The sequence below is a fragment of the Halichoerus grypus genome, chromosome 7 (genome assembly GCF_964656455.1).
Source record: "Halichoerus grypus chromosome 7, mHalGry1.hap1.1, whole genome shotgun sequence".
Taxonomy (NCBI): domain Eukaryota; kingdom Metazoa; phylum Chordata; class Mammalia; order Carnivora; family Phocidae; genus Halichoerus; species Halichoerus grypus.
In genome coordinates this window covers 9,235,182-9,377,751 of record NC_135718.1, presented here as the reverse complement: position 1 = coordinate 9,377,751, position 142,570 = coordinate 9,235,182, and the positions used below count along the sequence as shown (strand labels likewise).

The following is a 142,570-nucleotide window of genomic DNA, read 5'->3' as shown; positions in this document are numbered from 1 at the left end:
CCTGATCTAAAAGAAGAAAAAAGGAGGAGATGGCTGAACTTCTTTGTCGAAGAAGATGAGATGAATTTGGATTTTTTCTGGGCAACCCTGAAAGAAAAGTTAATAGGCTTGGAAAAACCAAAGGCAGAGGGGGAAAGAGGCGCAGAACGTGATAGAAAGCCAATGGGAAATTCTTGAAGGTGTAAAGAACTGAAGGAAGTACTTCTCCTAGATGTCCTTGCTCTTCTGTAAACTCCCCTCATTGTCCCCAAACTTCAGTGCAGATTTGCTCATGAAACTTTAGGTCAATGCTTGGCAGAGAGGAGCAAATGGGGGAGGTGGTAATACCATCGTGAGACCAGCTGTGGAGCTCAGTGGGCACAGGAAGCTGGAGCCTACGGTGACTTTGAGTATGAGCTACAGAAATCATGGGGATTGTGTTGATGCCCTCAACAGGTGGCAGAGGAGTGTGAGCCCTTTATACACAAAACTTACAGACCTGGGTGACTATAAAGCAGAAGGACTTGAAGAGTCATGGGCACCCAACACCTTCATGAGGTGTCACCTCTGCTTTCTACTTCCCCTCCTGTGTTCTGATGTCACCTCTCCATAGCACTCCAGACGACACTGGGTATCTATCTATCTGTGACTTTCTTGTTCCTGTGATTTTATTCCCTCCCTGAGCGAGGGTTCTGGCATGCAGAGAGGAAGAACGTGAGCTTCCCATGCTCCAAACTCACTGGCTCTGCGCATTTAGGAGTCCTCAAGCAGCACGGCAGTCAGCTGCTCACTGCCAGGATCATCACCAACAGTCCCCATCAGACTGATCTGTTTGCTCACAAACCCAACCCAGTGCTTTAAAAGAAAACCTTGTCTGAGGAAAGCCAAGGATGGAGCATTTCCCTCGGTGGGTGCGGACAATAGCCAACACTCAGGCACAGCCCAAGATGGCGCTGCCCAGCTGCAGTGTGGTGCTGGGTTGTTATGGAAATGGTTTCCTGACTGGAGCCAAGGGCATTTCCTTTGGCTTGACCACACCCTCAGCTTCTTTTTATTTTGGATGAAAATAGCCAAGTAATTTGGCAGGAGACCTTGACCACTGGATGTGGAATTCGTAACTTCTGGGAAAGAGAGTAGCACCACAAGATGTTTACGTGGTAACTCTTAGGATGCTACGTTTTTCACTGACAGTTTCTCTTTCGTTGTGTCCTTTCAGCCTCGAGGGGGACCAGTCCGTAATGAGTTAAGGTTGACGTCATCTCTGGATGTTTGCAAATGTTCTATAGATTAGTTACATAGCGTAGCCAGGCCCTTTACGTACACTTCTTTAATCTTACCATAAATGAAATGGGTATTATTTTAGTCTGCGTAGAAGAAAACTGAAGTTTCAGTTTTGCCTGACTCCAAAACTGCCCTTATCCCCCGACCTGACCTATCCTTCGTGGCTCAGCTGAAAAGTCTTTTGTTCTAGAAAGCCAATCCTTACCACTCCCACCTTGGGGAGCTCCCCTGCCCCAACCCCGTTTCCTGGATTCCTAGATCTGTGCCTGTCTGATGTCGGCTGAGCACCCCTACGCACGCCACCCCCATGTCCTCATCCCAGTCCCTGAAACTTGTCAATATGCTACCCTCAATGGCAAAAGGGATTTTGCAGGTGTGATTAAATTAAGTATCTTGAGCTCTGAGGATTATTCTGGACTATCTGGGTGGGCCCAGTGTGATCACAAGGGTCCTCATAAGAGGGAGGCAGGAGGGTCAGAAGGAAAGAAAGGAGATGTCACTACATAGGCCGAGGTTACAGGGATGCACTTTGAAGGTGGAGGAGGGGCCACGAGCCAAGGAGTCTGAGCACCTCTAGAAATTGGGAAACACAAGGAAATGGCTCCTCCCCTAACGCCTCTAGAAGGAACACAGCCCAGCCGACACCGTGATCTTAAGCTGTGAAGCCCGTTTTGTTCTTCTGCCCTCCCAAACTGTAAGATAATAACTTTGTGTTGTTTTAAATTACCCAGTTTGTGGTACTTTGTTATGGGAACAATCAGAAATGAATACAGTCTGTGTCGGGATTTCTTCTCCCTGCACTTATATCCCCCTCCCGGTCAGGATGTAAGTTTCTGAAGGCTGGAATCACTTAATTCAGTAACTGTTTTTTGAGCAATCGCTCTATTTTTGAGCATACTGGAAAGCAAGGCAGATGTGAGTGATACAGGTCTCTGTCCTCAAGAGAGAGAGGTTTGAAAAAATACAAACTTTGTATTTTTAGAGGTCCCACTCAAAACCTTGCACAAAGGAGATGAGCAGTAATTAGCTAGTGACTGGGGGTCCCCATCATACAAAGAAAAAATTTTGATAATACGATAGAAAATACAAATATATTTATTAAGCCTTTATAAATGAAACTAGAAATAGGGGTCCTCTGATTTTTAAATTAACAGCCGTGAAAATAAAAATGACTTTAAGCTTAATTTAATTCCAAATGATGAAGAACAAGGAGAAGGGGAGACAGCTGGAGCCTCAGGGATGTGAAGGAGAGGCAGAATTGGTGAGGGGCTGGTGGAAATTAGCTGAAGGCTGTGAAGGTCAAGGGGCTGGGAGGTTCTGAAAAGAGGAGGGGCTTGGTAAACTCCTCTAATTAAGTCTGCTTCTATGACTTACAACCGCTTATCCCTGCCTTTGAACTGCTAACTAATTAGCCAGCTTGCCCAAGGTTAAAGTGGCCTTTATCTTTACACCTTAGCTCTTACCTCTGAAAAGAATAGTGGAGAGCAAGAACTTGATCTGTTAGCTTCTGCTCCCTGCGCCAGGTGTGCCTCGACCCCAGTGTCAGTGATGGGCATCCTGCCAGGGGGACAGCCCTGTACCCAGATAGGTCAACTGCTTCAATGTGCAATTCTCAAAGATCACCTGTATCAGAATTACCTGATTCTTATTAGGGTTCCTAAACGCTTATCAGACCACTTGATTCTTTCTTTTTTTTTAATTAATTTATTTATTAGAGAGAGAGAGAGTGGGGGAGGGACGTAGGGACAGAATCCTCAAGCAGACTCCCCGCTGAGCGTGAAGCCCAACATGGGACTTGATCTCAGGACCCATGAGATCATGTCCTGAGCTGAAACCAAGACTTGGACGCTTAACCAACTGAGCCACCCAAGCACCCCCAGACCTCTTGATTCTGATGTTACCTAAGATTTGAGAACAGTGCAACTTTTCAGAATATTAACAATCTTAACAACTTTATGAGCTCTGTTAGCATGAAGTTTGAGGCCTTACTACACTTGGGCTGGACCAACTGATTTTTGTGATTGATTTTCCTTTTAGTTCCTAGAGAACTGGACAGTTTGGATGAACCATATCTCATAATTGCCCTCTATTAAACCATTATTAGGAATAACAACAGTAGACATTTTATGGCCATTTCCAGTTGCATGAAATAAAAATTTATTGTTCTACCTGTTTGATACATCACGTCAGGCAGATCAGAATACTACTCAATAGTTTGCTATATGGCTCTTAGAAGCCTGATGCTTGAAGAATAGAGGGTGGTGGACTTTGCCTAGAAAATTTTTGGGAATCAGAGTTATCCCTAATCATAAAGCCGCTGTTGGGAAAAACTGTATTCCCACACTCCAAGCTTTTGATAACATGGATGTCAGGAATTTGATTGTTTTATAACATGATGGAGCAATGAAAACTAATCTTTCTGGCAGATTATTTCATGACTGTTCATTACTGGCATTATGTAAGCTGTGAAGAAATACTGTAAATGATTAATGGCCGTGTAGAGATGGACACACTGGATAATGTCCCTGCATTGAATGTTAGGAGGCTGGTACGATTCCTTGTGCTCATTTTTATGCACAAGGAACCAGCTTGATCAGCTGAGGTCGGGCAGCTCCCTAGCAGTTGGGCTTCTGGACACCAGCCCTGGGCTTGTGGTTGAAGATGTGAGTTACTCATGATAAAATGAATGGAAAATGGTGAATGGTAGATTTCTTAAAAATGGCATTGAATAGGAAGGTCAGCACAAAGGCTTTAACTCTTCCTAGGTCATGGATCCATGTTGTGTGGTGCTCAAGTCTAGAATTACACTGCATTTTTTTTTAGAGGGGGGATGGGGGGAGAGGGAGAGAGAGAATCTTAAGCAGGCTCCACGCCCAGCATGGAGCCTGATGTGGGACTTGAACTCATGACCCTGAAATCATGATCTGAGCTGAAATCAGGAGTCAGACACTTAACCAACTGAGCCATCCAGGCACCCCTACACCATATTTTTTTATTTTATTTTAAGATTTTATTTATTTATTTGACAGAGAGAGAGAGAGAGAGCAAGAGAGAACACAAGCAGGGGGAGTGGGAGAAGGAGAAGCAGGCTCCCCACTGAGCAGGGAGCTCAGGACCAGCAGGACCCTGGGATCATGACCCGAGGTAAAGGCAGACGCTTAACCGACTGAGCCACCCAGGCGCCCCTACACCGTATTTTTTAAATTGCTATTTTGAATATGCTTCTTGGAAAATCAAAGATACAGAACAGATAAGCCCGAGAGAGTATTCACATTACAGCAAAAGTTTTGCAACAGGAGTCAGTGGAAAGCAAGCAGGGCTCTGGAGGTGGATAGAATTAGGGTTTAGCTGTTGCTCAGCTGCTTAGTTATTAGCTCTGTGTCACTGGGTATTTTTCTCAACTTTATTTCACCTCTAAAATGGGCGAATAAAATCTACCTTATAGAATTGTGATGGGGTTTTGAGACACTTCATATAACACGGCAGCCCTGAGGTTGGTCCTTGTTAAATGGGGGTGACAGTGGTGATCTTCATCCCCATTATCACTCTTCAGTTTGACCCTTTAAAACATGTAAAACAATGATTTGTGTCTAATTTTTAGAACCGTCTTGATTACAGAAAATGTATCCTGCAACATTATTTTCTGCCAAGAGGGATATATGAAATGTTTTATTCCTCTTCGTGATTGCCTTCCCTTCCACAGTTACCTGGGGCCTATTGCCTTGTTAAGTGGTACATGCCACAGAGACTATGGTTGAATTGAGCTGAATTACAAGTTTTGGCAAAGCAGTCTTGAAGGGGGTGGGGAACTTGGGTTTTTCATCTTGTGAGCAGACCATAATTAAATGGCTAGCCCTGAAAAGAGTCAACAGAGACTATTATGTCCATCTATTTACCTGTAATTAAGATGAACAATGGTTCTTTGAAATAGGTGTGCCCTGGGCGTCACAGCTCCTAGCACTGTGAGATCTTGGGAACCTGTCTGGATTTCCTTTTTTTCTGAATCAGATTTTGCCAGAGACACATTTGAGGCCTTCTGGCACCTGGCTCTGGATCCAGTTTTAACAGCAAAGGGAATAAACTAGAGGCTCTTTGTAATCATAGTGCTCCTTGGCTCCCATGGGAGGTGGCAAGCGTTTCTGACCACAGGAAGAGCAAATGTAAGGTGGTGGTTAAGCATGAAGTCCCGGAACCACTTAATTATTCTGTAAAGTGGGTGTGATCATATTAGTACTTGTCTTATAAACTGCGTGAAGATATATGACATAAATGCTGCCTCAGTTCTCGGCACGACACACAGAGCCTGGTAGAGCTTACTGCTGTCACATCGTCTGGTCTTCCGGGGCAGGTTGCATGCCCTCCTGTGGGTGACCATGACTGCAGAGCATGGATTCCTGTACTTTGAGCATCAACCTGCACAGCTCAGACTCTCCTGAGAATTAGAGGAAAGCCATGCACTCTACCCATGTTTGGAAAATGCACATACACACTGCACGTTAAGTGTCCATGGGGCCCTCAATTCCATAAGTCTGTGGAACTGGATTTTGGAACATGTGGCTCAAAGGAAATAACCAGTAAAAGCATGGAGCACTTACAGTGAACTGTCCTTGAAGTCCAGCAGGATGCAAAATGGCAACAGCATTTACTACTTTTCACCAGCCCTTTCCTCTTTTTGAAGCTGAGTGTCCAGTGGGCTGACCCCAGTCTTCTTCCTTGAATCACAAATTTGGCCAAGGTCAGAATCTGGGTCTGGAGGAAATGTCTTTCCTAGGGAAAGTTCTTTCCCAGGGAAAGGTCTAGTTGCTCAGATTAGAATACCCACACTAATGAGAGTTGCCTTTATGGCTCTTAACTCAAGTTAAAAGTATTTTTATGGTCAAGTTCAAGCAAGTTGTCTGAGTAAACTCTTTAGGGGAAGGGATGAGGCAAATCTTGAACAGATCACATGGTTCTTTTCTGGTGGTCATTAAGTAAGTTACGGAATAAGCTACTTGGGTGACTAAAATAAACTAGGAGGTGGATAAAAGGGACTAAATGTTGGTTCAGTCCCTCTTTACCTACATGTTTGCTTATTTATTGTTCCTCCTCTAGTCTAGAAGCCCTGGGTAGGCAGGGCCCCTGTGTTCTCGGCTCACTGCACAATGAGTGCCTGGCACATAGTAGACCCAATAAACATTCGTGGAGTAAACGGTGATCTCTGATTCTCAAACTGCTGTTCTGTGGCAGAAACTCCATCATCCAGCATAAGTGCTTCCATGGGTGTTCTCAAGATCCATGGAATGGTTTTGGCTTCTCTATTTGTGGTAGAAAAATGTATTAAGAGAAAAATCATGGGCTCATATAGAGCACTGAGCCATCCAGTACATCTTTCCTGAGGTTCTTATAAATTTGAACAAGGCTGACACACTTTATGCTAATTAAAATGTTTCCTTCATGGTTGTTATGGTCATCTTCGCTTTAGTAACATTTGCTGAATCTGTGACTAATTTATTACTTCTTGAGTTTTTGGCAAGGAACACAACATCTAAATATGATATTGTTTTTATAAGCTTTTTGGTCATTTTGCATTAAAACTTTGGTAGTTGGTTTTATTATTAATATAGTTTATGTATGTGCAACAGATTTAAAGATGTCAAAGTTTACACAGTAAAAGGGGAAAGTCCCCCGTAAATTTACATTGCCACTTTCAGAGGCAAATATTTTTCATATCTTGCTTTTTGGTGATCCAGACCTCTATGGATGTTAGCATTTACTGATACGACTGGAGGGCCGGGAGATGACTTTGGCAATGCAGGAACCAGTATGAAATAGTCTGAAACCTCATAGTGAAAATATGGGTCCTTGTCTGGTCTTTTGCACTCTTGTTAAGTCAAGACGTCTTACGTTGGTACTAGGCTTTAGCATTCCCATCACAAGCATGGATCTCTCTTTTCACGATGATAACAAAACTCGGGTTCTGATCCATGTTAACCCAATCCATATTTTGAAAAGCAGAGTGTGTCCTAATGAGCACATTCCTTTACCTCCAGGAGCTCCCAGTTTAGCTCAGGAGATGAGAAGTAGACATATAAGAAACCTGACAGTGCTAGATGCAGGTATGAAATGCCCCATCAGTGGGCAGATATTTTCTCATGCTCCATCAAAGGTGACGGCTCAAGGTGGGTCTTGGGGGGTGAATAAGGTTGCAGAAGGATCTGAGCTATTGTAAGCAAATGAGATGAATTGAAGCAGGATAAGTCTGTTGCTGGGACATGGGTCGGCCAGGAGAAAAGTTTGTGTAGACGCTGGTAGATTGAATGGGGATAGTGGAGCGCCTTGAGTGTCAAACTTGGAAGTCTGTCTTGTAGACAATGGGCACTGAAGGCTTCTAGAAGATTGTCTGATAGCAGCTGGAAACAGGGCAAAAGGCTAAAGAATTGATTCAAAGCCGAAAGAAAAAGCCCAAAGCATAGAGACGGATTTTACAGGCCTCTAGATTCATTCAAAATTTCTGTACAGATAAAGCTGAGCCTCATTCTACAGCCCCAGATGCACCATCTCTCCTGGATCAGGTGCACACACAAGGTCCACCATGATCTGGCTCCTGCATGCTTCTGAAGCCCCAGCTCTCACCACTTGCCTTCCTGGATGTTATGCTTCACTCTCAATTCTCCCAGCGTGTCTGTGCTTTCTTTTATCTTCATGGCCCTGTACATAATAATCCCCCTGCCCTGAAAGCCCTTCCCACCCACCATCCCTCCCCCTGCCTCCCCACTGCCTCTTCTTCTTTCATGACTTGGCTCAAACATCCCCTTTATGACTAATGCTCTTGCACTGTGCCCCTCTCTCCAGCAGGGAGCCTTTCCTAGGTGTCCACATAGCCTCCTTTGTTTCATTATCATACTGTATTGTTATCACCAGCTTATACAGGTCTTCCCACTGCATCATAAACTCTTCAAGGGAGGAGACCTTCTTTTACTCATTTCGAATCCCAATACCTGGCCCAGGACTTGACATGGAGTGATTGCTCTATATATTCTTACTGAGTGCATGATGCAGATTAACTATTCACTTTCTCCTCCCAGGAACTGACTTGAACTAAAGCAAAACATTATGAAGGGAAAACTTCTAGGATGTAAGGATAGTGAGACTCTAGGACCGTGGTTCTCAAGTGTTGGGCTGTGGCCCCTCATCGTGTTACAAACTCTTCTCAAGAAGGGTCGGTAGAGGTGGATAAACACTTAAAATACATTGTTATTATATCTTGTTATCGTGGTGCTGATTGTAGGCTCACTGAACTAAGCAGGGCCTTTGAAGTGAGGGAGTTTCTTCCCTGATCTTACTTTGAGGAGGCTTAGCATGAAATTGGGTCAGAGACAGACTTGGAGGGGAGGATGTGAGTATGTAAGAGAATATGGTCGGCAATAAACGTTCCCGATCAAACAGAAATATGGTGGTAAAGGGGTGATTGAGTGAATATTTCACTAACCGTGGATGCTTTTATAGACAGCATGGGAATTCTGTTGTAATCTTTAATGTTGTTTGCATCTTATATTCTTCAGGTTCCTGCCAGTATTCTGGGTGGGAACCGCTGCCCCAGAAAGTGTTCCTCAGTGCTGACTAGGTCCCCACTCAGTAGGTCACAGGTCTTAGGGTGGAGACCATGGGAGATGTTAGTGCCTTCTTGTTCCCTAAGCCTGACACCATTTTTTCAAACCAATGAAATGATTAAAAGTCAAGGGCTGCCTTGCTCTTGTTTTTATGAAATTGTCTCCCTTTGGCAAGTTCTACAAATGGGTCTTGTATTCCAGGTTATATAACCATTTCCCAGTAGCAATTATTTTTCAGTCAGGCAGATGATTTTCAGGCTAAGAGAAAGGACATTCACAATCACAGTGTGGAAACTTACACCTTTTACAATGTTCCTGAAATTGTGTTAGTGGTTGGCTCTTTATCATGGATGGTGACTAATGTCTCCTTTCCATCTGCATCTCTTTTATATGTTTAACAATGCTATGCCTGCTTGACCTGTAAGTGCCTGAGAAAAATGTGCTAAAACCCCCACCATGGTTGTGGTTTTATGAATTTCTCTTTGCAATTGTGTCAGTTTTTGCTTGGTGTGTTTCAAGATTACTTTGGCAGATGCGACCAAAGTTTGGTGGAATGTTTCTTTTATTACTATTGGCATTCCTCTTTATTTCTGTTAGTGATTTTTACCATAAGTTATATCATATTTTGCTATAAATTAATGTCACCATGCCCATTTTGATTTAGCACTACATGGGATGTACAGCTTTCCCCAATATTTTCCATGTCATCTTGTTTTAGGCATAACTTTATGGACAGGATATAGCTGGGTTTTTTAAGAAAATACAAATGGATAGTCTGTTTCTTTTGAACAGCGAGCATAACCTATTTACATTTATTGTGATTTCTCTTATATTTGAACTGATTTTAAAGATCTTCTCTTATATTTTGTGCTTACCATCCTTTCTGTTTGCATCTTTTTTCCTTTCCTTCCTGCCTTTACTTAGACTGATGACATTTTGTTATGTCCTCCTTTTCCTCTTTTGCTGCCTTTTGCTGCATAAATTTTGCATTTCTTTTTTTTTTTAAGATTGTATTTACTTGAGAGAGAGAGAGCACAAGCAGGGGGAGCAGCAGGCAGAGGGAGAGGGAGAAGCAGGCTCCCCGCTGAGCAAGGAGCCTGATGCGGGGCTCGATCCCAGGACCCTGGGATCATGACCAGAGCCGAAGACAGACACCTAACCAACTGAGCCACCCAGGTGCCCCGAATTTTGCCCTTCTTATTTTACTTCTTGCCATTAAATTTCAAAATATAAAGTTATTCATATCCATGGTTTGCTATCTTGTAATAGCTATTGGCATTTTGATAACACCTGTCCAGTGCATTTATTGTGTGTGAACATGTCTTCAGGCAGTGATGTTATCATTACTCATTACACCTACATGCAGACTTACAAATACTTTATTGCAGGTTTCTATTGTTTTGAGTATTTCATCTTTAATTCTTTTGAAAATAGCCTTCCTTTTGTGTTTGGAAACTGCTTCATCCATTTGAGTGGGAGTTACCATGTTCTTGAGCCCTCAGCAACTGCCCTTCGATGATTGGGTGAAGGGTGAGCATCTGACCTCAATTAGGCCAATCAGGGTCCTTTCCTGATTTTTTTGAATGGGAACAGAAAAAAAGAGGGCTTGTCCTCTCTAGCCATAGACACTGGGATGGCTCGTGTATGACATGAGTATTGTGAGCACTAGTCTTCCAATCCTCAGTGGAAGAGAATGAAGAAACAGCAAAACCCCTTCAAAAGGCACATGACTGAATGGTACTTGACTCCTCAGGAAAAGAAACAGAAGAAAGTGCATGAACTGTCAGGAGGCTGTCAGCATGCAGAAAGACCTAGATGGTCAAATGGAGCACCTACATTTAGGGAGGAAAGCCCCTTTATGCCTAAAGTACAAATGGTATCGACTTTTCTGTGAAGATCTTTAAAAAAAAAAAAAAAGGACTTTCAGAATTGTAATCATTGCCCTTGAGGAAATAGTGGAAAGAAACTAAGATGTTCATGCACACAGATACGCCACCACCTGACAAAGATGAAGGAAGGAGCTTTGGAATAGAAAGAGGAAGCTGGAGTGGGATTAGAGAAAAGTTTATGGAATCAGGGAGGATGAAATGATAAAACGGAGTTACTCTTTGAAGTCTGTGGAAGTGGTCCATTCAGAATAAGGGAAGGGACCATGAACTATGTTATGTGTTAGAAGGTGAACTTATATACCATGTGAACCTGAGAGATGATGCTGTCTAAAATAGAACATTCCAGATGAATTCTGAAGAAATTCTGACTGACAGGCTTGGTTTAATACTCAACTTCTACCTGAATTTTTTTTGTTCTCTGTGCGGGTCTGCGCATGCACACGTGTGCACCTGCTTATAGAGGGCAGAGGATGTGTGCCAGCCAGGTAGGAGGTAGAGAGGCATGAACACGGGCCAGTCCAGCTCATTCCTGTTTGTGCAGGTCTCCCAGGAAGACAGGGGGGATATTATTGCCCTAGCAGTGTTGGGACAAAGGGAAATGGGTGTTTTCTCTTCCTTATTTTGGGCAGTGTTTAACAACTTTTATTCTCATGACTTTTGTACTTTATTTTCCATGAGAAAGGGTGACCGAGTAGTGGGGCCTTGGCTTCTGAACACCTTGCACAATGTGCAGGGTTCACTATCAGGGGCTGGTTCAAAGAGATATTCTAACCTGAAGACGGGTGGATACGTTGGCTTCTTAGCGAGTCCCTTCTTGTCCAGAGATCTCCAGATATTACATCTGCGTGTTCTGTGATGAACACGGTGTGGCCAGCAAGCCCTGGCCAGATGCCCTGACAGAGGACACTTAAATGCAGACGCTGACGCTTGGAGCGTTAGCTCACAAGCTCATGATGACAGATGGCTGCAACACTCTGGATACATCCTGAGGCAAAGGTAAACAGAGAGCAACTGGTAGAGTAAGGCTCTGGAAGAGACACCTGGGAGGGATACCTGTTCCAGGCACATGCCAACAGGAAAGCAATCAAGAGGGAGATGGGCAGGTACCAGCGCAGCGGGAGAGTCTTAGGCCTGGCAGCCAGGCCAGGGACAAGAAACCCCAGGTTCTCTGGCAGGGCCAAGTGTGAGTTCTGAGATGGGGCTGCCCAGACATGGAGTGGGCTGGGGAGAAGGTGCGGAAGAAGGTCCTGAAAACCGGCAAGGCAAAGGGGAAGCTAGGACATCTGCTGCTGTGGTTCCAGAAGAGCATGTCGAACGGAAAGAGGGAGACTGACCAGGAAGAGGTTGGAAAAGATTAAGGCCTCACAGTATGGAACAACAGACACAAGGTGACCGAGCTGAGGTTATAGAGGGGAGTTGGGCAATCCGTGTTGGCAGCACGAACAGGAAGCTCCCCCGAGTCCTCGGCAGCCTCTGCTATAGGCATTGCCACACAAAGGGCACTAAGATAATCTGCCCCTTGTACCAGGGCTTCTGGGGCACCGTGGGGGCTGTGGTGGATACTCATTAATAGATGGTTTTCTCAGTCCTTCTTCCAGAACCCACTAACTGCCAAGGGCACCTGCGCGGAGCAGAAGCGGCGTGAGCTGCCCCTTCCCCCCGCGATGGCCTTCCCATCACACGCGCCCCCCAGCTGAATTGATCTGGAGGACCAGCAGCTCTCTGCCCCTGCCTGCAACAGCCCTTCGCAGGAGGCCTTTCCGGAGGCAGCATGGCCAGTGGGAGGAGGAGGGGTTGGGTCTACTCCATTGACCTCCCTGAAGCTCTGTTGTCTCATCTGTGAGATGGGGAGAAGGAGAGAGAGGACTGGGCGTGGATGTTCACTGGGGGCCTTGCTAGTTCTTGGATCCGGTGACTTAGGGGCACCGTTAGCCGCAGGTGCAGGAGTTTCCAAGTGGAGAAGTGAAGGGGTCCTGGAAACTTGTGTGCTCCTGCTCTTCGGTTACAAGGCCAATCAATCGGCCTCTTTAATTTCCCTTTCTCAGCCAATAGGAAAGCAAAATTTAAGCTAAAAAAGTAAAGAGAAATAAACTAAAGCTTTGAGCGACCTGATGCATAAGAAGCCCAGCTCCAGTTATGAGATAAAGAAGGAGCAGGGCTGGGAGGGAGGGAATGACCATGACAGTCACCACGGCTGTTCAGAGAGTAGATCCTAAGGGTTCTAATCACAAGGAAAAAACACATTCTTCTTCTTCTTTCTGTTTTTCCACCTCTCATCATATATGAGAGGCTGGACAGTAACTAAACTTACTATAGTCATCTTTCCACGCGATACATAACTCACATCGGTATGCTCTATACCCTACACTTACAAGCGCAGGATGTCTGATATCTCAAACTGGAAAAAAAAAGTGTGATTCCTCCCACCCCCAAACCACTAGGAAATGATATTTTAATGTGTTAAAGGGGGTCCTGATGGATTCCTTTAAATAACCAACTTCCTCAGTTGCCATACAAATAGGGTCCCATTCATGCAATGTTTCTCATGAAGTTCGAAGAGCAGGTCTGTTGGGTAAAGAAAAATGTAATTAAGATTCTTTCTGGGGCTGGTTTGTGACTCATAAATTCTTTAAGAATAGGTAGGTGGGAGCCTGTGTGTGATGGGAAGTCATTCATTTTATTATTTTATAATTTACTCAACAATTGTATTCATCCTTTAGAAATTTGCTAGTATAAGTGATCCATTAAATAAGCGTAATCCAGGGCGCCTGGGTGGCTCAGTTGGTTGAGCAGCTGCCTTCGGCTCAGGTCATGATCCTGGAGTCCCTGGATCGAGTCCTGCATCGGGCTCCCTGCTCGGCGGGGAGTCTGCTTCTCCCTCTGACCCTCCCCCCTCTCATGTACTCGCTCTCTCTCATTCTCTCTCTCTCAAATAAAAATAAATAAAATCTTTAAAAAAAAAAAAAATAAGCGTAATCCATGATGTCATTAAAACACAAGTTTACTTTTTGTCTTTTTCCCTTAAAAATGTATTCAATGGGGATCTCTTCCCCTATTCCTGTAAGAAAACTTGGGCTAGACCTTCTTCAGAAATAAAGTGCTATGGTCGCTTTGAATCACAAAGCCGTGTTTGGGCTGGTGGCCTGGGGGTCACTAAGGCCTGGGCTCAGACACAAGGGTCATCCCCTGTTTTGTGAGCCGGCTGGCCTGGGCAGGAAGCAGGTGCAGCAAGACCTGCCTCTACCAGCTTCAGTGGTGGGTGGATGGGAAGACCAGCATTAGCACAGTGTCCGTTAACCGCTGAGGGAGTGCCCAGGATCATTGGAGGAGGCAGGAGGACCCCTGAAGGATGGTGGGTGTGGACCTTCTCATCAGCACTGGTGAATGAGAGGCTTGTGGCAGGAGTTAATTAGGAAAAATTACCGTGGAATTTCTTCCATCTGAATATTATGGGCCAATTTAGCACACCATTGGGTGTGCTGAAGATATAAATGTATTCTCCTTTTTTTTAAAGATTTATTTATTTATTATAGAGAGAGCATGTGTGCAGGTGCATGCATGAGCAGGGGAAGGGGCAGAGGGGAGTGAGAGAGAAGCTCAAGCAGACTCGCCACTGAGCATGGAGCCCAATGTGGGGCTCGATCCCACGACCCCAAGATCATGCCCTGAGCCAAAACCAAGAGTTGGATGCTTAACCGACTGAGCCACCCAGGCGCCTCTACAACTGTATTATCCGTCTTAAAAACATTTATTTGGGAGTTGTATTTTTTACAAATGTAAAGTGAAAGATGGGGATATATTTTGCTCTTTTAAATAAAACAAAACATTTTCTCTTTTTAAAAAAATTGGACTTTTTCTTCCATTATGAAATTACAAATGATCTGGAAATTAAATTTTGATCACTTATTGCACCAATTTGTTGACAGGACTGTTTTGTTTTTTTTTTTTTTTTTTTTGGTTTGTCATTTTTGTTTCTGTTTTTGAGGAGACTGTTTTAAATCTGGGCACAAATGATAACTCAGTACTCAAACTTTACCTCATTTTAACTCCCTCTGCCTGCTGTCCTGTCAGTACCTTAGAATTTTCTGAAGTGGTTTGTGATCAGACACTTAGGAGATCTGGGGCTATCTCTTCCAGAAATGTCAAGGATCTTCTTGCCGGCATCCGCGGAGCCCTCAACTGCTCTTTGAAGCCTGGGTAGATTCCTCGAGGCCCTGGAACTGGCTTCACAGGGCCCCCTGGCACATACCGCCCACCAGCTCCAGCATGGGCAATCCGTGTACTGTTCATGATTTCATTTTTACTTTTTAAATAAAAAATATTTGTACAGATAATAGTTCACAAGAACCAGTGATTTTCTATTTATAAAAAGCTAATAGGTAATGTAGATGAAGATACGAATTTGTTAATGTCTAGGCAGTGCCAGGTACCACCTCATAAATCTTTTACTAATATGGATCTAACTCTTATCTGTGCCCCAGAGCCAAGCTTAGAAAGGCCTTTGATTTCACTGAAGTCTGTTTTCTTAAGGCCATTTGCCTCCTGAGGTCTCCAGCACAGGTCTCTAGCGCCAGTCCTGATTCAGAGGTCTCTAAGGGGCCAAGTGGTTTTCATGGGTTATTTTCCGATGTGCCAGTGACCTTTCTCTCCAGCTGGATTGTAAGTTCCTTCAGGCGGGGATTGTTTTCTTCTTCCTAGTAGCTTTCCAGACCCCTGGCACAGTGTGTTGGGTATGACCGTGTTCTTGAAATACGTGTGTGCCTCCATGCATCCCAATACACACACACTGTCATGTCTTGTTCTGCTATCTGTCTTTATAAAACTCATCTCTCGCCACTCTCCTCCTCAAAACCCTGCCAGGGCTCCCCATGTGCCACTGAATCACATACAGAGTCCTCTAGGAGCTACTAAAGACCAGCAGCCCAAACCACTTTTCTGTTCTTCTCAAATGAATCCACTGCGGCCCCATTCTGAATTTCCTCCCAGCCATGCTCACAGCATCTTTCTGGGGGTGCCCCCAAAACCATCTGGGAAGTTTGAACAGAAAAATCTCCAGGCCCTACACCAAAGTCAGTGTATCAGAATCTCAGGCTGTGGGGCCCAGGCATCTGTATTTTAAACTGGTTTCTGTGATGATTCTTCTACAGGACCCAGCACAGCTCTATGACCCCCATCTTAGAATGAGTCCTGAGGAACCCTGGCAGCCTGCCATTGCATGTGGCTCTATTGAAAAACAAAACGGAAATCCAGCCAGCCCCGACCCTGTGTAAGCTCCTATGGTCAATGAAGATGGCTTCTAGTAGGGCCTGGAGAAAGCAACTCGTGGTTTCTCCATCCCCAGGGAGGGCCCTCCTCACCTTTGGGCCACAGAGCAATGTGAAGCAAGGTGGTTTCTGGGTCAACCAGGAAGCCAACTTGGACAAATCTGGCTCTCTTATCTCTACTTTTACCGAGCAGCTTTCTTTATAGCTTGCTATGGATCGGCAGTGCATTATCAAAGAGTGGCAAGGTGACAAGCCACAAGAAATCTGTAAGGAGGCTGCAGATGGACCGGGAAGACCCTTGACTAGGGGGTCAGGAAGCTGGGTTCCAGACTCGGGAAGCCTGGGCAAGACACATCGCCTTCTGGACATTTCCTCCTTGGAAAATAAGGGGCATTGATTAGGTGACCTCTAAATTCTCTTTTTGTATCGGGAAGGTATCTCAGAAAACAGTCTTTTCTAACCAGTCTATTTTATTGATTCTAACATATATGTGTTTTGTTCTGTCTTTAACATTTCTCAGATGGGAAGTATCTCTACTTAAGAGATACTTTTTTAAAAATTTAAATTCAATTAATTAACATATGTGTATTATTGGTTTCAGAGGTAGAGGTCAGTGATTCATCAGTTGCATACAACCCCCAGCGCTCATTCCATCACGTGCCATCCTGAATGCCGATCACCCAGTGACCCCATCCCTGCCCCCACCCACCTCCAGCAGCCCTCAGTTTGTTTCCTAGAGTTAAGAGTCTTTTATGGTTTGTCTCCCTCTCTGATTTCATCGAGACACACTTCTAATGTGTCTCATCCTTCTTCCTCCCTCAACATGGCTACTTGATCCAATGGCAAGACTTATATACAACCCATGACATGCTGTGATCGAGGACATTCTGCGTATTTTATGTGAGGGATGCAGCCTTTCTCTTTGTTGAGTGTGTGGCTTTTTTCCCCTTGTCCTTGGTTTCTGGGAAGAGACAATTCTATAGAATTCTTGAGGGAATAACAATGTTAGAAGAGAAACTACCTTTCCTGGAGGCTTTTTAACCCAAGTAGGGCTCAAACACATCACCCAGGCTGCTAGCAGTGAGGAGGAGGTGAAGGAGGAGGAGGAAGGGAGAAGGAGATCCACATGTGGGGCCTCGTGTATGGGATTGAGATTCTTGCACATCTGTCTGCATAGAAAAGTGAAAGTCTTCCAGGAGTTTGGGGTGGGACGGGATGGGATAGGATAGGATGGAAGATTTTAATAAAGTCAAAGTCAAAATTCCTGTCAGGCAAGAACTGAAAAGCAGCAGGTACCTATCTCTGGGCTGCACAGGCCACATGCTGGGTGGCCCTCAGCGTTCCAAAGGCCACCCAGAGAGAGGAGCCTGTCTGCTGGAGCTGATGCTGGTGGGGAGGAGGATGGCGCAGGAACACAACCAAACCCTCATCCTCTTCGTCACACCCATGGCACCTCTGGGATGTGGGAATATGGTTTGAAAGTCACTGGCCTTCACCTAGGTAATCTGTCCATGAGGCCATTTGGGAGATGCTTTTTTCAGGTCTGGGGAACAAGAAAAGTAACACCTCTAAGAACAACAGATGGGTTAAATCTTATGCTGATCTTGTTTCCTTCTTTGCTTGGATGCTAGGAAGCAGCAATCCACAATTCCAGTTGATCTCTAGCAGCTATGGTCCTCTAGTGGAGGGCCTTATGGTATTTCCAGTTTGGTTTGTAATTTCACACTGGTTTTGTTTTCCTAGCCCACCATTAGTTTTCCATATACGTGGTATTAAACATTTCTTTCTTTACTGTCACTTTGTATGTGGTTTTGAAAATTGCATGAAATTGTTTTGGAGCAAGGGCCCAGCCCCACATGACATGTGAGCTAGAGGAGACCCAGGGTGAGGGTGGGCCCTGGCGGCCATCAGAGAGAAAAGTCTTCATGGAGGGAAGCAAGACAGATTAATCCAGGTTTCTGAGACATGGTCGGGCAACGACAGAGAAGGAAAGAGACCTTGAATAAGTCTCTCCTGGTTGAATGAGAAAGCATTAAAGCCCTTCCCATGCCCTGGCACTTTTGGCATGAGGAAAGGGTTGAACCCTGGCATGCCTCCCAGTCTGGACCCTGTCCACAGAGCCCAAGCCACTCTGGGAGTGACCCCAGAGGTGATGGAAGGCTCAGCTGCTCCAGCCCAGCCTTGGGTATGGGGGGCTCCTCCCACAGGGCTAGTGCTCTCTGGCCTGGGGCCAGCTCCCTGCAGGGTGCTAATCTCTCAGCCTGATCAAAACCACCCTTTAAGGTCGTGGAAAAAAATGTGTTCGCCCAATTACACCCAATGAAATGGTGGGTCAGGCATCTCCTGGGGGATATTGCCTGGGCACACATGTGCGCACACACACTCGGGCGTGCACACACACACACTTGCACTGGCTCTTGGGGCTTTGTGTTGTAATAAGGAAGAAGGAAATATGACTGAAACATTTCTCACTCAAGGAACTAGCCTGAGAGTCAGAGACAGCTTTGTGGAGGCCATCAATCGTGGTTTCCTTCTTCGCTGGATACACATAAGAAGTCCATTATGGCTGGGCTGCTCTTAAGCTCTGGTGACACCGGTGGCACATTGGTTTCTTTGGTTTGGCTGAGTGTTGCGTGCTTGTCATTACCCCATAAGGATTTAAAATTCTTCCTTTGTTCGAATTTCCTTGGAGTTATAGCATTTGTTGTGGTTTTCAACACCACCTGTCAAGGCCATGACGAAGGCTGACTTGGTGGTTGTTGATGAATAAAGCAGTGGATTTGAACCATTGCCTTAAACCCAAGGTGAACCAGTGCTCCAGAGTGGAAGGGCCATGGTGATGCGTCCTTGTCTCCAGGGCCACACCTGCCACTTGAGCTCGCTTAGGACTATAGCCAATGTGGGCAACAGATGACCGTCTTTTTAAATAAAAAGCTTTCCTTCTGGGTGATGGGTGTCCTTTGGGCTGCTCCCTTTGGCCTACTTTGCTTGGAGTTTAGAGCCACTGCCTCCTTCCTCAGAGTCAGAATGAGAGCAGGACAGAGGCAGCATCTCTGAGCCTGTAGGGCAGGTGGTGAGGGCCCGATGGGCACCCAGCTGGACTCCCCGAGTGTTAACCTCCAATCCTGGGGCACAGAGAAGTGTGAAGATCAGCAGCACTGGGGATGGTCAGGGGGGGTTGAATCTGGATCCTTTACCACCAGCGTCACCCTGTCCTGTGAGCCAACTCTGCTTTCTTCCTTGTTCCCTTTCCCTCCTCTGCCCCTGGTGGTGCTTCACTGGCTTGAAAGGCTCACACTCCTTGTTAAAGATGAGAGAGCAAGATGGACAGAGTGTTCCAGATTCCGAGGGGAGATGCCTACATAAAATCATCCCAACCAGGACACTGGTGGAAGTGGAAGTGGGTGCCAAGGCCCTGGGATAAGGATTAAGAAGCAGACCCGTCTCAGGACACCTGGACATGTGGTCCCTGCTCAGAGGCTCAGCTATGGAGCTTAGTCTTTATGTGGAGTGCACTAGGATTGCCCCTGAAGGCTTCAACAGAACAGTGGGATCCATCCTATGTTTTTTAAAGTTTCCTGTAGATGCTGGATGGAGTCAAGATTGTAAGGGGCAAAGGGGCTGTGAGGCCAAGCCAGGCCAAGCTTGAGGTGGGGAGCTGGCCCTGGGGCTGAGCAGTAGGGGGAGTAGCCCTCACCAGCCAGGTGACTTTGAACTTATGTCACTCCTGTCTCTTTGTGCTTTAATGTCCATTAGTTTATGAAATGGTGGTGATGAAAATTGGGCTTTAAAAACATTTTCAGGGCACCTGAGTGGCTCAGTCAGTTGAGTGTCCAACTCTTGGTTTTGGCTCAGGTCATGATCATGGGTCATGGGATGAAGCCCCATGTCAGGCTCCACGCTCAGTGGGGAGTCTGCTGGAGATTCTCTCTCTCTCCCTCTCCCTCTGCCCCTTCCCCCCCCCATCTCTTATATAAATAAATAAAATCTTTAAAAAAAATAAAAAAACATTTTCATTTACCAAACAAAAGATGGCAGCATTGTGTTAATCCCAAAATAAAATTTGTTTGAAAATCAATGGGTCTGTAACAACAAATTTTTGGAAACAACAGGCCCACCACCTGCCTGGAGTGTGGCACCCCAGAGCCTTTCAGTTCTTGGACCGTCTTCCCAGTGACCTTCCTTTATCCCCCACGGCCATGCCCCGGGTCTTCGCAACTTCCAGAACCTCAGCCTGATGTTGCCAGACCCCAGTCCTGGCACAGAGCCCCTACCCTCTCCTTTCCTTAGTGCCTGCACATGGATGGTGACAGATCCAGGCCTCACATTGTTGCCTCTGTTCCCCTCCCCCCCAGTTCATCAGCCACCCCACCCCCAGTCTTTCAGCACACCTGTGACCTCTGGACCCACTGACAGTTTTCTCCACCTTACTCTGGGCCTGGGCCCCTCTGATTTGTGGCCCAATCTCAGCCACCTGGCTGCCTGTTAGGCCTTCAGTTCATCTTTCCCAGAGCCCTTCTTCCATCCCCTCCAGGCTTAAATCAACTGAATGTGTGGGTTAGGCTTTTGTGCAGGTGGAGATGGCCAGCAGGTAGCCAGAGACAGGGGAAGCAGGGGCCGGGTAGAGAAACGGGGTCAGAGGTGCAAAGCCATGGGGGTAGATGGAGTCTGTCAGGAGGAGGAAGAGCAGGGGCCTGGTGCAGAGCCCAGGAAAGCACCCATTGTCCCCAGTGCCCCCCCTTCCTCCTGAGTTCCCTGTCTTAGGTGGTGGCTCCTTTAGTTGGTGGCCCAATGACTCAAAGCAGAGCTGGACATTCTGGGCTCCCCCATCTACTTTGCCTGCTCCCCTGGCATCCAGTTGGACCCCAGCTTACGGCCCTGATTTCAGTTATTATCTCCACCCTTCCCCCACCCCCAAATCTTCCCCACTGCCACTGGCCCTGCTGCATTCCTGCAGGCCATGCTTTACTGGACTGCAGGATGGGGACATGAGCCAGGAACATTGGTGTGCTCCCTGCGGTTTGTTTAGTGTCACTGTCCTGTGAGCGAGCCTTGGGGTTCCCCAGAGGGCTTATTAAAGCATGGATTGCTGGGGCCTGCTCTGCAGCCCAAGATGTTTCAGTTCTGACAAGTTCTCGGGTGATGCTGATGCTGGGGGTTCAGGAACCTCGCTTTGAGAACCAGTGATTCAGTGCATCAAAGGTCTGGATGAACCTAAGCTAATATTCAGGTATGTTCTGGTCCATCTGGAGGGAACTGGGTGCTCCCTCTTTCAAGGCCTCGTGCAGCAATGAGGATGCACTTGGATGCATTTGCTGTCAGTGGCGCCTTATTCCCCTGGACTCCTACTACCTTTCCAGTCGGTTCTAACCCTGCAGTTGTTTTTACAGATGCTTGGTGAAAATCCCACCATCTAGGACTGGTGCAGTCGATTTTTAGACTCAAGGGCAAGTCTGATTTGGGGTGCATTTAGTCATGTTTGGTTTAGCCAGCACGTTTAGTCTTTCTAAATTGTTGTGCATCCTGGTGGTATCTTTGGTTTCTGTTCATCCTTCTCTCTGTTTTTCCCAGTCATGGGGAAAGGATTATAGGGGACGAGGATGAGGGACCATCTTATGGTTCAGGATGCCCTCTGGGTAGACACTGACCAATCATCAGCCCCTTTGGATCACAAGACTTCTCCTGAAATAACTAAACTTCAGTCTCTTCATGTAGCAAAACGACCACCAAATATTATCCTTCTGAAACAACTAGAACACGAATAATTATGGAGTGAACCACATTGGCTGTGGCTCAAGTTCACCCGTGCTCTGGCTGGAGGTGGCCTACCTAAGAGTCTCCCATGTCTCTTCCGTAGCAGGGGCCGCACGTCTGGGAATTGGGAGCGCTGTCACGACCACAAGCATTTAGAGGTGCCCAGAATAGTTCTTTATGCAAAGACTTCCAAGAAAGGACAATGACAGGCTCCATTATCTTAATGAGAGTTTCTTTTGGATACCATCCAGTTTCCTTGTTCTTATTCTTTGCTCTCTAAATGATTGGCATATAATTTGGTCTTTCAAGCAGACTAATTCTGGAGCCAAAGTATACTCCTATTGTAAATGAATGAATTGGCTCCCTGGCTTACCAATTAGTGTCTGGTGAGTATAATTAGTGTAACTAGATTTCCTAGAACCTGATCGCCCTGAGGTGAATTGAACTTGAAAAGGCTAACACTCTATGATGCTGCCATCCTATGTGAGGGTGCCCCCACCGTCCCCCAGACTCCTTCCCCCTGATTGCTTCATTTCGTCATTGGACCTTCACCCTCGCGGGCTCCCTGCTCAGTTATAATAACCTCCTTGGAGATGCAGTGCACTGAGCTTCACTAACCTTCTGTGCCTCTATGGGAAAGAGTTGTAAATAACTCTTTTGAGAATGGTGATGGTTGGTGAAGGAGAAATGGCTCCCAGGTGTCTGAGGGTAGGGAGAGAAAGGGGAACACAGGCAGCAGAGAGAGATTGGGAGCCACAGTTCCGATTTCCTTTTATTTTTCCATTTTGTTGTGAGCCAACTCTGGACTGCAGCTGCCGATTTGGCTTCCAATTGTGTTGGTCTAGAGCTAGTGTTGTCCTTAAAAATACTCTCCCTTCACTGCTTTGGGGACCTAGCATCTTTCATAAGGCATAGGTCAAAAAATTCAGCGCCTGTTCTGAAGACCTCAGAGACTATTTTCTTTCTCTACCCATTCCTTTGTTTTTTGTTTTTTTTAAAGATTTTATTTATTTATTTGAGAGAGAGAATGAGATAGAGAGAGAGAGCATGAGAGGGAAGAGGGTCAGAGGGAGAAGTAGCCCCCCGCTGAGCAGGGAGCCCGATGTGGGATTCGATCCCGGGACTCCAGGATCATGACCTGAGCCGAAGGCAGTGGCTTAACCAACTGAGCCACCCAGGCACCCTCTACCCATTCCTTTGAATGTTTTTGAATATCAAGATGTCCTTTGGTGGACGGCACTCAAACCCAAGGCCCACCATTGGATTGGAAATACAGTCTCTTAGGGGTGGGATGGGGAAGGTGTTGGGGTTTAGTGGAAAAATACCAGGGGTTGGAGTCAGACTTTTGGTTCCAACTCTGGCTCTGTCACTTTCTAACTGTGTGATTTTTAGTAAGTTACTTACCCTCTCTGAGCCTCAGATTCCTCCAAAGCAGTTACTGAGCTAATGTGATATTTGGGGTACCTCATCCAAAGTAGTTCTTGCCACTGATACTCTATTCTATCACCTTGATCACTTCCTTCATAATTCTTCCCACAATCTGAAATGCTTCTCTTTACTTGTTTATTTCTTGTCTGTTCTCTGTGTTGCCCTAGTTTATAAAGCCAGTGAGGGCAGGTATCATGTCTACCTGGCTTTGGACTTTAGCCCCATTACCTGGAGCAGTGCCTGGCACATCATAGGTGCTTAGCACATATTTGCTGAATGAAGAGATGAATAAATAGCATAATCTTTAACATGTGGTCAGTACCCAGTTAATGTAGAACTCACTCTGTGTGAACAGTCCTGGTCTCCTTCTTCCAGATGTCCTCACACCCATTCAGCCACTTCAGTCTGCAAATATCTCTTGGGCACCTACTATATGCTAAGCGTTGTTTTAGATTCTGGGGATGCAGCAGTGAACAAAACAGACACAAATCCCTGCCTTGTAGAGCTTGTATTGTAGTGGGAACAGACGGGCAAAAGACTAAAGACAAAAACTATAAGGAGGCCAGCTGGGAGGAGCACTGTGGAGTGTGGTAAGCCAGGAAGGGGTTAGGGAGTGCTAAAGATAGGTGGTTAAGAAAGTCTGCTAGGAGGAGACATATATCAGAAAGAATCTGAAGGAGGGAAAGGAATGAACTCAGAGATTTCTGGGGACAAATTCTTGCAGGCAGAGGAGACTGCAGATGCAAAGGCCCTGAGGCTGGACTATCACTGGAGTGAGCTGGCTCTGTGGGGCCTATAAACCATGCCAGGGCTTTCAGCATTATCCTGAGACAGATGGGAGGAACATGATCAGACTTCTACATTTCAAAGGTCATTAGAGAGTTTATTTCTGGAAGATTCTGCAGTTGGATTATATCCTGATGGACAGCAAGCTATATCAATCCTCCTACTCTCCAGCCTTCTGATGGGAGGCAGTCTCTGCTGGGAGCTGTCCTGGACACTGGCCTGGCTCTGTGTCATGCCCCCCTCTCTGGATCTCAGTGTCCCCACCTCGAAGCTACATGTTGGTGACCCTGGAAAGCAGGAGCGGGGGCTGCTCCTGAGACCCAAAGCCTGTCGAGCCCTTGCTCTGCTTGAGGCACTGTGATTTCAGAAGAGCAGCAGGGATGGTAAGACAGTTTGGTCTTCAGATCATGGTGGGGCTGCATGGGGCGGGGGTCCCTTGTAGCCTGGTTGGGAAGACGGGCTCTCTGAGAGCCAAGCTGAGTGGCACTGTAAGCATCCTAGACACGGTGCCCGAAGGGTTGTTACAATGGTAACAATGGCTAGCAGTCCTGGTGTGCTACTCAGCAGTGGTAAAATCAGATTTTGGAGGTCAACCTGACACCTGAAGGGGAGCCACGATCACACAGACTTCTGGGACCCAGTGACCAGAAGCACAAAGCGGTGCCTGAAGGTGTGGCAGTGTACCCCTTCCCACGCAGGCTCCTGGGCCTCCCTCTCGCACCCTCAGCTCAGTGGCCCTGGTCAGTCCCAGGTCACAGGGCTCCTGGGCTCAGAGATCAGAGACCCCATGGAAAGTGGACTGCCTCCAGCCCCCTGGGTGGCCGGCCGGGCACTTGTCTGTGGGTAGAGCCAATCTCTGGAAAAAGGGGGCTAGGCCACCGAAGTTGAGGGCAGTTGCCTGCTCTGGGGAGTCTGCCTGGGACCCCAGCTCAGCACTGGGGCAGTGCCTCTGGCAATCCCCGGAGCCTCGCTGGGCCTCCAGTTGCCCATCCTGTAAGAGGAGCGGTAGAACTCCTTCAAGGAATTCCCACAGGCTGCCCTATAGGAGAAAATGGGGGAGGCAGTGAGAGGGTGGTGAGGACAGAAAGGAGGAAAAGCTGGCTGAACCAGCAGGGGCTCCTCCTACCACAATCTGAAGGGCTCTACTGCCCTGTTTTATCTTTGGGGGTTTCCCATGAATTTCAATTGAGGAAAGGCTTCTGCTGCTGGAAAAGTGAAAGCCGTGTGCAAACCTATAGGGTTCCAGTGTGGGCCATGCCTCTGGGATTGGGGTGGGGAGCTTGGTTCTACCGCCAGAGTGTGCAAGCAGGCGGCCATCAGGATCATATTAGCCTGGGGAAGGTCCTCCACACGTGGGGCCCGGGTGCTGAGCCTCAGAGCTTTGATGAGCTTCTCCATCCCGTTGCTCTCACTGGCAGCTCTGTAGCTCTGGTCTTCCACCCAGCCATGCTGCTGACACAGGTGCTTCTGAGGCAGGGGGCAGGGGGCAGGCGGGCCCTCGGAAAGGGAGCAGATGCTGCTGGAGGGGTGGGTCCTCCACAGAGCCTTCTCTCCACACAGGAAGACCTCTCTGAATAGGGTCTTATCACCCACAAAGGGCCTTGGGACCAGGTGAGGAAGGACTTCCATGATGGCGGCAGGTGCCCTCAGCCCCATTGTGTTCTTCCTGCTCGTTCAGGACGTCCACCTTCCTTCTGCTCCACTGACATCACCCATTTTCCCACCTGGGACGCAGCCTCAAGTGGCTTCGAAATAACAGGCAGGTTCCCTCCACTTCTCTCTCCCTGGAGTCTTTTGAACAAAAAGCTCACAAGCCCTTGTTGTCTTAGGCTCTTTACTGCTGACCAAAGAGGAGGAAGAACGGGGTCACCGAAATAACAAAAATGGGGGAGATGTGCTGTTGGGAAAATCATACCAAGTTCCCAAGAAGATGTTCCTGGTTTGAGCTGAGCTATCGATGGGGTTTGCTCCCCAGTCTCCCGGCAGGACACCCTCCTGCTTCCCTTCTCACACGGTCCAGAGAGTCATGCCTTGTTCCCCACCCGGTCTTCCCACTGCTGGTTGCCGGATGACCCCTGTTTATATATCAAGACTATGTTTAGGTGTCCCCCTCTCTGAGAAACTGCTTCTGCCATCTGATTCATGTTCCCAATGCAACCTGCATGAGTACTTACTGGCCCCTGTTGTAATTGTCACCATGTGGGTCTGTCTCTAAGACCAGGCAGTGTGCTTCAGTAAGGGAAAGACACATTAACCCTCTTCTCCCTCACAGATATTTCATACTCCTACCACTTCTCTCTGCTGTGCTTAAGGCAGACATTACTAAGCTATCACAGCTTCCTTGTTTTGATGATCCCAGACCCAGCTTCAAGATCATTTTCAGCTCAGCCCACCAGGAACCAAACTACCATAACCTCCAGCAGAGGAATCTGATGTGCTGTCTGGTCTTAGGCTACCCTAGCAGATGTGTATTCTTGCTGTCTTGTCACCTGATACCTACCTGTTGTTGGACTGACAGCTGGAGAACGAAAAACAATGAGGCTATCTTCCAGAAATGTGCCTGTTTTCATCAAGGGGAGAAGTGGAACTTGGGAACAACAGGAAGAGCTTCAGGATTAAAATTGAAATCCCCAGGTTGAATGTATCTTTCATCTGGATGAAGCCAAGTGCAGACGCCCAGCGCTAAATCCTGATTGGCACAGGTTCCTGGTATCCTTCCAGAATGAAGCACCAGGAGAGGATAGGTTAGCAGCTCATGGCAAGAAAGCCAAGGTATCGTCTGATAGTGTGTCAGCAGAGAGGCAGGACACTGCTCCTCCAGGTCAGGATAACAGAGGCAAATCCTGCAAAGCCATACGCTTCTACCTAGGGTTACTAACCCCCGAGAGCATTTTGATAAAAATAAACGACAGGTAACATTCTTGGAGATGGTAGGGGGTTTACCAGAGCCTGGTGATAAAGGGCAAAGTGATATCTACATAACAAACCCAAGGAGAGGTCAAGGTTTGTGGGTTTGCCAAGCTTCAAGAGTTATACAACGTGAATGCCAAGGGCCAAGAAATCAAACCTGTGAAATGGTTGGAGGTGGTTAAGTTTGAGGTCACATGTTTCTCAGCTCCTGTGCTACGGGATTAGTGTGAGATCCAGAAGATGGTGGAAGTTAATTTGAGCCCACAGACTCTATGGACTCACCCCTCATGCCTTCTACTCTCCAATCATGTTGTTTCTCCAAGGCAAGGGGCCAATAAGAGGATGCACTGCCAGAATAAATCATCCCAAAGAGATGCTTTTCCCCTTGGCACCATGTCCTGTGTTTGCCCAGCAACCCACATCCTGCTCAGCCCTGAATCTTCTGACTTCCCACAAATTAATTCAAATTCTCCAAGGTTAAAATTGAGCCTATATCCAGAGAGCACCTGAGAGTCTTTGAGTTTCACCTAAAAGGAAGTGGGGAACTGTATCACTGTGTGTTTGCCCCTGGAGAATTGCCAGATCATTCATACAGCAATCAATCTAACACACCTCAGTTGTTCCCACTGATTAGCCATCAACTGTTAGCTAAAGTCCTCACTTCCTTTACACTGATTTATGGCAGCAATAGAAATATACCACCCCAGAGGACACACCTCCTTTCAGCTGGGAACCTATAAATGTCAAGGTATTTTTATTCTAATTGAGAAGGACCCAGCAAAATGGGGATCTCCATAGTCATCCTTGAAATATGTCTTTTACTGGATCCAGTTTTATCTGCAGGTATATATCTAATTATTATATTCATTAATTTCACTCTTGCAAATCCTAGTCATGGCAAATTATATCTACTTATTCCCTGGTGCTAGACTTCCCATCTCAAGGGGAGTTTTGTATCAAGGAGGAGGAAATTCTTTGCTCATAACTGTCATTGCAAGTATTGAGAAAGAATGGCTTTTTGTTTGTTTGTTTGTTTTGTTTCTGGCTGAGAAATACAACGGTTGTAGTTAGAAAAAGTCAATCATTATGTCAATGTTTTCAGTGAGTAGCTCAACTAAGGAAATGATTGATTGGCCTTAGAAAAATTCCTGAAGTTAAGGAAAAGTGCATGTGTACTATTAAGAGGCTCTAAAACTTTGACATCATTGGTTAAGGACATGGTTTGTGTACTCTAAAAATGGGCAGTAAGATCGCCCCTGAAAACGCTCATTAAGTGACTTCTTTCTGTAGGTGTATCTGGCTTGATAATATTTACCAAGCAAACTCAGGTCAAGGAGCTGAGCACAGACAAGATCATTAAGACTCCAAGTTTGTGCCTGTCACTCTGCTTTAGATAAATGATTTGAAGCTCGATAACTCACGGGAGTTCCTTGGTGTTCTTAGAGTGTGAAGTGATCAAATGTATACAAAAGAGCCATTGGCAAGTCAGTGTGGCCGTGGAATCTCAGTGTCGATGTATGGGGTTACTACGTGAGCTGGCTGGTTAGCCCGTCTGCCTAGGAGCTATCTGTCTCTGCCTTGGTTCCTCCCTTCTGTTCTCTCTTCGTTCCTTCCCTCTTCTCCTTCTTTCTCTCCCTCCCTCCCTTCATCCTTTACTTCCTTCCTTCTCTTTTACCTCCCTCCTGCTTTCTTTGGTGTCACCTTTTGCTACATTCATGAATTTCAGAAGACAGGGCAAAAGTACCCTAATTTCTAGAGAAATTCCAGAACTCTCACTCCTACCCCAAAGGCTTTGTAGGGGAAACTCCAGAGATGCAGGTTCATTTGGGAAACTGCCTTCATGAAAGCAGCACCCCATAAGGAAGCCCTCGCTGTGCTGGCAATGGAGAACAGGGCTGTACTGTGTGATGTGGGCGGCCGGCATGGTGACACAGGTGGGCCAACTGACAGAGGATGCCCACCTTCTTTTCTTGGCAGGAGGACATCAGTCTGGGGGCTGGAAATCGTGTCTTGAAAATGGGGGCAGTGTTGTTAACTCTAGCTTTCACCTCTAGAACATGAATCGCTGGACTTGCACTGGCTCTGAGAGGTGACGTGGGATTTAAGTCAGCCCTTGAGGGACAGGACTTGAGTTGCCCTGTTCTTATTTACAGAGGGGCTTAAAGGAGCAGTGTGCTTGGATTGAGGGAACTCGTGGTTTTTCCATGACTTTCTGGGCACATGCGCGCGCGCGCTCATGCACACACACACACGCATGCGTGCCTATGCTTGCAGTTTAGAGGTGGGAATTGACCTCTGCAAAGTGCTTCCTCTGTACGGAGTGCTCTGCTGGACAGTGTGCCCGTGTTCTCTTATCTAAATCTGCTAACCGTTAGTGCAGTAGGTAGCGCGTCAGTCTCATAAATCTGCTAACCACCCCAGAGTTAGGTGTCACCATTCCCACATGGGAGATGAGGCAACAGCCTCAGGAAGGGTACGTGGTTTGTCCCAGGTCAACAGCAGGTGAGCAGCTGGGCCAGGATTCGAACCTAGAGGGGGTCCACCCCCACTCAGGTAGCAGTTTTGGCCCAATGACCCTTGTTGCTCCTTGCAGAGAGCCGAGGAGATGACCCTCAGCATTTGGCTCAGCGCTGGAGCCCCATGGTGGAGCTGGGTGCCAGAAGGGCCATGGCAAGTGGCACCGTCCTCAGCTCTGGTCCTTGCACAAGCTCTTGAGAAAAAACTCAGTGCCCCCAGGTTTGTGCTGGGCTAGAGGGGCCGTGAAACCTCTGCCTCTCCTAGCCACGTCTTTGGTGCTGCCACTTACCAGCTCTGGGGCCTCTGCAAGCCTCCGTTTACTCATCTGTAATCTGGGACTGTATTCCAACCTCCCTGGGTGGTGTGGACATGAGGTCAGCAAGCAGGGTCAGAGAGAGGGCGCCTGGGAGCCCCTCACTGTTACTGCTCCAGGTCTTAACGTTGTATCCAAACCTCACTTCCTAAGTGCAAGGTGGTGTCTTGGATTGGATCGTGGAACAGAAAAAAGGAAAAGCTGGTAAAATCCACAGAAAGGCTGGAGTTCAGTGAGTGGAGAATGTGCCAGTGTTGGTCTCGCCACCATGACAAAAGCACCACGGCAACGCTAGATAACCTCGGGGGGCTGGGGGCAGCGTGCATGGGGTCTCCCTCTGTGTATTAGCTCTGCAACTTGTCTCCCACTGCAAAGTTATTCCAAGAAAATTTTAAGACCACTTCCTTGGGTCCCATTTCTTGAAGGCCAATGTTTTGCAAAATGAGGAAGCAATAATTGCTTACAAATGAATTCCTAACAGATTGTTCCACCTTGTACGTACCCTTTCCACAGCTTAGCAGGGGTTTTGGCAATGATTAATGCCTTAAATAAGGAGAAAATCGAATGAAGGGACGTTCAGACGTTGTGAGAATGTGTTTCATGTGGGTGACATTTGGGGGGGCACTTCTGAATCACTTAAATAACAGGCCACGAGGATTACCCTCCTGAGCAGTTCTCCTTTCTTCGGCACACATTTATTGTGCAAACTCACCAGTGGGCATCATGTGACTCAGCCTGAGCTCAGTCTGCTGAATGTTCTGGAATGAGGGGAAAGTCCATGGTGGTGTGTCGGACTGAGTCCAGGTGGGGTGGCCTGGCATCCAGGACCCTGCAGTCCTGCTCAGTTGTCTTCTCCAGCCCCACATTCTCCACACCTTGCTGGGCATCACCCATCTATGTGGCTATTCCCCACACGGTCCACGCTATTTTCTACCCCGTGATTTTATTTGTTCTGCAGGATACCTTGCAGCTCACCGTCTCATACAAAGCAGCCTGTACTTCCTATCTCCCACACTCCAGTAATGCTGCCTCTTTGCCATGTTGACTTCACTCATGCTGTTCCATTTACCTGGAACAGTCTTCTTCCCCTTCTCCCTTGCCTTCACCTGGCTAAATCTAGCTGCTATTTTTAAATACATGGACGCTGTCCCATCCAGGAATCTCTCCCTCCCTGACATATACTCTCAACACACACACACACACACACACACACACACTCCGACACACACAAAAACACAGACACATATATAGATATGTACACTACACACATGGACTGTGTCATCTTATGGTTATCACTCTTATTCTCCCATGGCATCTTAACTCCTGCACCAAATTATCTGTGGATTTTTCTAGGGATCCTGCTATGCTGGGAGTACATGGAGGGCAAGGACCATGTCTTCCTCATTTAGTACCCAGCACAACACCTTGCATTGCTAAGAGCCTACAGAGTGCCTGGCTCATGCTGAACATAAGGGGACAGCCTGGATGCCCCGGTGCGGGGCCAGCTAGGCTCGAGAGAGCATGTGCCCATAAGCCATCTCCAAACATGCTCCCATGCCAGGTCCCGAGCAGGATTTCTGTTTCCTTGTATCTAGTTTATAGGGAGCTACATGCTATGTCAGGAATATTATTACCCACATTACTGTGTATTATTACTTCAAAATGTTTTGCTTTTTTTACAAATTGCAATGGAATCCCATCATTTTGATTTGAATTGGGGGATGCACCCAGCGGAGTTGTGTGGCACGCTTGCTCTGGGCTCTGGGCGCTTGACTTCAGACATGAGTTTCCCTACTTGGTAGCTGTGTGAATTTTGACAAGTTGTTTTACCTTCTAAGTCTTGGATTTTTAGCTATAAAATAGGTGTGCATAACACTTCTACCATAATGGATTTTGTGAAGGTGAAATGGGTACTATGTGTCCAGCACTTAGCTCAATGCCAGGAATGTGGAACTTGCTCAAAAATATTAGCACTTCCTCTCCTCCTTCTTACCTTTGCCCTTCTTCCTTCCCTGCATCTCTCTACCATTAGCTTCATTATCTTCCTTTGTCTTTCCAATTCCTTCTGCACCTAAAAAACTGCCTCCCATATAACCTGCCACCCCATCTCCACCTTGGCTTCAAATCACAGCTCCTAATGCACGGTTAGGGCAGAAAATGTAGGAACTAGAGAAAAATGAGAGAAAAAGTAAAAACACCCCAATCTACCACCCAAGATGGCTAATGTTAAAATATGTATTTCTTTCAAGTTACATGTAAGTGATATAATTTAACATACAGTTTTTCTATAATTTATCTTTATATTCTGCACATTTTAACATGCCCCTCACAGGTTTTGGACATTGAGGTTATTTTAGATTTTCTTCTTTTTTAAAAATTTCAGCTTTAGGGGCACCTGGGTGGCTCAGTCGGCTGGGCCTCTGCCTTCGGCTCAGGTCGTGATCTCCAGGTCCTGGGATCGAGCCCTGTGTCAGGCTTCCAGCTCGGCGGGGAGCCTGCTTCTTCCTCCCCTTCTGCCTCTCCCCCTGCTTGTGTTCTCTTTCTCTCTCTCTCAAATGAATAAATAAAATCTAAAATTTCAGCTTAATGAGGTATAATTATCAATAAAATTATAGAATATTTGAAGTGTACCCGTGGTGATTAGATAGAAGTATCCATTGTAAAGAGGTTACCCATCGAGTTAACACATGCATTACCCCACATATTTATCTCTCTCCATTTTATTTTCTTTTTTTTTTGGTGAGAACATTTAAGTTCTACTCCCTTAGCAAATTTCAGTTGTTGAATACAGTGTGATCAACTATCGCCATGTTTTACATTAGATTTTCAGACCTTACTCATAGCAGAAAGTTTGTACCCTTTTACCAACCTCTCGCTTTTTCCTGCACCCCTTTCAAGTTCTTTGTGTAATGGGTAGTACTGTGAATGCCCATACATCTTTGTCTACATTGTAGAAATTATGATTATTTCTTTTGGCTATATTCTTTTTTTTTTAAGATTTTATTTATTTATTTATTTGAGAGAGAGAGCATGAGCGGTGGGTGGGGGGGATGGGGAGAGGCAGAGGGAGAGGGAGAAGCAGGCTGAGCGGGGAGCCTGAGGCAGGGCTCAATCCCAGAACCCCGGGGATCCTGTCCTGAATCGAAGGCAGACACTTAACCAACTGAGCGACCCAGGCTCTCCTCCTTTGGCTATATTCTTAGAAGTGGAATTACTGAGTCAAACGGTTGATTACTTTTAAGGCTTCTAAAACACATTGATAAATAATTTTTCCAGAAGTGTACCAATTCTTTCCCCTATCAGTAAAAAACAAAAGTGGCAATTTTCTACACTTTGACCAGATCTGAATATTATGGCTCAAAAATCTTGGCTGAATTGCTGGGTGAAAAATAGTATATAGGTATTTAAGTTTGCATTTCTTCGCTTACAGCCAAGGTGAGCATTTTTAAGCCATTTATATTCTCTTTCTTTGAATTGTCTTTATATTAAAAAATATTGTCCAATATTTTTTGAAGATTCGTGTCTTCCTCATTGATTTATATAAACTCTCTATATAATTTGGTCATGAATACTTTGTCCACCATATTAATGACAGATTTTTTCTCAGTTTGTAATTTGCCTTTAATTTTGGATTTTGATTTTTTTTCTGAACAAATACTTTATATTTTTTATGTAATTAAATTTATTGCTGTTTTCCTTTGTAATTTCCTACTGATTCTAAATTTAGAAATTTCTTACAGAAATCAGATAAACATTTAACTAGTTTCTTATTTTTGTGTGTTTAAATATCTAGTTCTTTAGTTCTGAAAATTATTTGGTGTGAAGTCAATTTCTAAAATAATTTTTTTCTCTCTCTATATATATATTTTAGAGAGAGAGAGATGCAAGTGGGGGCAGGAAGGGGCAGAGGGAGAGGGAGAGAGAGAATCTTAAGCAGGCTCCATGCCCAGCAAGGAGCCCAATGCATGCCTCATCTCACGACCTTGAGATCAAGTCAAGACTCGGATGCTTGACATGAACCACCCAGGTGCCCCTTTTCTCTATATTTTAATTCATATTGCTTTATTTTGAATATTTTGGAGCTAATGATAATTTTTTTGAATGCCATGAGAAGACACTATCTTAAACACTTGATGTATTTTTTCCTGGTTTTGTCTTCACAATAACCTTATGAAGCAGTTCCTGTAATTAATCCTGTAATTTTACAGATAAGGAGACGGAGGCCAAGTGAGGTTAATGACTTGCTCGGGTTTAGAGGACGAATGAACAGCAGAGCTAGAATTTGAACCCGTGGCCCCATCTCCCAAGTTCCTGGGTGTACAAGTCCTGCTCCCACCAACCCCAATTTGCCCTTTCAGAATCTATTCCTTTTCAAGAACTTATTTTTAGCCTGTTAATTTTTCCTAAAGAACTTCAGAACCCTTTTTTAAAGAACCACTCAATCAAAGAAAAACCTTCAGACGGGAATTATAGTGAACCTGTGAATTGGTTTATAATGACTGACATTTCTGTATTCAGTCCTTCCATTCAGAAACCTAGTTCATCTCTCTCTTCCTCTGCAGGAGATGGCCAAGGAGCTTTGCATGGCGTTTGTTTTTTTATTCTTTTTATTTTTTTAAAGTTGGCTACATGCCCAACATGGGGCTTGAACTCACAACCCTGCGATCAAGAGTCGGATGTTCTACCAACTGAGCCAGCCAGGCACCCCTGTACTTTTATTCTTATAAGACCGTTTTGAAGGAGCACTTTATTCATAGTGTCCTTACTTCCTCAGAGCCCATTGTAAGCCCCGTCTTCCCCCCTGCCTGGCTCACATCTGCCTGTAGTTCCCGGAGTAGAACCAGGGAACCACATAGGATCTCCGCTAGACCCCTGGACACCCCTCAACTGAAGCCCTTAGTTCCCTGCCCTCCCCCAGCTGGTTACCTGGTCGTGTCACCTGCTAGAGCCAACTTGCGAAGGGACGAAGGATGGTGGAGGCATCGTGCAGTGTCAGAACTCCCCCTGGCTGAGATGTCCAGCATCCCGTAGGGGCTCGGGTGTTGAAGGAAGTGTATCTCACCTCTCTCTTGAAATCACTGTTACATTTCCTTTACATATGCTGCAACTCAATGATTTTCAAACGTATCAGAATCACCCGGAATGCTTTTACAACACTCCAGAGCTCCTGATTCATAAGTCTGGGGGAACCCTAAGAATCTGCAGTTTTAACATGTTCTGGGTGCTAACTGATGCTGTTGATTCATGCCCCCCTCCCCGAGAACCATTGTTTTAAAATAACTTTGTTTTCTGTTTTTTGTTTTTTTTGAGAGAGAGGGAGAGATAGTGTGGGGGGGGAGGGGCAGAGGGAGAGAGAGAGAGAGAGAGAATCCCAAGCAGACTCCACGCCCAGTGCGGAGCAGGATGTGGGGCTCGATCCCAGGACCCTGAGATCACGACCTGAGCTGAAATCCAGAGTCGGATGCTTAACCGACTGAGCCACCCAGGTGCCCCTAAAATAAATTTTTCTAAAGTGACTGGGACAGGTAGTTTGTTGGTTACTCAAAAATGTTGCTTAAAATGGGGAACCATGAGCATACATACACATTTTAAGTGTTCCCTGTTAACTGAAGACACACCAATACACTTGGATTCACCAATTTGTTGCTGTAGGCTTTTCTCCCGGGAGGGATCTTCTGTGGTTCCGCAATGTCTTTCTTACATAAACCATAACCATTTGGCATATCTGTAATTTCAAGTTTTTGTTTCTCCAAAGGGGAGCGTGAAATGAAAGATACTTGCAAAGTGGTGTGAGCCCCAAAATTCTGTTGTTGTACATCTTTCTGGCACTCTTCACTGTCCCACCTGCCTGGTTTCTTTTTTAGCAACTTGATTTTATTTCCAAAGCATTCAGCCTTATTTTATAGAAAACCATCTTTCTTTTTTTACCCATATTTCTTTGATTTATTTAATATTTAACTGAATTTAATGCCAAGGACAACTGTCATAAGCAAGTTCGGGGCTCATACCTGCCTCTAGTTGATCAAACAAAGAAGTTGGTTGGAATGGAAGTTGCCAGGTAAGCTAGAAAACAGCCTATCAGTGCTAGTGATCAGTAGGTTTACAGGGAGGATGGAGGGCATCATTTGACGTGGTGAGGGGGTTAAATAAACATCAGTGAAGAGAATTTCTTGTTTACTGCCACCTACTGGATGCCTTTCCACTCGAATATTCAGGTACAGCAAATAAAAATACAATGTACCCAGTTCAATTTGATTTGTAAAAAAATGTTTTGTTTTATGTGTGTGTGTGTGTGTGTGTAAGTGTGTCCATGCAAATATATTTGGAACATACTTATACTAAAGAAGTATTCATTGTTTATCTGAAATTCAAATAAAAAGATAATTTTTTTGTACAATATGTCCCATACAATATTTGGGATATACTTATATTAAGAAATATCTTTGGGGGCGCCTGGGTGGCTCAGCCGTTAAGCGTCTGCCTTCGGCTCAGGTCATGATCCCAGGGTCCTGGGATCGAGCCCTGCATCGGGCTCCCTGCTCCGCGGGAAGCCTGCTTCTCCCTCTCCCACTCGCCCTGCTTGTGTTCCCTCTCTCGCTGTGTCTCTCTCTGTCAAATAAATAAATAAAATCTTTAAAAAAAAAAAAAGAAAAAAGAAATATCTTTGTTTATTTGAAATCCCAATTTAGCTGGGCATCCTGTATTTTATTTGGCAATCCTTTTGCTCCATTTTTTCGTTGACATATGATTATGCCTTCTTTTAAGTCTAGAGGAAATATCTGCCCCTGTCTGGAATCCTCCTGCTTTTCTTCCAAAGCCAAGAATTGCTCTCCTTTTGAGATTCCCACTCCCCTGCACTCCGTGTTCCTCCCAGGGAAAGACCGGATTACTGGCTACCAAGTCTCGCTGCTGAGTCGCCCCTGAGCTCCAGAGGACTGAGCTTTGCCCTCTCTGATGGATTCCTCCCTCCTCCCTGACTCTCAGTGCAGTGCCCCCGGGCAGTCAGAGATTAGTCCATACTTGCTGAGTGAAATATTTAGTGAATGAGGCCCAGCTAAACCTCCAAAGTAAAGTCTGATGCAGCCCCCTCCCCGGTTTGAATTAGCAAGGAGGTCAGATCTAATGCTTCTTTTCAGAAGAGCTCTCATTTGGCCCTTTTTCTTTGTCTTTCTCAGCAAGGACAGTGTCAACCACCAACGGAACCACTTTTGAGGAGAAACATACACCAACTGGTAACTCTAAACTCTGGGACTGGGTGGTTGTGGGACCCATCCCCACCCGCAAGGACTCAGGAGGGACTGCTGCAGAGAATCTTACTGGGTTTTAGATGTAGGACAAGGAAGGACCTCTTCTGATGGGGTCCACCTGGGCACTCAGCCCCTTCCTCGCAAGTTTCCACACTGACCAGAAGACAGGCCCTGAGTCTCCATGTCAGCCTGTGCCCAGCCACACCTCTTTCCTAAGATCTCTGTCCCCCAGGGTATCCCCCCGGGGGCTGCAGCCACTCAGCAGGGAAGCAGAGGCAGGTGGGGACAGGAGCATCTAACTAAGGCTCTCTGGATATAATCAGTTACTATTCCTCTTCTTTTCTAGGATTTTTATCACATGTTGGGAAAACAGTGGAAACCTCTACGGCCGTCGATGCTTTAAGCGGTAACTTCTTCTGCCATTTCTTGATCTTATTATAGTCCTGTGTGTGCACGAGTGTGTTTGCTTGTGCGAGAGTGCAGACCTTATGATTTGGGCCACATTGTTCAAATGTTAAATAGGTATATACTGAAACGCAGAACTGTGAAATGGTTTAGCGCAACTGCCTGAGTACAAAGTCCTGCCCCTTAGCACTTATCAGTCGGTTGGTCTTGGGTCGCCTTCCTGAGCCTTGGTTTTCCCCACGGGTTATTTTGAGGATTAACTAGGATGATACATGGAAAGCTCTTAAATAGGATCTGAGGAAGTCACAGTTTGGTAAGGGCTCAGGACAGATTGTCCTGGATGACGTGCGCTGCTCAGGAAATGAATCCTAGCTATGGCCATGGGGAAGACACCAGCGTCATCTGCTGGGGTGGGGTGGGGGTTGGCTCCAGGAGATAATGCGTATTACGTGGCTCAGGGCAGAGTAATAATAGCCATGTCCCCTGTTCTACAAACTGATTTCTCCATCAGGAAAATGGAAATTATAGTAGTACCTTGGCCAACTTATTTTACCTCTAAGTGCTTCAGTTTACTTCTCTGTAAGAGGAGGGAACCCTACGGTTATGGGTTGCCATGAGGACCAAAGGGGACAATGTGGGTGAAACACTTAAGACAGTGAGTATTGGAAATTGTGTGATCATGGTCATCACCATGATTCTTATTGCTGCGATAGCTAACACCTGTTGTTATGTTGAAAACGTGCCAGTCAGTCTGATACACATTTGATCTACATTTCTCATTTAATTTTCCCAAGAGCCCTTTCAGGGTCAGTAAGTCTCAGTAAATGACCACATCTGTCATTTTATGGGAAAGGAAAGGCATTTTCATCTCCTATTGCCTTTGTCAACACAAAGTCACTTGACTGTTTTTTGTACCAAATTGTTGCCAATCCATGCTTTTAGTGATTTCAGTTAGTTGAGAACTGGGAAGTCAAAGCTCTCAATCTCAACTGCTCATGCCCATTCAACTCCTCATGCCCATTCCTACAAACTGGCTGGGCTAAATTTTCTCAAAGAAATAAGAAAAGTAATGGGTCCCCATTTGTACCAAATTAGGTACAAGCCTAATTTGCTTTTCTACAGTGCTGAAATGTCAATTTCTATTGTAATGAAATAAAGACATATCTGCAGCAATAAATACACAGAAACAAATGCATCAGTAATTAAAGAGTATTTCATTGAATTTATTCTTAAGATATAATAAGCCACTTTTTTAATCACCATATTTCTTGGGACTAGTTTAGCATTTGGTTTTCCACATACCAGAGACTCAAGAAATCTTTATCAATTTGAATTAAGTTTCAAAGACAGATTACAGATCTGTTGATGTTGATCCACATGCTATTGTTGTATCTCTACTTTAATGTCAACCAGAAAAAAAGCAATGGTTCAAAGGTGGATTTCTTGGTCAGGATCCCTGTGGATGAAACACACACGTGTCTAATTTTTCTTTTATTCTTTTATAGCTTCCCAATCAGATCCTGTCACAACAACTGGTGAGTACTTTAAAAACAATATCCTGAATTTGATTTAAAATCTATTTATTATCCTATGCAGTTATTTATATCTTAAGCATAAACACTGCCTTTAGTGAATGGTATGAAGTCTGCACAAAAACATGATTTGTGTTCTTTATATAAATACAAAGGCAGTAGAAACTTCTTTCAATTATAGAATAAATGGACCTTGTAGTTACCTTGTTATGTTCTTCTTCAATTGTATTTTGCCTTTGCCTCAAACTTCCATGTACATCAGAATCAATGAGGGTATTTTTTTGAATGCAGGTCCTTGGGATTTATCTTCCTCTCCTTCAGAGACCCTGATTTGGAGGGTCTGGGTTGAGGCCCAGGAATCTGAATTTTTATATAACTGAAAATATGGACCACACTTTGAGCAACCATGCTGCATGGCCCAGTACTGAATCAAGTTTTTTGTGTTTATAATGTAATTATGGAATCACAACTTTGCTAAGAATTTCCAAAGAAAGTGACAGAGATATGTATATATTTTTTAAGTGCTCTTTTTACTTATTTTTTCTTAACGTCTATATTTTGCTTAATGTCAAGTGAATTTAGGTTTGTAGCATTTTCCCAAATGGTTCATGGCTACATCATAAGTCTGACTTGTAGATATAAAGGCTTTTCCATGAGTACATTGCTAACACTGAACTTTTGCACACCTTGCAAAATGGCCTCAATGTCCTTGCTACCTCATTTGACAAGAACCAGCCCTACCAGGACCCTTCTGTGCAGGAGACTACAGTGTGGGCTCTCTCTGTATTGTTTCAGGGGAATGTGTTCCCTGCTTTCAGGGACTTATGGTCTAATGGCAAGATAGACAGTAATCAACTAATATATAGTTACAATTACAGCTGTGGTAAGTGCTGGAGAAAGAGGTACATGGCATGAGAGATGTGACCAAGATATGAGAAAGAGAGTAGCCCCATGAAAGACATAGGTGAACTGAGGTCTAGAGCTGGTGCAGGAATTAGGCAGACAGAGCAAAGAGGAAGAGTGTTTTTCTATTCTTCACTGGCACTGCTGTCAGGAATGGAACTGATAGGGACTCACGTTGACTCTAGCTACCCTGCCCCAGCCTTCAGATACTCCCCTCCTCCATGCTTAGCTATGCTAATACTTTATCTAGCCAGGGTAGTGCCCTGATGGGAGGTTATCTCTAGGTCCTATTTTCCAAACTGTGGCCTTGACACATTTTTCAAAGCTCTAGGGAAAAAAGAAAGACTTCTGATTAATGGAGTTTTTGAAGTGTTGCCTGCCCTTGGTGGTAGAATGTCATTTGTCTTTTGGGGCAAATGGGTGAAGAGCTACAGCTGGACCTGGTTCTTGTTTGCCTTCTAAATTCTTGTCTAAATCTAGATGGAGTTGGTGGAGGCAAATCCAGAGATGTGTCCATGAGCAAATCTCTGGGAAGCGCATCATTTGGTCATATCTTGAACTGATACATTAAACAATGAACAATCTAGCACGATCTCTGCTTTGTGGCTTCCTATGCCTCTGTACCAACACCTTAGGATGGCCATTTGCTTGGCAACAGTGAGACTCCGTGAAGAGGACTCATACAGGGCTCCCATCCACAACATCCTTAACTCCACTGAGACAAATGCAGACTATATGGCAGAGAAGATGGTACCTGAAAGGATGAAATAATCTGGGTGCTTGTGACAGATATAAGATGAAAGTCCTAAAGATGAAAACCACAATAATCAAAAGCATTCTTATCCTGGAGTTGTGCTGTATGCACAAAAACAATGTTGAATCTCAGTCAAAGCTACTGGGTGACTTCATATTGAAAACCCATTTTGGTGGGTTTATGGAAGGTCAGTTGGCACGGACCACTTTCCTTGCAAGAACCACAAGGAAAGGGTTGGTGGCAGGCGGTGACTATGACAAAAGGCAGAGCAGGATGATAGCTGAGAACACTGACAGTAGAGCAGGAGGCTGCATGTCCTTGGATGCACTTGTTCAATGTCTGTGCCTCACTGTCCTTGTCTATAAGTGGGGATGACTGGGTTGGGGTAAAGATGAACTGAGATAGTGCATGTAAATAGTAAAACATGGTATTGTCATCAACCATGAAAATGTAATCATTTTTATTAAATGTTCGTTTAAGGTCCAGGGCACTTTCCAGAGTGCCATTGGAGTCACCACACAATCTCCTTAGGCTTCTCTTCTAGAGTAACTGGAGTGGCCTACCCAGTAGATATGGCTAGTTTGATGATGCCTTGTTTGGTTTAATACTCAAGCTCTTCTTCAATTTTCTCCCCACTAAAGCAATAATGTATACAATGTGCAAAGGTACACAATAGATACTCTGGGAGATTTGGGGCAATGGCTGAGCCTAGATGGGAGGGGACCAGCTCCCTTGGAAAGTGACCAGGTCTTTGGGGAAATATCTTGCGAGATCTTTTTGTGGCTTTTCCTTGGTTGAACCATTCTGATGTCTCAACTGTCTTGAGACATCATTCCCAAAATGACAGCTGACATCATCTACAACTATGTGGTTGATTGATGGAATTTGAAAGCAAGTTGGTCCCAATAAATTTGTGAAAAGAGTCTGTTCAAACTGTGTGGACACAGCACAACCAGAGATAACTCCAACGTTCTGTTTGGGGGTTTTATGCCTGAGTATTGTTGGTACTTTGGAGCTCAGAGCTTCTGGGTTAGATGTAGATTCTGACATCGACCACCATGTGACTAAGCAACATACCTGGAACCAGACAATGGGAGTTGTGTGGTGTCATTGGTACTGTGTTTAAATGTCCAAGTTTTGAATGAAGGACTCTCTCAGGCAAGTCTGTCAGTGTGTTCTTGAGTGTGGGAGCAGGGATAGTATGTCAGAAATGAGGTGGGGATGTTCTGGTGCACACATTTCCTAGGTTTGTGGCCTGTGTTGAAAGAATGTTCTAGCTGCCTATTTCTGTTTCAAATTGCTTCTTCATCCTCAGGACTGTGCAGCCACATGGTTTCACCTGCCTTCTTACTGGGCCATCAAGAACATAAAGCAGGGCAGCTGGAGAAGTCCATTGTGGACCCCACATTCAAGGTGTTGAGACAAATGGTGTAGTTCTCTGGCATCAAGGCCCCTCACTGGCCTCTTGGTTTTGCTAGAGAGATTCCAATCTCTGAACCTCTGACTGCTGTTCCTGGCAGCACTCACATTTACAAGGAATCTGAGAAGTTTATCGAATGCCTTAACTTTCTTTATACCAAGAAGTAAGAAAAACGGGATCATGAAAGCAACCTCATTGGAATTTTTAATAAGAATTTAAACATAGCAGATCTCCTTTTATCAAGTAGATTTTGGTATATAAGCATTAGAAAAAATAAAAGTGAACCATCATATGTCCTTTTAGCAAAATGAGATGGTCTGAATTCTTGCTGCAAAATATCACCAAATGAAATCCTTTCCATTGAAGTGGGTGAGAGCACTATATTTTATTTATTTTTTTAGAGAGGGTGGAGAGAAAAAGAGAGAGAGAGAGAGGAGGGGCAGAGGGAGAGGGAGAGAGAGAATCTTAAGCGGGCTCCATGCCCACCTTGGAGCCTGATGTGGGGCTCAGTCTCACGACCCTGAGATGATGACCTGAGCTGAAATCAAAAGTCCGATGCTTAATCAACTAAGCCACCCAGACACCCCGAGAGCACTATATTTTATTTTTGTACTTAGAATTATATTACTGACTCCTTGATTTTTGAATTTGAGGAAATTCATCTAGTATATCATCATTTGAAGGCCCAGAGTCTAAGATTTCAATTGTACAAGCAATTTCACCATTATTGTTAGCATCTAGGGGGCTACTATCTATCTCTTTACATTCCTCTTCTGATTCATCTAGTTATTGTGAAACATCTTCAATGTCAATCTTCTTCTCTTTGTCATTGGTAATAGACAATGAAAACTTCTAAATTTTTAACTACATTCAATGAAAGCTAAAAGCATCTTACAAAGACAGTGTCTCCAATCTTTTAAAAAAATACCTTCTTGAAAGGTAATGCAGTATTTGGGGCACTGAAGAATGATGACCTATCTTACCACTTCATCTTTCTTCTAGATAATGCCACCATTCTCTCATTGTCTTATTATATAACTCTTTTTTATGATAGTTAATAATTAACGAGTAATGATGAACCAATTCCTTGAATGATGAAATAGCAAAATGTTTCAAGCTATAGGAAAAAATGAGATCACGGAGAGCCCGTAATGTATTTTGGATTTATAAAATGATCCAATGAATCCATATAGTGACTATAAGAAAGAATGACTTTTATTCTATTTTCTTTTCACAAATAAATATTCCTTTTGTTCTTTGGAAGACCTCTTAAAACATGTAAAAGTCATGAAATATCAGTCCTCACAAATAGAGTAAAGCCTGCTGAAAAAAGAAACTCAAGAACTAAAATTGAGTCTGATGGACCTTGAAGGTGTCCTAAGGGTTAACTTGAAGTGGAGGGGCTTAGAGAGCTTTAGAGTGGCCTCAATGATAAAGACCCAGGGTCCTCTAGATGTTGGTTTTGTTCAAAATAGATTAAAAATTTCTCAGGGTATGGATCAGAAGGCACAGGATATCTGACGACAAAATGTATACTTATTTAGGGGGCCTCTGAGTGGCTATTCCAAGTGCTAACTCCACTCAAATTTCAAACTGGAGGGACCATTCAACTGGCATCCAGAATCCTTGACAGCTAGTCAGAACTGCCTTTTCTTTTCCAGCCCTTCTTCTGAGCACAGATTACATCCTGTAACTATAAACTATAAGCGTTATGGGGCAGGGTGAAGAAACATGTACTTTATTACATCTAAAATTATTCAACACCCCACATCCAATCCACTTGAAATCTATTGCAAAATCCAGAACACTTTGCAAGAATGCTGGAGGCACACAGACCCAAGAGTTAGCCACAGTGCCCGCTGGCATGAACGTAAGGTGATGCTCAAGCCAATTTCTGTAACTGTAGATCATTTACAAACGGTGGAACCTCCATTCCAAGATGAATTTGGTTTCTTCCTAGGTCTGGGGAGTTCCCCGACTACAGACTATGGTAAGACCTTTTTTATTTACTTGTCTTCCTAGAGTTTTGCTTACTGGCTGGGTCAGCCAGTTGTTCTGCTGCTGTTGGCTTGTTGAGGCTGAGTACAGCCTGCCTTTTAGAAAGCAGGGATGGGAAGAAAGGGGTCAGGGGATGCTGAGACCCTAGGCATGTATCAGATGCACACTCAGCCAGTCTCATCTGTCATTCTCCTTCCTTCTTCTCTCTGCCTCTCAGTCATTTGTTACATGGGATTAGCTTCAGCTTGGTGTCAGGAGAGATGGGTGACAAAAAGCCAGTGCCTCTTCTTACTGCTAGTGACAGTTACCTTGAAGATAGCTAACATCCCACAAGCACTTGTTATGTACCCTGGACAAAATTATTTTCATATACCAAATGAGTTAATGTATAAAAAAATCATTTAAAATACTGCTTGGTGCATAATAAGTGCTCAACTAATGTACACAATATGCGCTATTATCATGAAATCTTTCCAACATTTTGAGGTAAGTGGTATTATTACCCCCAAGTTGCAGATGGGGAAACTGTGGCATAGTTAGGTCACTTGTCAACAGTTATATGTCCCAGGTCACATGGTGGCTAAGTGTCTGGGCAGAAATTTGAACCAAGAACAGGCACCTTTGCCTCTGTCCACTATTCCTACTAAATCTATCCATCTCTCCCCAACCTCTGAGTGAATGCACACACTTTGCACTGAATTTGATATGTCAGAGTCCTTGATGTGCTCACTTAGGACAGCGGACCCTGCCGTGGAGTTCTTGGCTCTGTTGAGGCCAATCCCTGCCCTTTCAGAGCATGCTCTGAGAGTCCAGAAGTGGCCTGGGAGGGGCTCTAGTGGAGCTTTCTGGTGATTGACACCCAGCAAAGGGCAGGCTGAGGCAGGGAGACTGAGAGCTCTTCTGCAGGGGCATTCACAGGAGTGACCAAAGAGGGCAGCAGGAAGGGCTGTGGAGGTCCTTGGGAACACCCTAGAAACAGCCCAATTGGCTTTTCCTCACTCTTTCCCTGAACTCTTCCCTTACAACAACCACAGAAACCATCTGCCCCCTGATCTTACATCCTATTCCAACCTCTCTGGTCACTGCCTGACCACAGATTTCTCATAAACTCAAACTAACCACTGAAAAGCCATACCTAGGACTCAGGTCCTGCTATCATGATGTTGGACTGGATCTCTCAGGAGCTGCTCCCTGTTTTCTTTGCAAAATCAGTGCAGGTGGTTTAGCAGGATCATGTCAGGCTGGAACATGTTGCTCATTATGGTGGCATTCAGGCTTTGTCAGCCCTCACAAGAGGCTTGAAAGGTGAGTTGAAGCCCACTCTTGGATGAATGCCACCTGAGACTTGACCCTGATGGCAGTGGAGAGTACATTGAGGCCTTTTGAGCAGGGAAGTGAGTTGAATATATCCACATTTTATAAAGATAAAACTTGGGACATTCTAGGGGAGACAGATAAATCCTGTCAGCATAGGAGTAGGCACAGAGTAACCACTCCATAAAGGCTTGTTGAATCTATCAATGTAGATGGATTAGAGAGGGAAGGGCCAGGGCAGGGAGATCCATAGGCAGGCCCCTGGAGTAGGCCAGATTCAAGAGAAGAAAGGTCTAACCTAGCAAAATGGCGGTGAGAATAAAAGGAAAGACAACCTTGTTGATAAGTTGGATATAAGAGGTACAGAAGGGGAGGAATCAAATATAACAACCAGATTTCCAACACAGTTCTTGTGGAGCACGGCTTGATTCAAGTGGAAGAAAGAGACTGTGTTGGGTTTGGGATGGTGGGATGGATATCCAGGAGGCCACTGCAAATGTTGGTCTAGAGCCTGGCTGGGTTTGTAAGGGCTGATCAGCACTGGAGATGTGGGTTTTGGGGTCTTCCTCCTAGAAAGCTCTCAGAGTACATGAGGTCTTTCAGGAGGAAGACAGCAGGAGAAGAGAGCTAAGACAGTGCTTGGTAAAGCAGCGAAACATAAGGTGTGGGAGAGGAGAAAACAGGTGAAGGAGATGGGCAGTGGTTAGAGGAAGGAGGAGAACAGGGGTGTTGGTGAGTAAAAGCCAGGGAGGCAGAGAGAGTGGACGAGGGCTTTCCACTGTGTCAATGCAGGTTTGCCTCTGAGGCTGGTGAATGGAAGTGACCGGTGTCAGGGTCGTGTGGAGGTCCTGTACCAAGGCTACTGGGGCACCGTGTGTGACGACGACTGGGACACCCAGGATGCAGATGTCGTCTGTCGGCAGCTCGGGTGTGGCCTTGCAGTGTCGGCACCAGGAGGGGCCCACTTTGGTCAGGGCTCAGGGAACATTCTCTTGGGCTTTGTATACTGCTCAGGATGGGAGCCCTACCTGTCGAGCTGCTCCCACAGTGGGTGGTACAACCACGAATGTGGCCACAGGGAAGACGCCGGAGTTGTGTGCTCAGGTAGAGATGACCTCACCTCACCTGTGCCACTCGGACGAGAGGGGCTCCTGCTGACCTCTACATCACTTTGCATGGGCATAGTGCTTTGCGTCTTACATGCTTTACTCTAGGTCATGTCTTATTTGATGTTAGAGGGCAGGTCCCTTTTCAGATAAATGGAGGCTCAGAGAGGGCAAGTAGCTTGCCTGGAGTCCTAAAGCTGGGAAGTGGTGGAGGTGGGTTTCAATCTCAGCCTCCTCCAGAGTTTGCCAATGTAATCACCCAGTGGTATTGTTCTGATGATGCCTGCCCTGGGGTGACAAAATACCCTCCTATGTGGCATTTTCTCCTCCTTTTACAGTCAGGAGAGAAGGATCAGAGGCTTCTGGTCCTTAAAACTTAAATATATACCAAAATCAAGCAGAGAAGTAACCAGTATGTTCTCTTTATTGGGGATTAAATGACCAGCTAAAGATATTTACACCCGCAGTGGAAGAGAGAAATTCTCCCTGACTCAACCTAGCAAAACCCAATGCTGAGTTTCTCCTTTGTTTAGAGAGGGATGGTAGGTGTTCAAGTACCAAGACTTCTTTTAATCCACAAAGAAACTCTGAGGATAACAATCATTGTGTCCCCCAAAGGGGGTTTCCTGGCTAAATTGTCCATCTTTAGAGTAACCTCTGGCATTTGTTATGTGGATTGGTTTGTGCACATGCCACCATGCATGGGATGTGACCCTGATAATCCAACTATCACATGAGAATGGCTTCCCCTAGAGAGTATGGCTCTCCAAGCAATCACTTTGGAGTAGGTTTAATTTAGCATTTGGGGATGCATCTTTGAAAACTGCCTTTCTTCTTAGTTGGGGCCACCTTCTCAGGAATATCTCAGCAATGGTAGGTATTTGTCATTTGAGGGTGTGGGTAAGCTCCAGAAATAAGTAGTTGGTATTTGAAATGTGATCTTGTTGATCAGGTGGGGCTGTTAATCAATGGAGTGATTTTTTGGTTGGAGGCTGAGGAAGCAGAGGGGTGGGAGGTTGATGGCAGGAGCAAAGAACATCTCTGATGTCATTTCAGTATTGAATAAGGGCTGGCAAAATGACAGAGAGATGAATTCTGTCTTGTAAGTAAGAAACACAACCTTTTAGCAGTAGGTAGGGTTTCCAGGTCTCTGCATCCAGCCCTTGTTTCAGAGCTGAGGAAGCAGAAGGCTGGCTCTTCTCAAATGAGGGACAACATTGAGTGACCTCTTTTTTTCTCCCCTCTGTAGCTTCTTCGTCTCCCACAGAGGCATCCCTGGCAACAATTGAGGCAGAAGGTAACATTTTTTATGTGGGATCCCTATGGGCTCATTACCTGTACCCATAAGGTCATCTCTGATCCAGAAGAGGTGCAAAAGGTATAAGAGATAGGGGTGCTCAGTTCCCAAGAGGGAACTTCTGAATAAGGCCTCAGGCCTAAATGGGTAAACCTTCCATGGACCATGTCCCTGAGTTTGGGGAGGGATCAACCTGCACAGGTACTTCCAAGGAGTTCCAAGGTGGAGCCTGGTGTCCAGTCTCCAGGGGGGTCCTGTTGCTCATGCTCAGTGCCTACCCTTGTGGTCCTCACCACTGCGTGCTGATGCCTGGCCAGGCTGGGGTGCCGGGTCTCTGGCTGCAGGGCCTGGAAAGGCAGGAGCAAACCTGATGGGGCAGCATACTTGCCTGCCTTTGCCCTTTCCTGAGCCCATATCAGGCCACCTTGGTTTCTTCTCAATACGAGGAGCCATGGTCCTTCAGCTTATGGACATCAGAGGTCCCATGCACCTCCCCTGGGGGCATCTCCAATGAGAGAGCTGGGAGGTAGTCAATAGAGCTCGAGTTCTTTGCAACCTGAGCTTTGGGAAGGAAAGTCACTGCCTATATCCCATGGGAAACTTTGACCCTAGGACAAGAGAAGGATAACCTCCCCATGAAGGCCCCTGACCAGAAGTCAGCATGGATCAGTTGGGAATCTTAATGGTACACATGTCACGCATTTCCGTTCCTCAGATGTTATGATTTCCTGTCCCTAAAGCCCATGGGGTAAGGTTTGACTTTACCACTTTCTCTTCCACAGATGTCACTAGAGCTGAGGTTGAGACTGACTTTATTATAATTTAGCTATATCTCTTCCCAAGATTCTTATTTGCAGCACCTATAAGAGGAGAGCCCTGCTATGTATTAGGAGTAACAGCTACCTGACAAGTTCTTTGGTACAACTAGTCCATCCAGGGTGCAAGCGACGGGCTCAGGGGCTTGCTATCTGACTATGACACAGGACTGCAGATAGGACTTACCTAGAGCTACTCTTGTCAGAACCTCGACTGTGGGGTAGAGGTGGGGGTCACATTTCCTCTAGATCAAAAAAGACCTCATGTAGAAACCCAATAGGGATTTCAGAAATGCAATGAATGCTCTGGTGGCAGTGGACTAAGAGGAGCTCTCAGGTCTTCTTTCTTAAAGCCCCAGCACCCAGTAGGCTCTTGCTGGGGACTGGGGCAAGCACCACAGTTTCTTGAAGCAATTTGAAAATCATAGGTTTAAAGCTACAATCTTACTTAATGGGTAAACATAGAAACATTATCACTAAAGTAAAAAGGCAAGAATGGCCTTCAGGCTGCTGTCATTTAACAGTACACTAGAGATACTAACCAATACAATTAAACAAGAGAAATCAATTGGAAGCATAAGGATTAGAAAAGTTATTTTTGCATCTATCCGTGGAGCTCTGCATAAGTCACATGTGGGATGGTCAGAATCAAGGTCAGTAGGTTGATAAAGAGATATTCCCCCCAAAATAGCCTTGTAGAATGAAAGAATTTGAAGCTAGACAGGTTTGTTCCCTTTTCCAAAGTCACATAGCAAGATAAAATCCAGGTCAGAAAACATATTCTTAGCAGATTCTAATTTAATTTGAGTCCTTGATTCTCCTCAGAGAGGACCTAACTATACATTTTCTGTATTTTTCCCCTCCTTCTACAATCTGTCTATGCAGACAGCACTACAGAGAATATGATGGCTACTAGTGCAATAGGTAATGAATAATTTTATTTGGTTCTCTCTCCGTAGGTAATGATGGAACTGTATACATGGATTTCACACTTATTCAGGAAGATTTCTAGGGGATGGGGTGAGAGGGTGTTGTATGCAAATAGAAAAAAGGAAGATCCCATGTGGCCCTGACAAAAACAGTTTCCAAACACTGCCTTCCATGATGTCTAACTCTGGTCTCTGCATTTGTTGACATATCCAGCCATCACCTGGATCCCCACCTCTGCAACTTCAACATAACCGATAAATAAATATTTCATTCCAACCTCACAGGATCATTCTCAGTTTCTAGAAAGAGTTTGGGTTTGGAAGGGACAGGTGTCTTTCCTTATCTTTGTCCCTGTGTGTGTGTGTGTACAGTTAGGGGATAGAGAGAGAACTCTCTGAATATCAGACCCTGGGTCTGATCTTAGAGGGTGGCCTGCTGACTCCATTGGGATCCTGGGCTTATGTTCAGGAAAGGTCCTCACCCAGGTGCTCAGTGTAAGCCCTGGAGGCCTCTCAAGGGCTGGGACCAGGCTTCTCCTGTGGATCCCAGCCGCATGGGGTAGAGCCCTGAGAAGGGGATGGACATGTGGGGTACTGTACCTTGCATGCCGAGGTGCACCATGTCCAGGGATTTTGGCAGAACCAACTCAGGATGCTACAGAGGCCAATAATTTGCCAATGAAGGCAAGGGTCTTGGCATGCTCCAGTAGATTTAAAACTCCGTACTGGGTGTGCCCAGTGTGGATTGGGCCTGTCCACCATGTCACCTCCATCCAGGTCTTGGGGTGCTTCTTTCCATTGGAGTGTCCTTAGCCTTGAGCCAATTGGGATGTCTCTGTTCCTTTACCTGTGGTGAAGATTAACCTCTGGGCATGCTGAAAGGTCATTACCTATCCCGGAAAACTTAGGCCAGGAAGAAGCACCTGGGTCTTCTCAATGTTTTAAGCTTATGAGCTTAAGATACAGATGGAGGAGGATTTCTGTTCTTTATCCCTCAGGGACTGAGTCAGGTTTGGCCCTGAGGCTGGTGAGTGGAGGGGACCGCTGTCAGGGCCGCGTGGAGGTCCTGTACCGAGGCTCCTGGGGCACCGTGTGTGACGACGACTGGGACACCAATGACGCCAACGTGGTCTGCAGGCAGCTGGGCTGTGGCTGGGCCACTTCGGCCCCTGGAAGTGCTCGTTTTGGTCAAGGCTCAGGGCCAATTGTGCTGGACAACGTGGGCTGCTCCGAGCATGAGTCCTACCTGTGGAGCTGCCCTCACAATGGCTGGAACTCGCACAACTGTGGACATGGAGAAGACGCTGGTGTCATCTGCTCAGGTGGGGATGAAATATACCCATCTCTCTCTCTGAGATGGTCTTTGAGGGGAAGAAACACACTATCCACAAAAGGCCCACATCCAACACTCTCTTGAGATATTCTGTGCCTCCCAAGATTTCTAGAGACAGCAGGCGACTGAAGTACAATGGAAAGGAAAATGTAGGGTCAGCGATCCTCGCCTGTTTGGCCATCAACAGAGAAGGGCCAACATTACTTTGCAGCAACATGGCATAGTGGGTGAAAGGACCATCCACAGTTTAGTGGGCATAAAAAAATGGGTCTCTTCCTTCCAACAGGGTCATCTGCTCAGTCTACACCCCATTTCCCAGGGCTTTACATATCAAGGCGCACCTTTTGGGAGTATGGTTGGAAAATGAACCAATTTCACACCTTCATGGTTATATTCTTCTGGGTCCTTCAGGAAGCCTATTCGGAGAACAGGATTGCAGTGTACATTGCGAATTTGGCAGGGCAGTGAAGAGCAGTTGGGAAGTGGGGAAGGTACAGGGAATGGCAACTCACTACTACATGGAATGCTAAAGAAACACATAGCAATATGGAAATCGAGTTGACTCCCTACAGAAACGGAGAAAAACCATGTAAAGACTGGCAGCATTGCACCTGGGCTGGTGGAAATGGGGTCTATCTAGACCAATTGCCCAGATTCATTCTTGCTATTCATATACAGAGCGAATGCAATGGCTTTGGTGGCCTGTCCTGGGCCTGGCAGGGACATTCCACCTCCTGGAATGTCAGCCCTCAGGCCCAGCAAGGCAGACAATGGCAGCAGGACAAAGGGTGGGGCTCCCAGAGGACAGAGAGGTTCAGGGTGGGCCCTGGCTCTGTCCACCGGAAGGCATGCGGAAGCATGATCTCAGGAGGTATAGGCTGAGTTTCTTGAAACTTTGGTCCATTTGGGGCACCTGTGTGCTGTGTGTCTGACTCGTGTTTCTTTCTCACAGCTGCTCTGTCTCAGTCCACGATCCAGCCAGGTGAGTCCCCTGCCACCCTACTCAGGCTTTTCTCTCTGCCCACCCATCCCTCTTCCCCCCAGGTTGGTCAAACCACTGCTCTCTGTTGAACCTGGGAGCACCTTAATTTTCCCCACTGTCACTGAGATCCTGGCAGGTGGCTCTTAACTAGACATGGGATTCACAAGAGTCTCATCTTCCTGTCAATCCATGAGGTTTCATCCAGTATGTGGAAACTGTCCCAAGAGGTGGCTGCCTGCAGTTTCAGAGAACTGGCCACTTGTGCCATGAGTCTCAGCTGCAATACAATCCGGGCTAACAAGTTGAGTGGGAGAATGGACGCTGATGACCACCGACTTCCTTCCTATTGAAGAGCCACCAGGGCAGGCTGGTTCCTGTCCCTTACTCAGTGCTTGCAAAGGCCTCCAATTCCGTGGAGTCATATCTGCATCCACGGAGGCCTGGACAGCATTTCCTGGGGATGGGAGTGCAATAGCTGATGGAGGTGCTCTAGGTCCCTGGATACCCAGTTGGCTCCACATTGACCCTCAATGCCCCTGACTCTTTATCCCAAGCTTCAGATATGGCAAACCCCTCAGATCTACATGAGTCAAGAGGGACAGGTGGCAAAGGTTTTCTAAGGGAAAAAAGAACATGCCAGGCTTAGAGAGGTAGAGGGACCTAGCTGACCTCCACAAGGCCTTTGTCCCAGACATGCTAGGGGAGCTGGGGACTTTGCACAGCACACTCAGCTACAAAGTGGCAGGATGCAGATGGACAACTCTCATGATGCCTGCCAAAGACAGGTTTCAAAAAATGCCCTCCATGATGTCTAACTCTGTTTTTTGACCTTTGTTGCCATATCCAGACACCGCCTGGATCACCAGCTCCGCAGCTTCTACAAGAGAATTAGGTGAATATTTCAGTTCTCTCTCCTAGGATCATTCTCAGCTTCTAGATAAAGTTTGAGTTTGGAAGGGACAGGAGCCCTCTCAGGGTGTGTCTTCCTTATCCTATTCCCTGTTTGTGTGTGTGTGTGTGTGTGTGTGTGTGTGTGTGTGTGTTTACAGCTAGGGGATAGAGAGAATTCTCTGAAGATCAGATCCTGGGTCTGATCTTAGAGGGAGGCCCAATGACTCCATTGGGATCCTGGGCTTATGTTCAGCAAAGGTCCTCCCAGAGGTGTTCAGTGAAAGCCCTGGAGGTCTCTCAAGTAGAGCTGGGACCATGCTCATACTGTGGCTCCCAGGCCATGAGGTAGAGGCCTGAGAAGAGGAGGACCATGGGCTGGTCCTCTCCTTGCTTGCTGAGGAGCACCATGTCCTGGGATTTTGGCAGAACCAACTCAGGATGCTACAGAAGCCAATAATTTGCCAATGAAGGCAAGGGTCTTGGCATGCACCAGTAGATTTAGAGCTCTGTACTGGGTGTGCCCAGTGTGGATTAGGCTTGTCCACCACGTCACCTCCATCCAGGTCTTGGGCAGCTTCTTTCCATTGGAGCGTCCTTAGCCTTGAGCCGATTGGGATGTCTCTGTTCCTTTACCTGTGGTGAAGATTAACCTCTGGGCATGCTGAAAGGTCATTACCTGTCCCGGGGACTTAGGCCAGGAAGAAGCCCCTGGGTCTTCCCAATGTTTTAAGCTTATGAGCTTAAGATACAGATGGAAGAGGATTTCTGTTCTTTATCCGATTCCGTGGAGTCATATCGGCATCCAAGGGGACCTGGACAACATTTCCTGGGGATGGGAGTGCAATAGCTGCTGGAGGTACTCTAGGTGCTGGAATACCAGTTGGCTCCACGTTGACCCTCAATGCCCCTGACTCTTTATCCGAGGCTTCATATAAGGCAAACCCCTCAGATCGACATGAGTCAAGATAGACAAGTGGCAAAGGTTTTCTAAGGGACAAAAGAACTTGCCAGGCTTAGAGATGTAGAGGGACCCGGCTGACCTCCACAAGGCCTTTGTCTTAGAAATGCTAGGGGACCAGGGGGCTTTGTACAGCACAGCCAGCTAGAAGGTGGCTGGATGCAGATGGACAACTCACACGATGCCTGCCAAAGACAGGTTTCAGAAAATGTTTTCCATGATGTCTAACTCTGTTTTTTGACCTTTGTTGCCATATCCAGACACCGCCTGGCTCACCAGCTCTGCAGCTTCAGCAACTGAATTAGGTGAATATTTCAGTCCTCTCTCCTAGGATCATTCTCAGTTCTAGATAAAGTTTGAGTTTGGAAGGGTCAGGAACCATCTCAGGGTGTGTCTTTCCTTATCCTTATCTGTGTGTGTGTGTGTGTGTGTGTGTGTGTGTGTGTGTACTGCTGGGAGATAGAGAGAGAAGCCTCTGAAGATCAGATCCTGGGTCTGATCTTAGAGGGTGGCCCCCCAACTGCATTGGGATCCAGGGCTTATGTTCAGGAAAGATCCTGCCCCCGGTGCTCAGAGTAAGCCTTGGAGACCTCTCAAGTGCAGCTGGGCCCATGCTTGTCCTGGGCCTCCCAAGCCATGGGGTAGAGCCCTGAGAAGAGCAGGGCCATGTGCCGGTCCTGCACCTTGCATGCCGAGGTGCACCATGTCCAGGGATTTGGGCAGAACCTAGTCAGGACGCCACAGAAGCCAATAAGTTGCCCATTAAGGCACAGGTCTGGGCATGTAGCCGTAGCTTTAGAGCTCCATACTGGGTGTGCCCGGTGTGGATTACGCTTGTCCAGCACGTCACCTCCATCCAGGTCTTGGGGTGCTTCTTTCCATTGGAGCGTCCTTAGCCTTGAGCCGATTGGGATGTCTCTGTTCCTTTACCTGTGGTGAAGATTAACCTCTGGGCATGCTGAAAGGTCATTACCTGTCCCGGAAAACTTAGGCCAGGAAGAAGCACCTGGGTCTTCTCAATGTTTTAAGCTTATGAGCTTAAGATACAGATGGAGGAGGATTTCTGTTCTTTATCCCTCAGGGACTGAGTCAGGTTTGGCCCTGAGGCTGGTGAGTGGAGGGGACCGGTGTCAGGGCCGCGTGGAGGTCCTGTACCGAGGCTCCTGGGGCACCGTGTGTGATGACGACTGGGACACCAATGACGCCAACGTGGTCTGCAGGCAGCTGGGCTGTGGCTGGGCCACTTCGGCCCCTGGAAGTGCTCGTTTTGGTCAAGGCTCAGGGCCAATTGTGCTAGACAACGTGCGCTGCTCCGGGCATGAGTCCTACCTGTGGAGCTGCCCTCACAATGGCTGGAACTCGCACAACTGTGGACATGGAGAAGACGCTGGTATCATCTGCTCAGGTGGGGATGAAATATACCCATCTCTCTGAGATGGTCTTTGAGGGGAAGAAACACACTATCCACAAAAGGCCCACATCCAACACTCTCTTGAGATATTCTGTGCCTCCCAAGATTTCTAGAGACAGCAGGCGACTGAAGTACAATGGAAAGGAAAATGTAGGGTCAGCGGTCCTCGCCTGTTGGGCCATCAACAGAGAAGGGCCAACATTACTTTGCAGCAACATGGCATAGTGGGTGAAAGGACCATCCACAGTTTAGTGGGCATAAAAAAATGGGTCTCTTCCTTCCAACAGGGTCATCTGCTCAGTCTACACCCCATTTCCCAGGGCTTTACATATCAAGGCGCACCTTTTGGGAGTATGGTTGGAAAATGAGCCAATTTCACACCTTCATGGTTATATTCTTCTGGGTCCTTCAGGAAGCCTATTCGGAGAACAGGATTGCAGTGTACATTGCGAATTTGGCAGGGCAGTGAAGAGCAGTTGGGAAGTGGGGAAGGTACAGGGAATGGCAACTCACTACTACATGGAATGCTAAAGAAACACATAGCGATATGGAAATCGAGTTGACTCCCTACAGAAACGGAGAAAAACCATGTAAAGACTGGCAGCATTGCACCTGGGCTGGTGGAAATGGGGTCTATCTAGACCAATTGCCCAGATTCATTCTTGCTATTCATATACAGAGCGAATGCAATGGCTTTGGTGGCCTGTCCTGGGCCTGGCAGGGACATTCCACCTCCTGGAATGTCAGCCCTCAGGCCCAGCAAGGCAGACAATGGCAGCAGGACAAAGGGTGGGGCTCCCAGAGGACAGAGAGGTTCAGGGTGGGCCCTGGCTCTGTCCACCGGAAGACATGTGGAAGTATGATCTCAGGAGGTATAGGCTGAGTTTCTTGAAACTTTGGTCCATTTGGGGCACCTGTGTGCTGTGTGTCTGACTCGTGTTTCTTTCTCACAGCTGCTCTGTCTCAGTCCACGATCCAGCCAGGTGAGTCCCCTGCCACCCTACTCAGGCTTTTCTCTCTGCCCACCCATCCCTCTTCCCCCCAGGTTGGTCAAACCACTGCTCTCTGTCGAACCTGGGAGCACCTTAATTTTCCCCACTGTCACTGAGATCCTGGCAGGTGGCTCTTAACTAGACATGGGATTCACAAGAGTCTCATCTTCCTGTCAATCCATGAGGTTTCATCCAGTATGTGGAAACTGTCCCAAGAGGTGGCTGCCTGCAGTTTCAGAGAACTGGCCGCTTGTGCCATGAGTCTCAGCTGCAATACAATCCGGGCTAACAAGTTGAGTGGGAGAATGGACGCTGAAGACCACCGACTTCCTTCCTATTGAAGAGCCACCAGGGCAGGCTGGTTCCTGTCCCTTACTCAGTGCTTGCAAAGGCCTCCAATTCCGTGGAGTCATATCTGCATCCACGGAGGCCTGGACAGCATTTCCTGGGGATGGGAGTGCAATAGCTGATGGAGGTGCTCTAGGTCCCTGGATACCCAGTTGGCTCCACATTGACCCTCAATGCCCCTGACTCTTTATCCCAAGCTTCAGATATGGCAAACCCCTCAGATCTACATGAGTCAAGAGGGACAGGTGGCAAAGGTTTTCTAAGGGAAAAAAGAACATGCGAGGCTTAGAGATGTAGAGGGACCTAGCTGACCTCCACAAGGCCTTTGTCCCAGACATGCTAGGGGAGCAGGGGGCTTTGCACAGCACACCCAGCTACAAAGTGGCAGGATGCAGATGGACAACTCTCATGATGCCTGCCAAAGACAGGTTTCAAAAAATGCCCTCCATGATGTCTAACTCTGTTTTTTGACCTTTGTTGCCATATCCAGACACCGCCTGGATCACCAGCTCCGCAGCTTCAACAAGAGAATTAGGTGAATATTTCAGTTCTCTCTCCTAGGATCATTCTCAGCTTCTAGATAAAGTTTGAGTTTGGAAGGGACAGGAGCCATCTCAGGGTGTGTCCTTCCTTATCCTATTCCCTGTGTGTGTGTGTGTGTGTGTGTGTGTGTGTGTGTGTGTGTTTACAGCTAGGGGATAAAGAGAATTCTCTGAAGATCAGATCCTGGGTCTGATCTTAGAGGGAGGCCCAATGACTCCATTGGGATCCTGGGCTTATGTTCAGCAAAGGTCCTCCCCCAGGTGTTCAGTGAAAGCCCTGGAGGTCTCTCAAGTAGAGCTGGGACCATGCTTATACTGTGGCTCCCAGGCCATGAGGTAGAGGCCTGAGAAGAGGAGGACCATGGGCTGGTCCTCTCCTTGCTTGCTGAGGAGCACCATGTCCTGGGATTTTGGCAGAACCAACTCAGGATGCTACAGAAGCCAATAATTTGCCAATGAAGGCAAGGGTCTTGGCATGCACCAGTAGATTTAGAGCTCTGTACTGGGTGTGCCCAGTGTGGATTAGGCTTGTCCACCACGTCACCTCCATCCAGGTCTTGGGCAGCTTCTTTCCATTGGAGCGTCCTTAGCCTTGAGCCGATTGGGATGTCTCTGTTCCTTTCCCTGTGGTGAAGATTAACCTCTGGGCATGCTGAAAGGCCCCTGCCCCGGGGACTTAGGCCAGGAAGAAGCCCCTGGGTCTTCCCAACGTTTTAAGCTTATGAGCTTAAGATACAGATGGAAGAGGATTTCTGTTCTTTATCCCTCAGGGACTGAGTCAGGTTTGGCCCTGAGGCTGGTGAGTGGAGGGGACAGCTGTCAGGGCCGCGTGGAGGTCCTCTACCGAGGCTCCTGGGGCACCGTGTGTGATGACGACTGGGACACCAATGACGCCAACGTGGTCTGTAGGCAGCTCGGCTGTGGCTGGGCTATGTCAGCACCTGGAAGGGCCCATTTTGGTCAAGGCTCAGGGCCAATTGTCCTAGACAACGTGCACTGCTCAGGATATGAGTCCTACCTGTGGAGCTGCCCTCACAATGGCTGGAACTCGCACAACTGTGGACATGGAGAAGATGCTGGTGTCATCTGCTCAGGTGGGGATGAAATATACCCATCTCTCTCTCTGCGATGGTCTTTGAGGGGAAGAAACACACTATCCACAAAAGGCCCACATCCAACACTCTCTGAGATATTCTGTGCCTCCCAAGATTTCTAGAGGCAGCAGGCGACTGAAGTACAATGGACAGGAATGTTTAGGGTCAGCGGTCCTCACCTGCTTGGCCATCAACAGAGAAGGGCCAGCATTACTTTGCAGCAACATGGCATAGTGGCTGAAAGGACCATTCACAGTTCAGTGGGCAGAAAAAAATGGGTCTCTTCCTTCCAACAGGATCATCCGCTCAGTCTACACCACATTTCCCAGGGCCTTACATATCAAGGCACACCTTTTGGGAATATCGTTGGAAAATGAACCACCTTCACACCTTCATGGTTATATTCTTCTGGGTCCTCCATGAAGCTGATTCAGAAAACAGGATTGCAGTGTACATGTGAATTTGGGAGAGCAGTGAAGAGCAGTTGGGAAGTGGGGAAGGTACAGGGAATGGCAACTCACTACTACATGGAATGCTAAACACATAGCAATATGGCAATCGAATTGACTCCCTACAGAAACGGAGAAAAACAGTGTAAAGACTGGGAGCATTGCACCTGGGCTGGTGGAATTGGGGTCTATCTAGACCAATTGCCCAGATTCATTCTTGCTGTTCATATGCAGAGCAAACGCAATGGCTTTGGTGGCCTGTCCTGGGCCTGGCAGGGACATTCCACCTCCTGGAATGTCAGCCCTCAGGCCCAGCAAGGAAAAGGACAAACAGGACAAAGGGTGGGGCTCCCAGAGGACAGAGAGGTTCAGGGTGGGCCCTGGCGCTGTCCACTCAAGGGCATGTGGAAGCATGATCTCAGGAGGTATAGGCTGAGTTTCTTGAACCTTTGGTCCAGTTGGGGCACCTGTGTTCTGTGTGTCTGACTCGTGTTTCTTTCTCACAGCTGCTCCGTCTCAGTCCACGACCCAGCCAGGTGAGTCCCCTGCCACCGTACTCAGCCTTTTCTCTCTGCCCACCCATCCCTCTTCCCCCTAGGCTGGTCAAACCACTGCTCTCTGTCGAACCTGGGAGCACCTTAATTTTCCCCACTGTCACTGAGATCCTGGCAGGTAGTTCTTAACTAGACATGGGATTCACAAGGGTCTCATCTTGTCATCAATCCATGAGGTTTCATCCAGTATGTGGAAACTGTGCCAAGAGATGGCTGCCTGAAGTTTCAGAGAACTGGCCGCTTGTGCCATGATTCTCGGCTGTAATACAATCGGGCTGACAAGTTCAGTGGTAGAATGCATGCTGATGACCACCGACTTCCTTCCTATTGAAGAGCCGCCAGGGCAGGCTTGTTCCTGTCCCTTACTCAGTGCTTGCAAAGGCCTCCGATTCCGTGGAGTCATATCCGCATCCACGGAGGCCTGGACAGCATTTCCTGGGGATGGGAGTGCAATAGCTGATGGAGGTGCTCTAGGTAGTGGGATACCAGTTGGCTCCACGTTGACCCTCAATGCCCCTGACTCTTTATCCAAGGCTTCATATATGGCAAACCCCTCAGATCTACATGAGTCAAGATAGACAGGTGGCAAAGGTTTTCTAAGGGACAGAAGAACTTGCCAGGCTTAGAGATGTAGAGGGACCCGGCTGACCTCCACAAGGCCTTTGTCTTAGAAATGCTAGGGGACCAGGGGGCTTTGTACAGCACAGCCAGCTAGAAGGTGGCAGGATGCCGATGGACAACTCACACGATGCCTGCCAAAGACAGGTTTCAGAAAATGTTTTCCATGATGTCTAACTCTGTTTTTTGACCTTTGTTGCCATATCCAGACACCGCCTGGCTCACCAGCTCTGCAGCTTCAACAACTGAATTAGGTGAATATTTCAGTCCTCTCTCCTAGGTTCATTCTCAGTTCTAGATAAAGTTTGGGTTTGGAAGGGTTGGGAACCATCTCAGGGTGTGTCTTTCCTTATCCTTATCCCTGTGTGTGTGTGTGTGTGTGTGTGTGTGTACTGCTGGGAGATAGAGAGAGAAGCCTCTGAAGATCAGATCCTGGGTCTGATCTTAGAGGGTGGCCCCCCACCTGCATTGGGATCCAGGGCTTATGTTCAGGAAAGATCCTGCCCCCGGTGCTCAGAGTAAGCCTTGGAGACCTCTCAAGTGCAGCTGGGCCCATGCTTGTCCTGGGCCTCCAAAGCCATGGGGTAGGGCCCTGAGAAGAGCAGGGCCATGTGCTGGTCCTGCACCTTGCATGCCGAGGTGCACCATGTCCAGGGATTTGGGCAGAACCTAGTCAGGACGCCACAGAAGCCAATAAGTTGCCCATTAAGGCACAGGTCTTGGCATGTAGCCATAGCTTTAGAGCTCCATACTGGGTGTGCCCGGTGTGGATTACGCTTGTCCAGCACGTCACCTCCATCCAGGTCTTGGGGTGCTTCTTTCCATTGGAGCGTCCTTAGCCTTGAGCCGATTGGGATGTCTCTGTTCCTTTCCCTGTGGTGAAGATTAACCTCTGGGCATGCTGAAAGGCCCCTGCCCCGCGGACTTAGGCCAGGAAGAAGCCCCTGGGTCTTCCCAACGTTTTAAGCTTATGAGCTTAAGATAGAGATGGAGGACGATTTCTGTTCTTTATCCCTCAGGGACTGAGTCAGGTTTGGCCCTGAGGCTGGTGAGCGGAGGGGACCGGTGTCAGGGCCGCGTGGAGGTCCTGTACCGAGGCTCCTGGGGCACCGTGTGTGACGACGACTGGGACACCAATGACGCCAACGTGGTCTGCAGGCAGCTGGGCTGTGGCTGGGCCACTTCGGCCCCTGGAAGTGCCCGTTTTGGTCAGGGTTCAGGGCCAATTGTGCTGGACAACGTGCGCTGCTCCGGGCATGAGTCCTACCTGTGGAGCTGCCCTCACAATGGCTGGAACTCACACAACTGTGGCCACTCAGAGGATGCGGGTGTCATCTGCTCAGGTGAACCTCAAAAATACCCGGGTCCCCCTTTCATGGTGGTTGTTACTGAGAGCAAATGCTCTCATTCCTGCTCCAAAGTCCCCACCTGAGCCTCTCCCGGATATGCTGTGCCTCCCAAACTTCTCTGGGCGCAGCTGGCTCCCCAAGGGCTACAGTGAGTGAAGAGCACTGGCACGTCCCCTCCCTCCTGGACTGATAGTGCTTTGGAGCATCAATAGCACAGGGATGGGGAACGGACCGTCCGCCATTCAGTGGGTAGTCACAAGGAACCCCCTTTTGCTCAGCAGGATCATCTGCTGAGTCCACACCCCTCTTCCCAGCTCTTCCTTCTCAAAGCACACTTATTGGCAATGTGGTTGGAAAATGAACCACCTTCGCTCCTTCATGGTTGCATTCTTCTGGGTCCTCCTTGCAGCCGACTCAGGGAACAGGATTGCAGCCTACATTGTGAATTTGGGAGGGCAGTGAAGAACAGCTGGGAAGAGGGATGCTGTGTAGGGAATGGCAGGTTGGTGGTACAGTGAAAGCTAAAGAGCCAGATGTAAATGTGGATCCTGAGCCTTGCCCACTGCAGAAAGGCTGAGAAACTTTGGAAAGCCTGGGATCGTTGCACCTGGGCTGGTGGAATTGGGGTCTTTCTAGATTAACTGCCCAGATTCATTCTTGCTGTTGCTATGGAGAGGGAACACAATGGCTTTGGTGGCCTGTCCTGGGCCTGGCAGGGACATTCCACCTCCTGGAATGTCAGCCCTCAGGCCCAGCAAGGCAGACAATGGCAACAGGACAAAGAGTGGGACTCCCAGAGGACTGAGGGTTTCAGAGTGGGCCCTGGCTCTGTCCACTCAAGGGCATGTGGAAGCATGATCTCAGGAGGTATAGGCTGACTTTCTTGAACCTTTGGTCCAGTTGGGGCACCTGTGTGCTGTGTGTCTGACTCGTGTTTCTTTCTCACAGCTGCTCCGTCTCAGTCCACGACCCAGCCAGGTGAGTCCTCTGCCACCATACCCAGCCTTTTCTCTCTGCCCACCCATCCCTCTTCCCCCTAGGCTGGTCAAACCCGTGCTCTCTGTCGAACCTGGGAGCACCTTAATTTTCCCCACTGTCACTGAGATCCTGGCGGGTGGTTCTTAACTAGACATGGGATTCACAAGGGTCTCATCTTGTCATCAATCCATGAGGTTTCATCCAGTATGTGGACACTGTGCCAAGAGATGGCTGCCTGAAGTTTCAGAGAACTGGCCGCTTGTGCCATGATTCTCGGCTGTAATACAATCGGGCTGACAAGTTCAGTGGTAGAATGAATGCTGATGACCACCGACTTCCTTCCTATTGAAGAGCTGCCAGGACAGGCTTGTTCCTGTCCCTAACTCAGTGCTTGCCAAGGCCTCCGATTCCGTGGAGTCATATCCGCATCCACGGAGGCCTGGACAGCATTTCCTGGGGATGGGAGTGCAATAGCTGATGGAGGTGCTCTAGGTACTGGGATACCAGTTGGCTCCACGTTGACCCTCAATGCCCCTGACTCTTTATCCGAGGCTTCATATAAGGCACACCCCTCAGATCTCCATGAGTCAAGATAGACAGGTGGCAAAGGTTTTCTAAGGGACAAGAGAACTTGCCAGGCTTAGAGATGTAGAGGGACCCGGCTGACCTCCACAAGGCCTTTGTCTTAGAAATGCTAGGGGACCAGGGGGCTTTGTACAGCACAGCCAGCTAGAAGGTGGCAGGATGCAGATGGACAACTCACACGATGCCTGCCAAAGACAGGTTTCAGAAAATGTTTTCCATGATGTCTAACTCTGTTTTTTGACCTTTGTTGCCATATCCAGACACCGCCTGGCTCACCAGCTCTGCAGCTTCAGCAACTGAATTAGGTGAATATTTCAGTCCTCTCTCCTAGGATCATTCTCGGTTCTAGATAAAGTTTGGGTTTGGAAGGGTCAGGAACCATCTCAGGGTGTGTCTTTCGTTATCCTTATCCGTGTGTGTGTGTGTGTGTGTGTGTGTGTGTGTGTGTGTGTGTACTGCTGGGAGATAGAGAGAGAAGCCTCTGAAGATCAGATCCTGGGTCTGATCTTAGAGGGTGGCCCCCCAACTCCATTGGGATCCAGGGCTTATGTTCAGGAAAGATCCTGCCCCCGGTGCTCAGAGTAAGCCTTGGAGACCTCTCAAGTGCAGCTGGGCCCATGCTTGTCCTGGGCCTCCCAAGCCATGGGGTAGAGCCCTGAGAAGAGGAGGGCCATGTGCCGGTCCTGCACCTTGCATGCCGAGGTGCACCATGTCCAGGCATTTGGGCAGAACCTAGTCAGGACGCCACAGAAGCCAATAAGGTGCCCATTAAGGCACAGGTCTTGGCACGTAGCCGTAGCTTTAGAGCTCCATACTGGGTGTGCCCGGTGTGGATTAGGCTTGTCCAGCACGTCACCTCCATCCAGGTCTTGGGGTGCTTCTTTCCATTGGAGCGTCCTTAGCCTTGAGCCGATTGGGATGTCTCTGTTCCTTCACCTGTGGTGAAGATTAACCTCTGGGCATGCTGAAAGGCCCCTGCCCCGCGGACTTAGGCCAGGAAGAAGCCCCTGGGTCTTCCCAACGTTTTAAGCTTATGAGCTTAAGATAGAGATGGAGGACGATTTCTGTTCTTTATCCCTCAGGGACTGAGTCAGGTTTGGCCCTGAGGCTGGTGAGCGGAGGGGACCGGTGTCAGGGCCGCGTGGAGGTCCTGTACCGAGGCTCCTGGGGCACCGTGTGTGACGACGACTGGGACACCAATGACGCCAACGTGGTCTGCAGGCAGCTGGGCTGTGGCTGGGCCACTTCGGCCCCTGGAAGTGCCCGTTTTGGTCAGGGTTCAGGGCCAATTGTGCTGGACAACGTGCGCTGCTCCGGGCATGAGTCCTACCTGTGGAGCTGCCCTCACAATGGCTGGAACTCACACAACTGTGGCCACTCAGAGGATGCGGGTGTCATCTGCTCAGGTGAACCTCAAAAATACCCGGGTCCCCCTTTCATGGTGGTTGTTACTGAGAGCAAATGCTCTCATTCCTGCTCCAAAGTCCCCACCTGAGCCTCTCCCGGATATGCTGTGCCTCCCAAACTTCTCTGGGCGCAGCTGGCTCCCCAAGGGCTACAGTGAGTGAAGAGCACTGGCACGTCCCCTCCCTCCTGGACTGATAGTGCTTTGGAGCATCAATAGCACAGGGATGGGGAACGGACCGTCCGCCATTGAGTGGGTAGTCACAAGGAACCCCCTTTTGCTCAGCAGGATCATCTGCTGAGTCCACACCCCTCTTCCCAGCTCTTCCTTCTCAAAGCACACTTATTGGCAATGTGGTTGGAAAATGAACCACCTTCGCTCCTTCATGGTTGCATTCTTCTGGGTCCTCCCTGCAGCCGACTCAGGGAACAGGATTGCAGCCTACATTGTGAATTTGGGAGGGCAATGTAGAACAGCTGGGAAGAGGGATGCTGTGTAGGGAATGGCAGGTTGGTGGTACAGTGAAAGCTAAAGAGCCAGATGTAAATGTGGATCCTGAGCCTTGCCCACTGCAGAAAGGCTGAGAAACTTTGGAAAGCCTGGGATCGTTGCACCTGGGCTGGTGGAATTGGGGTCTTTCTAGATTAACTGCCCAGATTCATTCTTGCTGTTGCTATGGAGAGGGAACACAATGGCTTTGGTGGCCTGTCCTGGGCCTGGCAGGGACATTCCACCTCCTGGAATGTCAGCCCTCAGGCCCAGCAAGGCAGACAATGGCAGCAGGACAAAGAGTGGGACTCCCAGAGGACTGAGGGTTTCAGAGTGGGCCCTGGCTCTGTCCACTCAAGGGCATGTGGAAGCATGATCTCAGGAGGTATAGGCTGACTTTCTTGAACCTTTGGTCCAGTTGGGGCACCTGTGTGCTGTGTGTCTGACTCGTGTTTCTTTCTCACAGCTGCTCCGTCTCAGTCCACGACCCAGCCAGGTGAATCCCCTGCCACCGTACTCAGGCTTTTCCCTCTGCCCACCCATCCCTCTTCCCCCTAGGCTGGTCAAACCCGTGCTCTCTGTCGAACCTGGGAGCACCTTAATTTTCCCCACTGTCACTGAGATCCTGGCAGGTGGTTCTTAACTAGACATGGGATTCACAAGGGTCTCATCTTGTCATCAATCCATGAGGTTTCATCCAGTATGTGGACACTGTGCCAAGAGATGGCTGCCTGAAGTTTCAGAGAACTGGCCGCTTGTGCCATGATTCTCGGCTGTAATACAATCGGGCTGACAAGTTCAGTGGTAGAATGAATGCTGATGACCACCGACTTCCTTCCTATTGAAGAGCTGCCAGGACAGGCTTGTTCCTGTCCCTAACTCAGTGCTTGCAAAGGCCTCCGATTCCGTGGAGTCATATCCGCATCCACGGAGGCCTGGACAGCATTTCCTGGGGATGGGAGTGCAATAGCTGATGGAGGTGCTCTAGGTACTGGGATACCAGTTGGCTCCACGTTGACCCTCAATGCCCCTGACTCTTTATCCGAGGCTTCATATAAGGCACACCCCTCAGATCTCCATGAGTCAAGATAGACAGGTGGCAAAGGTTTTCTAAGGGACAAAAGAACTTGCCAGGCTTAGAGATGTAGAGGGACCCGGCTGACCTCCACAAGGCCTTTGTCTTAGAAATGCTAGGGGACCAGGGGGCTTTGTACAGCACAGCCAGCTAGAAGGTGGCAGGATGCAGATGGACAACTCACACGATGCCTGCCAAAGACAGGTTTCAGAAAATGTTTTCCATGATGTCTAACTCTGTTTTTTGACCTTTGTTGCCATATCCAGACACCGCCTGGCTCACCAGCTCTGCAGCTTCAGCAACTGAATTAGGTGAATATTTCAGTCCTCTCTCCTAGGTTCATTCTCAGTTCTAGATAAAGTTTGGGTTTGGAAGGGTTGGGAACCATCTCAGGGTGTGTGTTTCCTTATCCTTATCCGTGTGTGTGTGTGTGTGTGTGTGTGTGTGTGTGTGTGTGTACTGCTGGGAGATAGAGAGAGAAGCCTCTGAAGATCAGATCCTGGGTCTGATCTTAGAGGGTGCCCCCCACCTGCATTGGGATCCAGGGCTTATGTTCAGGAAAGATCCTGCCCCCGGTGCTCAGAGTAAGCCTTGGAGACCTCTCAAGTGCACCTGGGCCCATGCTTGTCCTGGAGCTCCCAAGCCATGGGGTAGAGCCCTGAGAAGAGGAGGGCCATGTGCCGGTCCTGCACCTTGCATGCCGAGGTGCACCATGTCCAGGGATTTGGGCAGAACCTAGTCAGGACGCCACAGAAGCCAATAAGGTGCCCATTAAGGCACAGGTCTTGGCATGTAGCCGTAGCTTTAGAGCTCCATACTGGGTGTGCCCGGTGTGGATTAGGCTTGTCCAGCACGTCACCTCCATCCAGGTCTTGGGGTGCTTCTTTCCATTGGAGCGTCCTTAGCCTTGAGCCGATTGGGATGTCTCTGTTCCTTTCCCTGTGGTGAAGATTAACCTCTGGGCATGCTGAAAGGCCCCTGCCCCGCGGACTTAGGCCAGGAAGAAGCCCCTGGGTCTTCCCAACGTTTTAAGCTTATGAGCTTAAGATAGAGATGGAGGACGATTTCTGTTCTTTATCCCTCAGGGACTGAGTCAGGTTTGGCCCTGAGGCTGGTGAGCGGAGGGGACCGGTGTCAGGGCCGCGTGGAGGTCCTGTACCGAGGCTCCTGGGGCACCGTGTGTGACGACGACTGGGACACCAATGACGCCAACGTGGTCTGCAGGCAGCTGGGCTGTGGCTGGGCCACTTCGGCCCCTGGAAGTGCCCGTTTTGGTCAAGGCTCAGGGCCAATTGTGCTGGACGACGTGCGCTGCTCCGGGCATGAGTCCTACCTGTGGAGCTGCCCTCACAGAGGCTGGAACTCGCACAACTGTGGCCACTCAGAGGATGCGGGTGTCATCTGCTCAGGTGAACCTCAAAAATACCCGGGTCCCCCTTTCATGGTGGTTGTTACTGAGAGCAAATGCTCTCATTCCTGCTCCAAAGTCCCCACCTGAGCTTCTCCCGGATATGCTGTGCCTCCCAAACTTCTCTGGGCGCAGCTGGCTCCCAAAGGGCTACAGTGAGTGAAGAGCACTGGCAGGTCCCCTCCCTCCTGGACCGATATTGCTTTGGAGCATCAATAGCACAGGGATGGGGAGCGGACCGTCCGCCATTCAGTGGGTAGTCACAAGGAACCCCCTTTTGCTCAGCAGGATCATCTGCTGAGTCCACACCCCTCTTCCCAGCTCTTCCTTCTCAAAGCACACTTATTGGCAATGTGGTTGGAAAATGAACCACCTTCGCTCCTTCATGGTTCCTCAGGGAACAGGATTGCAGCCTACATTGTGAATTTGGGAGGGCAGTGAAGAACAGCTGGGAAGAGGGATACTGTGTAGGGAATGGCAGGTTGGTGGTACAGTGAAAGCTAAAGAGCCAGATGTAAATGTGGATCCTGAGCCTTGCCCACTGCAGAAAGGCTGAGAAACTTTGGAAAGCCTGGGATCGTTGCACCTGGGCTGGTGGAATTGCGGTCTTTCTAGATTAACTGCCCAGATTCATTCTTGCTGTTGCTATGCAGAGGGAACACAAGGGCTTTGGTGGCCTGTCCTGGGCCTGGCAGGGACATTCCACCTCCTGGAATGTCAGCCCTCAGGCCCAGCAAGGCAGACAATGGCAGCAGGACAAAGAGTGGGAGTCCCAGAGGACTGAGAGTTTCAGAGTGGGCCCTGGCTCTGTCCACTCAAGGGCATGTGGAAGCATGATCTCAGGAGGTATAGGCTGAGTTTCTTGAACCTTTGGTCCAGTTGGGGCACCTGTGTGCTGTGTGTCTGACTCGTGTTTCTTTCTCACAGCTGCTCCGTCTCAGTCCACGACCCAGCCAGGTGAGTCCCCTGCCACCGTACTCAGGCTTGTCTCTCTGCCCACCCATCCCTCTTCCCCCTACGTTGGTCAAACCACTGCTCTCTGTCGAACCTGGGAGCACCTTAATTTTCCCCACTGTCACTGAGATCCTGGCAGGTGGTTCTTAACTAGACATGGGATTCACAAGGGTCTCATCTTGTCATCAGTCCATGAGGTTTCATCCAGTATGTGGACACTGTGCCAAGAGATGGCTGCCTGAAGTTTCAGAGAACTGGCCGCTTGTGCCATGATTCTCGGCTGTAATACAATCGGGTTGACAAGTTCAGTCGTAGAATGAATGCTGATGACCACCGACTTCCTTCCTATTGAAGAGCCGCCAGGGCAGGCTTGTTCCTGTCCCTTACTCAGTGCTTGCAAAGGCCTCCGATTCCGTGGAGTCATATCCGCATCCACGGAGGCCTGGACAGCATTTCCTGGGGATGGGAGTGCAATAGCTGATGGAGGTGCTCTAGGTAGTGGGATACCAGTTGGCTCCACGTTGACCCTCAATGCCCCTGACTCTTTATCCGAGGCTTCATATATGGCAAACCCCTCAGATCTACATGAGTCAAGATAGACAGGTGGCAAAGGTTTTCTAAGGGACAAAAGAACTTGCCAGGCTTAGAGATGTAGAGGGACCCGGCTGACCTCCACAAGGCCTTTGTCTTAGAAATGCTAGGGGACCAGGGGGCTTTGTACAGCACAGCCAGCTAGAAGGTGGCAGGATGCAGATGGACAACTCACACGATGCCTGCCAAAGACAGGTTTCAGAAAATGTTTTCCATGATGTCTAACTCTGTTTTTTGACCTTTGTTGCCATATCCAGACACCGCCTGGCTCACCAGCTCTGCAGCTTCAACAACTGAATTAGGTGAATATTTCAGTCCTCTCTCCTAGGTTCATTCTCAGTTCTAGATAAAGTTTGGGTTTGGAAGGGTTGGGAACCATCTCAGGGTGTGTCTTTCCTTATCCTTATCCGTGTGTGTGTGTGTGTGTGTGTGTGTGTGTGTGTGTACTGCTGGGAGATAGAGAGAGAAGCCTCTGAAGATCAGATCCTGGGTCTGATCTTAGAGGGTGGCCCCCCACCTGCATTGGGATCCAGGGCTTATGTTCAGGAAAGATCCTGCCCCCGGTGCTCAGAGTAAGCCTTGGAGACCTCTCAAGTGCACCTGGGCCCATGCTTGTCCTGGAGCTCCCAAGCCATGGGGTAGAGCCCTGAGAAGAGCAGGGCCATGTGCCGGTCCTGCACCTTGCATGCCGAGGTGCACCATGTCCAGGGATTTGGGCAGAACCTAGTCAGGACGCCACAGAAGCCAATAAGGTGCCCATTAAGGCACAGGTCTTGGCATGTAGCCGTAGCTTTAGAGCTCCATACTGGGTGTGCCCGGTGTGGATTAGGCTTGTCCAGCACGTCACCTCCATCCAGGTCTTGGGGTGCTTCTTTCCATTGGAGCGTCCTTAGCCTTGAGCCGATTGGGATGTCTCTGTTCCTTTCCCTGTGGTGAAGATTAACCTCTGGGCATGCTGAAAGGCCCCTGCCCCGCGGACTTAGGCCAGGAAGAAGCCCCTGGGTCTTCCCAACGTTTTAAGCTTATGAGCTTAAGATAGAGATGGAGGACGATTTCTGTTCTTTATCCCTCAGGGACTGAGTCAGGTTTGGCCCTGAGGCTGGTGAGCGGAGGGGACCGGTGTCAGGGCCGCGTGGAGGTCCTGTACCGAGGCTCCTGGGGCACCGTGTGTGATGACGACTGGGACACCAATGACGCCAACGTGGTCTGCAGGCAGCTGGGCTGTGGCTGGGCCACTTCGGCCCCTGGAAGTGCCCGTTTTGGTCAAGGCTCAGGGCCAATTGTGCTGGACGACGTGCGCTGCTCCGGGCATGAGTCCTACCTATGGAGCTGCCCTCACAGAGGCTGGAACTCGCACAACTGTGGCCACTCAGAGGATGCGGGTGTCATCTGCTCAGGTGAACCTCAAAAATACCCGGGTCCCCCTTTCATGGTGGTTGTTACTGAGAGCAAATGCTCTCATTCCTGCTCCAAAGTCCCCACCTGAGCTTCTCCCGGATATGCTGTGCCTCCCAAACTTCTCTGGGCGCAGCTGGCTCCCAAAGGGCTACAGTGAGTGAAGAGCACTGGCAGGTCCCCTCCCTCCTGGACCGATATTGCTTTGGAGCATCAATAGCACAGGGATGGGGAGCGGACCATCCGCCATTCAGTGGGTAGTCACAAGGAACCCCCTTTTGCTCAGCAGGATCATCTGCTGAGTCCACACCCCTCTTCCCAGCTCTTCCTTCTCAAAGCACACTTATTGGCAATGTGGTTGGAAAATGAACCACCTTCGCTCCTTCATGGTTGCATTCTTCTGGGTCCTCCTTGCAGCCGACTCAGGGAACAGGATTGCAGCCTACATTGTGAATTTGGGAGGGCAGTGAAGAACAGCTGGGAAGAGGGATACTGTGTAGGGAATGGCAGGTTGGTGGTACAGTGAAAGCTAAAGAGCCAGATGTAAATGTGGATCCTGAGCCTTGCCCACTGCAGAAAGGCTGAGAAACTTTGGAAAGCCTGGGATCGTTGCACCTGGGCTGGTGGAATTGCGGTCTTTCTAGATTAACTGCCCAGATTCATTCTTGCTGTTGCTATGCAGAGGGAACACAAGGGCTTTGGTGGCCTGTCCTGGGCCTGGCAGGGACATTCCACCTCCTGGAATGTCAGCCCTCAGGCCCAGCAAGGCAGACAATGGCAGCAGGACAAAGAGTGGGAGTCCCAGAGGACTGAGAGTTTCAGAGTGGGCCCTGGCTCTGTCCACTCAAGGGCATGTGGAAGCATGATCTCAGGAGGTATAGGCTGAGTTTCTTGAACCTTTGGTCCAGTTGGGGCACCTGTGTGCTGTGTGTCTGACTCGTGTTTCTTTCTCACAGCTGCTCCGTCTCAGTCCACGACCCAGCCAGGTGAGTCCCCTGCCACCGTACTCAGGCTTGTCTCTCTGCCCACCCATCCCTCTTCCCCCTACGTTGGTCAAACCACTGCTCTCTGTCGAACCTGGGAGCACCTTAATTTTCCCCACTGTCACTGAGATCCTGGCAGGTGGTTCTTAACTAGACATGGGATTCACAAGGGTCTCATCTTGTCATCAGTCCATGAGGTTTCATCCAGTATGTGGACACTGTGCCAAGAGATGGCTGCCTGAAGTTTCAGAGAACTGGCCGCTTGTGCCATGATTCTCGGCTGTAATACAATCGGGCTGACAAGTTCAGTGGTAGAATGAATGCTGATGACCACCGACTTCCTTCCTATTGAAGAGCCGCCAGGGCAGGCTTGTTCCTGTCCCTTACTCAGTGCTTGCAAAGGCCTCCGATTCCGTGGAGTCATATCCGCATCCACGGAGGCCTGGACAGCATTTCCTGGGGATGGGAGTGCAATAGCTGATGGAGGTGCTCTAGGTAGTGGGATACCAGTTGGCTCCACGTTGACCCTCAATGCCCCTGACTCTTTATCCGAGGCTTCATATATGGCAAACCCCTCAGATCTACATGAGTCAAGATAGACAGGTGGCAAAGGTTTTCTAAGGGACAAAAGAACTTGCCAGGCTTAGAGATGTAGAGGGACCCGGCTGACCTCCACAAGGCCTTTGTCTTAGAAATGCTAGGGGACCAGGGGGCTTTGTACAGCACAGCCAGCTAGAAGGTGGCAGGATGCAGATGGACAACTCACACGATGCCTGCCAAAGACAGGTTTCAGAAAATGTTTTCCATGATGTCTAACTCTGTTTTTTGACCTTTGTTGCCATATCCAGACACCGCCTGGCTCACCAGCTCTGCAGCTTCAACAACTGAATTAGGTGAATATTTCAGTCCTCTCTCCTAGGTTCATTCTCAGTTCTAGATAAAGTTTGGGTTTGGAAGGGTTGGGAACCATCTCAGGGTGTGTCTTTCCTTATCCTTATCCGTGTGTGTGTGTGTGTGTGTGTGTGTGTGTGTGTGTGTGTGTGTACTGCTGGGAGATAGAGAGAGAAGCCTCTGAAGATCAGATCCTGGGTCTGATCTTAGAGGGTGGCCCCCCACCTGCATTGGGATCCAGGGCTTATGTTCAGGAAAGATCCTGCCCCCGGTGCTCAGAGTAAGCCTTGGAGACCTCTCAAGTGCACCTGGGCCCATGCTTGTCCTGGAGCTCCCAAGCCATGGGGTAGAGCCCTGAGAAGAGGAGGGCCATGTGCCGGTCCTGCACCTTGCATGCCGAGGTGCACCATGTCCAGGGATTTGGGCAGAACCTAGTCAGGACGCCACAGAAGCCAATAAGGTGCCCATTAAGGCACAGGTCTTGGCATGTAGCCGTAGCTTTAGAGCTCCATACTGGGTGTGCCCGGTGTGGATTAGGCTTGTCCAGCACGTCACCTCCATCCAGGTCTTGGGGTGCTTCTTTCCATTGGAGCGTCCTTAGCCTTGAGCCGATTGGGATGTCTCTGTTCCTTTCCCTGTGGTGAAGATTAACCTCTGGGCATGCTGAAAGGCCCCTGCCCCGCGGACTTAGGCCAGGAAGAAGCCCCTGGGTCTTCCCAACGTTTTAAGCTTATGAGCTTAAGATAGAGATGGAGGACGATTTCTGTTCTTTATCCCTCAGGGACTGAGTCAGGTTTGGCCCTGAGGCTGGTGAGCGGAGGGGACCGGTGTCAGGGCCGCGTGGAGGTCCTGTACCGAGGCTCCTGGGGCACCGTGTGTGACGACGACTGGGACACCAATGACGCCAACGTGGTCTGCAGGCAGCTGGGCTGTGGCTGGGCCACTTCGGCCCCTGGAAGTGCCCGTTTTGGTCAAGGCTCAGGGCCAATTGTGCTGGACGACGTGCGCTGCTCTGGGCATGAGTCCTACCTATGGAGCTGCCCTCACAGAGGCTGGAACTCACACAACTGTGGCCACTCAGAGGATGCGGGTGTCATCTGCTCAGGTGAACCTCAAAAATACCCGGGTCCCCCTTTCATGGTGGTTGTTACTGAGAGCAAATGCTCTCATTCCTGCTCCAAAGTCCCCACCTGAGCTTCTCCCGGATATGCTGTGCCTCCCAAACTTCTCTGGGCGCAGCTGGCTCCCAAAGGGCTACAGTGAGTGAAGAGCACTGGCAGGTCCCCTCCCTCCTGGACCGATATTGCTTTGGAGCATCAATAGCACAGGGATGGGGAGCGGACCGTCCGCCATTCAGTGGGTAGTCACAAGGAACCCCCTTTTGCTCAGCAGGATCATCTGCTGAGTCCACACCCCTCTTCCCAGCTCTTCCTTCTCAAAGCACACTTATTGGCAATGTGGTTGGAAAATGAACCACCTTCGCTCCTTCATGGTTGCATTCTTCTGGGTCCTCCTTGCAGCCGACTCAGGGAACAGGATTGCAGCCTACATTGTGAATTTGGGAGGGCAGTGAAGAACAGCTGGGAAGAGGGATACTGTGTAGGGAATGGCAGGTTGGTGGTACAGTGAAAGCTAAAGAGCCAGATGTAAATGTGGATCCTGAGCCTTGCCCACTGCAGAAAGGCTGAGAAACTTTGGAAAGCCTGGGATCGTTGCACCTGGGCTGGTGGAATTGCGGTCTTTCTAGATTAACTGCCCAGATTCATTCTTGCTGTTGCTATGCAGAGGGAACACAAGGGCTTTGGTGGCCTGTCCTGGGCCTGGCAGGGACATTCCACCTCCTGGAATGTCAGCCCTCAGGCCCAGCAAGGCAGACAATGGCAGCAGGACAAAGAGTGGGAGTCCCAGAGGACTGAGAGTTTCAGAGTGGGCCCTGGCTCTGTCCACTCAAGGGCATGTGGAAGCATGATCTCAGGAGGTATAGGCTGAGTTTCTTGAACCTTTGGTCCAGTTGGGGCACCTGTGTGCTGTGTGTCTGACTCGTGTTTCTTTCTCACAGCTGCTCCGTCTCAGTCCACGACCCAGCCAGGTGAGTCCCCTGCCACCGTACTCAGGCTTGTCTCTCTGCCCACCCATCCCTCTTCCCCCTACGTTGGTCAAACCACTGCTCTCTGTCGAACCTGGGAGCACCTTAATTTTCCCCACTGTCACTGAGATCCTGGCAGGTGGTTCTTAACTAGACATGGGATTCACAAGGGTCTCATCTTGTCATCAGTCCATGAGGTTTCATCCAGTATGTGGACACTGTGCCAAGAGATGGCTGCCTGAAGTTTCAGAGAACTGGCCGCTTGTGCCATGATTCTCGGCTGTAATACAATCGGGCTGACAAGTTCAGTCGTAGAATGAATGCTGATGACCACCGACTTCCTTCCTATTGAAGAGCCGCCAGGGCAGGCTTGTTCCTGTCCCTTACTCAGTGCTTGCAAAGGCCTCCGATTCCGTGGAGTCATATCCGCATCCACGGAGGCCTGGACAGCATTTCCTGGGGATGGGAGTGCAATAGCTGATGGAGGTGCTCTAGGTAGTGGGATACCAGTTGGCTCCACGTTGACCCTCAATGCCCCTGACTCTTTATCCGAGGCTTCATATATGGCAAACCCCTCAGATCTACATGAGTCAAGATAGACAGGTGGCAAAGGTTTTCTAAGGGACAAAAGAACTTGCCAGGCTTAGAGATGTAGAGGGACCCGGCTGACCTCCACAAGGCCTTTGTCTTAGAAATGCTAGGGGACCAGGGGGCTTTGTACAGCACAGCCAGCTAGAAGGTGGCAGGATGCAGATGGACAACTCACACGATGCCTGCCAAAGACAGGTTTCAGAAAATGTTTTCCATGATGTCTAACTCTGTTTTTTGACCTTTGTTGCCATATCCAGACACCGCCTGGCTCACCAGCTCTGCAGCTTCAACAACTGAATTAGGTGAATATTTCAGTCCTCTCTCCTAGGTTCATTCTCAGTTCTAGATAAAGTTTGGGTTTGGAAGGGTTGGGAACCATCTCAGGGTGTGTCTTTCCTTATCCTTATCCGTGTGTTTGTGTGTGTGTGTGTGTGTGTGTGTGTGTGTGTGTGTGTACTGCTGGGAGATAGAGAGAGAAGCCTCTGAAGATCAGATCCTGGGTCTGATCTTAGAGGGTGGCCCCCCACCTGCATTGGGATCCAGGGCTTATGTTCAGGAAAGATCCTGCCCCCGGTGCTCAGAGTAAGCCTTGGAGACCTCTCAAGTGCACCTGGGCCCATGCTTGTCCTGGAGCTCCCAAGCCATGGGGTAGAGCCCTGAGAAGAGGAGGGCCATGTGCCGGTCCTGCACCTTGCATGCCGAGGTGCACCATGTCCAGGGATTTGGGCAGAACCTAGTCAGGACGCCACAGAAGCCAATAAGGTGCCCATTAAGGCACAGGTCTTGGCATGTAGCCGTAGCTTTAGAGCTCCATACTGGGTGTGCCCGGTGTGGATTAGGCTTGTCCAGCACGTCACCTCCATCCAGGTCTTGGGGTGCTTCTTTCCATTGGAGCGTCCTTAGCCTTGAGCCGATTGGGATGTCTCTGTTCCTTTCCCTGTGGTGAAGATTAACCTCTGGGCATGCTGAAAGGCCCCTGCCCCGCGGACTTAGGCCAGGAAGAAGCCCCTGGGTCTTCCCAACGTTTTAAGCTTATGAGCTTAAGATAGAGATGGAGGACGATTTCTGTTCTTTATCCCTCAGGGACTGAGTCAGGTTTGGCCCTGAGGCTGGTGAGCGGAGGGGACCGGTGTCAGGGCCGCGTGGAGGTCCTGTACCGAGGCTCCTGGGGCACCGTGTGTGATGACGACTGGGACACCAATGACGCCAACGTGGTCTGCAGGCAGCTGGGCTGTGGCTGGGCCACTTCGGCCCCTGGAAGTGCCCGTTTTGGTCAAGGCTCAGGGCCAATTGTGCTGGACGACGTGCGCTGCTCCGGGCATGAGTCCTACCTATGGAGCTGCCCTCACAGAGGCTGGAACTCGCACAACTGTGGCCACTCAGAGGATGCGGGTGTCATCTGCTCAGGTGAACCTCAAAAATACCCGGGTCCCCCTTTCATGGTGGTTGTTACTGAGAGCAAATGCTCTCATTCCTGCTCCAAAGTCCCCACCTGAGCTTCTCCCGGATATGCTGTGCCTCCCAAACTTCTCTGGGCGCAGCTGGCTCCCAAAGGGCTACAGTGAGTGAAGAGCACTGGCAGGTCCCCTCCCTCCTGGACCGATATTGCTTTGGAGCATCAATAGCACAGGGATGGGGAGCGGACCGTCCGCCATTCAGTGGGTAGTCACAAGGAACCCCCTTTTGCTCAGCAGGATCATCTGCTGAGTCCACACCCCTCTTCCCAGCTCTTCCTTCTCAAAGCACACTTATTGGCAATGTGGTTGGAAAATGAACCACCTTCGCTCCTTCATGGTTGCATTCTTCTGGGTCCTCCTTGCAGCCGACTCAGGGAACAGGATTGCAGCCTACATTGTGAATTTGGGAGGGCAGTGAAGAACAGCTGGGAAGAGGGATACTGTGTAGGGAATGGCAGGTTGGTGGTACAGTGAAAGCTAAAGAGCCAGATGTAAATGTGGATCCTGAGCCTTGCCCACTGCAGAAAGGCTGAGAAACTTTGGAAAGCCTGGGATCGTTGCACCTGGGCTGGTGGAATTGCGGTCTTTCTAGATTAACTGCCCAGATTCATTCTTGCTGTTGCTATGCAGAGGGAACACAAGGGCTTTGGTGGCCTGTCCTGGGCCTGGCAGGGACATTCCACCTCCTGGAATGTCAGCCCTCAGGCCCAGCAAGGCAGACAATGGCAGCAGGACAAAGAGTGGGAGTCCCAGAGGACTGAGAGTTTCAGAGTGGGCCCTGGCTCTGTCCACTCAAGGGCATGTGGAAGCATGATCTCAGGAGGTATAGGCTGAGTTTCTTGAACCTTTGGTCCAGTTGGGGCACCTGTGTGCTGTGTGTCTGACTCGTGTTTCTTTCTCACAGCTGCTCCGTCTCAGTCCACGACCCAGCCAGGTGAGTCCCCTGCCACCGTACTCAGGCTTGTCTCTCTGCCCACCCATCCCTCTTCCCCCTACGTTGGTCAAACCACTGCTCTCTGTCGAACCTGGGAGCACCTTAATTTTCCCCACTGTCACTGAGATCCTGGCAGGTGGTTCTTAACTAGACATGGGATTCACAAGGGTCTCATCTTGTCATCAGTCCATGAGGTTTCATCCAGTATGTGGACACTGTGCCAAGAGATGGCTGCCTGAAGTTTCAGAGAACTGGCCGCTTGTGCCATGATTCTCGGCTGTAATACAATCGGGCTGACAAGTTCAGTCGTAGAATGAATGCTGATGACCACCGACTTCCTTCCTATTGAAGAGCCGCCAGGGCAGGCTTGTTCCTGTCCCTTACTCAGTGCTTGCAAAGGCTCCGATTCCGTGGAGTCATATCCGCATCCACGGAGGCCTGGACAGCATTTCCTGGGGACGGGAGTGCAATAGCTGATGGAGGTGCTCTAGGTAGTGGGATACCAGTTGGCTCCACGTTGACCCTCAATGCCCCTGACTCTTTATCCGAGGCTTCATATATGGCAAACCCCTCAGATCTACATGAGTCAAGATAGACAGGTGGCAAAGGTTTTCTAAGGGACAAAAGAACTTGCCAGGCTTAGAGATGTAGAGGGACCCGGCTGACCTCCACAAGGCCTTTGTCTTAGAAATGCTAGGGGACCAGGGGGCTTTGTACAGCACAGCCAGCTAGAAGGTGGCAGGATGCAGATGGACAACTCACACGATGCCTGCCAAAGACAGGTTTCAGAAAATGTTTTCCATGATGTCTAACTCTGTTTTTTGACCTTTGTTGCCATATCCAGACACCGCCTGGCTCACCAGCTCTGCAGCTTCAACAACTGAATTAGGTGAATATTTCAGTCCTCTCTCCTAGGTTCATTCTCAGTTCTAGATAAAGTTTGGGTTTGGAAGGGTTGGGAACCATCTCAGGGTGTGTCTTTCCTTATCCTTATCCGTGTGTGTGTGTGTGTGTGTGTGTGTGTGTGTGTGTGTGTGTACTGCTGGGAGATAGAGAGAGAAGCCTCTGAAGATCAGATCCTGGGTCTGATCTTAGAGGGTGGCCCCCCACCTGCATTGGGATCCAGGGCTTATGTTCAGGAAAGATCCTGCCCCCGGTGCTCAGAGTAAGCCTTGGAGACCTCTCAAGTGCACCTGGGCCCATGCTTGTCCTGGAGCTCCCAAGCCATGGGGTAGAGCCCTGAGAAGAGGAGGGCCATGTGCCGGTCCTGCACCTTGCATGCCGAGGTGCACCATGTCCAGGGATTTGGGCAGAACCTAGTCAGGACGCCACAGAAGCCAATAAGGTGCCCATTAAGGCACAGGTCTTGGCATGTAGCCGTAGCTTTAGAGCTCCATACTGGGTGTGCCCGGTGTGGATTAGGCTTGTCCAGCACGTCACCTCCATCCAGGTCTTGGGGTGCTTCTTTCCATTGGAGCGTCCTTAGCCTTGAGCCGATTGGGATGTCTCTGTTCCTTTCCCTGTGGTGAAGATTAACCTCTGGGCATGCTGAAAGGCCCCTGCCCCGCGGACTTAGGCCAGGAAGAAGCCCCTGGGTCTTCCCAACGTTTTAAGCTTATGAGCTTAAGATAGAGATGGAGGACGATTTCTGTTCTTTATCCCTCAGGGACTGAGTCAGGTTTGGCCCTGAGGCTGGTGAGCGGAGGGGACCGGTGTCAGGGCCGCGTGGAGGTCCTGTACCGAGGCTCCTGGGGCACCGTGTGTGACGACGACTGGGACACCAATGACGCCAACGTGGTCTGCAGGCAGCTGGGCTGTGGCTGGGCCACTTCGGCCCCTGGAAGTGCCCGTTTTGGTCAAGGCTCAGGGCCAATTGTGCTGGACGACGTGCGCTGCTCCGGGCATGAGTCCTACCTGTGGAGCTGCCCTCACAGAGGCTGGAACTCGCACAACTGTGGCCACTCAGAGGATGCGGGTGTCATCTGCTCAGGTGAACCTCAAAAATACCCGGGTCCCCCTTTCATGGTGGTTGTTACTGAGAGCAAATGCTCTCATTCCTGCTCCAAAGTCCCCACCTGAGCTTCTCCTGGATATGCTGTGCCTCCCAAACTTCTCTGGGCGCAGCTGGCTCCCAAAGGGCTACAGTGAGTGAAGAGCACTGGCAGGTCCCCTCCCTCCTGGACCTATAGTGCTTTGGAGCATCAATAGCACAGGGATGGGGAGCGGACCGTCCGCCATTCAGTGGGTACTCACAAGGAACCCCCTTTTGCTCAGCAGGATCATCTGCTGAGTCCACACCCCTCTTCCCAGCTCTTCCTTCTCAAAGCACACTTATTGGCAATGTGGTTGGAAAATGAACCACCTTCGCTCCTTCATGGTTGCATTCTTCTGGGTCCTCCTTGCAGCCGACTCAGGGAACAGGATTGCAGCCTACATTGTGAATTTGGGAGGGCAGTGAAGAACAGCTGGGAAGAGGGATACTGTGTAGGGAATGGCAGGTTGGTGGTACAGTGAAAGCTAAAGAGCCAGATGTAAATGTGGATCCTGAGCCTTGCCCACTGCAGAAAGGCTGAGAAACCGTGTAATGACTCAGAGCATTGCAATTGTGTTGTTGTAATTAGTGTTTTTCTATATCAACTCCCTACCCTCATTCTTTCTGACCCATGTGGAGTGAATTCAATGGCTTCCTTGGTTTGTCCCTCTCCTGGCGTTGGCATTCTGCCTCCTGAATCATCATCTCTCAAGTCCAGGAATGCAATCAATGGCAGTGGGACATATGTTTGGACTCTGAAAACATGGAGAGATGATGGTGGGCCTTGGCTTGTCTACCCAATAGCACATGGAAGCATGATCCTAGAAGGGATAGGCTGAGTTTCCTGAACCTGTGATCTGGTTGTGACCCCTGTGTTCTTAGTGTCTGACTTGTGTTTCTTTCTCACAGTTGCGCGGCCGCAGTCCACAATCCAGCCAGGTGAGTCCTCAGCCACCCTATTTGGAATGTCTCTTGGTTCCTGTGCCATCCTGCCTTGTTCCCACTAGTCTTGGTGAACCACTGCTCTTTGTATCAAACCTGTGCGCAGCTTTCTTCCAACCCCCCTTTCCCAGGGGTCTCTAGCAAGCTGTTCTTAGCTAGACTTGGGACTCAAAGGACTCAAAGAGTCCTATCTTTCCATCAGTCCATGAGTTTTCATCTAGTCTGTCAAAGTGTCCCAAAAGATAGCTGCATGTAGGTACCCAACAACTGACCAAGTGTGCCATGAATTTCAGCTGGAATGCAATCTGGGATCACAATTTGAATTGGAGAATGGACGGTGATGAGCACTGACCTCGTATTGAAGGGCAATCCGAATAGGCTGGATCACTTCTTTTGCTCATTGTTTAATACAGCCTCAGATTCATCAAGGTCCAAAGTGTGTATCCAAAGTGGCAGGGACAGAGCCCAAGGATCACAGTGTAATGATTTATGGTGTGTTCCAGGTGCCAGGATACTTAATTGGTTCCAGGTGGGCCTACTGTGCCCCTGACTCTTTCTGTCCAAACTTCAGAGTGTGGCAGACCCTTCAGACATGTATGTCTTGAGTAGGGATGTGGCAAAGTTTTCAAAGGGAGAATGGACCTGCCAGGCTCAGAGATGGCTGTGGAGGGTCCAGGTTGTCCTCCTGAATGGACTTTATCCCAAGGGAAGTTATTGAGCAAGCGCTTGGTTAGCACACACGGATGGAAGATGGCAAAAAGCAGTGTGCAGTTGCCACGATTCCTGCCAAAAACTCTTTTCAAAGACTGTTTTCCATGATGTGTAACTCTGTCTTTTCCCTCTGTTGCCTCTTCCAGGCACCTGGCCCACCTCATCCATACCTGTAGGAATAACAACAGGTAAATATTCCCATCCATCCTCCCTGGCTCATTTTCTCCTTCGGCGTAAAGTTTGGGATTGGAAGTGACAGGAGGAATCTCAGGGTGTTCCTTTACTTATCTTTGTCCCTTGTGTGTGTGTGAGAGAGAGAGTGTGTGAGTGTGTGTGTCTGTGTGTCTGTGTGTGTGTGTGTGTGTGTGTAGGATGGGAGGTGGTGAAGGAGTCGCTGAATATACAAGATCTGAGGTCTGATCTTACGGGGTGGCCACCTGACTCCACTGGGATCCTGAGCTGATGTTCAGTGAAGATCCTCCTCCAGGTGCTCAGTGTAAACCCTGGAGGCCTCTCAAGTGCTGCTGGGACCTTGGTTGTGCCTCCCAGGCCACAGGGTACAGCCCCGGGAAGACAGGGGCAATGTGCTGGTACTGCACCCTTCTTGCCGAGGTGCCATCATGTCCTGGGACTTTGCCAGAACTCAGCCAGGACCTCACAGGAGCCAATAAGCTGCCCAACAGGACAGTGGCCTTAGCCTGCCCTTGGTCTGCCCTTGGTAGCTATGGGGCTCCATCCTCAGTGTGCCCAGTGTGGTGTGGGTTTGTCTTCCCCCTCTCCTCCATGGGTCATCGGGTGCTTCCCTGCCTTGGAGCATCCTTAGGCCTGGGCTGAGGAGGATGTCTCTGCTCCTTTCCCTGTGATGAAGATTAACCTCTGGGCATGTTCAAAGGTGACCACCTGCCCAGGGGCCATTGGCCAGGAGGAAGCCCCTGAGTCTGGAACATGCCTTAAGCCTGTGACCTTAAGACAGACATGGACAGGAGGTCTTGTTCTTTGTCCTGCTAGGGAATGAAACAGGTTTGGCACTGAGGCTGGTGAGCGGAGGGGACCGGTGTCAGGGCCGCGTGGAGGTCCTGTACCGAGGCTCCTGGGGCACCGTGTGTGACGACAACTGGGACACCAATGACGCCAACGTGGTCTGCAGGCAGCTGGGCTGTGGCTGGGCCATGTCGGCCCCAGGAAATGCCCGGTTTGGTGAGGGCTCAGGGCCCATTGTTCTGGATGACGTGCGCTGCTCCGGGCATGAGTCGTACCTGTGGCGCTGCCCCCACAACGGCTGGAACTCGCACAACTGCAGGCACTCAGAGGATGCGGGTGTCATCTGCTCAGGTGAACCTCAAAATTTTGAGCCCCTATTTTTGTTTGTTATTTTCTCTGAAAAACTATTTCCTTTCACCGTTACCTCATCTTCCTGAGTTTTGCTGAAGGGCAGGCATTTTCCCTTATGGCTTGAGCGGAAAGTGCATCAGCAATCATATTGATGTACTTGAATTTTATGGGAGGACTGCAGTATCTTAATAAGCCCGTAGAGCAGTCATGTATTAATGGGCATATAGGTCGTGAGAACAAATTCCTGCAATAGTTTTTTTGTGTGGAATCCTGCCCCTGAGATTTACTTCTACACTTCAGGTCCTCAGGACCCCTTCCAGAAATTCTTTCTTAGTGATAGTGGGTGAAGCACTCAGCATTTCTGTTTCTTTGGATCCTGAGAGGCTTCTTTCTGCACATCCTTCACAGAGACTAATAATGTGTCCTCTTTTTTTGCAGCTGTACAAAGCACTCCTACTACCCCAGGTGAGTAGCTGCATCCCAGCCTAGCATCATTCCTCACTGGAATTCTACTCTCATGTTTCTAGAAAGTGAAAGAGAAGCCCAGGCTCTTCTTTTTGAGGACTCTGGTATTTGTTACTGTGACCAGCTGAGTCCCCAGGACTTTGGCTCCTACTTAGGTTGCCACTCTCTGCTGCCAGGGTTTGCTCAGAGAAGCCGTAGTGGAAGGATTTTTGTTCCCCTCTGGTCATTTCAGATGAAACTAAGTGTTCAAGTCAGAATTATGATCATTTGAGAAATACAACCAAATAAAACTCCTACCAGTGCTTGTCTGTTCAAGAAATCCTTCACGTTGAGAGAGCAATCCCCAAGGTTTTCTTTACCCTACAGTGAAAATATTCAGTGCCAGGTATGTTGGGAAGTGCTAGCTCCATACTCTAGCCCATCTGGGCCATTCGCAGTGCAAACTGGAATTGTCCAGGCTCTGAGAAGTCCTCCAGTCAGGGATAGAATCATCTACAGTAACATTTCCATACCAAACTAATGACTACGGAATGAAACCTTTTTCAATAAAATCCTAAAATCACTTCATTTTCCTTCCAGATTGGTGGCGCCCATCAACTATAACTACTAATAGTAAGTATCACGGTTTTCCACCTGAGGGCTTGGGATTCTCATCCCCTACACTGCTCCAAAACTGCCCACACACAGCCTGCCTCTATCTTCCAGACACTCAGCCTTTTTTATCCCCCCTGCCAGGTGGATGACTTTTGTTTTAATAAGGAGACCCACTTCTCCTTCTTTTAAGGAAATGAAATAAGTTGTTCTTCAAAGAATAGACTTAAAGGCTTTTATTTCTTGGGGTATCTCCGAAGCTTTGAGAGAAGGAAGGGAGACAATAAATGGATAATTTCACAAGTAATCAATCCTTCGCAAGTAAATTTTTCCTCGTGGCTATTGCTCAATAGCTTTCCATCACTCCTAAGAAATGATATGGCCACTTGTTTATGTCACTGAATATTTTCTTCCCATCATATTAAATGCCTGCTTTGTATTTCATTACACAGCTATGACCACGAATTAGTTTACTAGTCCCCTTGGACGTTTATGTTGTCTATATTTCCACATTGTTATGAAGGATCCTCTGATGTAGAATCTTTTTGTAAGTCTTTGCATATCTCCCCAATTTTTCCTGGAGGAAAGAAATAAATTTACTGGACTAAAGTTAACATAGTCCTTGGTACATAGAATGTACTTAATAAATGCTACCTCTTCTTATGCTAAGTATTTTAAGGTCTTTGCTGTACATATGGTCTAATGGCCATCAAGAATGTTGTAAAATTTCAGAATGTTGAAAAAGAGAAAACAATCTCCTCCCTCAGGTAGCTCACAGTAGTAAATACGTACTACTGAATTTATGATGTAATTACAGGTGTGACAGGTGCTTCAGAGGGGAAGTTCGGTGTGCAAAGAGGGCATATTCACAGAGATTTTACTTGATCGAGGGATTAGGGGAAGTTCTTCACGAAGTGCTGCTGATGCAGCGGCATACAAGAGAGGCGGGCTCACTCGCTGACATGCCCTCCAGCCAGAAGGGACACTTTGTAGGCCTGGGTGGGAAGGAGCTTGGCTGTTGCCAGATCATTCGGAGCTTTGTGCACAGGTTAGAACTCCTGACTTTATCCTAAGGACAGTCGGAGCTGTTGACAAGTTTTAAGCTGGAGAATTGCAAAATCAGAAGTCTGTTTGCAAAAGATCTTCCTTGACTTTTATGCCAAACTGCGCACTTCCTGAGGCCAGAGACCATATCTGCCTTTTACCCTCTTGCATCCTTATTTCTAGCATTGTGTCTGGCATAACATGAATGTTTTCTAAAAAGAGTAAATGAATACATGAATGAATGGGTGAATATTTAATCATAATTGGCATTTTGATACATACACCAACATGCACACATACACAAATGACGGCAGGCCTTATGCCCTATTTTATAACATTCATTTTCACATGAGTATAGAATACTTATTTTTATGTCTTTAACATTAGCATTTTTAAGGTATTGAAATTATTTTTACACCATAAAGTTTATTGGGCACACAGTTTTTCATTCTATGGATATATCACGATTTAATTAAACCATTACTAATCACAGGACAAAAGAATTAATTCTTTCTAAGTCTATTTTATGTACTTAGGTAATCACATACAGTAACACTTTTATTTTATAATCATCTCTATTATATTTTTAGAAATCTGTAATGCATACCATTTGCTCTGACACTTTGGCTTCATCTTTGATTACTTCCCAGTGTAGAAATAGAACTTATGGGTAGGCATATTTTAAAGGCTAAATTATCTTTAAGAAGCACCATTTTTCCACAGAAACAGAGGAAACATTTGCAAATCATACATCTGATAAGAGACTTGCATCTAGAATACATAAAGAACCTTTTACACGTCAATAATAAAAAGTCCAATAACCCAATGAAAGAATGAGCGCAGGATCTGCACAGATATTTCTCCATGGAAGATATACAAATGGTCAATAAGCACATGCAAATATGGCCACTTGTTTATGTCATTGAATATTTTCAATGCAAATATGTCAAACATCACTAGCCATCAGGGAAACGCAAAGCAAATCTACAAAGAGATACAACTTCACACCTAGTAGTTTGGCTAGAATAAAAAAGTCAGATAATAGCAAGTGTTGGTGAGGCTATGGAGAAGTCATAGCCCTCACACCCTGCTGATGGGAATATAAAATGGTACATCCACTGAGAAACAGTTTGGTGGCTCCTCAAAAAGTTAAACATAGAGTTACCATAGGACCCAGCAATTATAGTCCTGGGCATATACTCAGGAGAAAGCATGTATCCACACAGAAACTTACATATGAATGTTCACAGGTGGGCAGCTTTGTTCCTAATAACCCCAAAGTGGAAACCACCTGAATGTTCATCATGGTGAATGGATATACAAAATATGGTCCATCCATACAGCAGAATATTACTTGGCAATAGAAGGAAGTGAAGTCCTGGTGCTTGTTCGTATACGCTACAACAGGGACATACTTTGAAAACATGATGCTAAGCAAAAGAAGCCAGTCACAAAAGACCACATATTTTAAGACTGTATGGATATGATATGTCCAGAATAGACAAATCTGTAGAGACAGAAAGTAGATTAGCAATTGCCTTGGGCTGGGGGCAAACGAAGAGTGACTACTGTTGGGGACAGGGTTTCTCTCTGGAGTAACAAAAATCTTTTCGAATTGACTGTAGTGATGGTTGCAGCATTCTGAATATACTAAAAACCATGAAGCACTGGGTGTTATGAATGAATCGTGGATCACTACATCAAAAACTAATGATATATTGTATGGTGAGATAACATAATAAAATAAAATTAAAAAAAAATACTAAAAACCATTGAATTGTACACTGTAGCAAAAATAAACAAAAAGAGCTGTGAATAAGGGAAGAGCCAGTTTCAATTTCTATTACCACTGAGTATCTAGATATTTTTTAACGGTCTATTAAACAGACCAACAAAAGTTTGAATGCTTAATATTATTTATCATTCTGTGATAAATTATATCAGCTGATACTGTTGAGAGCTTACTATGTGCCAGGCCCTGCTCTCAGGGTTCACGTGTCTTATCTCATTTAATTCACCCAGGAATCTGATGAGGCAGATGTTATTAGCACTCCCATTTTTCAGATGAGGAAACTGAGGCAGAGAGTTTCAGTAACTTGCTCGAGATCATGAATCTGATAAAGGCAGAGCCAAGATGCAAGCCCAGGCCTTCTGTGGCAGAAACCGTGTGGTCGACCCCACTTCCCACTACTTCTTGTCAACTGGCCGGAAACCCTAGGGAATAAGTTATATTGCAGAGTGCTCTCCACGGGCCAGCACTCCCGCTCAGCCAAGATGATCCCTGTGCTCCACCGAACAATGACAATAATAACTTTGTTGCTTTCTTGGCGTTTTTGCGACAAGGTGACTCATGTTCTCTCTGAAGCTTGGGTCACCTCTTGGCAGAGAGTCACTTTTCCAGGCCCCATGAGGGAGGCAGATCCTCAGATCAAGGCCCCTAATGTGGGGCAGCCCAGGACCAGGCCCAAGAGAGGAAAAACCGAGTCATGGTGTAAGGTTGGGGGATGAAGCCTGAGGACTCTTACCCGGAAGACAATTGCTTGTACAACACACTTGAAACCTGCCATGTTGGCGTGTCCCTCTCTGTCTCCTCTATAGGACCCTTTTTAGATTGTGGCGGCTTCTTATTCAATGCCAGTGGGGCATTTTCCAGCCCATCCTACCCTGGATACTACCCCAACAATGCCGAATGTGTCTGGGAAATAGAAGTGAACTCTGGCTACCGCATCAATCTGGGCTTCAGTCATCTGCAGTAAGTAACACTCAGATCACCTGGTGAAGGATGGGCCTCCACGGTCTGCGTTGTGTGCTGGGCTGAGATGCTTTTCACTCTCAGGTGCCACCGGCTAGACATTATGTTGCTCTGATCCTACCATGAAGCATTAGGCAACATAGGGAAGTCCTTTGATATGATTAAAGAAGAGCAAGAAGAAAATCTTAGGTTCAGTAACATGGCTCGTGAAAGTCCGAACTATCTGTAAAAGACAGGAGCAATAGAAATTTCAATGTTGACATGAGTGCATTTTTTTCATACAGGCTGGAGACGCATAGAAATTGCAATTTTGATTATGTTGAAATTTCTGATGGATCACTGAATAGCAATAACTTGCTGGGGAAAATTTGTAATGACACCAGGCAAATATTCACATCTTCTTACAACCGAATGATTGTTCGATTTCGAAGTGATGTCAGTGTCCAAAACACCGGCTTTTCTGCTTGGTATAACTCCTTTCCTAGAGGTGCGTTCAAACTAAATCTGACAGAACTGACTTTCGGGGCTCGGTGTGTTTAGGCGGACCCTGCTTCCGTGCGTGTCATGGTTCCTATGTTAATGCAAAGAAGGACCTCAGCCATGTGTTGCCCCTCCTCCTCCTTATCTCACAGCCGACTCTGATAAACCAAGGCCAAGAGATGTGGGGAATCGCGGACACACCTTGGCCTTGGGTTTGCCACTTCCTGGGAGACCTGGTGACTGACCTTGCTGAGCCAACGTGTCCCCATCTGGAGGGGGAGGGGGTCTGAGCTCTGTGGTGTCTTAAGCCCCTTCCAGCTGATCTTGGAGATGTCTGTACCCTGATCAGTCACCTGGGGACTTTAGGAGGGAGCAAGGCCCATGGGTTATTCGGCCTTCGAGATCTGTTGTGGGAATGACCCTCAGTTCTTATGCCATGTATCTTTCAGACGCCAGCTTGAGATTAGTCAATTCAAACTTCTCCTATAATGCATGTGCCGGGCGTGTGGAAATTTACCACGGTGGCACGTGGGGGACGGTGTGTGACGATTCCTGGGGCATTCAGGATGCCCAGGTGGTCTGCAGACAGCTGGAGTGTGGATATGCAGTATCCGCTGTGGGAAACGCCTATTTTGGGCCCGGCTCTGGCCCCATCACCCTGGATGACGTGGTGTGCTCAGGGACTGAATCTACTCTCTGGCAGTGCCGGAACCGAGGCTGGTTCTCCCATAACTGTGCCCACAGTGAAGACGCTGGAGTCATTTGCTCAGGTACCACGTGGCGTCATTCGTGGAAGGCCCCTTTCACCTCCAACCTGCTGCAGGGTGAAAGTTAAGGGCTGGTGGTTGATGGTGTTTGTGGCTCAGTCCCGGGGGTGGAGGTGGGACTGGAGCTTGGCAGCTGTGCCCTTGGTCTTCGCGCTCCAGAAGACCATGCAAGGGCCCCGTTGTCTCTGGTGGGTTATACTGGCCACAGGGCTAGTATGCATGTGTGTTCTCACCCTTCCATTTGCTCTGGGACCTTTAGCAATGAGTCTCATCTGTCAGCCTCAGTCTCCTCCTGTACGAAGAGGAGATGGTCATGATGCATCTGCATCCAATGGCGATTAGAGACCTAAGTGGCTCATTCGTGTAAAACCTTAGAACAATTCCAGACAAGTAGGAAATGAGGAATAAGTGATGCTGTGACCTTGGTCGTGGCACTGATGACCCCCAAGTGATGATAAGGCTGGGGGAGCAGCAGGGGAGACCCGCCCAAGGCCTCCCCCTAGTAGCACAGGCCTTACGGCAGTAACTCCACAGGCCATGGGTGCACTCACAGAAGAGGTCAGACTGTGAGTCACATGGGTATGCCCCTGCCGCATGCGGGCCCCTCCTCCCGCCACACTTCAGCGACTAATGCTTTTCTCTTATTCCTTTTCAGGAAGCCAGCCAACAACGCACGGTAAGTACCTGTCCTTCCTACCCAGCCGCCTGGTGGTGGTGCAGGGCATGCCACTCCCTCTCCCAGGAATTGCCCCTTATGTCTTCCTCGGCACCGGTATCCCCTCCAGCAGATGTCCCCACCCGAGGAGAGCTGGGCCTCTCTCTGGGCTCCTCTTTGACCATCAGTGGCCTGGCCAGCCTAAGATTCAGATCTCCGGTCAGTCCCTGGGAGAGGCCAGCCACCTGTGTAGGTTCGGACACCAGACCCTGGTCAGTGCAGGCCAGTGGGTCCTGCTTCATCACTGAGCTCCGTGTGTAACCACCAAAAGCTCCTGGCTGCCCGCTCCGGAACCGCTGCTGAACCTTCTCTAAGCATTCGCAGCACACTCCTGGCTCCTGAGATCTTTCCCCTCCATCCCCACCCTCCCCTCCTCACCACCAGCCTCCTACAGCAGCGACCCCTCAGCCTTGCCCCCATCCATTCTTCACACAGCAGCTGGGGGCGTCCTTACGAAATGCCAATGTCAATCCCAGCCTCCACACCTTCGCACCCTTCATGTGACTCTTCAGGGCCATCTGGGTGTAGATTCCCATGTCTGGGGACAGATCCACTTCCTTTGTCTGTTTCGTTTCCTCCCCCCACCCCTCCTGCTCCATCCACACTGATGTTCCCTAAGTGTGCTAGTGACTGTCAGGCCTGGGTCCCCCTGCATGGAACCCCCCTCTCTACTTTTTTGCCTGACCACTCCCCCCCGCCCCGATTACCTGCCCCCCTTTCTCTGCTCAGTCTGGGTCAGGAGCCAACGCTCTGGGCTCCCACCATGTCCTGGGCTTACCCTGATCACAGCCGCATCCTGCCACGCTGGGATTTGCTCTTGCCCGTCCACCGCTCCAGGCCATGAGCTCTCTGAGGGCGCACATCCAGCATCTCGCTGTGAACCCAGGGTTGGCACCTTTCTGCACAGACCAAGTGAGCACCGAACATTTGTGCCAACGATACCAAGAAACTGATTGTTATCTTTTCTCTTGGTCAACAGCTCCTGTTCACGATGCCACCCGCCCAAACAGTAAGTTTGGGGCTCCCTGACAAACCCCCTTTCCCTTCCCCTCAATGACAGTGCCGCTGGGTGGGGCAGCGGGGATGGGGGTAGGGGGACAGTGACAAAAATGAGGAGATGGCTTCCCTGAGTAGAGCCTCCCTGGACAGTCCAGGTCTACACCACCTCCTGCTGGCTTTCTGTCTAGGGGGTTGTTTAAAAATTTCCCCAGGTGACTGTGCAGCAGGCTCTGGGGGCCCTCCAGATTTTCATTTCTTCCGACAGCAAATTATTCCTGCGGAGGCTTCCTGTCCCAGCCATCTGGGTACTTTTCCAGCCCGTTCTATCCAGGGAACTATCCAAACAACGCCCGATGTGTGTGGGACATTGAAGTCCAAAGTAACTACCGTGTGACTGTTGTCTTCAGAGATGTCCAGTAAGTGTGTGGGTGCAGAGGAGAACACGTGGGGGCCTCACAGATATCGTAGAACAGAATAAATGGCACCTAGCTCTTCAGGAGAGTTGTTGGCCCAATTGACATATTCTCTTATGGGTTCAATTTTTCACCTAGCCCAGAGGCACCCTGTGGAGGTGGGGCCGGGACAAGAGCCCTGGTTTAAAGTCCCAGGTCTGTCACTCATTTGCTGTGTGCCCACAGGAAATCACTTAATTTTCCTGAACCTTGGTCAAAACAAGGAAATAAAATACCTGCTTTCCTCTCATCTCTGGCTACTGGGAAGGTCACGAGAGAGAAAGAGGTGAAAATACTTGGAAAAGGTTATCCAACGGGAAGGATGCCTGTTAGGAGTAAGAGTAACACACAGAATCCTATTAACCACACCAGGTTGTTTTTTTTTTTTAACCCTTTTTTCTTCACTGCCTCCTTTTTTTGGGGGGTGAGTTCTGGCGGGTCAAGTAGAGGTGGAGAGATCTCTGCTGCAGAGGCTCATTTATCTGTTCCTCATTCAGTGAAAAGGGGGAATCACTGCTTTAAGCAGAGGACACAGCGTCAAAGCCACGTTATGATTGGTCCAAGGAGGGGCGTGGCCAAGCAGAGGTACGAGTATTTTCTGGTGTCCAGGAAAGAGGGTGCCATCATTTCTTTTGTAATAGCCTTTCCTGAACACAATAGTCTCCTCTCTTGCTTTTTGGTTGCTGTGGCTTTGCGAATCTCTGCCTTGGAAATTCATTTGGAGTTTTGCAGAAGTTATAATATTATTTTAACCTCCTCATCATTACAATTCATTCTGGATCTCAGAGACTGTACTGAAAGCTCATGTGATCCTATGGAGGAAGGTCGACCACCTAACCTTCAGAGAGGTTATTTGACTTGTCCGATATTCATTAGTCCAGTTATTTATTTCTATCACTATGGATTCATGACTATTTATTTTGTTCAATGGGAAGCCAGGGTCTTTTTGATTGAAGAAGCAGTCTAAGGCAGGTTGTGATCCTTTCCTTTCATGATGCAAAGGAGTGTCAGGAGAGGGGCTGTCGATTTCGTATGTGTGACCCCAAAAGTTAGGACGAAGTTTCGTGCATGGCAGTCACAGGGAAGTGAATATCATTCTTTTATTTTCAACTATTAATTTTGTCAGTATTTCTGCCACAAAGGTGTGACCCTCCCCACCCCCCCACCTCACTGAGATCTGACCCCCTGCATCAAATCCTGGCTGAAAGTGACGCCAGAACTCTGTGTTCTGTCCCTGCAGGCTTGAAGGTGGCTGCAACTACGACTACATTGAAGTGTTCAACGGCCCCTCCCACAGTTCCCCTCTGATTGCCCGCGTTTGTGATGGAACCAAGGGCTCCCTCAGTTCCTCATCGAACTTCATGTCCATTCGCTTCGTCAGCGATGGCAGCATCACGAGGAGGGGCTTCCAGGCCAGCTACTACTCCAGCCCTTCTGAAGATAACACCAGTAAGGCCCCTCGTGGGGGCTCGTTGCGGGGGACACCTCTGCTCCACCCTTCTGTGGTTGCGAAATAAGAAACTAGAGCAGCTTTGTCAGGTCACCAAGGCTTGATCTGGTGCTGAAAGGGGCCACGAGCAGTGGTCTTGGGACTCCGGCTGCCCAGAAATGAGGTCAAGGGCCAGAACTGGCTGATGGGCGGTGTGGTGGTCTTACTGTGGTCAGCAGAGACTAAAAAGAAGATGTGAGGTCATACTTTCAGTACATGGTGAGATGTCAGTGCCAAGGACACAGGTGACCACCTGGCCCCTGGACTATGTCCCAAGACAGCATATTTGGCTGCTATCTGAAGATGGACTGAGCCGATCACTCAGCCACTTCCAGCTAATGGCCACAATTTGAGCTGTTAAATGGACTGATTTATAGATTGGCTTAGGGACTGAGTGAGGTGATGTCCAAGCTCTCTTTTGCAGTCAGGATTTTAAGCATTGACCTATTCCATAGCTAAAAGACTTTATTTTATAACATCTCCACCATTCAACCGGAGCATTACTTTACTTTATGGATAAATGGTAGATTGGCAAAACATTTTACTCATTTCACATCCTGCCTCCATTTCTCCATCAGGGGAATCCTAAGTCCCTATGCCCTCGAAGGGGTCTTGTGAGAATAACACTGACCTGAGTCATGGGGCACCTGGGGGGTTGTGGTGAGGGCTATCCAATGTGGGCCGTCTTTGTCCGCCATCTTGGTCTCTGCATCTTTATACGGGAGGAGCGCCTAGTGGGCTTGCTGGGGTGCTGAATGCCTGCATTATTTGCCCTTGTCCACCAGAGCTGCTTTGTCTGCCAAACCACATGCAAGCCAGTGTGAGCAGGAGCTACCTCCAATCCCTGGGCTATTCTGCCAAGGACCTTATCATTCCCACCTGGAATGAAAACTCCCAGTGTCAGCCCCAAATAACGGCCAGCCAGGTGACATTCACAATTCCATACTCGGGCTGCGGCACCATCGAGCAGGTAAGTCTAGGGCTTCCTACTCTATCTCCTGCTGAATAAGCTTTCTTATAGTGATGTATGCTGTGTTTCTTGAATCTAGGGATTCAAGCGACATGATGATGGTATAACCAGTGTAATCAGGGTAAAGATTTAAATCTGTCCCTTAGTGCCATGATGTAGCTGTAGCCATTTCCAAGTGTAAGGATGAGGAAGGAAGGTCAGCAGGCCATTTTCCCCCACACTGTCATGCACAGAGGGTGCATGGCAGGCTGCCATTCCCATCAGCAATAATCATAGCAGCTCCCAGGGGCAGCTCCAGATTTTGTAGGGCCTGAAGCTTATACAGTTTGGGGTTGGGGTTAGTGAGAGGGGTGGGTGCCTCATGAAACAGAAGAATGCAAACGTATCTTACTTTTATAAATATTACAGAAACATATGGCTGTGCCAATACACTGCTAGGCATTGGAGGAACCTGCATAGGGGAGGTCCTGAGGCTGAAGCTTTATTAGCTTCACAGTAAATCAGCCTCTGCAGCTGAGCCGTCACCATCTAGGGTGACCAGCTGTCTCGGTTTACCTGGGACTTTGCAGATGTCAGCATGGAAAAGTCCCATGTTCCACAAAACTCCTCAGTCCTGAGCAAAATGGATAGATGCTCATCCTCCCAGGGCCAAATACTAGGATCAGCCGGTGTCATACTCCCCAGATACCCATCAAGTATTCTGTCATTGTCACCCCACTTTAAAAATAGAGGGGCTGGGCTTCGAGAGGTCAAGCAGGTTGCGCAAGGCCACTTGGCCAAGAAGTAGCAGGACAAACATCAGACTCTGAAAATCTCCAAAACCTTATACTGAGTGAAAGAAGCCAGCCACACAAGAGTACCTACTCTGTGATTCCATTTCTATAAAATTCAGGAATGGGGAATAAATGTATGATGGAAAGCCGACCTGGTTAGAGGGGATTGCCTGCAAAGGGGCAGGAAGGAGCTGTTTTGGTTCTTGGAAATGTTCTGTATCTTATTGTGGTGGTGATTATTGTCAAACCTCACTGAATGACATGCCTACAATGGTTGCATTTAATTTTATGTAAATTTATTTGAAATCATCTAAATTCTGAATTTGGGGATGACACCTAAGTAATCACTTCAAGATTTTGTCTGTTAGGGAACAGACATGATGCAAATAATGTGGCTTAGGACTACAGTAAATACACAACATGAAATGCTTGAATATGTACAATGTGCATGACACACACGTTCAGAGGATGTCAGTTTGTCATTCACCAAAGATGTACTGAGCATTTGCTGTGAGCCAGCACTGGGCTAGGTGCTAAGATGACACTGTTAATTACCTGGCAAGGTAATTTCCTGATCCTTTGACACGTAAGAAACAATGGGAGAGGAAGAGGATAGTCATTTAGCCAAACAGATTGGCCTATCAGCCACGGGTGGGTGCCTAGGCCCAAGGGTCCATAATTGCCCTTATGGCCACCTGGCTCCTTTCCTCAGTTCCTACAGATACCAAGTCTCCTTCTGAGATGAACTGAGTGAGTCAGGGAGACTTACATGAAGACAAGGGTACATATCAGTCATGCTATGCAAATGTTCTAGTCAACCAGACTTATATTTTGCCCTGTAATTTAATTGTGTTGGATTCTGGTTTGTCATGAGTTTAGTCAGTAGGAGTCAGTGCACCAAAGATGATTCTCCCTCCCGGTTCCAAGTGTGCAGCCTGGAGACTGATATCTGAGCCACCCCATCGATGTTCCTTCATGTCCATTAGAAGCCACCAAAGCAGTATGCCAATGCTGGTTCTCGTAAGGTGGCTGGTGGTGGCCAGCATGCACTACACTCTCATTCCTCCATTTATTTAAATACCTGCGTCCCCTACCAGACCGAGTGCCCAGTGGCTGGTGTGGGGCCTAACCCTTTATAATCGGATTATAAACAGCTGATCATGCCAGCCACTGAACTCAGTTCTACGTGACTTTCAAAATTCTTAGGGCAACATTCATTCCCACGTAATCACAAGGAATTGGAGGCTTACAGAAGTTAAGTCATTTGCCCGAGGCCACATGGTCATGTTCTGCTGAGCCAGGATTCAAAGCCAGGACAGCATGATCTGCAGGCAGAGCCGACCACAGCTCCCCCAGGAGCCTCGCTGAGCGGGGTCTGACGAATGGTGGCTCGTGTGGCTGAGTAGGCGAGGTCTCCCTACCACATGAGACGGATATCAAGGGGAAGAGTCCCAGTCTTCATGGGAATAGCAGTTGACTTATCTGCAAGATGTCTCCTTACATCCTGTGTTCCTTCCGAACCGAGCAAACACCTAATAATGAATTTTAATCTAAAATCAGAACTGCATCTTGCGATCAAGAAATAAACCTGCATTCCATGTTCATTGCTTGGAGTGGATTCAGAATTTAGCTTGAGCATAGAAGCCACAGACAAATGTGAATTCCAAGAAAACTTTGATTTTAGTGTACAGAGTTAAACTGAAGTCACCTTAGCTTGTCTTTGAAGGAGTAACAGAGTCACATTTATATGGTTTCTTTTGACAACTAGCACTCGCATATAAAGCCCATTATTTTTTTCTTTTTTTTTTAAGAAAATATAGTGTATTTTCCTTGCATGAATGGAGGGCGTAGGATAGATGAAGTCTCCCCACCCCACCAGAGGGATGCCTTCCCAGAGCTGGGTCCAGAGTGCGGATTCTGGCACTCCCCTGCAGGCCTGGGGCTGCAGAAACCTCCCTGGCCCAATGAAGAAAACGGGGTGGCAAAACCATTTTAAATTACTTGTTAAATTTTTCTCCACATGTTTTTCTGGAAGGGACAAATTCAGAGTTGAGTTATGCAACCACAAGCATGAAGCGAAAGCCTTTCCAACACATGCTGTTCTGAAGAACAATGATATTTAAGGTGTACAAGTGCTGGATTGAGCAGAGAGCTTGTCTAATCTTCCAAATGGCCAAGAATAGAATTTGGTTCTTGACAGGGTGCATGACTACATGTGACTTGAAAAACCTCTTTTTTTTTTCTTAAGAGTAACCTAGCCTCACATTTTAGGACTTCTATTTAGGCCACCATGGTGTTCTTTTTGTGCTCGTTCTTGCAAAAGTATCCATTGCTTATGGGAACTTGTACTTGGCTAACAGAAAGAAGTTTGCTTCTGGCCATCACCATATCGGGAGGGAAAGAGTTACTCCCTTTCTCTGCCAGGCAATGACTGGCTTGTGCTTGCCTCATTTGAGGCCAGATGATCATGGAGCTTCCAGAGGGCCTGGTTCACCTGTGTCCTCTCAGCCATCTGGGCCCCATTCTTCATCCGTTATAGTACTTTTGTGGGCCCTGCCCCCTGTACCTTTCATTCATTCCATGGTATCTACTGATGCTCCTCACAGTATCGTTGACACTGTACCAAGCCCTGATGACATCATCTTATCCTTGAGATGCTCACAGACCACTGGGTGCAAGGCTCTCTCCCTTGAAGGTCACTCTTAAGCACATCAAATGGCATGAGAGACCAACATTCTGAGGAATTTGCTGCTTGCTAAAAGGCACATTAGGAACCTGTCCCGTGGTACAGGGAGTGACAAAGCAGCATGTGACAGGAAGTGCTCCAGCATTGCTCAGTCCACATGAGCCTCTGGGGGAGCCCCTACCCCAGGGGTCAGAGTCCCACTGCAGCTAAAACTCCACCCTCTGTCACTTCCGGTCCTGGCAGCCTCAGACACCAAGCTGCTACTGAGCCATCCAAACAGCACAGTGAAATCTAATCCCACCAGCCTCTCCCTCAAGTACATGGCCGCCTCCCTTGGTTTCTTCCAGCCACAGCGAGAATGAAGCAAAGCAAGCATGAAAGGCCCTAAGCCATGGAGTCTGGACTCAGCTTGGTCATTCAGCAGGGCAAGGGGTCATCCAGACACACCCATCTTCCCATGGGGAGCAGCTCCTAGGAGGCCCCAACACCTGGCCCACACTGCTGTCCCCATCACGTGGTAGAGGAAGGGGTTGTGTGAAAGGAGGGAGTCCTGCTAGTTAAGCCGCATGCCCAGCCCAGATAATGGGAGCCGTGGCAGTCATGTGCCTTCTCTGTGTGGTCCTGGGAGGGTTTTAAAGTCTGGCTGAGTCACTTCCCTCTCACTGTAAACAAATCAGCAGTGAGCTTCCCTTAACAGGTGATATTTGCTTGACTTTGCTCTCCTGTCTTTGTCTCCCAGGTAGATAATGATACCATCACCTATTCCAACTTCCTCAAAGCAGCTGTTCCAAGTGCCATCATCCAGAGGAAGAAGGATCTCCACATTCACATCAGCTGCAAAATGCTCCAGAACACCTGGGTTAACACCATATACATTGCTAATGACACCATCGAGGTCAATGAAGTGCAGTACGGCAATTTTGATGTGAACATTTCCTTTTATACATCTTCTTCATTTTTACATCCGGTGACCAGCAGCCCGTACTATGTGGACCTGAACCAGAACTTGTACCTTCAGGCTGAGATCATCCATTCTGACACCTCCTTGTCCTTGTTTGTGGATACCTGTGTGGCGTCCCCATATTCCAACGACTTTACATCTCTGACTTACGACCTAATCCGGAGTGGGTAAGGAGTGTCTTCGCGGGGTGAATGTCAAGCTTCACCTGACAATTCAAACATGAGTAGCCTAAAGTCTCAAGGACTTTGGTTCTAGTAGAGCGAACTTAACCAGTCAGGTTGTCATACCTGGTTAACATCTAGGGAAATGAATGTGCGGGGAAGTGAATGAACCACCAGTGGTCACCAAGCAGGTTAGCTGTAACTGGGATTTGACCCAGGTAATCGAACTCCATAAGAAGACATGCGTGTAGTGGGGAAAGCCTTGATTCTGCAGCAGATTGAGATGCCAGTCTTCCATGTACCAGCTGCATCATTCCGGGCGGGCAATCATATCCTCTGAGCCAGTCTCTTCCCCCATCAGATGAGAATATTGCTGTCCACATCATAGGCTGTTGGGAGGATGAAATGGGAAGGAGTCGATGGGACCTGGGCAAAGAGCATGCACAGCAGGTGGTCCACAAGGAATACTGTGGGTAACAGGGGTCAGCAGGGGTCTCTTGACCTAGCAGCTGAGAATGGTGGTTCTAACCAAGCTCAAGAGATGCAGAGGTCAGGCCAGTGGTGCCCAGGCTGGGGTGGTGCCCAGATTGGGCTCCTCCACTACAGTCCTGCTTCCCTGGATGACAGGATGCTGGTGAGGTCGAATTTGCCTCTTTGGAGCTCATCAAGGAGTCCTGGGATGCTGGGATGTACACTCCCATCCTTACTCCTTCGTCTCTGTCCACTGGTGTGTGCACCATTTCTTTGCTTATAATTTGACCTTGGCACCTCAGTAACAATCACATAGAAGTACAATATAAGAGTTGTACTGATAGGCTAAGGGGCTTTGCTAGGAATCAGGGTTGGGAAGTTAAATTTTACACCTCCCGGAGATATTAAAAACAGCACCTTTTTCCAGGCACAGTTTGAATATGTGTCAGTTCAGTAAACAGGTATTGAGGCTTGCCTTGTTCAGTCTGTGTGGTTGGTACAATTCACAACAGCCCCCTTGGTAGCAAAGATGGGGGAGAAGCTTACCCAAATTCTCTTTCTACAAATAGTGACAAAGTGACATTTGAATTTATGTCAGATGACTGAGATTAACACAAATGAGTGATTTGGTTCATTTTTGCTAAAATATTATTTTTGGTCAAATTCTGGCATATATGTATATAAGATAATGCAATTTCCTCGGGAGGGGGGGTGTGCACGTGGGGGTAGATGTGGACCCAGCTGTACCTGGAGGGACACATTGGCTAAACCTGAGGATCAGCCAGATCACCCACCTGGATGCCCATTAGAGGAATCTGGATCTTCAGACACACCCATTCCCGGCCCCACCTGCACATTCACTTTATTAGGTCTGTCGTGGGGCTTGGGTATCTGTATTTTCAAAACCTCCCCCCGCCCCATGATTCTGAAGTGCAGCATGGGTTAGGGAGCTCTGGCCCATACAGACCACCCTGACTGGTGTGGCTTTATGGGAAATGCAATTATTGCCCAGCAGCCCCTGGGTTACCCTGACCTCATTTACAACTGTCCTACTTCCTGACGAGGTTCTGCGTACTTTCTTTCTCTCCTTTGCTGCTAAACTGACCCCTGTTGAAAAAAGAATGTGGTATTTGAGAGAATGTGCATTGAAAGTGGAGGAAGGAACCTCTGGAAGGGGGAAAGAAGATACTGAGTGAACCCTGGGCCACATTTCCAGGCAGAATCAGGCTGCCTTAGTGACAGCTCCCATCCACCACAAAAATTTCCACCCTAAACCCCATGGACCAGTTTCTTTGCTCTCCTCTTTGCTACATCACCCCAAATCCTCCTGTTAAGAGGTGTTCCTGGGTTATGCAAGCTGCTTACTCAACTGGGGGTAGAGGTGGGAGATGCTCTTCACCCATATCTTAGTAAAGTTTCTTTCAGGGGATTCTTAAGTAACCTTCCTGCTAACACCAGTGGCGATGAGACATCTGAGGGAATAAGGAGGCAGTGGATATTGGAGTGGGGGGTACTGGAGAGTACTCAGGCTCATGTGGAAAGTACAGCCATCCAGGGCTCAGGGCAAGTTGAGGTGGGTCAGGAGACACAGCCCCAGAAATTTGGGAGGGGGTGGGAGTGGTAGCCACCAAAGACATCAGAGAGTAGCCCAGTGCCACCTTGCCTGGCCCTGAGACCAGGAAAGGAAAGGAAATGTCATCTTCCTTCATGCCGTCTCTCTGGGCCCTGCTGCTTCCGTCACTCCCCTGGGTTTCCAGGGCCATCCAGCGTGGGGTCACCGAGCACCCACTGTGCAATATGGGGCCTGCTTGTCTGTGTGGAAACCCTGGGCCGATTTGCTGCTTTAAGATGCTGCTGACATACCAGAGCTGCTGGGGTTCTCCTGGAGGCTGACAGGCGATGTGTGGACCACACGTTCTGAGGGAAGGAAGGTGCGGCCGGAGGCATGGGCCTGGCCCATGCGTGTCATGAAGAAGGCAGTGAATCCATAGCTGACGGGCTGCTTTTCTCTTCTTCCAGGTGCGTGAAGGACAACACCTACCAATCTTACCCTCAGCCGTCGCCTCGCATCACCAGATTCAAATTCAGTTCCTTCTACTTCCTGAGGCGCTTCCCCTCCGTGTACCTGCAGTGTAAGATGGTGGTGTGCAGGACTAACGACTACTTCTCCCGCTGCCGCAGAGGCTGCGTCCTGAGGTCCAAGAGGGATGTGGGCTCCTACCAGAAGAAGGTGGATGTCGTCCTGGGACCCATTCAGCGGCAGGTCCCACACACCGAGAAGAGCAACCTGGCTAAGTGGCGGACCTCCCGCCCCTAGATCCATGACCTGCGGGGACCCGGGTTGTTTCTGTTGGTGTCGCGCTCCACCCCAGAGTGGGCACCCACCACGTGCCAGGCCTGCTGTGCTCCACGGGACGATACGGACTTAGCTAGATCGCTTCTCGCCTTCTTCCATGGGCTCCTGGTCTATGGGGGACCACGTGTGGTGCTTGGTCGAGAGAGTTCTGATCTGCGACACAGACACCCCTGACACTTTTGTCCTCTGGCTTCTGAACTCCCCGAACCTCACACTCCTCGACTGTGAAACAAAAATGTTAATACCTACCGGTTAGGACTGTTGAGGCGGTGCAATAAAATAATGTTAGTTAAACTGCCTTGAGGTCTGCCTGGTTCAAGTTCTTGGGTGCGAAAAATGGTGGGTCTTGTTACTATGGTTGCTGTCACCAATATCAACAACACGACGTTAACGATTACATTATTGCTCATGACGGTAATAACAAGAGGCCCCTGTGTCCCCAGGCAGGGCCGTGGGGATGCAGGCAGGATCGGTTTATTCCAGTGGCTCACAAGGCTGACATTTTGGTGGTCAGCCATTCTGTCTCCTCATCTAGAACAGAGCTCCGATTTCACGCTCTGCTCTTTTCTTGTGGGTGTGGACAAGGAAACGACTGCAGAGGGATTGCCAGGATCTCCGGTCCAGGCTGAGGACAGGTCAGCAGATGTGGTGGCCCCGGTGACAGGGTTAGGTGTGGGGTAGCAGCAGTTGTCGCAAACCCTCCTCCTGGTTACTGGGTTCCACCCCATGGGGCATCCTTGGCGGCTCTGTCTCCTTGTGTCGCATATTCAGGCAGTGAGCACGTCCAGCTGATTCTAGGCTCTTACCTCACATATGCCCTCCTTGAAGGACTATTATATGCCAGGAGAAAAATAACAAACAGAAAGAGATCAAAATCCCTGCCCCCCTGGAGCTTACCTTCCACCAGAAGGGGATGCAATCCAGAAATGAGTTGAGTGCATGGCACCTGCCGTGGGTTGGAGCTATGGAGAGACACAGGACAGGGTGCCGGGTGATGGGTGCTGATGGGGATGCTGCCCACCGCACTCTTCTCCCTTCTTTTCCCATGGGCACTGCAGAAGCTCAGGGCCTGAGGACCTCTGGCCTGGGATATTTGTACCCATTTCTCAGCTGGTCTAAATGTCCCAAGTCCCCCCTCCCATCCTTCTGGAGCCTCTGGTCACGTTTGATCTCCCAAAGCCCAGCTCTGACTTCCCAAACCTTTCCTGACTGCCACTGGGATGGCACTGCCACCTTTGGGATCTGGCCTCAGTTTCCTATCCAGCACCTCTCTCTCCCATTCCTTTCTCCTCTCCCACCACACAAACAGTTCCGCTTATCATCACCCTGCCCTCAGACCACCATCCTTGCTTGCCCCTGCCCCTTCTCTACTGGGCTCATCCTGATTCCCGCTCTCCTGTCCTTCCCACACCTGCCACTGACTGATGTGGGAAAGCAGGGCAGCCCTGAGGGGAGCTGCCACAGCCCTGCCATCTCTGCTGGGGCCTTCCTGGCCGTGGTGGCCTTCACCTTGGGGATGAGCACCCTCACAGCCAGTGGCTGGCCTCTGAGCCCTAAGATGTGAAGCTAGCACCATGTGCATGTGCTCAAACATTGGCGCCACCTTCTCTGGAACCCATGTGTGAAAGGAAGAAACGAGAGCCCAGAGCTTGGCACCCAGCAGCGCCCTAACTCTGTTTCGCTTGTCACAGGTGCATGGTGCAGTGTGAGTACAGACAGGTAGAGGCTTGTTTTCCTGGAAACACAGGCTCAATGCCAGGACGAAATGTCAGGCAAGGAGGGGGAGTCCCTGCATCTCCAGGGAGGAGCATGTAGTGGTGGGCAGAGCCAAATTTTATGGCAGCTAGGTGGGTAGAGGGGACAGCTTACAGATACCAGACAGTGAATGACAAATGTGCACAGACGAGTGTGGGAGCAAGAGACCGGTATAGAGACAGAGAGGCAGAAGGGATGGCTGTGGGTGAGCAGGATGTCGAGCCAGGCCCAGCTCCGGGCAGAGACAGTGGGACAGGGCAGAACCAGACAGACAGAATGCCATGGCGGTAGGAACCACTGTCTGCACCACACCAGGGCCAGGGGGAAATGACGTGGGCTGCTGTGGTTTCTAGGAACTGAGACTGGTTTCGGGCTGGGATGCTCACTCCTGGCTGTACATGAGGATGAGTCCAGGGCTTTCCAGCTTCTACTGCCTACTTGAACCTAAACCAGTTAGATCGGGATCCCTGTAGGTGGGCCTGACAGTGGTGATCTAAAATCTCCAGGAGGTTCCTATACAGCCAAAATTGAGAACCACTGGTGGAGGAGTCCTTAGGTCCCTCTGAAGAGGCCAGTTGGGGCCCTGATCCTGAGAAGGAGCAGAGGAGGGCAAAGGTCCTTGCTGTACCCATGGGAGGACCGTGGAGGCAGGCTTGCCCTCCCTGAGTGCCTGAGCACTTTCCTTCTGGGAACCTATTCAATTTCATTCTAAAGAGACCATCTTAAAATGGCACTTCCCAGAAGTACCTCATTTTGACTAACACCATTGCTCTCAGTAAAAGCATGGTGTGGAGAAATGCTATTTCAGCATCTCTTGCCAGGGGGGTCTTCAAACACAGAGTGAAATGCAATCCCCTTGACAGCTGGGCCGGTCAGGTATTATCACTCTCACCTGGCAGGGATGGACACCAAGACTCAGAGAGGTGAGAGAGCACAGAACCGAAGACAAGGCTGGGGCAAGCCAGAGAGGTTGCGGACTCCAAGTGCCGGGTTTTCCTCCCTCCTGTGTCCCCAGACCTTGGCACCAGCAGCCCAGGGACACTGGCCTTACAGAGAGTTTGCCCTCTGGCTGCATCTGACAAACCTGTGTGCAGCTGGGTAGTGTGTGGGACCCACGATCCTTAAGGAAACAGGCACAAAACGGGGGGTTCTCTGATGGTTGTGAGATCCACATCTATCTACAGCCCAGCTGGTTCTCGTAAGACCTCTCACTGTGCCTGGGGGTACAGCTCCTCCAAGCTCCACGCACCTTCAGGACTTGCTCAGAGCCCTCTCAGTGACCCTCAGCTCCATCCTCAGCAGAATGCTAACACCCCAGACCTCTGCCCCGGTGGTCAGGAGAACAGCAAGGCAAGGTCACCTGTCCTGACTTCGTCTCCTTCCCCTTCTGGGGGCAAAGTCTGCCTTCCAACCCCTCCCAGAGGAGCTGTGAGAGGCTGAGGGAATGGTGTTAGTCAAAATGAGGTACTTCTGGGAAAGGCCATTTTAAGATGGTCTCTTTAGAATGAAACTGAATAGGTTTCCAAAAGGAAAGTTCTTGGGCACTCAGGGAGGGCAAGCCTGCCTCCAGGGTCCTCCCATGGGTACAGCAAGGACCTTTGCCCTCCTCTGCTCTCCTGTGAACACAAGATGCTAAATGGTCTGGTTTGTCCATAAAACTCAGCCCAGTGTGTGGGCCTGAGGGGAGAAGCTTGTAGAAGGAAGGAGCAGTCAGATCATGGAGGATTTTGTACACTATGCTAAGGTGGGTACACTTTATCCAGAAGTCAGAGAGCCACTGAAGGGTTTTCAGGGGGGAGTGAGAATGGAGTCGTTTATGTTTAGATGCCCCTGCTGGATGGTAGGAGTGAACTGGAAGAGGCCAAGATGGACTCCTTCCCAGAATCTACAACAACGTCAGTACAGGAAACCCATGTCCTGAGCACCCATTGAAGGAAGGCCCTCCCAGCATGAGTTTCCCAGTTGGTTATCTCAGGATGGTCCAGACGTAGGAGTGCTGTTCCCCAGGAGCTGATGGCCCTGCCAGAAGGGTCTGTGAAGAGACTCCCACATTCCCCAGACTCTCCAAACAAGGAAAGTACACTGAGTGGTTCGGGGCAGCTGCAGTCCCATGGGAGCTAGGACATTTGTGGGCACCATATCCTTGGTGATCCTCCTAACTTACTCTTCATCATATAAAATGCAATATCGATAACCCAAGTCTGATGATCCCACAGGCAATGTGGACTTTTTGTTTTCCTCTTTTCAACGCTTTTGTAGAGACCCATATCCTTCTGCTATATATTTTGTCACTGGCTAGTGGGAAACAGAAGAAATTCAACACAAAATATTCTTTATTATCAACCACTTTGCCAGAGAGTTCAGCAGAAATCCAGGACAACACGCATGTGTGGTGCGTCTCTAGGTCTTTTCCTAGTGCATTAGAGACATAACAATTAGGCAGCTCTCCTGCCCAAGACAAACCTCAGACAAATGGGATTCCATCTTGTTTTAAAGACCTTTCAGAAGAGGTTTCAATCACTCTCAGTGATGCCTGATTCATCACTGTGTAATGAGAATTTTCAAATAAATAAAAAAAAACAAATCTAGTCTTCAGTAAAGAGAGATTTTAATCAAAACAATTACAGCAACAAAGAGAATGCTGTGAGCACAAGATCTGCAAGTGTCTCAAAAGTCAGGAGAAAAGAATTTTCCTTTATAGGGAGGAGGACAGAGCCTAGAAAAGTCAGAGGAGAGGGATGGGATGAGCAGGTGTGATCAGACAGGTAAGCCAGAAATGTGTCTCCTTGTGGTCAGCTGATTCCAGGAAGAGCTTCAAGGAAGGTTATTCTACTTTCCCAAGATTCCTAAGCTCTCAGGTCTTGGGCAAATGGAACCTGTGTAGAGGAGGGTAGGTTACCTAGATTAGGTAAGGTCAATTTACTGGCATTTCCTTCTGATTGATGTGCAGGAGAAGCAGTTCCACTAATCACTGATTAGAAGAAACTGAGATTTTGGAGGGAAAGTGTCTGATTTGTTTTAGGTTATATTTGTACGCATACAGATGTATATGGAGAATATATATAATATATAGCTTGTAGAGTGTATAGTATGTTCACTACACATTTTGAATAAATACACTAGAAAATACCAAGGGGATTATAAGAAGAATAATAAGAAGGAAAATCATATTCTGACAGATATCTGCTATGTCATTGAGATGACAGGTACATTTTGAGAGATTCCCTACAGTGTCTCCCTAAGATCTTGGCATGCAGAAATGCTGGGATAGAATCTGTGTATGTTTCTGGGCAGCATCTTTGGGTCACACAGCTTCCTCCTCACTCAGTGACAATCCAGTAGCCGTTGGCTCAACCTTATTTCAACAGGCCACAAGCATCCTCATGCCCACCATGACACATAGCCACGCATGGACTGGGGAAGAAACATCAGCACATTCCTTACCCACTTCTACTTACCATTTGGGTCACCCTCGTAATATATATCAAAGGGAGAACCCCCAAAGGGAGTTTCTTTTTCGTATATTATCATTATGATGTTGGCTGAAGATTGAAAATGGAAATTTAAAGCTTCACACATCATCCCATATCTCATATTTCCTGGAAGTCCATTGGTTATTTCCAAAGTCTCTGAATAACAGGTGAGGCTGTTGGGGCCGAAGGAAAGGCATACATCAGCTCTTGGAATCACTGGCCCTCCAGCAAGCAGACTCAGCAGGGATGAGACCCCAACATGAGCTTTGCTCACGGGAGGTGCCAGACCTGATGGGGACAAGGGAAGGAATGTCATTCATTCTTCTGAACTGAGGACAGCCCCCCAGGACACTCCCAGTTCTACAAAAGAACTTCCCTGCTGCCTGAGCTGCAGGTGACTTCAAAATCACCTAGCAGACTTACTTGTGATCTGGGATGCCAACATAGAAATTTGGGGTCAGGAGCCACTAGTTCATGGGGCCCCAGAAGCATCAAAATACAACCAACACTGTGGTATGTTTCCCTCAATAATGCCCACTGTGGCAGGCCACGGGGTCCAGACATGAGTGTATGCTCGCCATCCTGGTTTCTAGGTTTGACTGTTTGGCAGGTGGACCCAAGCACCACAAGCTGACCTCCACGAGAAGCAGAGGTGAGGGGCATCCATCTCTGTCTCCCATGAGGCAACTTGGACTCCTGCTCACACTCCTGCTCAGTTCACCCACCTCCATCTTCTCTTCAGGATCTGATTTCCCACCCATCATCCTCACATGGCCACCAGCATGCCTCACACAGGAGTGAGGCTAGAGCCTCTCTGGTCTAGAATGAGACAAGGAGGCATACTCTACCCCTTAGCTAGTTTGCTCTTGGTCAGCCTGAGTCCTTCTTTGGAGGCAGGAAAGTCAGATCCAAAATCAATCTTTAAAAGGATGAAAGGACGAGGCACCTGGGTGGCTCAGTCGGTTAAGCGTCTCCCTATGGCTCAGGTCATGATCCCGGGGTCCTGGGATTGAGCCCCAAGTCAGGCTCCCAGCTCAGTGGGAAGTCTGCTTGTTCTTCTCCCTCTACCCCTTCCACCCACTTGTGCTCTCTCTCACTCTCTCTCAAATAAATAAAAAAAAAATCTTTAAAAAGAGATAAATTAAATAGTATAAAATAAAAGGATGAAAGGACAATAAGGGGGAAATTTAAAAATAATGCATCCCTCTGACGCTTAGAGAAATGCCTTTCGCCTTCATCCCTGGGACACGGTTCAGGATGGTGGGCAAAACCCTAATTTTGAGGCAGCCATTGCTAAGTTATGCTTCATCCCATATAACACGTATATAACCTAGTGGGAGTCCTGACCCCACAGCAAGTCACAGGGGAAAGGGCCCTTAATCACACAGAGTACATCATCTGTCTCAGCCACCAAGCAGCATCGTGATACAATGTGAGGACCCTATGAAGCAGGCACAAGATTCTGGAAGGAGTGGAAGATGCATCCAGGCAGAGGGGATCGGGTAAGCAAAGGCATGGAGGTGCTGAATGGTCTGTCGTGCCCAAACTCAGTGTGGGCGGCTCTGTCAAACAGGGGACAAAGGGCAGAAGTGGGTAGAAGGGAAGAGGGACAGCGCAGTGATCAGGGGGCAGGTGAAAGTCATGCCAGGACAGCAAACTTTATCCTGAAGGCAGAGGGCCATGGGAGGGTCTTCAGCCAGGGGTGAGAATGGAGTCAGAACATGTTTCAGATGTGCGGCACAAGGTGCAGGGCAAACTGGAAGAAGACAAGTCAGACTACTTCCCATGAAACTACACCAACATCAGCAAAGGAATCTCACATGCTGAGCACTCACTTGAGGACAGGAAATTCCAGAGAAATTCTGTAACCAGCTGGCAATTCCATGAACCAGGAACAGGAATTTTCCAACCAGAAAGAGTTGGAGATCCTGCTGGAGATACTGGTGAACATGTCTGCACAGTCAAGATAATCTACAAGAGAAGAAAAGGAACTGGGTCCCCAGAAGCAACATCAGGCCAATGAGGGGCCAGACCCAGCAATGTCGTTGACCTTGATGATTTCCTGGTTCCCCCAACCACAGCCCAACAGGCATGACCCAAGTGGATGACCCCCAAACAAGGTGGCTTTTTGTTAACTCTTTTCGGTATTTATCTGGACCAGTGTCCATGACTACAATTTGATTTGGATGCCTGTAAAGAAGTCATTATACATCTCTTCACCAAAACAGTCTTTGTCAAAAACACCATGGCCAAATTGGAGAGCAGAGAGGCAGCTCAAACACATCATTCATGCCTCCCTGAACCCCTCTTCCTGGTGCAGGCCCAGGGCAGCGCTCATGGGCAGCCCTCCTGCCCCGCAGACAGACGGCCCAGTGCTCAGGCGCACGGGAACCTGCTCATTGTAAAGACCTGCAGGCAAGCGTTACAGGGCCTTGGACAGAGGTGCCTCAGGCTCAAAATCTGTGAGTGAGAAGAAAAATGTCACCTTCCCCTGGGATGTTAGGATCAAAGGTGTTTATGTTGGTAATCAGCTCTGCCAGTACCTGGAACGGGAAATCACTAGGAAATGAGTCCATCCACAAGCAGCCTCCATCAGTAGGAAACACTTCTTCCCTCTGACTTGCGCCCCTCATGCTCTAGTGCTTCCCCTGCCAACAATGCCCTCATTTCTGACATGGAAGGTGGGGAAGCCCTCCAGACTCCAGGCCTCTGGAAGAGGCTCCATTCTCTGGTGACAGGTGCGCAGAGAGGCAGCTCCTTCAGGAGCCTTGTGAGTCTGTGCAGAGGGCGGGCCAAGGAGGCTCCCTGGACTGTGAGGCACATGCAGCGGCTGGGGACGGGGACCATGGAGGGAGCCTGACAGGTCAGGGGAGGGGAAGTCAGGGATGGAGAAGACTGAAGCAGACTGGCAGGTTCAGCCATGCCAGGGCTTTTGGACAAAATGTGTTCCTGAAACAGAGGAGCCCAGGGTGTCGTGGGGACTCCACCCCAGCCCATCTCTGTGGGAGGAGGGAAAGGGGAAAAGCACACTGCTGGACAGCTGAACACAGAGTGGCTGAAAGACACCAAAACAGAGAAACAGATGAAAACTGGAAGGTACTTGGAGTCAAGGCTCAAAAAGGGGAAATGTGCCCCCTGGGAAGAGGAGCCAGGTGTCAAGGGACGGTGCTGAGCCCAGACAGGAGAGACTGTCACCTCCTCGTCCCTGGGGCGAGCCTGGCCCCACCCAGGCAAGGGCAGAAAGAAGGACTGGCATTAACATTCAACCAGGAGCACATTCTGAAGATTTCTGCCTGATTGGCAATTCCACTCCACTCCAGTGAATGTTCCCACTGGGGCCACAAGAGAGAAGTGGGTCCTGAGGAAGGCGACCACCTCTGCTGATTAATCCATGAGAGTCTGGGGCAACTGGGTGGCTCAGTCAGTTAAGCGTCTGTCTCTGGCTCAGGCATGATCCCAGAGTCCTCGGATCGAGTTCCGCGTCAGGCTCCCTGCTCACAGGGGAGTCTAATTCTCCCTCTTCCTCTGCCCCTCCCCCCACTCATGTTCTCTCTCTCAAAAAAAAAAAAAAAAAACTAAAAAAGAAAAAAATCCATGAGTTTCTGGCTTCAGACTGAAAGCCCCTTCTCCTAGGAACCCCTCAGGCCTGGACAAAGCACGACAGTTGGTCACCCTAGGGTGACCTATTTTCTGTTAATCCTGTAATGTGACCATGATCACTTCAATGTTGGAGTAAACCAATTGAATAACATTTATGACTTAGAAGAATCACAGATCTGTACCTCTGAAACAAATAATACAATATGTGTTAAAAAAAAAAAAAAAAAGAAGAAGAAGAAGAAGATAGCAGGAGGGGAAGAATGAAGGGGGGAAATCGGAGGGGGAGACGAACCATGAGAGACAATGGACTCTGAAAAACAAACTGAGGGTTCGGGGGGGGGGTTGGTTTGGCCTGGTGATGGGTATTAAAGAGGGCATGCTCTGCATGGAGCACTGGGTGTTATGCACAAACAATGAATCAAAACTACATAAAAAAACTAATGATGTAATGTATGGTGATTAACATAACAATAAAAAATTTTTTAAAAAAGAAGAAACGAACCATTTCACTGAAGGAAGTTCCCCTGTATCAGGCGGCTGGGTTAGGTGCTTGGATCCAGGAGACCCAACAGCAATCACTTGGCCTCCCACGATGGCCTGCACTGGGGCTTCTCATCACAGTGTGACATGGGGGGCCCAGCACAGCCTAAGAAGCAGACAGCCTGGGTGACAGTTCTGTGGGAACAAGACGTGATGGCATTGGGCAACTTGGTTACTCTCCATCAGCCTCAGTCCACTCATCTGTAAAATGGGGATGTCCACAGGAACTGCCTAAAAGGGTCTGGAGGGCAATCCACATATAACAAGGCTCAGGGCCCAGCACAGCCAAGCACTCTACAAAGGTACCTGTTACTCTCAGCATTGTATGACATTCATTTCACTTCCTAAACTCCATTTTATTGCTTTCTTCACTACATTGGATATCAACACAATGCTCTAGAGTCTCTCACACACAGTACACTGTGAGTCCATCTCCAGCTGTCCCTCGGGGGAGGCTACATGGCCAGTGGGGGTCCATGGGTCAGAGAGTACACATGACACCAGGGGTGCCCTCCAACTCTGCCTGGGAAGATCTAAGTCATGGTTTGCCAGGAAGCAGACCTCAAGTGCGGAACCCAAAAACCTCCCTGTCATTTCGAGTGACATCTCTGGACTGGACCCACATCTCCCATGAGCTTCTCTGCTCTAGATTCTTAGGTCCAGGACTTGCAACATGCTCCCCCTTGTAGGAGTTCAGGACTCATCACCCTAACGTTGCCAATTTGGCCTATTGATGAATCTGAGCTGAAGGCACTTGAGAAGCAGCAGAGACAGGAAGGGCTCTGATCCATGCTCTTCTACCTAAAAACTGTCCATGGAATTTCCCATAAGAATGGCGGTCTCCCTGTCCCAGGGCCAGAGGCACCTGCTCATCACCACTTGTGGGGGCCACAGATCTGGAACTGTGCACACCTGACTGAACTCAGCTCTTGCACCATTCCCTAGACAGGTCAGGCCCAGGGCCACTAATCCCCAACCCCTACCAATACCCTTTATCTGGTCATTTCTTGAGGCAGGTGTCCTTTTATGTCCAAACTACAGGAACATGCTGCTCTGGCCACTGTGTGGGGTCTTCATTTGTATGTGAAGGCCCTCATGGACAGGTACAAAGATTTAAGAAAAATGTCTATGCTTCTCTCCCACTGATGCCTTAGGTCAGCTAGAATCTCAGTTCCAGCCAGAGAACCTAAGAGGGTAGAGAAAATAAGTTTCTCCCCTATTCCTCAAACATACCTAATCAAATAACACCTCTGGCTCTAAGATGAATAATCACCAGAGTGGCTCTGTGTTTTCAGAAGGAGTTGCCTTCTATTGATAAAAGCTTTCCTTTGAAAAAACCTGCATGATTCTGTCTCTCTTCAGGACAGCCCCATTGAGTGGGACTCCTCTACAGCTGAGCATCAGACAGGTTGGACCCCTCAGGCAAGGTCTCACAGCACTGAGTAGTTTTTGCCTTCAAGCCTGGACACCTGCCTCTTTTCCTAGGAGCTGCCTTTTTGTGTGCTGCTGACACCAGGGAGGAAAAAAAGGCAAGGGTATCAGATCAACCCCTCAAGCCAGATTTACTAGTTTCTCATGATCTGTGTTGAAGGCCCTGTAGATAGTGCTGAAGGGCTGAGACCTTACCAGTTATCTCTGTATGGACCTGAGACAGACCTCCCCAACTGGACCAATAATCTTTAGGCAGAAGAGGGCAGGCAGGGGTGCAGACTGGTGTCTGCAGAAATCTTGGCAGGACAGCGGAAGAGAGTGCCTCATGACAGGCCAGCCCTTCAAATGATATGGACTAGAGGCAGGGGAGCAGAGGGAAAACTAACCCAGGTAGGAGTGGCTGGGCAAGGGCAAGAGAGAGCAGAAGGAACAGGCAGAGTATGGAAGGAGGAGCTGCAGAGAAAGGGGACAGACGGGGAGAGACAGGGAGACAGAGAGAAGCAGGGAGAGACAGGGGTTTCCCTGTGAAATGGATACCCCTCTTCTTCTCCTGGCATCCAGAATCAGAGTAGGTCTCTCTGGGCATTGAGTGCAGCCCCATGGCCAGGCCTTTGTAGGGCTGGTGACTGTGCCCCCTCAGGGCTTGGGACCCTGCTGGGGGCTGGTGTTTTCTGTCCTTTATTCATGAAGGTGCTGTTGCTGCCATGCCCGCCAATCTGGGGCAGATGCAGACACACCCACATGCTTGGGCCTCTCCAGGGGCCCCTGATAACCTGATGGATGCCCACTCTGACTCAGGTCAAGCCAGGATCCCCCTTCCAGCACCCGCCCATAGTCACATGCCTGAGAACACCATCAACCCAAGCCAGCTCTGAATCACTGCTGGTAAGTCCAGGGGGAGCTCACAGGTGGCCCCCAGAAGATCCCACGGTCAGTTTGCTTCAGATAGGAGGGGGGCAAGGAGGCCCACACGCACTTGTCAGGAGAGGGACACAAGAGCCCAGAATTGTGTAAGAAGCAGGATAGCATCAAGCCAGGGTCATGGCCAATTCTGCTTCTCTCCTCTTCCTCTAGCTTAAGGCTGAGGGCTGGCATTTTGTTGGAGAATGTCTGGCAGACTGTCACCCATGGGGCTTCTAAGATGGCAACAAGCAAAGGGCTCAAAACCTCTCAGCTGAGAAGGAGAGCAGAGAGAGGCCCAGGGGAAAGGGGCTGCTGGGCCGTGGTTACCTGCACTGAGCAGCAAGACCCAAGGGAAGGCGCTGAAAAGCCTCATCTCAGCAGGCCTGGCAGAGTAAGAAAGGTTAGTTCCTGGTAAGATACCTGGCAGACCAAAAGTTGAAAATAGAGCTACCATATGATCCAGCAATTGCACTACTGGGTATTTACCCCAAAGATACAAAAGTAGGGATCCGAAAGGGTACGTGCACCCCGATGTTTATAGCAGCAATGTCCACAATAGCCAAACTGTGGAAAGAGCCAAGATGTCCATCAACAGATGAATGGATAAAGAAGAAGTGGTATATATATATACAATGGAATATTATGCAGCCATCAAAAGGAATGAGATCTTGCCATTTGCAACGATGTGGATGGAACTGGAGGGTATTATGCTGAGCGAAATAAGTCAAACAGAGAAAGACATGTATCATATGACCTCACTGATATGAGGAATTCTTAATCTCAGGAAACAAACTGAGGGTTGCTGGAGTGGGGGGTGGAGTGGGAGGGATGGGGTGACTGGGTGATGGACACTGGGGAGGGTATGTGCTCTGGTAAGCGCTGTGAATTGTGCAAGACTGTTGAATCTCAGATCTGTACCTCTGAAACAAATAATGCAATATATGTTAAGAAAGAAAAAAAAAAAGAAGAATGTAGCAGGAGGGGAAGAATGAAGGGGGGGAAATCGGAGGGGTAGACGAACCATGAGAGACGATGGACTCTGAAAAACAAACTGAGGGTTCTAGAGGGGAGGGGGGTGCGAGGATGGGTTAGCCTGGTGATGGATATTGAGGAGGGCACGTTCTGCATGGAGCACTGGGTGTTATGCACAAACAATGAATCATGGAACACTATATCTAAAACTAATGATGTAATGTATGGGGATTAACATAACAATAAAAAATTAAAAAAAAAAAAAAGATACCTGGCAGACCATAAAAAAGAGAAAAATCCACCAAAATCTATGGGTATGACAAGTGAAGTCTGATGGCAAATCCTTGGCTTGGCTTGGCTTGGTTTTCCCTTTTGTGCTCTTAGTATTGACTTGGCAGTTGTGTCGTTAGGTAGGCAATTTATGATAGTTATATCTTTTTGATGTATTACTATTTTTATTATTTTAGTATTCCATATACTTGATTTGTGTATTAATACCATATTATTTATATTAATATTTCAAATTCATCACATTTCGGGGAGGAGCGATGGGTTGTTATTTTCATCACTTAAGTTTCAACCTTCTATGCTTTTGTTTTAGGTAGATAAGGAGGAAAGTAGAATGTGGCTAGGGTTTTACAAATTCTTATACAATAAATCATGCTTTAACCGTTTTTATTGCAGTAGAATGCACAGCCAAAAATACATTAAAATGTGTAAATATCTTAAGTGAGCAGCTTATTTCCAGCATTCGAGAATTCCCGTAATGACCACTTGCAGTCCCTGCACCACCTCCCCCATGGGGAGCCATTATCCTGGCGACCAACAGAGTAGACTTGCCTGGTTTGTACTTTCTGTCCATGGGATGGGTCAGTAGGTACCCCTCTATGTCTGGCTTCTTTCATCCAGTATTATGTTTCTGAGATTCATTCATGCTCTTCCGTTAGCTGTACACCATTTACTCTCCTTGGTGCACAGCATTTCATTGTGTGAATGTAACACAAGTTTTTCGCCCTTTTCCTCTGCATAGCAATTTGCGTAGGTCCAGTATTCTGCAAAATAGTGCTGTTGTAAATATTCTGACCCATATCTTGGTGAGACCAGAAGAAAGCATGTCATGGGGTGAATGGCTGGAGGGATTTAGGGGGTATGCCTATTTCATGTGTTCAGACCCTGCCACACAGCTTCCAAGTCCCTATACAATAATGTATTTCTTAAGAGATTAATATAATCCACTGACTTTCACTGTGGGAACTTACCTGTTGTGACTTATTTCTCCCTTCTTACTTTGTGTTTCTTGTTACTCTTTCTCTTAAGGTCCTTATTGTACTGTTCTCTGCTGTCCCCTCTAAACAGCAGCCCAGGGCTGAGCACTCCTGTTGCCCGAGGACAGGGAGACCCCCCCAGGACTCCCTCATTCACTCTTGGACCTTTGACCTCTGGAACATTCTGTGACTCAAATATTTGTCTATTTAGCAGGCATGCTGGTCCTCATTTCAGAGCATGGACGGCACAAGCTCCTGGCCACACAAAAACATAGGGTCCCAGAGAAATAGAACTGTGACCTGGAGGTGGTCTCAGGCCAGAGAGCCTAAGCTGGGGCTGAGAGGCTTCAGACTTCCCCTGGGCAAAGAGGGGCAGGAGAGGGACTGGGGAGAGGGGCTCAGGCACGGGGACATGTGCTGTGCCTCTCTGTCTTCTGGGCCACAACCCCCACCTCCTGCCTCACTGTCCCTGACCTGTCCCGATCAGCACTTGGGCTCCTTCCCCATCCCAGGGGCCCAGAGCAGGCCTGGCCCCACCACCATGGCCCATCTGGGCTTCACGTGGGCCCTGCTTTCGTCAGAGTCTGTGCAAGCTCCAAAGGCTCTCCTCGCCCAATAGCTTCAGATGCCAACCCTTCTGAAGTGCAGGTGCTTCTCCCAGGATGTAATGCTGATGGAGGAATCTCAACACAGTGGAGAACGCTGGAGGGGTTTCCAAGCTCCAGGAGTCCTTTTCCTGGTGAATGTGGGCATGGCGGTTTCGGAAATATTTACTTTCCACCGATGGGCATAGTCCTGAAATGTAGCCTGATTTCTGTGGTGTCAGACCTCCCACTCTGGCCAATGTCCCTGATCAGCATGGCATCACTGAGCACGGAGTTGGGAAGGGACTTGCGGCCTCTCTCCTGTACGTACAATTTCCAACAGATACAATCATAGAAAGCCCCTCAGGGAAAGATAACAATAGAATGGAGTTGAATAATTATGAAATGATGAGTTTGAGTGTAATTACCTTTGTTTTGGATGCAACTGATTTAACTGTATTAATGTATTAAGTTCCTACCATTTAAGTTTTCCTAACGGCTGTGATTAACTGCAGACTTGCAAATTTCTGAAAAGGCAGCACCCCACTGTAGCCAGCTGCCCTGAGCTGACTGCCTCTCTCCAGGGGGCATGCAGCAAGGCCACCTCTCCCCTGCACACACACCAGTAACCGTGTCCCAGCAAACACAGTAATCAAGAGGAACCTCGGGTCCAACCCATGGTCCCCTGGAGCAACTATGAGCTGAGGCTGTCCCTGGGTGGCGCACACTGGAAGCTCCCCTGATCAAACCTGTCTGGAAGTGAGCCTCCACCTTGGGCAGAACCCTGTGCTGGTCATTCTGAGGGGTCTCGAGCCAGGGACAGGACTGGGGTGCAGACTCCAGGGGGCTGCTTGTTAGCAGGGAATTGGGGTAAATCGGGACATACCCACCGCTCTGTTGTTTGAGATCCAGATCGGATTCTGTTTTCTTACAGATAGGGAGAGGAGGCAGAGACAGCCCTTTCCTGGGGTGTTTGTTAGAGCAAAAATATGGAAGTGCTTCCTCTAATGGACAACCCCTGGCATCCAAAGGGAACAAAGTAACAAGGTCCCTAGAAGCAAAAGGCCTTAAGGCATCGCTGTGTCGCTATGTCGCCCTCTCATGTTCACAGGAGGAATGAATGGCAAGAGTGTGAGCCAGGAGAGGCGGTTCCTCTGGGAGGGGCTGGGAGGCAGGTTCTGTCCCCCGAAGGGGAAGGAGACAAACCCAGGACAGGTGACCTTGCCTTGCTGTTCTCCTGGCCACTGGGGCCTCGAGGTCCGGAGTGTCAGCATTCTGCTGAGGATGGAGCTGAGGGTCAGTGAGTGGGCTCTGAGCAAGTCTTGAAGGTGCATGGAGCTCGGAGGAGCTGTACCCTCAGGTAGAGCGAGTGGTCCCAGGGGGCCCAGCTGGGTTGTAGATGGGGTGTGGACATCACAATAATCCATGAACGTGATGAAACATGATATCCCATCCCTCTCACACTGTGCTGAACTTGGTTATGTCCAGATATACGAAATAAAACTAAAAAATCTTCAATAATCTTTATTTAAAGTATCTCAGAGAAGGTGAAAGGCTACGCAATGTATTTTACCAACTTATAATAATATAACTATAATATCATTTGAGTGGTGGCAAGAACAGCACAGGAAGGAAAACTTATGCAATCTAATTTAGATGCAAACTTTAAAAAAAGCAAAATAGAATAGGAGAGAATTTCAGGAAATTGTTCCTAGCCATACATAAAATATCCATCAAAAATAGGATTTATTCAAGGATGCAAGGATAATCCAAAATCAGAAGACGTATTGAAGGAGAGCAGAATAATGCCATCCCAAAATATACCTCTTTGGCATAAGCATTATTTTGAACTGATATATTTTTTAATTTTTTATTTAAATTCAATTTAGTTAACATATGATGTATTATTAGTTTCACGGGTAGAATTTAGTGATTCATCAGTTGCATATAACACCCAGTGCTCATTCCATCACATGCCCTCCTTAATGCCCATCACCCAGTCACCCCATTCCCCCACCTACCTCCAGTCCAGCAACCCTCCGTTTGTTTCCTAGAGTTAAGAGTCTCTTATGGTTTTCCTCCCTCTCTGTTTTTATCTTATTTTGAACTGATTATTTTTGAGAAAGTGCATGTGCAGGAGAACCTCTGAAAACAGGAGTTACCCGCCTGTAAGGGAAAATCTATATTCATAAAGGAAATTTCTATTAGAAAGAGTACCTGTAACAGGAAGAGAGCTACTCCCAGAGATCACTTTTTTTTCCACTCGAGAGACTTATCTGCATGGTAAGGCAACCTTCATTTCCCGTTATTACCTCCTCTCACCTCCCCCTGAATTGCTTCCCCCTCATCCTGAAGCCCCAAACTCCTATCCCTTTCCTTTGCTAAGGACTGTATGTAAGTCTCAATCATCTGGCTGTCTTTCAAGTCTCATACCTTTGTGGGCCTTCATAAGTATGTACATAATTAAATGTTTTCCCCTTGTTGATCTGTCTTATGTCAGTTTAATTCTTGGAGCAGCCATAGCACCTAGAAGTGGAAAAGGGCAAAGCTTCCCTCCCCCACACTACGGGCACAGACAGCTGGGATGTTGGGGCAATGTGGAGAACAGGTTTGTGTTGCCTTTTCTTTCTGCAGCTATTGGAGGAATGGTTCCTAAGGTTATAATGTTTACCTTGGACGGTTGTGAACCAGGTATTCATTAGGATGAAAATAAAATCAGCCATCATTTTCTCCCCTCACATTATAGGTCCTTCAATGCCACCATGGTTTTGAAACCAGAACTGCTTTATAAATCATTAAAAGATTTGAATGTGTTTCAGGCTTAGGTGGAAGAAATCCTCCTCTAAGCAGAAAAGAATATCCTGTACACTCCTTTTCAGAAAGGACTGGAACATCCCTGACATGGGGGATGCGTCGAGTTGTCAGAAGCTGTGATTGAACGGATCTCAGGGCAATGGCTGGCCTGAGATGAGAAAAGCTATACAAGTCACCAGAAAGAGCGTTTGCCAAATGATAAGTGATGAGTCTCACTGGAATGGAGTGACCACCCATTGATGCATTGGGGTACTTTTGTGGAAATTAAATCATTTGTGCTTAATCTCTCAGGTGGCAATTAGCACAGAATACAAAAGAAAAAGAGAGATGCAGTCAGATAATTATTGAATCTACATAGGAATTTAGATATTTTCACTGAAAATGAAGTCTTTTGAATGGTCTGGATCTGTTTCACATGAAGAATTCTGAGGTTGTACCAAAGATGAGTGATACTTGCTCAAACTGAGGGTGAGGTTCTTTGTTGCAAAATGAATACAAAGTAGCAGCTGGAAATAGCAAAGCACAGGCCATCATTCTAGTGGGGGTCAGGGTTTCCATGATTTGATTTTTGAAAGTCCAGTCAATAAAGCTTAAGGTTACATAAGTCAGTCAGAATCATTTTATGTAAACCCTTAGGATCAGTGTTTTCCAAGCATTCTATTTAGCAGATGTCCCTCCAGTTATTCTTGGTATTTATCAGGTTGTTTTTTTCTGAGATCTTTGAGGGTCTTTGGAGACTTTGATGAAACAGAAAGTGAAAGCATCGATCATGCATGTTATAGGCAAGAAAATTTCTCCAACCCCCTTAGGATACCTGAGTGGGTCTAAAAACTGAACTGACTGAGACAGGTTAACGGGAGAAAAGCAGACAAATTTTGCTAAATTTTTACATGTACATGGGAGCCTTCACAAGAGGATGAAGACCCAAAGTTACCAGAAGTTACCAGAGCAGGAAGTTTTTATGCCTTTTAGACAGACAGTAAATTTATGAAGATTTGACAAGACAAAGGGGTTTGTGTGAGGAGTGGTAAATGATGAAGAAGGAAGTAGGAAGATAAGGGTCAGTTTCATGAGTTCTGTGTATACAGATTTGCTTGTCCCAAGTTCCTTATCTCTGGTGATAAAGGTATTTTCTCTCTTCTGGTACAGGGAGAGTACCTTTCATGTGGGAGTTTGATGACCAGTTTCAGGGAAGGAGGGCAAGGAAAAATGTCATCAGGTGTCCTGGTGAACTCCCTGAGTGGTCCTCACAGCAAGAGATGTAAAATTTGTCTAAACACGAGCCATGGTGGCATTTCTCGGAAGTTTATGTCAAGTCGTCGAGCTGTAGCTTGCATGTCTTCAGGAAAAGAGCAGTTTTAGTTCTGAACGATTCCAAGTCAGAAGGGTGGGAGAATACTTGGAAACATCAATTTGGGGAGGTGTAGCAGATAGCAGAAGAAACTAAAAAAAGAATGCAGGACTGAGTCCAGCTTACAGGTACATAACAAAATCTTAAATGCAATGAGTAAGACTGGGATCTACCACCTATATGAATGTGCTACAGGTTCCCATTAAAATATAATTTTCCCTCTATAGTTACCCCCATTTCTCTCAGAGATAATCAAAATACGATTTGCAAAATAAGTCCAGTCTCATTAACATGGCCTGATTATTTACATAAGTGCAGCAAGAATAGTGGTGACCATATAAGCTCTTTTTAATCTGTTTGGCTGGAACTTTTCATGAAGAATCTCAGACTAGATTTTTAAAGCCTCTCAAGGCTAAGAAGCCAAACCAAGGACTCGTCATCAGATTTCATCTATGATACCTATAGATTTGGGTTAATCCCTCTCTTCTTGAGATCCCCAAGATACGCCGAGGGTCTTGGGCCTGCCTGGAGGTGACCTTCCTTAGTCAGGACCCTGTAAATGAGGTATCAGGCCAATTTTTTTTAAGGGGTTTTATTGGCTCCATAGAGTCAACCTTAGTTTTTAGAGCTGTCTGGTCATATCTGATTCATGCATATTCTCAAATATGACATTCCAGTCAAAGCCTTGATGATGTGCCAATGCTTCCAATTGTGATCTTAATAAGAAGAGATTTTTATTGAACTTACACAAATAACTACATTGCCATGAAAACAAGAATGCTCACTAAGAATTTCCAAATGCTGGAGGGATTAGGTAGGGAGAAAAAGTAATTGTTTCGCTTTCATTCACAAAGGTAAATTTTACCAAACTGCTGTAAGTCATGAGTAGCTTAAGAGAAGAGAGTGGGGGGAAAAGTCTTCTTAAATCTGGAAAACAAAATATTAAGAAACTAGTGATATTTTAAAGCAAAAGTCATAATAATCACCCTCAGGGCTTTATGCAGTCCCATGTAATTAATTCTTGTTGATCTTGCCCTTTGTTATCAGTTTTATGAATCCAGATTTTCCCTTAGAGTTCCGGAAATTCTCACCCAGTTCAGTGGTATGATCTTAAAGTTATCAGAAGCCTCTACTTGTCAGAGCCCCTTCCATGAGTCTTTTCGAAAGTGGAGCACTTCTGCAAGAGCATCAGAGTAAACCAAGAATAGTAAAGGACAAGATTTAAATGACAAGATTTAAAAATAGCCACGGTTAAAGACCTGATGAGAGTTCATCACAATGCAATTGACAAGGAAATTTGATTATTTCTGCGACATACAACATTTTAAGTTAATAACTAGAATTATGACTAATACCATTATCCCAGGACAGATTTCTAGGAATGCCATATAATTTCTAGAAAACTTGTATTAACACATATCCCCATCCCAAAGTAACCTAAAAAGGTCAGACATCACTTCCTATTTGACAATGCTTCCATGTAATTTAACATGTCAAATAAACCTAACTAGTTCAATATCTTCCTTTTTATAAAGAGAGAGAACAAATGCTTTTAAGTTTTTTCCAGGAGCCCTCTAGAAAAGTCCAAGTTAATTCAAGTTCAGAAAGACTTCCCCAGCAGGGGAACAAGGAAACTGGCCTAGTCCATCAGATATTTTGCCTTTGTTGGGGGGCACTGTGCTGACAAAATCATTGTAACCATCTTTTGCCACTCTCCTCCCCCCACGCCAACCAAGGGTGGGGGAAGCTTAGGGAGGACTGTGTGTTTCATCTTATCAGTAAAGCCCAGATACATTAAGCACTTGGTGACCTTTGCCTCTGGAGAGGTGACCTTTAGGCTGAGACAAGGATCCAGAGTAGAGAGCACGATGGAGTCACTCACGTCAAGCAGTGATGTAAGCCGCCAACAGCAGTGAGCTGAGGGATATCGCTAAAACAGAGTGTGCTGGTGATAAACTGATCATCAGCAAGGCCAAGAGAGCCTGGAAGGACCAGGAGCTGAGAGTCACTAGAACCAGAAGAGGTCTGGAAGAACTAAATATGGATTAAACTTTGAGCAGGGAGGACTTTTGGAGCAAACTGTCAACCTCTCAAGATGCCGACGCCCCTCACTACATCAGAAGCACCACTGCCCCCCAAGGCTCTGCCCCACTGATCTGTGGACACAGAGACCTTCCGCTGCTTGAACACAATAAGCAGAGGATGCCAAGAGCCGGCCCGAACCAGACCGAGTCCTCGTACCCAGGGCCACATAGCAGGTGCATTAACTTCCCACCCTTGTTGCTTACGGGCTGATGTATGACTTGCGTTTGCTTTGGGTGACACGTATGAAGCCAAGGTAGATGCGTGGTGAGATGTCCTTGAGTTTGGAACGTTAGCCTTGCTTTATGATTGACTGAGGCTGACTTGAAAAGACACAGCTCGTGTGTGCACCTTCCTAGCATGCGCATGCTGGAACGCGAGCCATAGAGGCTCCTTGTGATGCCTTTCTCTTCACCTGCCCCTGTGGCCGATGGAGTTATCCTGGAAAATGAGAGAGGGAGGAGCCTCCCCCCCACACACACCCAGGGCTCTCCCTCTGCTGGGAGAGCAGCTGTGGTTCTGAAGGAGCTGACATAAGCATCTGACCCCCACCCCCACCCAAGAGGAGGGGCCAGAAAGAAAGCTGGCCTTGTGCCAGGAAGCCATGGGCCCACATGGACAAGTTCAGTGTCTTTCCAACTGTGTGCAGTTCGCTGAGGACAGGGTGCAATGAACTAAGGGATCCTTCTGTGCTTCAGATGCAGACAAGAAATGAATGCGTCCCTGTTTCTCAGATGCTGAATGTGCTGCCCCGGCAGCTGTCTGCTGGATCTGCGACCCGGCGGCACAGGCAGGCCTTCATGGGAGCTGCTGGAGCTAACCTCAGAGACCCTGCATGCCCCTCCGGACATGCCCGAAGGAGCTGTGCCCGTGACAGCCCTGTGTGCCCTGTACCTGCACTTGGCTTGATAGGGAAGGTGTGGGTCACCTGGCTAGACTCAAGAGCAGGGCTGCAAAGAGAGGAGGCCAGGAATGGGTGGGCTCCACCTTCTGAGGTAGAAGCTGCATAGCTCAGCAAGACATGGGAAGCATGGAGCCGACCTCCAGACTTTAGGTCTGGGCAGCCTTCTCCTTGAGGAGCATTCTCTCCCCCATCTGGGCTATCGGCTGGTCCCAGCTCCAGGAACTGTGGGAGATGGATTGATTTCAGGGTCCCAACCATACCTGCTTCCCTGTGTCCATGCACTTTGCAGTGTGATTTTGCAACTCTTCCTATCCAGAGATGAAGTCCATATGCCCACCCTTGCATCTGGACCAGCCGTGTGTCTTGCGTTGGCCCACACCACTTGACACAGTGACAGAGTGCCAGTTCTGAGTCTTGGCTCCAAGGGCCTAGCAAACATCCACTTACTCTCCTGGGTTCTGCAGTGGCCTGGGAACCAGCCTGGGCCAGCCTGCTGCACGCAGGAAATGTGTGGCCAGTCCCTCGCACGGACCCCGCTGATGCTTGTCCACCCCCTGGGGGATCACCTAACTGACCTGCAGGTAACTGCAGACACAAGAGGAAGCCGACTGAACCCAACCTAAATTGCTGAGCCACAGAATTACAAGCTAAATCAGTGAGTGTTGTTTTAAGCCAGTACATTTGAGGGTGGTCTGTTTCACCGGCAGGGGCAAAAGACACAGGCCCCGTGGCAGTGGGTGCAAAGGATGGGTCTGCATCCTGGAAAGGCCCGGGCTGCGGGTGAGGGTGGCAGCCCAGAGCCGAGAGCCAAGGGATGTCTGAAACCAGGAAGCCTCTGCCGGTAGGTCTTACCTGGAGGAGCCCTGGAGATCCAGGGACCGGGGCAGAGCCTCGGGAGTAATAAGGACCAGGACCCTTGGTTACCATGGGAATAGTAGGACTTTAATCCTGATGAGCAGCTCTGTGCGTGTACTCTTTCCAGACGCTCTCTTCCCCCGGGAGGCTGACCTTCGTCCCCTCAGTGGGGTGGGCTCCCCGGGATATGAAATCCTGATTCATCAGCAGTAGGTCGCCAGGGAATTCAGCTACGGGGAGGAGATTCCGGTTGGTTAAGCCCGTGATGGAGCGTTCCACTTTCTTGGTGGGGATGAATGGTTTCCGGTCATTTGGCTGGTGTGTGAAACACTTTTTTGGTTCCTCTGACTTGAAAATTATGTTCATGTTTATTTCTTGTCTTTTTGTGGCTGTGTTCTCTGCGTTGCTTCTCGCCTCTTGCTTGGTGTCACTGTAGAAATCAGCGTCCTTGTTATCCTCATCTTCCCTCGTCTTGTCTTTCGCCTTTGGGCACAGGCCCCCTCTGGACAGAAAGGAAGAGCCCCGAAACCTCTCAATGTAGGGCAAGAGTTGCCTGTTTCTCAGGGCTCGAGCAAGCTGCATCCGTTCTATGTGCTTGATGATGGTGAGCTTCTCGCGCTGTGGCATTCTTAACTCCTCTGGGGGCACGATCACCTTTGCAGTCCATATTTTTTCGAGGGGCCTACAGGTGGCACAGGGAAGGGAATGCTGTGTTCTATAGTCCATCGCCCGCTTGTAGTCCGAAGACAGTGATTGGAGCTCCTTGAGCATCTTCCACTCTTCCTCTTGCTTGTGAGTCAGAAGCCGTTTTGCCGCTACGGTGTGAACACCACCCAGACGCTGACAACGTGAAGGGGACTGTTAAAATCGCAACGGGACAGGAACAGGGCACCCACCGAAAGAATTGCCTCGTGGCCCCTCTCCCCCTGTGGCTGAGAGTCTGAGCCCCTCTGCAGTGGGAAGCAGGGAGGAGCTGTGGGGTCAGACAGGCTGGGTTCAAATCCTGTCTCTTCTTCTCTACGGTGAATTTGGAAGAATAGTACCGACTTACAGGGCATGGCGAGACCTTACATATGAAAGCAGCTCGCACAAGGGAAGGGCTCCAGAGATGGCAGCTCCCGTCTGTTGTCAGCACTCACAGCTCTATTCCTGACCAGGACTTTGGAACAAGGGAGGATTTGCTGTGCAGGTGTGGGAGCCTCCAGCGGACGCAGCCAACTCGAGGCCACTGGGAGACTTGTGTCTCCGTGGCTGGTGGGTTTTGAACCTCCTGCCCCACCCCCAGCCTACTGCCTTGCTTCAGCGGGGCCTCCCTGTGAATAAGCTTTAGGACACTTACTAGGATCTCTTTTTCCAAGGGGGAGTATTTCCCGAGGGCAATTCGTGGATCTGATTTGTAGAATTTGGTCCATATCCTGAAAGGCAGAGAGGCAGGTAAAGTAGGACTCCGGGAAGGGTCTTTCTACTTATAGTTTTGTGGGGGGCGGGAATTAGGGTGACTCTGCATTCGTCAGGCTAGGACCACTGTGACTGGGGTGGGCTCCTCCCCTTGGTTCGTTCTGGGGGGCAGGGGGGTGGGGAGAAAGGACCAGAAGCACAGCTACACTCACTCCAATGGCGAAGCCGAACACAGACCCCGTTGGCAGCACAGGGAGTCTTTATCCCGAAAGGAATCGCTCATGGTACATATTCTGACTGGTGTTCCGTTCTTATTCCACATTCCCTCTGCAGCCTTCCTTTCTTGGGTCCTCTGTTTTCCTACCTTCTGACAGCCATTCTCCCATTCTCTGATCATAGTCCCACACTAGGCTAGGATAGGAGGCGTCAATGCCTGGAGTTGCTTTCTAGGACAGTGTAATGGGAACCCAAGGGACAGTCACAAACTTCTCTTGCATCATAACTGGCCTGCTTGGGGGCTATTGTGAGGTCTGAGTTTAGGCATCACAGGATGCCCTGGGGTGAAATGGACACGCAGTACCATGTTCCTGCAGTGCTGGAGTCCAGGGCAATAGAGGGGGCAGAGCTCATGGCTGGAGGGACAACCTGACCACGTCACTGCGACCTAGAAGCTGACAGAGACTGCTCAGTCCCCTTAGGATGAAGGCTCAGTCTCTCTCTGGTTTTCACTTGCCTCTCCAATCTTGGTTCCTCATGCTCCATCAAAGTATGCTATCCACGGCTCCTGGAACCAGTTTCTTGGAACCAGCTGTTGTTCATGCTGTGCCCAGGTGTCAGGGACCTCTCCTCCCCTTGGCAACTTGCTTGTCTCTCAAGCTCACCTGTGCCTCCCCTGAAGTTTTCCTTGCGGAATAAATCACCCCTTTGTCTGTGTTCTCATAGTCTTGGTATCATTATGCTATAGCACTGTCACAGATTGCCTTGGTTGTCCAATAAGTCTGGCTCTCCCTCTGCTCAAAAGGAAGTACCAGCAGCATCTTATTCTTGTGTTGCTGTGGTCTAGCACGGGGCCTCGCAGAGCAGATGCTTAGCTTGCTGACTCAATCAGCAATCATCCCGGGCCTCTGGCCAAAGGCGGGATCAAGAGTGTTCCTGGTGAGAATGGACGTTGGCCCAACCCCTACAAAAAGTAATGTGACTATATATATATCAAACATTACAAATGCATTTACCCTTGGCCCAGCAATTGTGTGTATAAAATAAAATATGCACAAGGTTAGTCAACACAGCCTGTTTGGGATGACAAACCTAACGACAAACTCAAATGTCCATTAATAGGGATTGGTTAGAGAGTTATGACCAACCATACAATGGAATACTATGCCGCAGTAATAAAGATCAAGGGAGGAAGATCTTTATTTGTATGGAAATACCTCCAAGAAATATGGTTAAGTATGGTTTTTGCATAAACGCACAAAGCAAGGTGCAAAAGAATATAAGTTGTAGACTACCTTTTAGAGTGGGAAAGGAACAAATAAGCATATATATTTGTATTTTGCATAAAGAAAATCTAGGATAATACGCACACAAAAACTAATAAAATGGCTACCGGAGGTGGGTACCTGGCAGATGAGAAAGTGGTGGAAATGAGCCTTTTCACTGTACACATTATTCTGTCTTGAATTTAGAACCATAGGAGTGTATTACCCACTGGAAAAAATGAAAAGGAAACAGCGGCTCATGGAAGAGGACTTCCGTGTTGTCTCTGACAAGTATGGGTCCTAAAGGTTGCCTTTGACTCCACCAGGAAATTCAAAGTCGGGATGTTTAGGACGTGGTCCAGTGCTCATACCCATGTGAAACATCTAAAACACAACGGTGCTCCTCCCATTCACACAAGCAAGTTCAGTTACCTGGAACAGCTCCAAACCCAGGAATCTGCAAAGAGTACCTCTTAGCAGTAAAGAAAAGGTCTCCTGCTCTGTGTTCAGTGACTCAGCCGTCTGTGCTAATGAAGAGTGACCTTGCATGAACCACACACCTGACACATCATATGCACTCAACACATAGTTGTGAAACAATCAGTGAATGATATATGATGGAATATTATGTACCTATCAAAAAACCAGTCTTGGACAAATTTCCAATAATGTATTTGTGGTGTAATGTGATAATTTAAAAAGGCAGAACATAAAACTTATAAAGAGGAGGATCTGGGTGCTATAAATACACAAATATGCAAGAGGGAAACAGACAAGCAGGAAATACACAGAGACATCAGCCCTGGTTACTCTGGGCTATGCGCTGATGAGGGATCCTCTAGTCTGGCTGTGTTTCAGCAGGCTGGTACCTCCAGATATTTAGGAGGAGGAGCTATGGTCCCATTCCAAAATATATGGACAGGAAAGGGTGCCATGGTCAGGACCCAGCTTCTCCAGACATCAGGGAAAGGCGGTGAGAAAGGGGCACCCTGCCAGTCTGCCTGGGAGGGTGTCACCATGGCAACAGGTCTTCACATTGTGGGGAAACTGATGCTTCCTGCACTCAGCGCCACTAACCTGCTTCGAGCTCACTTCCTTCTCTCCCTCTCATTGCCATCCCCAACCTTTCTGTTGGTTTTTTTTTTTTAAGATATTTCTCCCCGATCATTTTTACTTCAGGTCTTATTCCTGACTGTTACGTGGTTTTGTGCTCATTTTTATTCACTGTCATCAACCCCATAGGCTGGCTTGTTCTCTACGCTTCCTCTTCTACTGCCTGTCATTTTAATCCTCTATGTTTTACTTTCATGTTCATTTTATGTCTCTGCCTTGTAGCCTTTACCTTTTATATACATTTCTTCTATTTTTACCTACTGTATTAGTCAGCGTTGTTCAGAGAGACAGAGAAGAGAGTTTAAGGAAGTGGCTTACATGATTTTGGAGGCTGGAAGACTGGCAGGCTGGGGACCCAGGGAAGAGCCCCTGTTGCAGGTCAGGCCTGCTCCCAGAATTTCTTCTTCCTAGAGGTACATCAGTCTTTCTTCTGTTCAGGCCTTCAACTGATTGGGTGAGGCCCACCCATGGTATGGAGGGCAGTTTGCTTTACCCAAAGTCCACTGATTTAAATGTTAATCTCATCCAAAAACATCCTCACAGAAACATCCAGAGTTATTCATGGCCCAGCCAAGTTGACACATAAAATTAATCATCAAACCTACTTATATTTACTAGGTTTTTAAAGATTAGTTTAAATGTTTTTTCATAGTCTTTAAACAGCAGGGTTTTTTGCTGTTCTCCCACTTTGGAACTTTGTGGTAATAGATGCATATAGTATGTACTCCCTTGTGTCTGCTTTTTTCCCCGAACATTGTGTTTTTCAGACTCTCTTACCAATATGTTTGACTTTGGCTCATTTTCATCGTCGCTTAGCATGATTATGTTATGATTTCTTAGTCATATGATTTCATAATCATAATGATTTGGGGGGCATTCTTGTACATGTCTCCTTGGGTTATGTGCATGCTTTTCCAGTGGGTGCAAATCTAGGAGCAGAAGTCCTGGGTTCTAGGGTATGTGTAGCGTCGATTTCCTACAAAATTCTCGGCTCTATTCCAAAGTTTCTACCAGTTCACAATCCCACCAGTAATTCCCCCTTGTCAACACTGGTGGGTATGTTGTGGTATCTCACAGTGGATTTAATTTGCATTTTTCTGGGTACAAATGAGACTGAATGCTTTTTCTGTTGGCCATTGAGTTGACCCTTTGTGAAATGTCTGTTCTAGTCTTTTGCCCATTTTTTTTTCATTTTTTATTGTTATGTTAATCACCATACATTACATCATTAGTTTTAGATGTAGTGTTCCATGATTCATTGTTTGTGCATAACACCCAGTGCTCCATGCAGAACGTGCCCTCTTTAATACCCATCACCAGGCTAACCCATCCTCCCACACCCCTCCCCTCTAGAACCCTCAGTTTGTTTTTCAGAGTCCATTGTCTCTCATGGTTCATCTCCCCCTCCGATTTCCCCCCCTTCATTCTTCCCCTCCTGCTATCTTCTTTTTTTTTTTTCTTAACATATATTGCATTATTTGTTTCAGAGGTACAGATCTGAGATTCAACAGTCTTGCATAATTCACAGCGCTTACCAGAGCACATGCTCTCCCCAGTGTCTATCACCCAGTCACCCCATTCCTCCCACCCCACCCCCCACTCCAGCAACCCTCAGTTTGTTTCCTGAGATTAAGAATTCCTCATATCAGTGAGGTCATATGATACATGTCTTTCTCTGTTTGACTTATTTCACTCAGCATAATACCCTCCAGTTCCATCCACGTCATTGCAAATGGCAGGATCTCATTCCTTTTGATGGCTGCATAATATTCCATTGTATATATATACCACTTCTTCTTTATCCATTCATCTGTCGATGGACGTCTTGGCTCTTTCCACAGTTTGGCTATTGTGGACATTGCTGCTATAAACATCGGGGTGCACGTACCGCTTCAGATCCCTATATTTGTATCTTTGGGGTAAATACCCAGTAGTGCAATTGCTGGATCGTAGGGTAGCTCTATTTTCAACTTTTTGAGGAACCTCCATACTGTTTTCCAGAGTGGCTGCACCAGCTTGCGTTCCCACCAACAGTGTAGGAGGGTTCCCCTTTCTCCGCATCCCCGCCAACATCTGTCGTTTCCTGACTTGTTAATTTTAGCCATTCTGACTGGTGTGAGGTGATATCTCATTGAGGTTTTGATTTGGATTTCCCTGATGCCAAGTGATGTTGAGCACTTTTTCATGTGTCTTTTGGCCATTTGGATGTCTTCTTTGGAAAAATGTCTGTTCATGTCTTCTGCCCATTTCTTGATTGGATTCTTTGTTCTTTGGGTGTTGAGTTTGATAAGTTCTTTATAGATTTTGGATACTAGCCCTTTATCTGATATGTCATTTGCAAATATCTTCTCCCATTCTGTTGGTTGTCTTTTGGTTTTGTTGACTGTTTACTTTGCTTTGCAAAAGCTTTTCATCTTGATGAAGTCCCAATAGTTCATTTTTGCCCTTGCTTCCCTTGCCTTTGGCGATGTTTCTAGGAAGAAGTTGCTGTGGCTGAGGTCGAAGAGGTTGCTGCCTGTGTTCTCCTTTAGGATTTTGATGGACTCCTGTCTCACACTGAGGTCTTTCAACCATTTGGAGTCTATTTTTGTGTGTGGTGTAAGGAAATGGTCCAGTTTCATTCTTCTGCATGTGGCTGTCCAATTTTCCCAACACCATTTGTTGAAGAGACTGTCTTTTTGCCATTGGACATTCTTTCCTGCTTGGTCAAAGAGTAGTTGACCATAGAGTTGAGGGTCCATTTCTGGGCTCTCTATTCTGTTCCATTGATCTATGTGTCTGTTTTTGTGCCAGTACCATACTGTCTTGATGATGACAGCTTTGTAATAGAGCTGGAAGTCCAGAACTGTGATGCTGCCAGCTTTGCTTTTCTTTTTCAACATTCCTCTGCCTATTCGGGGTCTTTTCTGGTTCCATACAAATTTTAGGATTATTTGTTCCATTTCTTTGAAAAAAGTGGATGGTATTTTGATGGGGATTGCATTGAATCTGTAGATTGCTCTAGGTAGCATTGACATCTTCACAATATTTGTTCTTCCAATCCATGAGCATGGAACATTTTTCCATTTCTTTGTGTCTTCCTCAATTTCTTTCATGAGTATTTTATAGTTTTCTGAGTACAGATCCTTTGCCTCTTTGGTTAGATTTATTCCTAGGTATCTTATGGTTTTGGGTGCAATTGTAAATGGGATCGACTCCTTAATTTCTCTTTCTTCTGTCTTGTTGTTGGTGTATAGGAATGCCACTGACTTCTGTGCATTGATTTTACATCCTGCCACTTTACTGAATTCCTGTATGAGTTCTAGCAGTTTGGGGTGGAATCTTTTGGGTTTTCCACATAAAGTATCATATCATCTGCAAAGAGTGAGAGTTTGACTTCTTCTTTGCCGATTTGGATGCCTTTGATTTCTTTTTGTTGTCTGATTGCTGTGGCTAGGATTTCTAATACTATGTTGAATAGCAGTGGTGATAGTGGACATCCCTGCCGCGTTCCTGACCTTAGGGGGAAAGCTCTCAGTTTTTCCCCATTGAGAATGATATTCGCTGTAGGTTTTTCATAGATGGCTTTTATGATATTGAGGTATGTACCCTCTATCCCTATACTCTGAAGAGTTTTGATCAAGAAAGGATGCTGTACTTTGTCAAATGCTTTTTCTGCATCTATTGAGAGGATCATATGATTCTTGTTTTTTCTTTTGTTAATGTATTGTATCACGTTGATTGATTTGCGGATGTTGGACCAAACTTGCAGCCCAGGGATAAATCCCACTTGGACGTGGTGAATAATCCTTTTAATGTACTGTTGGATCCTATTGGCTAGTATTTTGGTGAGAATTTTTGCATCCATGTTCATCAGGGATATTGGTCTGTAATTCTCCTTTTTGATGGGGTCTTTGTCTGGTTTTGGGATCAAGGTAATGGAGGCCTCATAAAATGAGTTTGAAAGTTTTCCTTCCATTTCTATTTTTTGGAACAGTTTCAGAAGGATAGGTATTAATTCTTCTTGAAATGTTTGGTAGAATTCCCCTGGGAAGCCATCTGGCCCTGGGCTTTTGTGTTTTGGGAGATTTTTGATGACTGCTTCAATTTCCTTAATGGTTGTAGGTCTGTTCAGGTTTTCTATTTCTTCCTGGTTCAGTTTTGGTAGTTGATACATCTCTAGGAATGCATCTATTTCTTCCAGGTTATCTAATTTGCTGGCATAGAGTTGCTCATAATATGTTCTTATAATTGTTTGTATTTCTTTGGTGTTGGTTGTGATCTCTCCTCTTTCATTCATGATTTTGTTGATTTGGGTCATTTCTCTTTTCTTTTTGATAAGTCTGGCCAGGGGTTTATCAATCTTGTTAATTCTTTCAAAGAACCAGCTCCTAGTTTCATTGGTCTGTTCTACTGTTCTTTTGGTTTCTATTTCATTGATTTCTGCTCTGATCTTTATTATTTCTCTTCTCCTGCTGGGTTGAGGCTTTATTTGCTGTTCTTTCTCCAGCTCCTTTAGGTGTAGGGTTAGGTTGTGTATTTGAGACCATTCTTGTTTCTTGAGAAAGGCTTGTATTGCTATATACTTTCCTCTTAGGACTGCCTTTGCTGTATCCCAAAGATTTTGAACAGTTGTGTTTTCATTTTCATTGGTTTCCATGAATTTTTTAAATTCTTCTTTAATTTCCTGGTTGGCCCATTCATTCTTTAGTAGGATGCTCTTTAGCCTCCATGTATTTGAGTTCTTTCCAACTTTCCTCTTGTGATTGAGTTCTAGTTTCAAAGCATTGTGGTCTGAAAATAGGCAGGGAATGATCCCAATCTTTTGGTACCAGTTGAGACATGATTTATGACCTACGATGTGATCGATTCTGGAGAATGTTCCATGGGCACTAGAGAAGAATGTGTATTCCGTTGCTTTGGGATGGAATGTTCTGAATATGTCTGTGAAGTCCATTTGGTCCAGTGTGTCATTTAAAGTCTTTATTTCCTTGTTGATCTTTTGCTTAGATGATCTGTCCATTTCAGTGAGGGGGGTATTAAAGTCCCCCACTATTATTGTATTGTTGTCAGTGTGTTTCTTTGCTTTTGTTATTAATTGCCTTATATAATTGGCCGCTCCCATGTTAGGGGCATAGATATTTACAATTGTTACATCTTCTTGTTGGATAGACCCTTTAAGTAGGATATAGTGTCCTTCCTCATCTCTTATTACGGTCTTTGGTTTAAAATCTAATTTGTCTGATATAAGGATTGCCACCCCAGCTTTCTTTTGGTGTCCATTAGCATGGTAAATGGTTTTCCACCCCCTCACTTTCAATCTGGGGGTGCCTTTGGGTCTAAAATGAGTCTCTTGCAGACAGCATATCGATGGGTCTTGTTTTTTAATCCAATCTGATAGCCTGTGTCTTTTGATTGGGGCATTTAGCCCATTTACATTCAGTGTAACTATTGAAAGATATGAATTTAGTGCCATTATATTGCCTGTAAGGTGACTGTTACTGTATATTGTCTGTGTTCCTTTCTGGTCTGTGTTTCCTTTAGGCTCTCTCTTTGCTTAGAGGACCCCTTTCAATATTTCTTGTAGGGCTGGTTTCGTGTTTGCAAATTCCTTTAGTTTTTGTTTGTCCTGGAAGCTTTTTATCTCTCCTTCTATTTTCAATGACAGCTTAGCTGGATATAGTATTCTTGGCTGCATATTTTTCTCATTTAGTGCTCTGAATATATCCTGCCAGTCCTTTCTGGCCTGCCAGGTCTCTGTGGATAGGTCTGTTGCCAATCTAATGTTTCTACCATTGTAGGTTACATATCTCTTCTCCCGAGCTGCTTTCAGGATTTTCTCTTTGTCTCTGAGACTCGTAAGTTTTACTATTAGATGTCGGGGTGTTGACCTATTTTTATTGATTTTGAGAGGGGTTCTCTGTGCTTCCTGGATTTTGATGCCTGTTTCCTTCCCCAAATTAGGGAAGTTCTCTGCTATAATTTGCTCCAGTATACCTTCTGCTCCTCTCTCTCTTTCTTCTTCATCTGGGATCCCAATTATTCTAATGTTGTTTCGTCTTATGGTATCGCTTATCTCTCGAATTCTGCCCTTGTGATGCAGTAGTTGTTTATCTCTCTTTTTCTCAGCTTCTTTATTTTCCATCATTTGGTCTTCTATCTCACTGATTCTCTCTTCTACCTCATTTATCCTAGCAGTTAGCGCCCCCATATTTGATTGCACCTCATTAATAGGCTTTTTGATTTCGACTTGGTTAGATTTTAGTTCTTTTACTTCTCCAGAAAGGGTTTCTCTAATAACTTCCATGCTTTTTTCAAGCCCAGCTAGTATCTTTAAAGTGATGATTCTGAACTCTAGATCCGACATTGTACTTATGTCTGTATTGAATAGGTCCCTGGCAGTCGGTACTACTTCTTGTTCTTTTTGTTGAGGTGATTTTTTCTGCCTTGTCATTTTGTCCAGAGGAGAATAGATTAATGAGAGAACAAAATGCTAACAGGGTAACAATGTCCCCAGAAAATATACTCTAAACAAATCAGAAAAGACCTGAAACCGGGGGAAAAGAAAGGGAAAGAGAGAAACAAGAAAAAGAAAAAGATAAAGATAAAAACAAACAAAAACAGAACAAAACAAACAAAAAAAAGATTATGATCAAATATGATCAGGCTGGTACATAGATCAGTGCCACACACTAGATTTTGGGTGTATTTTGGTCTGTTAGAAGAAAGTGCCTCACAAAATTTTAACGAAAGAAAAACTTATATATGTACAAAAATAAGGGTTGATATGATGAAGGGATGGAATATGACTGTAAAGATGAAAATTATAAAAAATTTTATAAAAGGAATTGATAAGAAGTTGTTTGAAAAAAGAAAGAAGAGGCTTTAAAAAAAAATAGAAAAAAAAAGGGAGAGAATGTGATCAGGCAGGGGAGTAGAAAAAAACCGTACACTAGAGATTTAGGGTATATTTGGATCTGTTAGAAGAAACTATCTCAAAATTTTAAAGAGAGAACAACTTATATATATATATATATATATATATATATATATATGCCAAAATACAGGTAACTACTATGAAGGGATAGAATATGACTCTAAAAATGAAAAATAAAAATGTTTTTTAAAAAAGGGATTGATAAGATGTTGGTTGAAAAAGGGAAAAAGAAAAATTCAAAAAAACCCCACAAAAAACAGTTAAAAAAAAAATTAACTTTGAAAGACTACAGAATCATGGTAAAAAAGCCATGAATTCTATGTGCAGTATTCCCCTAGCGCTGGAGTTCTGCCGTTCTCATTGATCGGTAAACCTGGTCTTGGCTGGCTGTTCTCGCTGATCTTCTGGGGGAGGGGCCTGTTGCCGTGGTTCCCAAATGCCTTTGCCGGAGGCGGAATTGCCCCGCCCTTGCCGGTCCGGGCTAAGTAATCTGCTCGGGTTTGCTCTCGGGAGCTTTTGTTCCCTGCAAGCTTTCCGTACAGCTTTGGAGGCCGAGAGTGAAAATGGCGGCCTCCCAGTCTCCGCCCCGGCGGAGCCGAGAACTCAGGGTCCCTCTCCTCAGTGCGCCCCCAGAGAAAAGCCGTCAGTCACTCCCGTCTCCCCGGTCTCCGGCCACACTCCGCGCTCACCCGGCCTGTGACCGCGCCTTTCTATCTGGCACCCGACCCCGTGTGGAGTCTCCGAACCCAGCAGATCCCTGCGGTGCACTCCCGCACCTCTCCTCCCGGGGGAAGAAGGTGAGTCTCCCCGGATCTGCCGCTTGTTGGGTCCCTGCTGGAGGAGCAGTGGCCCGACTGAGCCGCGGATCACGGTTTATAGCAACCCCGAGCTGAGAGCCCGCGCCTGGGCTCCGTCTCTGCAGCCGGCTTCCCTGCTCCGATACCTGGGAGCTCTGCCGCACTCAGGCACCCCAGGTCTTTCTGTGACCCCGAGGGTCCTGAGACCACACTGTCCCACGAGGGTTCCACCCCCTGCTTAGCCACCGGAGTGACGTCCCTCAGCGGAGCCGACTTCTAAAAGTTCCGATTTTGTGCTCCGCGGCTCTATCACTTGCCAGAAGCGGCCGACGGAGGCCCCTCCCCCGCCATCTATCCTCCCATATGGCCTCAGATTCCCTTCTCCGCACGTCCCACCTTCCAGAAAGTGGTCGCTTTTCTGTTCAGAGAGTTGCTGCTCTTCTTTTCTTCGATCTTCTGTTGAGTTCGTAGGTGTTCAGAATGGTTTGATCCCTATCCAGCTGAATTCCTGAGACCAGACGAAATCCAGGTCTCCTACTCCTCTGCCATCTTGCTCCGCCCCTGCCCATTTTTTCTAATAAGTTTTTGTTTTCTTGTTGATATGTGGGATGTCCTTACGTATTCTTGATGGAAGCCCTTCACCGGTTCAATACATGGCAAACACCTGCTCCTACTGTGGACTTGGCCCTCTCCTTTCTTAAATTTAGGTGTCTCTTATGCCAGGTGCACTCCCAACTTACCAGTCTTTCCTTGATTGGTTAGTGCTTCCCGAGCCTTGTTTAAGAAATCATTTCCTACCCTAGGTAGGGACAATACTCTCCTAGATTACGTTATATATATTTATAATGATATTCTACAGTCTCTAAAAACTTGGGTTTTTTCTTTTGAACTTTCTTAACGTCCTACTCTCAGTTTTTCAGCTATAATGCTCAATTATTTCCCACCTTTTAAAAAGTATTTTCCAGCTTAATTTTATATGGCTACCAAGAAATGCGTGCATGTGTGTGCACTACGCGCACTCGCAAATCACCCACAAAAACCAGGAGGACTTTCTTCCTCCCCACTTGCGGCCCTGCAGTCAGCGCCTGGGCTCTGGCTCCCTCTGGTGGGTCCTGCTGCTCATTGCAAGTTGTCTCTCCAAAGACCCATCAGCCATCTGCCCTCTCCAGCGGTAAGATTTTCTATGTAGTAGCCCCCTCATTTATGGAAATGGTGCTCCTTTTTAACATTGCATAGGATACAGTCTTTATATGAGAAGCTGCGTGCTTTAAAATCATAGTTTCCTCTACAAAGCCATTGGGTCTAGGCAGATCAGAGCCCTGGGAAGGTCTTCTAGACCAGCACTTCTCCAAAGTTAACGTGCAAATAAATCTCCTGGATATTTCCTTAAAATGCCAAGTCTTATTTGGTAGATCTGGGGTGGGACTTAAAATTCTGCACTGCAACAAGTTCCCAGGTGATACCAAAGCTGCTGGTCCAAGAAAAACAAAGTGGCGACTCAGTGTAGGACCACTCAACATGGGATGCTAGTCCAAGTGTGGTCTGTGGACCAGTAGAAGTGGTATCGATCGCTTAGGAGCATGTTAGAAATGCAGAATCTCAGGCCCTGCTCCAGATTTGCTGAATCCCGATGTGCATTTCAAAAGTTCCCCAGGTGATTCACATGCACAGGTAAGTGCAAAAGGCAGCTGGTTGGTGCCTGGGAGGAATCCGAAGGTAGGGTCAGCCCAGAGGGCTCGTGGCCGGAACTCACACTGCTATACACCAACCTGCTTCTCAAATCCCATTCCCAGCTGCTCCAGGCCCCTTAGTTGTTACAAACAGTTACTTAGGCATGGGGTCAGCTGTGGCTCTTTTGGAACCTCCTTGGGAGGTCCACCGGGAATATGGAGCCTCAGGGCAAGGGGAGGCCCGTTTCACATCTCGACCTCTGGGAAATGTTTTGGACACGCTGAGGTGTCAGAAGCAGGGTTGCTGATTCTTTTCCTGTCTGAGGGGTAACCGGTGATTATCTGGGGAATTTCAAGTGCCAGAGAGATAACTTAGTCAAACTTGAGAATCTCAGCCAGGGTGATGGTATTCCCACCTGTGTGAGTTTTCTAGTTTTCTCCACCAGAATTTCTGCTGGGTTCTTTGCAGGTCCATCTGTAGTTATGTTATTAGTGTCTCCCCTCTCTCAGTAGGATGTAAGCTCCAAGAGCCCGAGAACTTTACTTATTAATTGCTATTTTCCAAGCCCCCATCAGGGTCCCTGACACATAGAAGGCACTCAATAAATATTTGTGGAATGAAAAAAAAAAAAAAACCCAAAACTTAGCTAAGATGCCACTATACAGTGAACCAGAAGCTCTGTGGCAGTAGTTCAAGATCCACCTCTGCTGGCCAGGGAGTAAAGGGAGGGGTTGCGGGTGGTGAGCAAAAACAGCCCTCAGCTCCCAGCAGCATGCATCTCTAGGGCCGGTTTCTGCTCTGGCTGACTGGTTGAATCACTTAGGTGAGGCCGCACCACTGTGGGTAGGAGGTGGAGGGGTCTCCCTGAAGGCATAAGGGAGAGGCCAGTCCTCAGGCAGGAAAAGGGCCCATGGAAGAAGGGCTTTAACAGGAGAGAAAATTACTGCCGCTCTCTGGGTCTCACTCTCTTGCATCTTAGCTCTTAGAAGGTCTAGCCCTTCCTGTAGGTGCCCTGGTGGTGAGGGAAAGTGGCTTCTGTCACAGGGAGAAGGCTGGGAGCAAAGTCAAGAACCAGGAGCCAGACCGAGAGCCCCTGGGGTAGTTCACAGCCAGAGATGAGCGGAATCTTGTTGTTCCATGCTCCTTACTAATTGTGTCTACTTCCCTGAACAGTGAGCCCAAGCTTTGACTGCTCCAGTCTGGTCTTGGCCATAAGGTTACATTTAGGCTGAAGGGAAGGACAGGGGCAGGGAAAGTGGGTAGTGGCTCCAAGGCCAGGACCCTGGGGTCAGCAGCAGATAGTGAGACCTCATTCCCAAAGGAAACATGAGTCCCAGGAAAGAGAGCTTGGAAGATGTCCATGAGGCCCAGCGCTCCTAAGCCTGGGGAGTCCCGCCCCTTCCCACCCTGAGGGTGGGGCTCGATTTGATCACTCTATAGAGGAAGGGACATCTGCACTAACCCATGAAAGACAAATTAGGTGGACAGGAGGGGTTGCCACACAGAGGAAACAGAAAAGCGGAGAGAGCTGGGAGAGGCTGGTGAGTCCAGGAAACTGAAAGAACCAGGTTTGCAGGAGCAGAAGGAGTATGGGGATGTGATGGGTAAAAGGCCAGAAAAGGAGGCAGCAAAGATCAGGAGAGCCTGTTAGGCCACGATGAAGAGTTGGCACTTTTCCTGCAGGGGAGTGAGACATGCATCACAACATCCTTTGAAGAAGGTGGCATGCTCAACAGTTTAATTTTTTTTTAAGTCAGCTCTTCGCCCAACATGAGGCTTGAACTCATGATCCTGAAATCAAGAGTCACGTGCTCTACTGACTGAGCCAGCCAGGTGCCCCAACAGTTTAATTTTTTTTTAAACAATCTTATCGGGGCACCGGAGTGGCTCAGTCATTAAGCATCTGCCTTCGGCTCAGGTCACGGTCCCAGGGTCCTGGGATGGAGCCCCGCATCAGGCTCCCTGCTCAGCGGGAAGCCTGCTTCTCCCTCTCCCCCCCTCCCCCCGCTTGTGTTCCCTCTCTTGTTGTCTCTCTCTCTGTCCAATAAAGAAATAAGATCTTTAAAAAGAAAAAAAATTAAAAAGATAAAACAACCTTATCGAGGTAAACTTTACCCACCATGAAATTCACTTGTTTTAGGCATGTAATTCAATGATTTGTAGTAACTTGGTACCGAGTTGTGCAACTGTCTCTACAATTCAGTTTGGAACACTTCCATCACCCTAAAAAGATCCCTTGTGCCCATTTACAATTAATCCTGTGTCGACTAAAGGAGTCTTCAAGTCTCCTTTCTGTCTCTACAGATTTGCCTTAAAATGTTTTCATTTTAAACAACTCCTTCCTTTCTAGCTTTAAATGACCCTCTCTTCCTTGGCTCTCTGCTGTGGAGTGAGTGGGTATTCTGTTGTCCCTCTGTCACAGCAGAGGTACCACTAGGTTCATGCTCATGAAACCTGCCCTCTTCCCATGAGGCTGGAAGCTTGTAGCTTCCTGAGCTTGTAGCTGGCATAACGGCTGAGTTCACTCGGCTTAATGGCTTCCCTGACGAGTGAGGCTGGAGATCCGCTTAATTTTCCATAGACTAACCCAGAAATGACTTTGCAGTTCTGAGACTCCATCAGATTATGGAGGGAGGGTGTTAACTGTGGTTTTCCTTATCTCTAAATTACAACTTCCTGTGTTAGTCTGGCATGAAGATGGCGCCAGGAAAACCCAACCATGATTCTGCTGGTCCCACTACAACCAGACAAGGCCGGAGACAGGGGATGGGCAAACTTCCCATATTTGGAATGCTCCTTTCTGTCTATCAGTGCTTGTGACGTCTGAACACAAATAAAATAGGAGAAAAGTTGGTTCTCCTTGGAGCCATCTCAAGTTAAGATAGTAGGCTTGTGGTGTTACTTGCCCTCCCCTGATGGTGAGGATTGGGCAGGGTCCAGATTCTGTTCTTGTATTGTTGCGCCCCATGCCCCACCGGCATCTGACTCAACTCTGTCCCCTATATGGGTTACTACATGATGCATCTGAGAAGTAAACTATCAAAAAGAGAATGTGGGAAGTAGGGAGTTGACCATCTCTGGGACGTACATCCCAGCTAGCTCACCAGATGGAGGGCTTACCCAGTGGCTTATTCCACTTGTGGAAAGTTAAAGAGAAAGGGCTTAAGGGGAGTCACTCAAGGTCATGTGGTCTGGTGGCAGAGCAATGTGGAGCACAAATACAGAGGCAAGAACCTGGCACATTTAGGGTTGGGATGTAGGGATGGGATGAGACTAGCCTTTGACTGGTGTGTGGACAAAATTTTCACTTTCTCTCATCTACAGAAGCACCCTATGGGACGGACTAACCATTAAACATTTGTTTTGCATGTTTTGCAAGTATTGATGTTACTGGCAAAAGCTGCCGGTATAGAAGCTTGTTATATGGGGATTAGAGTAGGATGTTTTAGTCAACATAAGTGTAGGGAGAACTCTGTAAGGAAGAACACTTTTCACATATTCATATGTACATTCACATGGGCATGCCTGCCATGACCTCAACTCTTTGTTAGATGGTGAGGTTACAGAGATGAACAGACAGGGTTCCTCTCTTGTGGGAGATCCAATGTAGGGAGGTGAGACAGGCATACAGAAGGGCAGTGTACAATACAATGCACATTGTAACAAGTGCAAGACAGGGGGACACTCTTGACCATGCTGGGCAGAGACTCGTAATAGCCAGGGGCTCAGAGAACTTCCCATGTGGCAAAACTGTGGGTGTTCAGAGATAAGGTGTATGAGAATGTGAGGAAAGAATGTACAAGTTTATCCATCTCCCTGATTTTCTGTTAACTTTTAGCATGAAATAGACTCCACAGACAGCTGCTTTAGAGGAGATGGGTGAAGAGAAGCAGATTGAAGGCATTTTCCAAGTGGGATGCCGCTCTGCTTGGGCTGATTACACACATACCCCTCTTACGGTGGAACAAAGGCAGGAATGGGATTTGCCAACAGGAGGAAGAAAGCAAAATCTGCCATTGTCCTGTGAAAGTTTCCTTCAGGAACATTTGGAAATTGTTTTTGGCTTAAAGGCAAGAGTCCAGCAGACCTGGGATATTAGGCAATGAAGGTGGGACAAGCCGTCACCTCCTCTGAATGCAAACATCTCTATCATCTCTTTCTGGCAGGACTTTGTCCTGTGTTCTTTGTCCATGGGGCTCAAGATGATGGGTGGGTCCTTTATGTGGACATCACAGATGGTATAATATGACATGTGCAGAGAAATGGCAAGAAGAAACAGCCTTTTTATTTTTCTTAATTTAATTTAATTTTATTATGTTCTGTTAGTCACCATGCAGTACATCATTAGTTTTTGATGTAGTGTTCCATGATTCATTGTTTTCATATAACAACAGGCTTTTTAAAAATGTATACACACACACACACACACATTAGACACATAATTTATGTGAATTCAGATTTTGACACTCAGTGAAAAGAGATCTATTTGGGGATCCTGCTCCATTCCATTGATCTGTGGGTCTTGTTTATGTCCATATCACACTGCCATGACTATATAGCTCTATATTAAGTCTTGAAATCAGATAGTGTTAGTCCTCCAACTTTGTTCTTTTTCAGAAATGCTTTAGCTATTCTAGGTCCTTTGCTTTTCCATATTCACTTTAAAATCAAATTGTCAATTTTACAAAAAGCCTGCAAGGATTTTTTAATGCATTGCTTTGAAACTATAGATCACTTTTGGGAAGAACTGGTGTCTTAATAACTTTGAGTTGTCTCTTTGGTGAACATGGCATATCTTCCCATTTATTTAGATCATCTTTAATTTCTTTCAGCAATATTTCATAGTTTTTGATGTGTAGTAATTTAAAATTAGATGTTAAATTTACCCATATGATTTTTATGGGCTCTCTACAGTATTTTAAATGGTAATTGTGTTTCATTTTCCAATTATTATTACTAGTAAGTAGATATACAACTGATTTTTTAAAATTTCCCATATTTCTTACAACCTTTTAAAAATTACTTATTAATTCTATGGGGTTTTTTTCACCATTTACAAAATCTTTTTTTTTTTTTTTTAAATAATTTTAGGCCAACAGAAAAAAACTGCAAAATAATACAGAGAATTCCCATATGCCCTTCACCCTGCTTCCCCTAATGTTAACATTTTACATAACCACAGTAAGGTCAAAATCAGGACATTAACACTGGGGCAATGCTATTAACTAATCTATGGAACTTGTTCCAGTTTCACCACTTCTACAACTGGTCTGTCTTTCTAGTCCAACCCAGGATGCCACATCACATTTACTTGAGTCTCTTTAGTAGCCTTACGTAGCTTTTTTTTTTTTTTAAGATTTCATAAGTTTCCCTTAAATGATCATGTCATCAAAAATATAGTTTCCATTTTTCCTTTCCAATCTACATAGTTTTTATTTCTTTTTCTTACCTTACTGCACTGGCTAACACCTCCAATAAAATGTTGACGAGCCATAGTGAGAGCAGACATACTTGCTTTATTACCCATTTCAGAGGGGCAAAAAGCATTTAGTGTTTTGCTTTTATTAACTTGAAGTTCCCTTTATGCTAAATATGTGTTGAATTTTGACAAGTGTTTTTTTTTTCTGTGTCTGTTGAAATGATCTAAAATTTTTCTATACTTTGTTAACATGATGAATCACACTGAATGATTTTCAAATGTTAGACCAACCTTCCATCTCTGGAAGAATCTGCATTTGGTCATGATGCATTATCCTTTTTATTTATTGATTTCAATATGTTTGTTTTATAGCACTTACTGCTCTCAGATATTTTTGCTTTTGTTTTGTCTCAGTCTTAAAAAAAAAAAAAAAAACTTGCTTATTTTCTCTTTCCCCTCCTATTAAAGGAGGTAAGTTCCAAGGAGATAGGAGCCTTTTCCTCCCATGCAAGTTTGTGTTGTTGGCACCTAGACAACACACTGGTCTCGATGAACAATTGAATAGCATAATTTCTGGTGGGTTGACACCTCCAAAGTGCAAATCATTCTCCAGCTTTTTAAAAATAATGATGAATTAGAAACCAACATAGATCAGGGTTAAATGTTCTTATTTAGGTTGTGATTTACACTGAAGTCTTTCTTATTCTATGACTACATAGTTTGTCTTCCTTTCTTTCTACTCTCACGTTCCAAGTCATCCTAAGTTTTGATTACCATCCTTTCAGGCTGAATATGAGCACTTCTTCCTATAAAGAATTTCCTTGTGGGTGACTATCTCCACATATTTGTTAAACATGCCAAAGCTCTAACCTCCAATCAAGTCTTTCTTGTCCTTTCCCTGGAATCATTTAGGTATTGGACTCTCACTGCAAACCACTGTGTACACACGACATTTGCTTAGAAGAGAGGAGACATAATTTAGAGAAGACCCATTGAAAAATAACTATACTTATAACTATAGACCATGGTTTTAGGATATCCTAAGCCTAGGCAACCAGTATAATGATCAGGTATGAAAAAATAAAATAAAATAAATACATACCTTAGATGTAAAAGCCACCAAAATGTTTCTAGGACATTCCTCCCTTAAGAAAGTTTGTATTTACATTTTATTTTTTTTTTACAGGTTCTTCCAAGAATTGTATACTTATCTGAATAATGATCTTATGTAGCAATTATTGGGGGAAAACATTCAACTATTTTAAAAGATAAGGACACAGAAAAGAATGTTTGTTCTCCATATGCCAAGAAGTATATATAAGTG

The 142,570-nt window shown here is 47.6% G+C and overlaps 2 protein-coding genes across 4 annotated transcripts; one reads left to right on the top strand and one right to left on the bottom strand.

The window, feature by feature from the left end:
• Positions 1-23,831: 23,831 nt before the first annotated feature.
• DMBT1 (deleted in malignant brain tumors 1) lies at positions 23,832-100,215 on the top strand. 3 transcript variants are annotated; one of them, XM_078077023.1, is made up of 32 exons: positions 23,832-24,353; positions 36,886-36,942; positions 37,304-37,363; positions 38,868-38,897; positions 43,932-43,961; positions 47,639-47,686; positions 49,387-49,425; positions 50,429-50,752; positions 51,716-51,745; positions 53,855-53,899; positions 54,676-54,999; positions 55,959-55,988; positions 59,812-59,856; positions 60,622-60,945; positions 61,900-61,929; positions 62,775-62,819; positions 63,597-63,920; positions 79,715-79,744; positions 80,605-80,646; positions 81,467-81,790; positions 82,229-82,255; positions 82,835-82,867; positions 86,489-86,642; positions 86,927-87,129; positions 87,572-87,892; positions 88,545-88,565; positions 89,584-89,613; positions 89,869-90,019; positions 91,296-91,504; positions 92,330-92,514; positions 96,713-97,101; positions 99,586-100,215. In XM_078077023.1, the coding sequence occupies exons 7-32, from the start codon at positions 49,404-49,406 to the stop codon at positions 99,881-99,883; spliced, it is 3,960 nt and encodes a 1,319-aa protein (XP_077933149.1). In that variant the 5' UTR covers positions 23,832-24,353; positions 36,886-36,942; positions 37,304-37,363; positions 38,868-38,897; positions 43,932-43,961; positions 47,639-47,686; positions 49,387-49,403; the 3' UTR covers positions 99,884-100,215. The 3 variants fall into 3 exon arrangements, with proteins under 3 accessions (XP_077933149.1, XP_077933150.1, XP_077933151.1); XM_078077024.1 differs by lacking the exons at positions 23,832-24,353; positions 36,886-36,942; positions 37,304-37,363; ... (7 more) ...; positions 54,676-54,999; positions 55,959-55,988 and adding exons at positions 57,814-57,981; positions 58,937-58,966; XM_078077025.1 differs by lacking the exons at positions 23,832-24,353; positions 36,886-36,942; positions 37,304-37,363; ... (7 more) ...; positions 54,676-54,999; positions 55,959-55,988 and adding an exon at positions 57,814-57,981.
• A 22,323-nt stretch (positions 100,216-122,538) lies between these two features.
• C7H10orf120 (chromosome 7 C10orf120 homolog) lies at positions 122,539-124,246 on the bottom strand. Its single transcript, XM_036070268.2, has 3 exons — positions 124,062-124,246; positions 123,791-123,866; positions 122,539-123,291 (listed from the first exon to the last, which is right to left on the bottom strand). Exons 1-3 carry the CDS (start codon positions 124,244-124,246, stop codon positions 122,539-122,541), a joined length of 1,014 nt encoding a protein of 337 aa, XP_035926161.1.
• Positions 124,247-142,570: the final 18,324 nt, after the last annotated feature.

What these genes read in the sequence shown, in the direction of transcription:
- DMBT1 (XM_078077023.1), top strand. Translation starts at nt 49,404, where the DNA reads ATGATGGCTACTAGTGCAATAG. An exon ending in TGCGGGTGTCATCTGCTCAG is followed by an intron (nt 81,791 to 82,228) that starts GTGAACCTCAAA and finishes CTTTTTTTGCAG; the next exon opens with CTGTACAAAGCACTCCTACT. An exon ending in GTATAACTCCTTTCCTAGAG is followed by an intron (nt 87,130 to 87,571) that starts GTGCGTTCAAAC and finishes TGTATCTTTCAG; the next exon opens with ACGCCAGCTTGAGATTAGTC.
- C7H10orf120 (XM_036070268.2), bottom strand. Translation starts at nt 124,246, where the DNA reads ATGATCAGAGAATGGGAGAATGGCTGTCAGAAGGTAGGAAAACAGAGG. An exon ending in TGTTCGGCTTCGCCATTGGA is followed by an intron (nt 123,867 to 124,061) that starts GTGAGTGTAGCT and finishes TCTGCCTTTCAG; the next exon opens with GATATGGACCAAATTCTACA. An exon ending in CCTTGGAAAAAGAGATCCTA is followed by an intron (nt 123,292 to 123,790) that starts GTAAGTGTCCTA and finishes TCACGTTGTCAG; the next exon opens with CGTCTGGGTGGTGTTCACAC.